The following is a 144,179-nucleotide window of genomic DNA, read 5'->3' as shown; positions in this document are numbered from 1 at the left end:
TCGAATGACTGCCTCTTGGTACAGGCTTCTCATGAGCTGAAGTAAGCATTCGTAATTCTTCACAATGTTATCCATGATTTGTTATGATCCACACAGCTGAATGCATTTGTATAGTCAATAATATCAGGTAATCATCTTTCTAGTATTCTCTGCTTTCAGTCAAAATCCGTCTGATATCAGCAATGATATCCCTTGTTCCACATCCTCTCCTGAATCTCACCTATGCCAAGAAATTCAGAAGACAGCTACTTGGCCAACTGACTGGAAGACATCCATAGTTGTGCCCATTCCAAAGAACGGCGATCCAAGAGAATGCAGGCATTATCAAATAATATCTTTAGTATCATATGCAAGTAAAATTTTCTGAAGATAATTCAAAAAGAGTTACAGCAGTGCCTCAACAGGAAACTGCCAGAAATTCAAGCTGAATTCAGAAGAGGACATGGAACGAAGAAAAATATTCCTATTTTAGTAATTTGAGGAATGCTGAGTAGGGTAAATTGGTAATTGTCATTATGAATACAAAAATGTACCTATATGACAATTGCCTGTCTTTGTTTACCATAGAATGCAACTGATAACAATCCTTTGTAAATTAGTTATTATAGTTGATGTGATTAAAGGATATACGTTGTAAAAATCATATATGAACATACAGTCTAAACTTCAATAGCCTGAACTTTTTGTAAAAAGGTGTCGAGACAACTGTGCAGAAGCAGAGAAAGAGTGATCAAGAAGAGCAACAACAGTTTGATCAAAGAAATATGAAGGTTTGTAAATGGGAAGAAAGCAAAGACTATAAATGCTATGGATACTCTCAAGGATGATGTGGTAGTGTACAAAGTCAAACAGAATTTTGCAAACTGAAAAATGATCAATTTAAGATAAAATGAAAGAGTTCCCCTAGAGATCTTCAAGTAGACTAATTAATTGCCTGTAAAACACCATGAATCAGCTAAGATTAAGATGATATCCAATTTGAAATGAGAAAGGAAAGAAATCCCAATAAGAATAGTGTAAATGATTTGGAGACTGGAGTTATTATGTTGTGTACATTAGCAAGTCAGGCTTCTCTGGTTGACATCGATACTCTTCATAGTCTCTTCACAAGTCTCAGCCACTCAGTCATTGTCAATTTTGTGAGAATATTGAGAGATATCGGAGGGAATCAAATTCTGTCTGCACTACTTTGGAGCCTTAACTTCTGGGTTTATGCACAATACACACACACCAATAAAAAATTCAAACCTTGGGCCCACCATATCCTTCATTAAATAAATCTTGAGGTAAAATTATAAAAGAGAAGTAAATTTTATAAGTTTAAGCAAACATTTTTTGTTTGCTTGTTTCTCTTGATTAACTTCACTTCTTAGTAACACCTTAAGTTAACGCAGAGCTCAAAGGTATTCTCTAATCTCTACTAGTTTTGAAAATATCGAAATATTTTCTTAAATGATCAAGAAATCTCCTTTTTCATATAATTTATTCCATCACTCTATATTCCCCCTCATCGTGTGTCTAGAAACAAACTTAGTTTAGACTGCAGTTTCAAACCTGTTAGTAGGTGGTCAGGGAGCATAAAATTCCCATATAGCCATTTCTATAATCATGGCATTGGCAAATTAGCTTCTAGAAGCCATTAAACTTGTATCATAAATCTGGCCATAGCAAATCTATATGGGAATTAATGGGACACAGAGAATGAATTATGTATCACAGAACTGCTGAATGGCAAAGAAAGAATGCTCACTCAGACTCACATTGTATAGAGGAGAGACACATTTTTTATGGTACATGTTCTCAATATTAAATAACTTATATTGTCACAGAATATGAATAATTATATAGTATTTCACTTTAATCAACTCAACAGAGGCACAAGAATTCATAATTGTAAAAATATCCACATTTTTTTCCTTTGGGCAAAAAGTATAATTTTTGTTGTTGTTCTTGTAGTTAGGTGCCAGCCAGTCAGTTTCAACTCGCAGTGATTCTATACAACAGAATGAAACAGTGCTCAGTCCTGCACCAGCCTCACAATCATTGTTATGTCTGAGCTCATTGTTGCAGCCACTGTGTCAATCCATCTCGTTGAGGGTCTTCCTCTTTTTCTCTGACCTTCTACTCTACCAAGTATGATGCCCTTCTCCAGGGACTAGGTCCTCTTGATAATATGTTTGAAGTATGTAAGGCAAAGTCTCACCATTCTTGCTTCTAAAGAGCATTTTGGCTGTACTTCTTCCAAGGCAGATTTGTTTGTTCTTCTGGCAGTCCATGGAATATTCAATATTCTTCGCCAACACCATAATTCAAATGCACCAATACTTCTTTGGTCTTCCTTATTCATTGTTCAGTTTTCACATGCATATAAGGAAATTGAAAATACCATGGATTGTGTCAGGTTCACCTTAGTCTTCAAAGTAACTTCTTTGCTTTTCACACTTTAAAGAGGTCTTTTGCAGCAGATTTGCCCAATGCAATAAGTCCTCTGATTTCTTGACTGCTGCTTCTAAGGGTGTTGACTGTGGATCCAAGTAGAATGAAATCCTTGACAACTTCAAGTATTTTCTTTATCATGATGTTACCTATTGATCCAGTGTGAGGATTTATAGGGTCGCTATGAGTCGGAAGCAACTCGGCAGCAATTTTTTTTTTTTTTTTTGGTTTATCTGTTAAAGTACAATCCTTACTGAACTCTGTATACATTGATCTTCATCAGTACATGCTTCAAATCCTCTTCACTTTCAGCAAGCAAGGTTCTGGCATCTGCTTATCACAGGTTCTTTCTGAGTCTTCCTCAATTACTGATGCTACATTCTTCTTCATATATTCCAGCTTCTGGGATTTTTTGCTCAGCATATACATTGAATAAGTATGGTAAAAGGATACAAGCTGACACAAACCCTTCCTGATTTCAAACCATGCAGCATGCCCTTGCACTGTTCAAACAACTGCCTATTAGTCTATGTACACAGGACTATATGAGCACAATTAAGTGTTCTGCAATTCCCATTCGTCATGTTGAATTGTGTCCCCGCAAAGTATCTGCCAACTTGGCTATGTCGTGATTCTCTTGTATGATTGCCATTTTACCTTCTGAAGTGATTTTCCTATATGTTGTAAATCCCATCACTATGATGTAATAAGATGGATTAGTGGCAGTTATACTAATGAGGTCTACAAGATTAGAGAGTGTCTTAAGCCAATCTCTTTTGATATATAAAAGAGAAAAGTAAGCAGAGAAACAGGTCAAACTCATACCAGCAAGAAAGCAGCGCTGGGAGCAAAGCATGTCCTTTGGACCTGATATTCATGTGTGGAGATGCTCCAGACCAAGGAAAGACTGATGATAAGGACCTTCCTCCAGAGTTGAAGGAAAGAAAGTTTTTCCCCGGAGTTGGCAACTGAATTTGGACTTCTAGCCTATTGGACTATAAGAGAATAACCTACTCTTTGTTAAAGCAATCCACTTGTGATATTTTTATTATAGCATCACTAGATGACTAAGACACCATTCCTCAAAATGTTATCCATAATTTGTTATGATTCACACAGTAGAATGCCTTTTCAGAGTCAATAAAACACCAGTAAACATCTTCCTGGTATTTTCTGCTTTCAGCCAAGATCCATTTGACATCAGCAAAGATATCCTTGATTTCACGTCTCCTTCTGAATCTTGCTTGAATTTCTGGCAGTTCCCCGTCGATGTACTACTGTAACATTTTTGAATTATCTTTAGCATAATTTTACTTGCATGTGATATTAATGGTATTATCTGATAATTTCTGCATTCTGTTGGATTACCTTTATTTGGAATAGGCACATATATGCATCTTTTTCAGTCAGTTGGCCAGTTAGTTGTCTTCCAAATTTCTTGGCATAGTGAAATGATCGCTTCCAGAACTGCATCCAATTGTTGAAAGAGCTCCATAGGTATGCTGTCAATTCGTGGAGGCTTGGTTTTTGCTAATGCCTTCAGTGCAGCTTGGAGTTCTTCCTTCAGTATCATTGGTTCTTGATCATATGTTTCTTCCTTCTGTTCACTGTAGCTATTCTACATGCAAGAGCAAGTTTCAGAATCTCTTCTGACACCCATTTTGGTCATTTTTCCCTGTCTTTTTATAGGTAAATTTATAGTTAATACATTATTGAAAATACATAAAATATAATGATACTTGCTTTGGAGACAAAGAGATCGTGATAGAAGCATTAGAAGTAAAACTTGGCTTATAACTACGAGCTCATATCAGAAGTCAGTTGGTATGTTCTAGTTAGAATAAAAGACGTATTCAATTGCAGATGCAAACACATACACTTAGATTAATATTCAAATTATTATAGCCTTGTAATACAAATTATGCTAATGATCCATCTCAAAGGTTCAAAAGGTATGTATTTTGGTAGAAACATGTATCTCCTTTTTATAAGAAATATCCTAAATTAAATTACATATTTTGTATGCAATGCTTACATGGAAATAGAAATCCAGATGAAGGAATTAGTGTGGTGAACATGCTCATCACTACTGGAATATCTTGAGACCTGTGAAATTAATCCCACTTATTCAACATATCTTAATTGGGTATCTTTATGAACATGCCAGGGGGTCATTTCGTAAAGCTTCATCCTGACAGATAGGTTTGCCTGCAAGAAATTGTTTGAGCAGCCAGAGTGTCCCAAGTCTTCACAAACAGTAGTATTTTTCTAGTATTAAACTGACATATCCTTAGAATGAGGAAGGGGTAAGTCATTCATTGAGCTTTGCTAGTTGTTTTCAGTAAATTAAGTCATGATCTCAAGGTGCCAGTGGGAAACAGAACACAGTCCTTTGACCATTAAAACCTAAAGAATGAGAAATGTGCTATTTAGCGGACATCCAGATAATATAAAGGAGATGGATTTTACATAGTTAAATTGAGTCAGGTTTTAATACTATGGGGAATAAAGGGGAAAACCAAAAAAAATTCTTATTCTGGAAGCAGAGGTAATTTAGTAAAATAAGTAAAACCAACACTGATAGATACTTAAATGTTAACATCATTAGAGTTACTGCAACACAACATCAATATGTATATATTGACTTTCAAGGTTGGTATGTCTCTGTACATGAGCCCCTGGTGGCACAAATGCTTAGTACTCAAATACTAGCTGAAAGGCTGGCAATTCAAACTCACACAGAAGCACCTCAGAAGATAGGCCTGGCGATCGGCTTCCAAAAATTCACAGCCTTGAAAACCCTATGGAGCAATTCTACTCTACAAATGGGGTTGCCATGAGTCAGAAACAACTCAACAACAACTAACAACATCCCTGTAATACATCTTACTTCATTTAAAGAATCTGTTTTTTTTTTTTTCTTATTTTAATTTTAAAACCACTTTTTAAACTAAGAATTTAAATAAAAAATATACATATAGGTCAATTGCTTTCTCTTTATTTTGCTCTAGAATTTCTTCCTTTCTTGAATTTTGCTTTTCAAAGTCATGTGGAAGTGAATAATAAGAGTGCTTATGTAATTTACTGTCTATAAGATGAGCTTTGGCACATGGAATCTAGGATGTCCCAAGATACTTTCATTTTTAATTTTATCTGGTTGCAGGTGCTTATATGCCATTACTTTATGGAGAGGGAGGTGCCTGTTTATATACATTTTTTCCATTTTACTCTAAATAATGTAAAAAATATAAAACCTGTAGCACAAAAGCAAATGAGAAGTGTCTTTATGGGAAATAAAATTAAAAACCCTGACCTGATGGAAATAAATAAGAATAAAAGGAAAGATGTCTAGATGCAATGCCATTGAGATAGGAGGGAGCTTTCGGTGGCATTTAGGTATCATGTGTACGTAGTGGTCAGAGGACTTAGCATTCAATGTCACTTAAGCACCTTAGCAAGGTCCTTTACCCTTATCTTCAGCCCATGTTTATTCTCCTTAATGTAAATAAACCACTTCCTGAAATACATTGTTCTTAGGAATCTTTTGCAGCTGAATTCCTGTGATGAACTGTGCAGAAATTTCTTAAAAGTAAAACTGACTTAATTGATTCTAGTCTGATTAAATAGCAACTTAATAGCCGTCAGTTAATAACACACAAAGAGTTTATTTATCCCCCAGGACCTGGTCATGGTCATGGAATAGCAGTGGTTAATGTCACCCGCTTGCGTAATTATTTTTAAGAATTCTGGAAATCGTTCTTTTAATTTTGGATTTTAGAGAGGTAGCAATTATTATTTGTTGAAATAATAAAAAGAATCTATGCATTTGAATAGACTGTAGTTATCCAAGAGTTATTACAAGTCAAAATTTAGTTATCAGTTATCATTATAACTTGGTTCTTCTCTGAACTCATAAAAACATAGTTTTATCATGTATCGTGGTAGAGGGCAGAGTCTTGCACTTAGGCTCATGGTTATATTCTTGATGGTTCAAAAATCATTTAAAAACATATATTTTAAATGCTTTATATATATATATACATATATATATGGCAATTGTCATTGAATCAGTTCCAAATCATGACCACCCATAGTGTCAGAGTAGAACTGTGCTCCATAGGGTTTTTCCATGGCTGATTTTTCAGAAGTAGAATGCTAGTCCTTTCTTCCAAAGCACCTCTGGGTGGACTTGAACCTGCAACATTTTGGTTAGCTGCCAAGCATGTTAACCGTTTGTACCACCCAGAACTCTCTCTCTCCCTTTCCTCTTATTCCCCGTCTCTCTCTATATATGTAGACACACATATAAATACTCACACAAATACATGTGTAGAAACACACGTGCACACACATGTAAATATTTGTTTTATTGCATTTATTTTTAACATTTAAGATGAAACATACATTATAATTTTCAACTAAGACATATTTTCAGGCAAACACAGTTTTTTTAATCAGTTCTTTTCAAACTTGGAATCAAGATGTTATATAGAAAAATGAATGATTTCCTTTTAAATGTGGTCTAGAAATTATTCAACATTGTTAAACACTTGGGAAAAACAGAACAAAGTTTGGAAAGAGAAGGGATTTTGGAGACAAAGAAGAGTTAGATTAAAATCATGTTTTTGCCACCTAATATCAGGGCAGGTTAAAGTAATTCACTTAAGCTTTCTGAATCTCAGATTCCTTAACTATCAAGTAGAAAAGGTAGCATATAACAACTTACGTAAGGTAGCTGGTACACTGTTAATTTTTGTTGTTCTTCTTCAACTACCATTCACTTATCATTAGAGAAATGGCTAGATTCATATCAGGAGAAGCTTAGGAATTCTGAGAGGAATCAATATCTCTTCTTACCCTGTTCTAGTTCTGTCTCACGAGCCATCTTTGTCCTCATCTGCTCCTCAGGCTAATTGTATTGTGTTTATGTTTATGGCAGAATGCTCTCTCAGTCTCTCAGTCTGCTATTGCACCGGCTTCACAACCCCCAGAGTCATCCATTTGAGTCCTAATTGCTACGATCAAATACCATACAATGTCTGTTGAATCCTTTCTATTCTGTGCTGTTCCAGTGAAGGAAATTTCTGTGTCTCCGGAAGAGGAAAAAAAAAAAAACGTTCAGTGTAAAACTCTCCCCATCGACCTTCATGTTTTCTTTTTCTGATGGTTTAATATGTCCTTATTAATATTCCATCTTCAAAAGAGTCATCTGCTGGAAGAGATAGAATTCGCCAAATCCTTATTGGGCCACAAAGGTAATGAAAAGCAGTGACTCCAAATTTGCAAATAAATGCAACCTTTTTGTCACTGCAAAGCGATGAGTATACACACACACATATATATGAATATATATATATATATATATATAATTTCTGTAATAAATATGGAAGCCTATCATCAAACTACCCTGTCCTATAGGGTCGCTGAGTCAGAATCAACTCGATGGCACTGGGTTTTCTGGGTATCATCAAGATAGATGGAAACTCAGGTATATGACATGGCTCAAGTATCCTTATTTTACATTTTTATTATAATTATTTGAAAAAAATTCCCCAACAACATTTTGCCAAATGTATATTTAAATGGAGTATGAGTGCATATTTGCTGAAACACTTGTGTTAGTTAATTTTCATAAGCCTCACAAGCGTGAGGGAGACAGGCTGGAAAGCTCTGGCGGCAGGTACTTTGCCACCTGCCTCACTGTAATATAGGGCTGGCAATAAAGCTAACGCTTCCCTCTCTCACTGATCACCTTTCACAGAACAACTGAAATTTTGGATGTGGCACAAAATTTAAGGGATGGCATTTCAGATTCTTGAATGCTTATTCTGAGAATCTAGCAGTTTTGAAACTACCATTTCTCAGTTCTTGTCTTAGAGAGGAGAGACACATTTCTCTATGGGCTATAGCAATCACTTACATAGATTGTGTTAAATAATGTATGATACATGCCTTCCTTCCACACACATACCACACACACTACTATTTGTCAGATGCTATTCTTGGAACTTGTGATACATCAGTGAATAATATAGAAAAGTCACACAACGTGACTTAATTTTTATTTAGAACAGTTGCATCTGTATACTCAATTCCGTAGTCCTCCTTTTATAGTTGAGGACACTGACACATAAGGGGAATAATAAACAGTCTTAGCAGCCAGTTCAGCTGAAGGGAAGAGCAGGGATTCAGGCAGTTCTATTTGACCATATTGTTGTTGTTAGTTCCCATCGAGTTGATTCTGACTTATGATGATGCTCGTGTGCAGAGGAGAATGGCTCCATAAAGTTTTCAAGGCTGTCACCTTTTGGAACCAGAAAGGCCTGTCTTCCATGTTGCTCTGGCTAGTTTTGAGCTGTTAACCTTTGTGCTAGTTGTTGAGTGCTTAACCGTTTGTGCCACTCAGAAACTCCTGTATTTGACTATAGAACCTGACAGTTAACCTCTCTACTCTGTCACAAACTTCAGATTTAGGTGAATCATGGATTCAGTCATCCATAATCTATGGAGAATGCATCTGTACTGCAGAATTGTTTTGAAAATTTGAAATTATACCTACAAATTTCCTGACACGATAGGGTATCCAATGTATTTTAGTTTTTTTTTTTTCTCTTGAATTCTAATCTACCACCAGAGGTGGCAAGTAGATTACATTGTGAGCGCTAACACCTATTACTGGTAGTTGCTGGAATGACCAGTTAAATCTGTACAGGAAAGAGTGTACTGATCAAGTACTGATATTTTCTATGGACAAAGACAAGGGAAGATACTTCCTATGTCAGTGCTAAAATCTACACTGCATGAATAGCAATTAAATTTCCTTTCCCTTCAGGGGCTATAATGGTATCCCATTTCATTTCTGATATCCCATTTCATTTCTGATATTAGAAATTGGTATATTCTCTTGTTTTTTATCAGTCTTGATTGGTATTTGCCAATTTTATTTATCTTTTCCAAGAACCATCTTTTTGTTTCATTGATTTTCTCTATTTTTTTTGTTTTCCATTTCATGGATTCTTGCACTTACATTTATTATTTCCTTCCTTCTGTTTGCTTTTCTTTTCAGTTTCTTGAAGTGGGACCTTATATTATGGATTCATGACTCTTCCTCTTTTCTAATGTAAGCATCTAGTGCTATGCATTCTTTCTCAGCACTGCTTCACCTCGGACCCACTGATTTCAATATATTGTATTTTCATTTTTTATTTAACTCTTTTTTAAAAATTCCTTGAGACTTTCTCTTTCAACTATGGATTATTTGATGTGTGTCATTAATTACCCAATGTTTGGGGATTTTTTTGTTATGTTGCTGTTATTAATTTCCAGTTTGATTTTATTGTAGTCATATTAAAAAAAAAACCCACTATATATGATTTCCATTATTTTAAAAAATTTTTTAGGTATATTTTATTGCCAAGGATAGGGTTTATCATGATATATGATCCATGGTCACTTTAAAACTCTTAACTCTCTACTTGTCTCCTCTGATATCTCACTAGGGAATAATGGGAGGATTTATATCATTCTTGCTGGGAGAAGTGTGCCTCTGTACTGCTTCCATGTGACCTTTACTGTCATAGCAGAGGACCACGATATCCTTACCCGTGAGCAGTGGTGAAAGTCCTGACTCTCCACTAGCCTCCTTAGACACATCTCAGTGAGGAGCTGGAGGGGCACTTTATTATCACTGGTGGAGGTGGGAGTACAGTGTATGCACTTGGTCTGTACTGACACCAAGTGGGTGAAGGACTTTGTTACCACAGCACTGCTGGGGTAAAAAGTCTGACCCAACAGTAGCCTTCTTTGATATCACAGGGTAGCTCAGTACAGTCTGGAAGGGATGGAAGTCTCTGGACTCTCCACACATCCTTCGCTAATGTAGGTGGTGCTGGTTGGGACACAGTTTTGTCTTTGGTATTTGCCAGAATGGAGAGGTTATTGTCTAAAAGTGCTCTGCCTTCTGCCTTGCTAGGCTGACCCTTTCCTTGTTCTTGGATAGGAGAAAGCAGACTTTTTTTGGCACTTTTTTTTTTTTTTTTCTGTGCCTGTTGGCATTTGTAGGTTCCCAGCTTCTCCAGTACCCATTCATTCTGGAATATATGAGGCATAAATAAAATCCAGGGATTTCTGTCTTATTCCTCAAGTCCTGTGTTCCCTGTGTACCTTCTTCTTGCCACCTTTTGTGAATTTTCTTATATTTGTTTAATACATAATGTCCAAGGTTTTTAGCTGTATCTAGTGGGAGGATTATGAGAATCTATATCCATTCCGTTTTTCCAGAAGTAGGAGTCTTCCAAAGCTTTTTAATATAACCAAAAAAGCCAAACCCATTGCTGTCGAGTAGATTCCGACTCATAGCGACCCTGAAGGACAGAGTAGAACTGCCCCCATAGAGTTTCCAAGGAGCACCTGGCAGATTTGAACTGCCAACCCGTTGGTTAGCATACGTAATACTTAACCACTACGCCACCAGGGTTTCCCTTTTTAATATATTATTTATTAATTTTTTACTTAAACAACAAATGCTTACCTATGCAAAATCTTAAAAATCTGACCTTTAGGTCAGGGGAAAGATTTCAGGAATTATATTACTCTCTTAAAAATCTTGAAAAACTATTGTATAAAACATGAACATGTCAGTCTTTTCATTATAACCAAAAAATGTACTTAAATTACGATCACTCATATAAATTTAAGAGATTATTTTCTGTTGTTATTATTTCTTTCATGTCAAAAAAGGCCAATTTAATCCAAAAGGCATTTTCAAGTGAGAAGTAATATTCTGTTCAACATGTGATCTAATTTCACATTAGTTTTTAATCAATAGTGAAGTCTGTCAGCTTAGGTAACTATGCAAATACATGCGAATTTACAGCATTTTTAATTGGCTCTTTCATCACACATTCTAAAAATACAGCCCCAAAATCTATACTTACTTATCATAAACATACAAGCCTTAATCTTCTTGGCATATTGTAGAAGGCAGTCATCTCATGAGACACTGTTGTTTTTTCATCTCAATGTTTTTTCAAGTGATAAAGCAAAACTGTGACTTTTTATCTGGCACTGAACTAGCAGTGTGAGTCACAGGAGAGAAAAACTTTAGGTGGTTATGACAGGAAGAGACATGAAACGAATTTACTGATGGAACTTAATGCTACAAGAAATAATCTTATCACTAATGTTTTTTTTTAATTTATTTTTTGATTTTTTTTTCTGATACATTCTCCCATCTATTGAGGCTCTTACCACAAGCATGCACATGTACCAGTATCAGTATAACTTTCTAATATTAAAAATATGTATTTTCAAGTTAATTGTATCATCAGGTTAAGTAAAATTCTGTTCTCTTAATAAGCAGCTCATGACTGAGATTGTTAAAATTAGGCAGGCAGAGGAGAGAGAGGGAGTAGTTACAGTGAGTTAACAAATTATGAGTTTCCAAAAAACCCATTCCCATTGAGTTGATTCTGATTCATAGCTACTCTACAGGACAGAGTAGAACTGCCCCTTAGGGTTTCCAAGGAGCACCTGGTGGATTCAAACTGCTGACCTTGGTTAACAGCCGTATCTCTTAGCCACTATGCCAGCAGGGTTTCCAAAATTATGAATTTAGGACATAATTTATTTATTAATGATGAGGAAAATATTACACACACATACACACGTATAGAGAGAGAGGGTTTACTCTGTATCTGATAACATTCTCAGAATTTTACAAGTGTTATTAATTTAATTCTCTCAACAATCATATCACAGAGTCTATTAGTTAAGATTTTTACAGATGAAGAAACTGAGACAAAAACAAATCACACAACTCCTTATCTGATCAAGGACGATCAACCTAATAAGAAGTATGGCTGGAAAACAACTGCAGACGGTCTGACTCAAGATCCCAGCCCTTAGCCTATACACTCTAGGGAAAGATATATGGACAGATTTTGATATAACTCTAACCATTATCCTTAAAAAATATCAGAGGGATAAACTTTTACACAATAACCAGCAAGTAGTTGTTATGGAAAAAACCAACTATTTGTTATAGTTCTTCACCTCAGCAAGTGATTACAACAGGAGTTATGGCAATCTGTCCTATAATTATTAAAATTTTCTTCCACCTTGTAGTCCTGGCAGCTTTCTTTGTTTTGAAGTGTTCAGTTTGTAAAGCATAAGAGCTGAAGCAGCTGAAATGATTCAGACCACAGAGAATAATGTTTGTATTTTGGTCTTCGAAAGGTCACTGCAGCCGAACAGCACTAAATTACGTTGCTAAAATCACAGTGTCTGTCAACACAAGGCACTTTCACAGCTGGTTTTCTCAATCCAAGTAAGATTTGCATTTTTGAAATCATATTAGGGTGCCAGTAAGGGGTAAATTGGGCTTCTTATTTTGATTGAAAATTTGGAATGTATTTTGTTTTTTAAGTGTATTTTAAAAATTGTTCTTAAAATTATTATAATCTTCAAAAATATTTACTGATCAGAAACAGCATGGCAATATCAGATTGTAAAATATTTATTATGTATATTTCTTATAAGTTATAGTGAAAAAAGTAGCAAATAGTAGAGTAGTTTAAACTTGAATAACAAGTAAAGCACAAAGAAAATGAAAAGCACTTGGTAGATCCTTATTTGCTCCTCCCTGTTTTTTTTTTTTTTTTCTGTAGGGGGAGAAAATACCCCCTGTGCCACCAACACTTGCTGATTAGCTTCTGCCTAATCCCAGAGAGAGAGAACAGCATCCCCACGGTGATACAAATTGAGGTCAGTCTTTATAATTATACAATGAAGGCTATTGGCTGTTGGGAAACTGATTTCTTGCCAATAGAAGAATGTGATAAGAACTACATGTGCCCGTATTTGAACAGCATATATGCCAGCTTTGTTATTTAAAGTTTGTTGTTGTTGTGTACCTTCAAGTGGATTCTGCCTCATAGTGACTGCATATGACAGAGTAGAACTGCCTCATAGAGCTTTCTAGGTTGTTCTTTGTGGGAACAGACTGCCAGGTCTTTTCTCCTTCTTAGCAGCTGGTGGCTTTGAACCTTTCTGTTAGCAGCCAAGCACTTATCCATTGTTCAACCTTTCAGCCCAATTATTTTTAAATTCTGTCTGATTAGGATTAAATGAGGGTGCCGAAAACTACCAAAACTTGCTTTGAATGTCACCATGCTGCTGTGCTCCAAGTCATAAACAAGATCTACTAAAAACATCTCAGAATTGGGTGACTGCAATTTGAAGACAATAAATGAAATTACTTAAAGTATCAGATACCTAAATATGTTAATCATTGCTTGATCTCAGAACCTGGAATTTCCACCATTAGATTTCCTATTATTTTATTAAAGCATTACCTTAAAAATGTCTGGGGAAAGACAATTATGGAAATGCTAATAATCTTACATAATTGAAGTCATATATTTGGTAGAACATTATACTTATAAAGAGTAGCACAAAGTAGGGAACATAGTTATGAAAGTAAAGGACACAGAACAGGTGCATCTTAATGATATGATGAAAAGAATAATTTAAAGCAATGCTTGAGGACAGACTCAGCTTGAATGGTACAGACCTGGATGACATACAGGAATAACACATTATAGAGTTGAGACTGAATTAGATGAAAGTTCACCTTTTTGCAACTGGCCTGAGACCATCTTAGAGTCTAAAATTTCTTTAGAACTACTGGCTCATTGTTTTGATAGTCATATTGAATCATTATACCTCTCAGAGAGCTAAATATTAGTTTTTGGGGAGAAAGCCATGTGTTGATATGTTCTTTTTGGAAGGTGACCGTTTGACTAGCTAGGCAATTAAGTGTTAGAGAGTGATGCTTTGATTGGGTGACATAATTCAGTTTGGGAAAGGTGAAGTATTAAGCTTCAAAGTTGGTGGTTTTCAAAAGTTCAGCTGCTAACCAAAAGGTCAGCGGTTCTAATCCCCCGCCACTCCTCAGAAACCCTATGGGACAGTTCTACTCTGTCCTATAGGGTCACTATGAGTCGAAATTGACTCAAGGACAATGAGTTTGGTTTGGTATAAACATTTACCTGCCAATTATAGGTACTAGTTTACTTGGGAATAATTTCTTCCCTATTGTTTTAATGATCAGAAAGGAAATCAAATATACAGTGAAACCAACAATTTTAAAATTGTGGACCAAAATTCTTTATTTTTTAGTAAATTTAAGTGACCTCATCACTATTGCATTCTTCTTAAAACTCATCAGTACAGTTGAAAAGTAATGCCACTTGCTAGATATTAATATTTGAAAAGATTAAATGGACCAACTCTTGGTAAGTTTGGCATATAGTAAATAATAAATATCAATTATTATTATTATTAGATTCTTCTACATATAAAGGATTTGAGCTAAATATCACATTTCATGGTTTAAAAGTACAAAGATACAAACGGAACTACATCCAAGAACAAAGCTTAATATTAAGGGTAGGGGAAGCCCTCATAAAGATTATATATTCATTTATGTATTAAATTTATTTATTATTAAATGATATTCTTGGAGAATTTACTTTGTACCAGGAAAAACCAGAAGTGATTTATTCTGGGAGAAATAATAACTTTTTTTTTTTTTAATGAATCAAACATTAAATGGATTTAAACCGTGTGTATACAAGACAAAACTAAATTCCTCGAGCAACAAACCCTAGAGAAAAACAAAGAAGGGAACTCTTCCTCTGAAAATGAAATAAAATGTTGACAATTTAGATTCAAGTAACTTGTAGATTATATATTTCACTAGGAAATAAACATCAAGCAGAGAAAAAAAATCTTAAAAATTATCTCATTTGCAATCCTTGCATTGATATTTAACTAAGACTGTTCAGTAGCCTCTTCACCATCAATGAAAGATAAAAACATACTGTATTCTGTTCATCATATTTAATTTTGTTTCTTTCTCACCCTTAGGAAACATGGGCCATATTAAGCATTTTACTTTTAATCATTATTTGCTAAGGAAATTGCATAGGGAGTGAAAATTGTTAAACAGATCAAGCCTGTCCCTACTTAATATTCTTGACATAAGTATTTTGGCAACGTCTACACAACAGTCTCACATACTTAAACAGGAAACCATTTTACTTGTATCCAGAGAAATAATTTCATTCAAGGATGTTCAACAGTTGAGGCTTATTGGATCTCACTTTGGTGGTATGAATATATTACTAGTTGAGATCTGAAAGTAAGAAAAGTAGAACCATAAACAATAAATGACGTAAAAAATGCAATAACTGAAGATTGTTATGGGAGTCAAGACACAAAATAACACAACTTTTATGCAATAGTAGAGAATACAATAAATAAAGCAGTGGGCTGGATGGTTAAGTAACAAAAAAAGAAAAGAGAGAAATCTACAATAAGGAGATTACAAAAAGCTATACAATTTCTAACTGGGAACACATAGGCTGATTTGATAAGAGAAAAAAAAATGCATTTCTTTTTTCCTACCTTCCCTTACCTATCACCCAAATATTCACTGCTACTTAAAAATTTCTCTACATGTTTGTAGATGCATGCTTGTGTGTCCATGTTGTTCTATTGCCCACACTATGACTCCAGTCTGGGCACAGCCTGTGCCATGCTGAGCTTTTAGACTTAAAGACTAAAAAGACAACTATGTCATTCTTTGAAATGAGCAGTTGTTAGCATTTAGCACATTTTTTTGTAGTACTTTGAGGAAAGAAAGATCATGACTTGTCTTTTTATGTTCAGAGCTGAAAATCTTAAGTGTAAGGAACATCTGACAAAAAAAATACTCCTGAGGCTTTTTTTACATTGTCAAAAATGCATTGATATCTCTGTAGTTATTAGTCAAGGAAAGTAACAGGCATTTCTTTTGCAATATTTGTAGCAAATACCTCAACAGCACTTAAGAAAATGCAACACTCAGCTTACTTAGAAATTTTAATATAATTATAATTATATGGATATTATCATATGGGTAATATCCATAGACCTACAAGAAAGACCAGTTAATACAACTATTATACAAATTTACTCAGTAACCACTAGGCCAAAGATGAAGAAATTGAAGATTTTTACCAACTTCTGCAGTCTGAAATTAATCGAGCATACAATCAGGGTGCACTGATAATTACTGGTGATTGGAATGTGAAAGTTAGAAACAAAGAAGAAGGATCAGTAGTTGGAAAATACAGCCTCAGTGATAGAAATGATGCCAGAGATCACATGATTGAATTTTGCAAGACCAATGACTTCTTCATTGCAAATACCTTTTTTCACCAACATAAATGGCAAATATACATATAGACTTCACCAGATAGCATACACAGGAATCAAACTGACTACACCTGTAGGAAGAGACAATGGAAAAGCTCTGTATCATCAGACAGAACAAGGCCACGGGCTGACTATGAATCAGACCATCAATTACTCATAACGCAAGTTCAAGCTGGAACTGAAGAAAATCAAAACAAGTCATGAGAACCAAAGTATAACCTTGAGTATGTCCCACCTGAATGTAGAGACCATCTCAAGAACAGATTTGATGCGTTGAACATTAGCGACTGAAGACCAGATAAGTTGTGGAATGACATCAAGGATATCATACAAGAAGAAAACAAGAAGTCACTAAAAAGACAGGAGAGAAAGAAAAGATGTCAGAAGAGACTACGAAACTTGCTCTTGAATGTCAAGTAGCTAAAGCAAAAGGAAAAAACAATGAAGTAAAAAAGTTGAACAGAAGATTTCAAAGGGTGACCCAAGAAGACAAAGTAAAGTATTATGATGGCATGTGCAAAGACCTGGAAATAGAAAACTAAAAGGGAAGAATATGCTCAACATTTCTCAAGCTGAAAGAACTGAAGAAAAAATCCAAGCCTCAAGTTGCAATACTGAAGGATTCTACAGGGAAAATATTAAATGACACAGGAAGTATCAAAAGAAGATGGAAGGAATACACAGAGTCACTATACCAAAAAAAAAAAAATCGTCCATGTTCAACCATTTCAGGAGGTAACATATGATCAGGAACCAATGATACTGAAGGAAGAAGCCCAAGCTGTGTTGAAGGCATTTGTGAAAAACAAGGTTCCAGGAATTGAAGGAATATTAATTGAGATGTTTCAACAAGTGGATGCAGTACTGGAAGTGCTCACTCGTCTATGCCAAGAAATTTGGAAGAAAACTACCTGGCCAACTGGCAGGAAGAGATCCATACTTATGCCTATTCCCAAGAAAGGTGATCCAACCAAATGCAGAAATTATGGAATAATATCATTAGTATCACATGAAAGCAAAATTTTGCTGAAGATCATTCAAAAGCAGCTGCAGCAGTATGTCAACAGGGAACTGCTAGAAACTCAAGCTGGATTTAGAAGAGGACGTGGAACCAGGGATATCATTACTAATGTCAGATGGATCCTGGCTGAAAGCAGAGAATATCAGAAAGATGTTTACCTCTGTTTCATTGTCTATGCTAAGGCATTCAGCTGTGTGGATCATAAAAAATTATGGATAACATTGCAAAGAATAGCAATTCCGGAACACTTAATTGTGCTCAGGAGAAATCTGTACATGGATCAAGACACAGTCATTGGAACAAGGGGACACTGCATGGTTTAAAGTCAGGAAAGGTGTGCATGAGGGTTGTATCCTTTTACCACACCTATTCAATCTGCATGCTGTGTAAATAATCCAAGAAGCTGGACTATATAGAGAAGAATGAGGCATGAGGATTGGAGGAAGACTCACTAACAACCTGTGTTATGCATATGACACAACCTTACTTGCTGAAAGTGAAGAGGCCTTGAAGCACTTACTGAAGAAGGTCAAAGACCACAGCCTTCAGTATGGATTACACCTCAATATAAAGAAAACAAAAATCCTCACAAATGGACAAACAAGCAACTTCATAATGAACAGAGAAAAGATTGAAGTTGTCAAGAATTTCATTTTACTTTGATCCACAACCAACACCCATGGAAATAGCAGTAAAGAAATCAAAAGGTTCATCATATTGGGCAAACCTGCTGCAAAAGACCTCTTTAAAGGACAAAGGTGTGCCTGACCCAAGCCGTGGTGTTTTCAATCTCCTCATATGCATGTGAAGCTGGATAATGAGTAAGGAAGGCCAAAGGAGAAGCAATGCCTTTGAATTTTGGTGTTGGTAAAGAATATTGAGTATACCATGGACTGCCAAAATAACAAACAAATCTGTCTTGGAAGAAGTATGGCGAGAATGCTCCTTGGAATTGAGGATGGTGATACTTTGTCTCACATACTTTGGACATGTTATCAGGAGGGACCAGTCGCTGGAGAAAGACATCATACTTGGTAAACTAGAGAGTCAAGGAGAAAAAGGAAGACCCTTACTGACATGGATTGACACAGTGGCTGCAACAATGGGCTCAAGCATAGCAACAATTGTGAGGATGGCACAGGACTGGGCAGTGTTTTGTTCTGTGGTTAGGTTTGCTATGAGTCAGAATCAACTTGACAGTACCTAACAACAACAAGTTATATGAAAATGAATGTTCTTTGGTTTGTTCAGATAAAATTTTAAAAGGAAGTTACTCAGAGATCCCAAGACCACCTCCAAGTTCAGTGATTCACAAGGAGGACTCACAGTTCTCGGCACATAGCCTTACACGAGGCTGTGGTTTTACATTGATGGGATACACAGAAAAATCAACAAAAAGAAAAGACACATGGGGGCAAAATATGGGGGAAGCCAGTCTCAAGCTTCCAAGGGTCCTGTTTCTATGTAGTCACAAAGGATGTGTTCAATTCCTCCAGCATTAAATTGTGACAATATGTATCTACCTAGGAAGGTAATTAGAGACTTAGTGACCAAGGTTTTTATTGAGGCTGGTCATGTTACCACACTGGGCCCTGGCAGATCAGTGGTTAAGTGCTCAGATGCTAAACTGAAAGGTTGGTGGCTCAAGCCCATGGAAGAAAGATGTGGCAATTAGATTCCATGAAGACTACAGCCTTGGAAATTTTGTGGGGTATTTCTACTCTGTTCTTGATATGAGTCAAAATAGACTAGACAGCACACAACAACAACATATTAACATGTGTCAACATTCCAGACTCCTAGACAGAAAGCAGATGTTCGGCACAAACTTGTTGAGGCACAGTGACTATACTTATGAGGGAATGATGGGACACACCTGAAACCCAAGTTCTCAGACACCAACCAAGGACCAACACTGCAAGCAGGCCTTTCTAAAGTTAGCGGTCTCAGGTCTGATACTTTAATTCTTTTCTGCGCAGACATCTTTCAGAGCTTTTTTCTATAATCAGTTCAATTGTTTTTTAAGTGTGTGATATTATTGGTGATAGCAATTTGAGTTTTATTTTATTCAAAGCCTTTTCTGTAAGGTACAAAGCAAATTGTAGGCCATCATTTAGAAAAGCAAAGATGGAAAGAAGATGTTTCTACTGTCTTTAAATAACTGGTTAATGTTGATCGCTTGGTATTTAACCTAAAGTTTAAAGAAAGCAAAGATTTATTTTTCTTTTATGCTTTCTTTTAAATTGCTAAACATGAAAAATCTCCCTGCGGCATGAGCACTGCGTTTCTAATCTTATGTTATAGAAGTCTAGCAGAGCATTCGAAGAATCTTTCATATCTGATGGTGCTCAACAGCGCAGGTGCGCTCTATAGACACTACCTATCTCTTTGTGAAAGCTGCTCTCTCCATTTTCTCATACAATTGGAAATCTCCTTTTCTCCATTCGTGTGCATATCTCTGAAGCAAAGAAGTCATTTCTTCTTTTTTCTGAAGATGAATAAAGCATTACTGCTACATGCGTCACTAATAGTAACTTAACAGTTACAATAATAATTGCATGGAAATCAATACCACTGCTCTTCAGGCTGTGGCTATGCTCCCAACAGATTAGCTAAAAGAAATGCATCTTCAAGAATGATAATGATCAGAAGCATCAATGAAAATGATACTACTACTTCAGTTTGATTGTAGGAGTTGTGACCAGTTTGGTGGTTTTATTATTATTATATTCAGGTTATCCACTTTGACAGGTTATACTGCATAGCAGTCGTGTCTCTGTTAGTGTAAATATTATGCATTGCAATTGAAGTCTTAAATATTTATTGCTTCTTGTGAAGTGCTAATATTAATTGTTCTTTCTTATATGTTCCTTGTATATTTCAATGTGGACATTAAAAATTAAAGAAATAGAATTTATGAGTAATAAATAATTTTCATAACTGTGTGTGTGTGATACTCTAAAACAAGTTACAATCATTTCTCTTCAAAAAAAAAATATTCTAGATGTTCATTTAGTGCCTTGGCTTCTAGCTGGTGAACATATTTTTCTTTTCTTATCAAATCAGAATGTAGTTCATTCAGGTATGATAAATTGTTTAATTCCAGGAAACGCTGATCAAAATAGAATTATGTTGTTTGAAATGATCAAGTTTGTTTTATAGTGTTGTAAAGTCTGACAAAGTTCATGTCAGTGGAAGGCTTTTAGGACGTGGAATAATAAAATGTGAAATCTGCACAGGAATCATGTTTAGAAGAAAAACTAAAATAATGAAATCTACTCTTTGAAAGTGTTATCGTTTGAAAACCATGCATAATAATTCTACAATCTCTTTAATCATACAAGAAACTGGTATATGAATTTGGCTTAAATTTAAGAAAATCTTCCACTTATCAGTCATTCAATCAAGTGCAAATCTACCTCCTGTATAATCAAACACATTTTAAGCTTAATGAGCAAGGAATAAACGTTTACCACATCACAGAAAAATGCTACTCAGGTCATAGGATTATCCTTATTCTGTTCAGTAAGTTAACTACTTCTAAAATCATTTACACTCCAATTTCTTCACTACAAAAAAAAAAAAAAGAGAGAGAGAGAGAAAGAAAAAGATTAAATAGAGTAAAGAAATTGAACTTCATTAAAGCAATTTTATTTTGGCCAATGTAATAACCTCTAACATTTTACTGTCTTTGTAGTTTTCAAGAAGTGTTTTTATGTCCATTCTCTCACTTGATCATCACCACTGTAAGGGAGACCAAGAGGACATAATTATGCATATTTTAGAGAAAAGAAAACTGAAAATTTCATAGACTAGAAATCACATTCGCTGTCACAAGGCAAGTAAGTAGCAGCACCAAGAAAGGAGGCCAGTCTTTTGACTTGTAGATCAGTTATTTTCTTGAAACTTTAGTTTGACTGTATGCGTGTGTGTGTGTGTGTGTGTCTGCATGTAAAGCACAAATCCAACAAACAGAGACCGTGTAGACTACAGGAACTTTCGTGCATTTATTTTTAAAATTCTATTTTGAATCTTTGTGGCTTTAAATTAAAAGTCACTTATGTTTACTGATCTAGCGAGTCACACAATAAAACCTTGCTTCTATTTCACAGAACCTATATGTCATATATATGCCACTGTTTAGCTGGAGGATTTTGGTAACATAATATAATTTCTTCACGTTTAAGATGCCTGATGGAGTCCCTGGGTCATGTAAACTGTTAAGTGCATGACTACTAGGCAAAAGATTTTTAGTTGGAATCCACACAGGGATGCCTCAGAAGACAGGCCTGGCAGTCTACCTTTAAAAGGTCATAGCCTCGAAAACCCTATGAGGCAGTTCTACTCTGCACACACAGAGTCGTCAATTGTCAGAACTGACACGACAGCAACTAACAACAACGGCAAAGGTGCCTTATCTGAAAAATGGTGGTTTTATATCTGGCACTCTTGTTCCTAAAATAAAAGAGATCAAAAATCGGTAATTTTTTCCAGAAAAAATAAATGATTTAAATAAGTAAACTAAGGGTAATAAACTTAGAAGTTAAAAGTTATAAGGATGTATTTTGTGTTTACAAATTTCACTATTTTTGTAAGCTTGCTGATTAATATGAATTTTAAGTCATTGTTTCTCATCTCAATAAATATTAGCTCATATAATTCTATCAACACTGTTGAAAAAAACTAATCTTATAGGTTAACTACAGGTAATTATTTTCAGTGTCCCTTGCCATTGTTCCAAAATTCTTCGAGCATTACCTGAACCTCCCTCCTGTGAGTTGTGCTGACTAACTCATAGTCCTAAAGAGTATACCTACCTGCTTTCTTCACACTTTCATGTCTTCAGCTGAGCACTGCATATGACCATTATCTCAAATTCCAGCAGAATTTGCCCCTGTTGTTTGGTTTTTCTCATATGATAAAAGGTAAAATTAGTCCCTTCGTAAATGTTCTGCATCTCATTGTCTAAACTTCTCAAGAAGATTGCACTGATTTATTCCTCTCTGTTCTATATCTTCAAAATCCAGCACTTGAATTCCCAATTCATATTATCACTGAAACATACTCAATGTCTCCTACATTAAAATCAACAATAACAAAGTAACACCTACCCCTTACAAAACTAAATGATTCCTAAGTATTAACATCCCTATTTTAAACTGAGAAAATTGAGGGTCTAAGCTGCTAGAGCTAGTAACGGAAAGGCTTGTATTCCAGTCAGGCAGGCAGACTTAAGAGCTTCTGCTTTGACCATTATGGCAATATGGTCTCAAGAGCACTGTCACTTTGGTTTCTCAATAACATTGTCGCTGCCATTCTCTTTTTCTAGAACCACTCTTATCTCTTGGTGCCTGACTGACTGTGATTTCTTTCTCTCTAATTGTTGCCCAGTAATTTCTGGGGACCCAAAATAGGGCCCTCACTTAAGCATGCCTTTTGGAGTCTTCCTCTTCCATTGCGATTTCTGGTTATCCAGAGCTATTCCCTGGGATCAGGATTCCTCCCAGCAGTAGGGGGATTTGTTTCATATCAGAAGAAGGTAACCTTCTCTAGGCAGATGCAGCCATCTGTGCAGATTCTAATACACCAGTGTTTAGCCTCCAATGGCCCCTTTGGCTGGTAGTCTTTGTGAGTGCTCATAGACTCTATGTGGGGCTCCATCTCAAAAGTGCTCTTGGTGAAGACATTCCTGTGTTAGTGACTCTCTTGAGAGTGCTAACACCCATGCTGAATTTCTGCTGAATTAATAAAATCTCATAATTGTCAACTTTTGGGTCCCAGAATTCGATGGGGTTTGGTATAGAGAAGGAAAAATGGCTTCTATCCTCCAAGCTTTGTCACATTTTGACAATGGAATTCAAAGGCAGACTATGCCCCAGTCTCAAAATGCCTGTATTAAGCAGTTTCTTCTATTTGGGGACTTTATGTTTCTAATCAAAGGAGCTCACGCCAGACCAGGTGCAAGGTAGGAAGTGAATCCTTCTATAAGCTTCCTTTTTCTCTACTCTTAAATTCAAGCCCTTTACCATCACCCCCAAATCCTCTTTCTTTTCTGTGTAATGTTACCATCAACAACCCTTTGGACTCATTTCAGACAACAACAACAAAAATTCCAGGGTACTCTCTGTTCTTCATTGAATTTTTGAAATATTACTAGCCCTTATTGAGAGACAAATCCAAAAGTGTCCTCAAGTTTCACGTATGATTGTGAGTACAATTCTAGTACTCTGGTAATATCTGCTTACCAGTTCCTCACAAGACACCATTTTAATTCAAAGACCACGAATCATTTTAATTGTGCTTTTATAACTTGAGCATACAAATATTCCGATGAATCAAAATAACGAAGAAAGTTCTGTCAACCCTGGTGAACAAAACAAATCAATTTAAGGGAGATTTTCAGGAGAGAAAGCAGAATTTTTCTTTATTCTCTAACTAATAATATGCTAAGCGCCAATAGCCCTTCAAGCTTTGGAATATGACCATGTGATATTTAGATTCTATTATGAACAAGGCTTTTAAAAATGATCCCAATTCAATGGGTATTTTCTTGTAAGTTATTCAAAAAAGCCTTATCCTGAAGAGTAACTCAAACTCTTAGGTAGAGAAGAAATTCTACATAAAAAAAACACAGAAGAATAGAGATAATTGTTATGCAATGATACTGGTATATAACAAGTCTTTCTAGTAGACAGGTGACTTTTATTTGTCCTCACAGGTTAGGCTGCTAGTTTGAATAATGTACCTCTTCTCATTTTATTTATTCTTTTCATGAACCTATAAGGTAGCCTATTAGTTATTCTGATGAAGTTTTACTTAGATATGATAAAAAATGCAAATATTTGTGATGTTAGTGCTATTGATGATTTTCCTTTAAGTCAAGCATTTCAGAGAATACTGTCTAGCAAGTAAGACAGTTTGCAGATAATTAGATTTTTAAAAATTACCTTAGTGCTAAGGTTTTTGTTTTGTACTGATTTGTTTTGTGCAATGGTGTTTTGACATCTAGCGTAGTGGCTGAGAGCATAGAAATTAAAATCAGACTTGATCTGACCATATATTACACAAGGAAGGAATGTAGAATAGCTTTTGGCACATTACAAATACCGGGTAACAATTTAATTATTAGTAGCATTAGTAGTATTATTCAGAAGAACAACACAGCTTGCAGTTACATGCATATGTATATATGTGTATATATATACACACACACACAAATATGCACACACGCCATGGGATATAAAGGTATTTTAAATAAAGCACTCTGAGTACTTTTTTTAATTTAATATCCAGTTGATTTTATGTAGAGCAACTTATTAGTCTATACATCAGAGAAATGTTTTGTTAACATTATGATTTGTATGTTTGATTAAGAGTAGAAGAGAGTGAAGACATGTGTTTTTTATGTGAGCAAATAGATCACTTTATTACTTCTATAAATTGTCATTTCATCCATTCACATACAACTCAGGTAAAGATAAAATTGAACATTCTCAGCAACATTCCACTATGTAATGGGAATGATGTTTACCAGCTGGGCCTGAGAGATAGGGAAGACACAGTAAATTGCAATAGTTAGTAGCTAAGATTCTCATGGTACCCTTCTCCTACTGCTTTACCACACTATTGTAAACAGTCCCTTTATTGAAATTTCCTCAATTACTCTGTTTGAGTGTTTCATGCATTTCTTCCTTTCATCTCTGATCAAATGGTAGTTTTTTCTAGAAATAGGAATCATACCCTTTATGCTTCTGGGCTTGGGCCACTCACATATTTGAACATTGTAGAAATAGCCTCCTTGTCAGAAAAATGGGACCCATGAAATGTGAGACTTGTGGTAACATCATGATTTCCAAAAACTTCAAGATTGTTTACAATGTAAGGAATGAAGGTAGAGGAAAAGGGGGCAACCAATGATTTTGGCACTTGGTCACTGTGTTAATCATCTAGTACTGCTATAACAGAAATACCACAAGTGTATGGCTTTAACAAAGAGAAGTTTACTTTCTCACAGTAAAGTAGAAGTCCAAATTCAGGGTGTCAGCTCCAGGGGAAGGTTTCTCTCTCTGTCAGCCTTCTCATCAATCTTCCCCTGGTTGAGGAGCTTCTCAGGGGCAGGGACCCCGGGTCTAAAGGACAAGCTATGCTCCTGGTGCTGCTTGCTTGGTGGTATGAGGTCCAATTAAATGCTAATTTCCACCAAGTATCATATGAAGATAAGTACAAGGATTCAAAACGAGTGGACTCTGAGATATAGATTGGAGGCTTTGAGGAAGGCACAGAAAAGACTGAAAAATATGTTGTTGTTGTTGTTGTTAGGTGCCGTCGAGTCAGTTCCGACTCATAGCAATCCTATATACCACAGAATGAAACACTGCCGGTCCTGCACCATGCTCACCATCATTGTTATGCTTAAGCCCATTGTTGCAGTCACTTTGTCAATCCATCTTCTTGAGAGCCTTCCTCTTTTCCCCTGACGCTTTTCTTTACCAAGTATGATGTCCTGAAAAGTATGGACCCTTGTATTCTCTTTAACCTCCCTTGTCAACAGAAATAGCCTCTTCCTCCTGACTAATTTAGATTTTGCTGACCAAAAACAGTTTTAATGACTAAAACAGGAACAGCTGCCTTAAATAAGGATGCTCATTTCCTTCCAACCCTAAAACACGTGAAATTGCCATGAGTCAAAATCGACTCAATGGCAATGGGTTTGGTTTTAACAAGCATTAAATGCTAACATATAAGCCTACATCTGGAAGGAGATAGCCTGTACACAAAAACAGTCATAGAATCTTGCCACATTGTGTCATGTGGAGTATGTACCACGAGAAACATGTATGAACAAGTCCTCTAAGGGTGTTGGATCAAATAAAAAGAAGTAGAAGAATTGACTGTGCCAAATTCAATAACAGCAATCATTTGAGCTATAACATATTGCCTTGAGCATCTAGTATTCTAGATTGGCTACTTGAAGCCTGCACTCAATAGTAGTCTAACATGAATAAGAAATGATATGCTGGAAATTTCTTAACATACTGAAAAGGAAGGAGTCCAAAAATTCTTCAGAAAATATTAAAGCATTCTGTCCAAATTGCTCATCCAATCCTATTCATAAGCAATATGGCCACAGAGGACATTCTATTTATCAGTAAACCAAGATATACATTGGTAAAGTGAGGAAGTCTAGCATCTTTGTAAAGCAACATGGTGGTTTTACTTTATAGGGTAGATGATGATGAAGGTGATACAATGGAAATTTTTTTTTTTTTTTTTTTTGCTTTCAGTAGGAATAATGGGATCTCAGGAAGGTAGAAGACAGATATAATTATAACATGCCAGAAAAACTGAGTAGTAATCAGAGTGCTATGATCAATATTAATGACATAAGATCAAAATCTGCCATCTATGTAGATTTCATGAGGTGGAATCTACATGGATGGCAGATTTTGATCTTATGTCACTAATATTGAAATAATGAAATAAATGAAAAGCCTAGAAATGATGCTTCATACAGGTGGATATTTTCTATCTCTGATGACTGTTGCTGTTGTGTACCATTGAATCAATTCTGATTCCTAGTGACCCTATAGGACAAAGTAACTCTGCCCTATACGGTTTTCTAGGATGTAATCTTTACAGAAGGTGCCCTGATAGTGCAACAGTCAAGTGTTTGCTGCTAACAGAAAGGTTGGCAGTTCTAACCCACCCAGTGTCTCACTGGGAGAAATATCAGGCAATCTATTTTCATAAAGATCATAGCCAAAAAAAAAAAACTCTATGGGGCAGCTCTGCTCTGTCACATGCGCTTTCTACGAGTCAGAACTGACTTGATGGCACCCAACAACAACAATAATCTTTACCAGAGCAGATTGTCTGGCCTTTTCTCCCACGGAGCTACTGGTGTGTTCGAACCACAGACCTTTCAGTTAGCAGCTCAGTGCTTTAACCATTGCTCTACTGGGGCTCATTTTCTGATGATTAGGAATCTAGTTAAGTGGTCATAGAGGAAATTCATAGCCTGTTGCCCATTTCCTAGACCTAAGCTCATTCTCATAGGTTGAAGCCCTGTACTGAGGAGTAAGAACCCTGCACTATGTACTCTCAGTCTTCCTCAAAAGGTGTATTTGGCTATGTATTCAGGAAGCAATTGGTAAAGAACTAGAAATACAAAGAATTTCTGGAGACTATTAGATACTTTGTAAACTTCTACTATTTCTTGCAGAATCAAAACACCACACAGGCATCAAATCAACATTCTCTGAGATTGTGAATAAAAAAATAAAAAACATGGATATGCACAAAAAGGATACAACTCACATGTTGTTATTAGGTGCCCTCAAGTCAGCTCCAACTAATAGCAACCCTATGTACAAAAGAATAAAATAGTACCCGGTCCTGTGCCATCCTCAAAATCATTGCTTTGCTAGAGCAATTGTTGCATTGTGTCAATAAATCTTGTTGAAAGTCTTCCTCGTTTTCACTGACCATCTGCTTTATCAAGCATGGTGTACTTCTCCAGGGACTGATCTCTCCTTATAATATGTCCAAAATATGCGAGACATGGTCTCACCATCCTTGCTTCTAAGGAGCTTTCTGGCTGTACTTCTTCCAAGACAGATCTATTTGTTCTTTTGGCAGTCCATGGTATATTCAATATTCTTCACCAGTACCATAATTCAAAAGCATCAATTCTTCTTTGGTCATCCTTATTCACTGTCCAGCTTTCACATGCATATGAGGCAATTGAAAATATCACGTTTGGGTCAGGTGCACCTTAGTCCTCAAAGTGACATCTGTGGTTTTTAACACTTTAAAGAGGTCTTTTGCAGCAGATTTGCCCAATGCAATGCATCTTTTGATATCGTGACTGCTGCTTCCATGGGTGTTGATTGTGGATCAAAGTAAAATGAAATACTTGACAATTTCAATCTTTTCTCCGTTTATCATGATGTTGCTTACTGGTCTGGTTGTGAGGATTTTTGTTCTTTTGATGTTGAGGTGTAATCCATACTGAAGGCTGTGATCTTTGATCTTCATCAGTAAGTGCTTCAAGTCCTCTTCCCTTTCAGCAAGCAAGGTTATGTCTTCTGCATGACACAGGTTTTTAATGAGCCTTTCTCCAATCCTGATGCCTCATTCTTCTTCATATAGTTCAGCTTCTTGGACTATTTGCTCAGCATACATATTGAATAAGTATGGTGAAAAAATACAACCAACACACATCTTTCCTGACTCTAAATCCACTTGTTTATTGAAACAACTGCCTCTTGATCTAGGTACAGGTTCCCTACGAGCACAATTAAGTGTTCTGGAATTCCCATTCTTCGAAATGTTATTCATAATTTGTTCGGATCCACACAGTCAAATGCCTTTGTCAACAAAACACTTGCAAACATCATTCTGGTGTTCTCTCTTTCTGCCCAGATCTATCTGACATCAGCAATGATTTCTCTCTTTCCATGTCCCCTTCTGAACCTGGCTTGAATTTTTGTGGTTCCCTGTCAATAAACTGCTATAACAGTTTTCACATTATCTTCAGAATAATTTTGCTTACAAGTGATATTAATGATATTGTTTTATAATTTTGTATATCATTGGATCATCTTTTTTCAGAAAGGTCATTAATATGGATCTCTTGCAGTCAGTTGACCATGTAGCTCTCTCCCAAATTCCTTGGCATAGACATGCAAGTACTTCCAGTGTTACATCTGTGTCTTGAAGCATCTCATTTGGTAGTCCGTGAATTCCTGGAGCCTTGTTTTTTTGAATGAAAATGCCATTTCAAACAAATTTATTTCCTTGCTTCATAAGAAAGAGCATTCTAAAAGCAGTGTATCCGGCATACAATCACAATGCTGTAAAACACTGAATAAGCATAAGGTGTTTTTTTTTTTTTTTTTAAATCACAGGGCAGAGAACAGGATAGTTAACTGTTAAACTTAGGAAAGAGTCCAACAAAGTAGGAATCTTGAGTGGTTCCCACAGTGGGGTTACCATTGAGATGGTCCAAACCATAAACTATAACAATGGATTGGAAACATGCTAGTTGACACTGGATATTTTTATGTAATTGTTTTTGGTAAACCCTAACAGGCTTCACAAATCCAATACACCCATAAGTCAACATTAGTGTTTAAATTTTAGATTAATAAGACAAAAAAAAGTTACAGACTGCTTTGAATTGCTACAGAAACAATGGATTATTTTGAAGGAAATTTGTGATTTTGTTGAAAAGTATTTGCAAGGGTATCTTTAGGATTTTAATTCTTTAAGTTTACTATGTCTTAGGTGGTGATTCAAAGAAATACAAAAGCATATAAATTTTGCACGTATTCAATAAGTGTTTGCAGAATGGAAGAATGGATAGATGGACAAAGGGCCTTACAACTTTATCCATTAAATCTGGTGAGGAAATAATTTCTAGTGGGAGCTAATGCCTAAAATCTAAAACATAATACCACAAGGGTTTATTCCTGATAGTCTAATACTAGTAAATACCTCATTGAAGCAGCTGAAGCAATAAACAATCACTTATTTATTTATATGCTTATATGTATAAGAACTGCCAACCCTTTGGTTAGCCGACCCTTTGGTTGGTAGCCAGAATCGACTCGAGGGCACTGGGTTACTGGGTATGTATAAGAAAGCTTAAGCTCACAGAAATATACATATTTTAAAATGGAAATCTAAGGCACACTAAATACTAAAACAAGTCAATGAATTACCCTATTGTACATATTCAAGAAGCAGAAATCTACTTGTACAAGATGATGATGGATCAATTGACATTTCGGTATTTACAGTCTCTTCATATTCCTTTACTTAGGTTAGTCAAAAGCTTGAAATTTATACTTTGCACCATATATTACTTTAATATAAATTATGAGTTTTTTCTTTACAGAGCTTGCTGGAACTGTTTGCTTTTGCACCAAAATTATGAGTATTAGCGGTTGTGGGCTTCCTATGGCATTTTCAAGTAAGAATCACCATTAGGTTTTCCATACTCTCAAGGAATCTGACACTTTTAATGTTATAGCACCTCTGTATTTTAACAGAAACAAGTATTTCATTGAAAGTTCTTGTCCTAAACATTTTACTTCAGCAATCTTTTTTTTTTTTTTTTCTGTAAAATGATCCAATAAAGAATGGGAACAAACAGAAGGAGGACTAAAATAAATGGGATGCCTATTTTCCTGTTACCGAGAACATAGGCAATTATCAGAGAAGGTAAAAACTCATTTTCCCAAAAGCTAAACCACTACGGATTAGTTCTTGATGGACAAAACCGTTCTTATAATACCAATCCTACTGTTTATTTGGGCTGTGGGTAGGGGTGTGATGATGATAAGCAAATTGTCTTCAACAAAAGATTTTGACAGGGAATTTTTTTTCTTATCCTATACCAGATTGACTTTCAGAACAAATAAGGCAATTTGAAGTAGATAGGGCTCAGCTAATTTCTTTTTGTCCTTTATCACCTGGAAACGCCAGAAGCATTTGACTCTTCAGAATCCTATTCTGTCCAATCTCCTTTTGGAAACACCTCTCATGGATTATATTGAGAAAGTCAGGATGAAGGTAAATTGGGGCCACAGTTGCTCACTATATCAGAAGTTATCACTCTTAATTAGTTCCAAAGAAAATGTTAATAAGAGTTGGTAATGTTTTCTATTTTCAATTTAGAGATAATTAACATTTTTTCATTATCTATTTTATATAAGTAGCTAGTATTTGAATGAGAAAGGACATGTAAAAAAGAAAACACAAACCATATACCTGATTAGAATACATACTGCAGTTAACAAGATGGAACTCTACACAGCAAGAATAAATGATTTCTCTTGTATGCAAATATGTACAAACAATAGACAATAGGATTCTTATCCTATATTATTTCAAGTTACTTTTAAAAATAGAAAGTGCTTTTAAAATATGTATTTACAATTTATGAACAGCCTCCAACCATTACTAACAATAATGAATTATTTTATTCAGGAGAAATATTTTAAGAAAAAACATTTCATTGGTTTATTTCAAAGGAATATGCCGATTTTCTAGCAACAATCGGAAGATATTGGAACAATGGCACCATGAAATAATAATTCAGCTTATTTTTAACTGTGTCGATGTGGTTAAGCACCAGGAGCTGTGTAGAGTTAACACTACGTATCCTGATTTTACATCCTAGAACATGAGCCTGTTAAAACCCTCTCAAAATGACTCTTGTTTTGTAGTAAACAGACTTAATTTAAAGAACCAAACTGAGTGATTCTATCAAGGTTAAAACCTAACCAAAACATTTCTTTACGTATTTAAAACTATAAAACTTTTGATTTTTGCTTGAAATGTGCACTTTCTGCCAATTGTCAAAATACAGTCACAGTTAAGAAATCCCTGCCCCATTTTTTTTTTTTTTTTTTACCTCAGCCTTCAAATGGGTGAGATGAAGACATAGTAAACCAAAACATGCCTTTCTTTTTACAGCACCTTGAAAAAATACAGTGCACTAGCAAAGGCATTAAGAAGGGGAGAAAAGCTTTCAGACTCAACGGTTATAGGGCCCTGCAACGTGTGAGAGCATAAGGGGACACGGTGACAACATTGTCAAGGCTTAATGTTAATGCTTTCTGGGAAGGCATTTGGTTCAATTCATTATCTCAGGGGACAGTTCAGGACCTTCATTAGCTGCCTGGTCTTTCTGCTCTGAAGCCTTAGTTTTCTTATTCTTGGCTTCTTTAGCCTCAAATTTAATCTTGTTTAATTCAAAACCGTGTTGGGGCTTATTCAGGTTTTGTGCTGGTAGAAGACGAGGGAGAGGCCTGTAGGATGATTCCAGTTTGGAAGCTCGACAGGAGTCGTCGCATGAAGCTCTCGCCAGGCACACTCAACCAAAACAGACCGTGGGAGGGTGCTATTGGCACCCCACCAATTTTGGCATCCAGGAAGATGTGCTCACTGTCTGACTAGTACTCATCGATGTGGGGCAATTTCTCCTCAGCAGGTGACGGGGGATCATCTGAAAGGGGCTCATCTGCTTGAGAATGCTGCTCATCTTCCTCCGCCACAGAGGGAGCAAGTTCGTGAGGAGAGGTGACGAACAGAGGCTGCTGGTTTGGCTGATTAGCAGTTAGCTGCTCAGTTGCACCAGCGGCAGGCTCAGAATAACCAGGGAATCCGTCATGGCAGCAGACAGGGTAGAAGGGGAGCCTATTCATCAGACCGTGCAATTCCAGGGCTTTCCCCAGCAGCTGCATTAGTACCACTGTGTCTGGCAGAAGGCGCTGTGCAGTGGGGATTGCTACTTCTTTCTGAAAACCTGTAGGAGACTGTTGCGTCATTCTTAAATGGAGCTGTTGTGGCCGAAGTACTCTTAGGGGACCACGAGAAGCGTGGAGGTAAGTTGGTCTCTTTCACTGGGTGAGGAATGGATGGGATCAGTGAGTAGGTTTTACTGTCGTCTGAACCTTCAAAGATAAAAGGTGGTTCAGTTTCACTTTTTACTGCAGGTTGCAAGGTCTCGGTTTTACACCCTAAAAGCGGCAGGGATGAAGTCTTACTGTTGTTTGTCACCGAGTTATTCTTCTGCTTGATTCAAGGAATGAGTTTCTTCTCCACCACCCTTATTTTATGAGCGAGAACCTCTGTCATCATCGCCGCCCTTTTCTTCCCAGAATGAGGAATAGGCAGAGTAAAACGTGTTCTTTTTTTGCGGCGAGGTGTGAGGACCTCGATGGCCCCAGATTTGATCTTGGCTTCCAATCCTTCTCTTAAGCCAAACTCATCTGTGTCTGAAAGTTTATGAAGAGGTAGCACACGGAGCTGCTCACCTTGAGGAATGGCGCCCAATGAGCGGTTATCTTCTCGTGTTAAAGTGCAAACCACAGTGCTTCCAGTATTCATGTTGTGAATGTCCCTGTGGGGACGGGCACAGAAGTCCAGGTAAACAGTGACTCCAGAGAAAGGACGACCGTCCTTGCTGCCAAGCTGACATTCTCGGGCAACGTTGTCATATTCCACGAAAATACTTCGAGGGGGAGGGCGAGGCTGGCACACAAACGTGGAAAGTGTGTAGTTCTTTTCTGTCTTTTCAATGACCTCTTGCTTTCTTCATGTATGATGCCTGGAGTCTTTTTTTCCCAAAGCTTTCCTGGTGGCGTAGTGGTTGAGAGCTATGGCTGCTAACCAAAAGGTCGGCAGCTCAAATCCACCAGGTGCTCCTTGGAAACTCCTTGGGGCAGTTCTACTCTGTTCTACAGGGTCGCTATGAGTAGGAATCGGCTGGATGGCAACAGGTTTTTTTTTGGTCAGTGCAGCTTGGAATTCTTCCTTCAGCACCCTTGGTTCTTGATTATATGCTGTTTTCTGAAATGGTTGAACATCAACCAATTCTTTTTGGTAGGGTGGCTGTATGTATTTCTTCCATCTTGTTTTGATGCTTTCTGTGTCATTCGATTTTTTGCCCATAGAATCCTTCAATATTGCAACTTGAGGCTTGAAATTTTTTAAAGTTGTTTCAGCTTGAGAAGTACTGAGCATGTTCTTCCTTTTTGGAATCAATGTCGGTTTCCTGATTTCAATATTAAACTGTAGCTATATAGATGATGTCACCGTTGAGGCAAGCTGGATGAAGTATTCACCCAACTCTTTTTCACCAGTTTCTGTGAGTCCATAACTACCTCTAAACAAAAACAATAAAGCTATAATAATTAAAAAACACATAAGTAATATACCTGTTGCAAACAGAAAAATGGTCCCTCAAGAATATCCACACCCTAATCACCAGAATCTGTGAACACGTTACCTTAAATGACAAAAAAAAAAAAAAAAAAAGGACTTTCCAGATTTGATTGAGGTTACGGACCTTGTGATGGGGAGATTATCCTGGACTACCTGGAGAAGCCCAGCCCAATCATATGAGCCTTTAAAAGTGAAGAACTTCCCACAGAGAGATGTGAAGACAGAAGAAGGGTCAAAAGATGCAACATTACTGACTTTGAAGGTGGAGGATGGAGACCATGAGCCAAGAAACACTAGTGACAACTAGAAGCTGAAAAGGCAAGGGAACCAATATTTTTTTTTATCCTGAAAATGTTCTGCCCTGTTAGACCTGTGTCAGATTTCTGTCCTGTAGAACTATAAAGTACTAAATTGCGTTGTTTTATTTATTGACCTGATACATTATTCCTCAGAAGCCTGTGGTAATTCTGCCCTTTTGAGGTTGCTATATTATTACATTAGTCTGGTCACTGCTCATGAGAGCTGTGGTAGGCAGTCTCTAAAATGGCTGCCACAAATTCCTATATATGGTATTTATAACCTTGTGTAATCACCTTCTTTTGAGCCTTAGGTAAATTTAATGAACCATTTCTAATAAATAGAATATTGTAAAAGTGATGGAATGTCATGTCCATGATTAAGTTACAAAAAAACTGTGACTTCCATCTTGCTTTCCATGTCTTGTTCTGTGAGAAGCCAGCTGGCATGTTGGTAGTAATTCTATGGAAAGAACCATGTGGCAAGAAGTGAATGTCTCCAGTCAATATCCAGCAAGGTCTTGTGGTTTGTCTATAGCCAAGTAAGACACCTTAGAAGAGGATTCACACCTAGTGAAGCTTTGAGATGACTGCAGCCCCACCTAAAAACTTGATTGCAGCATTCTTAGATACCATGAGCCAAATGACTCCATAAACAATGTTTGGATTCCCAATTCACAGAAACTGTGAGATAATAAATGTTTATTGTTTTAAGTACTAAGTTTCGAGGTAGTTTGTTACACAGTTATAGATACCTATTACAGTGGTATTACAGGCTCTCTAGGTTTTCAGAAGAGTTCTATTATCTTCTTTAATCCTATTTTTCCTTGAGAAATAAGATCAGTTAGCTATAACAGTAACTTATTTTTTGGCCTGTTGCTTATTGGAACAAGGAACTAATGGCCAGAAGGAAGTCATAACTCTGAGTTCAATGGAACAATCTCTGTGTCTCCTGAAGGAAACATTTCCATATTGGATATCAAGAATTAAAACTAAAAATTCTCAAAGCTTTCTTAATTTCTATCTTCTCTTTCTTTTTTCATTTCACTAGCTATTACCTTTTTAAGTGCAATGGGTGTGGATCATACTCCACAAATTCAGGTGTATAATAAATATAATTTTAATTTCTTTTCCTAGGCTTCACTCCAATGGAGTAGTAGAAACTTAACACTGGTTAATTTGGTGCCTCCAATCCTTCCCAGAGCTTATTTATAAATTTAGTGCATTTACTTGGTGTCAAAATATTGGACAGAAGGGGCGTCTCATTCCCTAGGCACCTTTTTGCATAGATATCACTTAAAGTATCCTTGGCCATTTTATCCTTAGATATTGGCTCCTGTAGGATGCTATGATCCTCCTTCTGATTCTCCTGACTGCATGAGATGCTGAGCCTTGCTGCCATGCTATTTTCTTGTGCTGTCAGTACTTATGCATGGTGGTGCAGTGGTTAAGAGCTCAGGCTGCTAACTAGAAGGTCAGCAGTACAAATCCACCAGCAGCTCCTTGGAAACCCTATGGGGCAGTTCTATCTGTCCTGAAGGATTATTATGAGTTGGAACCAACTCTATGACAATGGATTTTTTTGTCAGTCCTTTTATCATGTATTCTGACTCTGGACCCTGATCAGCTAATAAAACTTATGGCCGCATTGCTCTAAGATGTAAGCCCTATTGTCTCTCCTGCACCCATCCAAGATGAAGCAGCAGATTATTCCTTATATGGAGGAAATCTGCCTTTTGTTTCTTAATGTTGTTCCTCAGAGCAATTCTGTAGCTGATGCTGTTAGTCTCAGAAAAATTTAACATAATCTTCAAACACACACACACACACACACACACACACACATAGTTGCCATTCAGTGGATTCCGACTCATAGTGATCCCATGTATTGCAGAGTAGAACTGCTCTCCATAGAGGTTTGAAGGTTTTGACCTTTCAGAAGCAGATCTCTTGGCCTTTGTTCTGAGGCAACATTGGGTGGGTTCAAACCACCAACCTTTCTGATTGTTGTCATGCTAACCATTTGTGCCATGTAGGGACTCCATACTCTTCATTAATACACTTAAACTCCCGGAAACCAAAGTAAAGCATTCTATGTTTTAATGCATAATTCTTTGAAAATAAGTAAAACGTATTATCTTTTTTAGTGATTGTGTGAGTGTGTGTCTGTGTGTGTGTGTGTGAGACAGAGAGTCTATTTCTATGTATGTTAGAGTAGATATAAGGAAGTACGCAAAATGAGAAATACTAACTAGATGTAAAGTCAAAAACAATATCCTACCAAATTATAATTTTTTTTTTGCTCAGATGTTCTTTTATTAAATGTCAAAAGAGAAATTTACTTCTTTTTTTATTATTTGATCTGATATATACTTTTCACCTCTTTTAGAAACTGAGTGTAAAGTAGATGTTAGATAAGTGTTTGCTGCTTTCACTGGAAATGCTCAAGGCTCGGAGTTGTCATGCAGAAATATATCACTGTTTCATAAGCTGCTTTTTATAAATGGCTTCAAGATATAGGTTATGATCCTGGATCTGAGTTATAAATGAATTGTTCAAAAAATTTAGCAAATTGGTATGTTTAAGGTCACACTTTGTACAGGACAATTGTGAACTCAGACCTTTTAGGAATGAAGGTTTGGGTCAACTCACCAAGTAAAGACCTTTAAAAAAACTGAAATTCTGTCTGAAGGACCTTCCTTCTGGTCAGATGAAGAAAGGCCAGTAATATGGTCCTCTTATAAGGGCCTGAGAACAATAACAGAAAATAGGCCTACAGAAATTTTGCATATACTCTCTTTGCTTTTTATGTGTATGTATACATATTTGTGGAGCCCTGGTGGCACAGTGGTTAAGAGCTTGACTGCTAACCAAAAGGTTGGCAGTTTGAATCCACCAGCTACTCCTTGGAAACCCTATGGGGCAGTTCTACTCTGTCCTATAGGGTTGGTATGAGTCAGAATTGACTCAATGGCAACAGATTTTTTTTTTAATCCACATTTATGTATCTGAAATATTTCCTTTTTCTCTCTCTCTCTCCCATCATGATGTTATATTCAAAATGTAGCTTAATTTTATAATTTAGGACTTAGATAACAAAGTATTCAGTGGGATTGTGGGCAGAACTTGAGGAATGACTAATATAGGCACTTATTGATTAAATGACCATACTTATTCAATCTGTATGCTGAGCAAATAATCTGAGAAGCTAAAATATATCAAGAAGAATGTGGCATCAGAAATGGTGGAAGACTCATTAACAACCTGTGATATGCAGATAACATAATGTTGCTGAAAATAAAGAGGACTTGAAGCACTTACTGATGAAGATCAAAGATCACAGCCTTCAGTATGCATTACACCTCAACATAAAGAAAAATAAAAACCCTCACGACTGGACCAATAAGCAACATTATAATACTGGAGAAAAGATTGACATTGTCAAAGATTTCATTTTACTTTGATCCACAATCAACGCCCATGGAAGAAGCAGTCAAGGAATCAAATGATGCATTGCATTGGGCAAATCTGCTGCAAAAGACCTCTTTAAAGTGTTAAAAAGCAAAGATATCACTTAGAGGATCAAGGTGCTCCTGACCCAAGACACGATATTTTCAATTTCCCCATATGTGTGGGAAAGCAGGTCAATGAATAAGAAGCACCAAAGAAGAACTTATGCCTTTGAATTATGGTGTTGTCAAAGAATATCGAATATACCATGGACTGCCAGAAGGACAAACAAGTGTGTCTTGGAAGAAATACAGCCAGAATGCTCCTTGGAAGTGAAGACGGTGAGACTTGGTCTCACATACTATGGACGTGTTATCAGGAGAGACCAGCCTCTGGAGTAAGACATCATGCTTGGTAAAGCAGACAGTGGAAAATTGGAAGACCCTCGATGAGATACATTGACACATTGGCTGTAACAATGGGCTCAAACATAGCAATGATTGTGACTATAGCACAGGAACTGGCGGTGTTTCGTTGTGTTGTACATAGGGTTGCTGTGAGTTGGAACTGACTAGAGGTCATCTAACAACAATAACATTGATTAAATGACTGTTGCAATAGTGTGTCTCCTCATTTTGGAAACATTTTATAATTCTTGCACTTGTACCAAGGATAGCTGCTTTTAGTTAGGTGGAAACAGAGTAGCTGTGTTTTTTCATGGAGGTTATAATGTGTGTAAAAATGCTGCATATGCAAGTTGAGTCACCAAAAAGGTGGACTGGTCTCAGTACTCAATGTATCCTTCTTTGTCCTCTTCTATCACACAGGAGTTACCCACCCATACCCACTGCCATCGAGTCGATTCTGACTCATAGAGACCCTATAGGACAGAGTAGAACTGCCCTGTAGAGTTTCCAAGGAGCGCCTGGCGGATTCAAACTGCCAACCTTTTGGTTAGCAGCCATAGCGCTTAACCACTAGCCACCAGGTTTTCCAATACGGGAGTTGGACTCTGTAAATATTTTTTTTTCTTTGCCACCTGGCTCAGTATTAGGCTTTGTCAATAGAGGGAGCTGAGGACACCAAACCACCAAAGCAGCGTATGATTCTGGTATGCTTTATTTGCTCCCACGCGGCTGCCAGTGAATGCGTGTGTAGAAGGCCCAGTGGTTTTCACTCTCAAGGGAGTCTCCACTGCAGCCTGGCAGTTGCTGTCCGTGGACCAGCACCTACACACTAGCACTTTCAAGTGAACTTTGCTGGTAAGCAGTTTCTTCGGAGTAGCCTGACCCATGTGCAACTTTCTCAACCATACTGTGGCTGCTCCCATAGGTTAGCTCCAGCCTGCATCCTGCGGCAAGTTTCTTTGCAGTCAGTATGCCATCTGTGGTAGCCACACCCCCTCCAAGGAGGTCTGAATCTCAGCTTTGGGGCATCTTGGGCCATCCTAAGCGAATGATTCCTTCTTTTTTCGCTCTCACTCATGCTTAGAAATAGAAATTACTTCTTGTATTTGCTTTTCTGTGTTCCTTAAAAGCCCTCTTCCCCTCTTTAGTAGCTAACCAGTTTTTTGTGTTGTTGTTGTTAGTTAACTGTGCAGTTGGCTTCTATGCATGGCAACCTTATCTATAATAGAGTGAATTGTTGCTTGGTCCTGTGCAAGCAATAATTGCTGCTATGTTTGAGTCCATTGTGGCTATTAACCACCTTTAAAAAAAAAAGAAAAACCAAACCCATTGTCATTGAGTTGATTCTGACTCCTAGCAACCCTACGGTACAGAGTAAAACTGCCCAATAGGGTTTCCAAGGAGCGGCTGTTGAATTCGAACTGCCAACATTTTAGTTAATAATTCTTTGCAAGAAATTTTCCTCTTTGAAAACTGAGAAGGTTTTGCTCTACCGACTAGACACTGACTGACACACCTCCGCTCTATAAAGCCTGCTGAAAACTGTGCACTCACCCTGAATTAGAATGAGCATATTTTAGCACTTCAATAATAATAACATAACAACTAATAAAATCTATAGTACAGACATCAAATATCCTATAGAATCAAATACTGATATTACATTTTATGTATAATTTTTTTAATAAATGTATGTAGCATATAGATGCTGAATTTTATCTGTGATTCTTCTCTTTATCAAAACTGTGGAACTGATTATTATTCAGTAACAAGTCTATGTTTTATAAAACCATTATACATACGAAAGAACATGTTGACCTTTATTTCAGTTCATCTGTTTATGTTTACTTGCATTTTTTTTTTTTTTCCTGTTTCTGGTTAGCGTATGCTAAAGTGATGTGAATGGAGAAATACTCAAAAATTTGACTTAGGATTCATTACATATTTGCTAATATGGGCAAAGGATATATGTCTTCAGGGTCACACAAAAGCAAAATTGTATAATAAAGTTTATGCATTCACCATGCTTTCTAATTAAGATTGAGATTAGAATGGGGAGGTATTCTTTATGTTTTCTGCACAAATACTTCTCTTTTGAGGTTTTGTAGGAATTAGGACCAGTCACTATGAGCTGAAACCAACTCGATGGCAGTGGGGTTGGTTTTCTGGCTTGGCTTTCTCTTGGTGGAGCCGTAGCATTGGATTTTTTATATGGCCGTGAAGCTTCCCGTACTGGCATTACTCTATTGAGTTTTGTATATCAATATTTTTTTCATTGTGATAAGTGATCATGTCACTTCTACCTTATTCATGTACTGCTTTGCAATCAAAATATGTGGCTGGGCCATGGTAGTGACTGACCACCTTGAAATAGATTCTGTTTCAAAAAGCTGTAATATGGGCTGATGGAACAGTTTCACCAAGGTGTTCTGAAAATCGCCTGTGGTTTTAGCTTCGCGTTGTATTGACTTTTGATTTCTACGGCTCCTCTGGATATCTTCGATAAGTAGGTTAATCCTGGAGAATAAAGAAGATTACTGGGAAAACAGCTAGATTCCAGCTTGACTTTTTTCAGTGTCTTCAGTTAAATATACAATGCCATTTCAGAGCCCTTGAGATTCATCTACAGAAACATATCTCACTGGAGAGTGGTACTCTTGTCCTCTCCCCGGGGGCAGAGGGGACATGCTCAAGATGCCAAAGTTCTGCAAAATGCCTTAAATAAACTCTTGGAAACTCAAAACCAATAAACTCACCCGAATCTAGGAATCTGGCAATCTCTGTGATGAAATTAATATAGCATGGAACACTCTAGATAGAAGCCTGTGCAACTTTTAGTAATATGACCTGCCTTATAACAACAGATGTTTAAAACAACCAATATAAATATATTGTGATTTAGTAAAGATGCGAGATGGAAATTCTAGCCATATTCTCTCATCATTATACTGTTATGAGAATTATATTAGTATCTGTATTCCTCTTTTGATAATATAGAACATAGAGTACTGAAATTCTTCCAAATAAAGTATTTGAACAAATGGTTTTAACACTCACATGGGAATGAAATTATTCATTAACATTGTATGTCAAATGTAAGGTGATATTCTAAGTTGAGATTTTTGCACAACCTATACTAACTGTATAATTGTACTATTATTCTTTACCATCATTTTCTCCTTTGTGTTCTAAATTAATTTAAAAATATTTGTCAATTATACAGTCATCATGACAGGAGGGAAAAGAAAACTCTCAAGAGCATTTTTAATGAGAATGATTTGATTAAATAAGAAATACTACAAAGAGGATAATGAATCAAGCCTAAATAGAAAAATGGAGCAACTCTTCTGGGATTCATATATAAGTATTTATAAATATGTTATTGTACATTTTGTAAGATAGAAAAGAAATTAAAATAACACTTCAATAGATTTGTAACAAGAACATGTTGCAATAAAAGTTTGATATTTGTGTGTGCATACTTAATATGGATTCACACTTAACTTTTTCAACCTACTAACGTATTTGGTCAGCAATGCATTTCATTTCCCTATAAAATAACATATCCATTTTTCTTTTAGTGTTTATACTTTCCAGTGTTTATTTAAAACATATATATAACAAGGCTTGACTTTCTAATTATGCATACATTGGTATCTAATTTGTTCTTATCTCAAGTGGAATGGAGTATTCTCAATTCGCTCAATATTCAAAGCAAGCCTAACCCATTAATGTACTAAATAGGATTTCATCTATGTTTAATTTCAGAATAATCAAAGTCTGTTACACATTCTTTCTTGGAAAACTATGTGATAAATGTGTTTTTATCTTGACTGCAAACTAGCACGATCAATTGGAATTGAATAATTTTGTAATAAGAAAAAAACAGGTATTCACCCAAATTTTTGTCCACTAGTTGTTGACTCGGAAACCCTGGTGGTATAGTGGTTAAGTGCTATGGCTGCTAACCAAGAGGTCAGCAGTTCAAATCCTCCAGGTGCTCTTTGGAAACTCTATGGGGCAGTTCTACTCTGTCCTATAGGGTCACTATAGGGCCTCTATGAGTCTGAATTGACATGATGGCAGTGGGTTTGTTTTTTTTTTTTTTGGTTTAGTTGTTGACTCTTCTGCCTAGTCATTGCAACTCAACCTCTTGCCCAATATTCTCCATTGTGATTTCTCATCTGGGTTTGTGTACACCAACTGGAGTGATATATTGCCTTTGATTTCCACCAATCCCAACTAATTTTGTTGGTGGTAACTTAACTAATCTTTTTTTGTATTACAGGTATTCTTACCTTTTTCCAGAGAACAACTCTTTTGAAACATTGTGTATATGGGCAGTTTGGATAGCTAAGGTGAGTGAGATAATTTCACTGAATTTTGAGTAGTATAGAAACCCATGCAAACTTTCAGAATTTTGAATATTTGAATAAATATACATCTAGAAGGATATATGTTTGAAGACATAAATCTACCTTTTAATTACTTTTCAGTATCCTGATAAATATTTAATGCTTTAGGAAAATTAATATTATTTATTATGCTTCTTGCCATAAGAGGTCTTACCTTAAAATGAGTAAAAATCAGCATATCATTTCCTTCTAAATGCTTGGAAAATGTCAGCACCACTGGAAGAACCAAATCAAACAGGCATAACAAAATATTAAATGTTAAAGACAGTTCTACATGATTATTTGAAATGGAAATGACACATTTCAATGCAAATTCTTACATAATTATGGAGGAAGTTGTACTTACTTGCAGCAACTTTAATTATTTTTCTTTAATGAGGAACTGCAATTATAACCCTTGATATACTCACATAAAATAAACTTAGATAACTGACATTCTATCAACACAAAATACCTATTAACAAACTCTGAAATGAATTTTTGGTAAATTATAATTGAGAATCACGATAATGTTGGGAAACAATACAATCTTAAAAATACCTTCTGGTGTATGTAATTTAAACATAATATTTTGATTATACAACTTTAATATTTAATACTACTACCCATGGCTGTCGAGTCTATTTTGGCTCATAGTGACCCTGTAGGACAGAGTTGAACCGCCCCATAGGGTTTCCAAGGTGCACCTGGTAGATTCGTACTGCTGACCTTTTGGTTAGCAGCATTATGGAAACCCTGGTGGCATAGTGGTTAAGTGGTTAAGTGCTACAGCTGCTATCCAAAAGGTCAACAGTGTGAATCCACCAGGTACTCCTTGGAAACTCTGTCATATAAGGTCGCTATGAGTGAGAATTGACTTGACAGCAGTGGGTTTAAGGATATAATATTTTTGCATATTTTTTTAAATGAAACTACCCATCTTGCTTGTATGATTAACCAGAAGGCTTTATATTCTAGCCATGCTAGATAAAATAGAACATTTAATTAATGTTTAATGAAAGTTTTTGTTTGTTTTTAAGTACATGAGAAGAAAAGCAATATATGTGTAATAAAGTTATGGGTAGTATTGAAAGTGGGGGTACAGGGTTTGACATGCTGTTTCCACCTATGTCACTTCCATTCTTGGGATCTTGATCAATGGATGTACCAAAGATAGAAACTAGTTTCCCAGATCCCAGAGCCCAGCACAGATCTCAATACGTAAGAGGGTTAAATTCATAATGTCACCCTTTCGAAAATGAGATATTGCACATAAAAACAAATCCAAGTTTCTAACCTATAAACCATTTCCTGGAATTGAGTAGCAGCTGCCATGATTAGGCCTGCCTTATACTTTTTTGTTCACCATATTCCTTTTCAAACCACTTGGACCTTCCCTCCACAGATCCTACAAAGATTTGAATTTTTGAATCCTAATTTAGCCTCTTCAAATTTTGGGGTTTTCCTTTGAAAAATTAGGATATTGATTTAGAAAAAAAATGATTCAAAGATAAAATAAGGTGAAATTTTTCTTCTGCAAGAAGTGAAAACTCTCAAAACATTTTTTCTAGGCTACCATTAGCTCAAGAGGAAAGGTTGAAGTAGCACACAATGCCACATATACACAAATCATATATATTCATGTATGTGTATTATGTATGTATTGTAGTACTAACATGATTGACATCCTACTAAAAAAAAAATCCCATTTTATAAAATTGGATTCAAAGTTATGTGAAAAATAGATTTGGAACAGCTATCATAACATAACTCACTGGTTTACAAGAGTGCTAAGGTAAACAATAGTTGGTAGCTGAAGAGATAATGTATTAGCCCATCCTGGTAGACAGCTCATAGGGTTTCCAAGGAGCAGCTGGTGGATTTGAAATGCCAACCTTTCGGTTAGCATCTGTAGCTCTTAACCACTGTGCCATCAGGGCTCCTACTGAAATACAGACTCATAAAATTTTGAGCAAAATAAGATAGTTGTTTTAAGCCTTTTAGTTTTGAGATACTTTGAAATGCAGCAACATTAACCAGAACACTCCCTCATGCCTTGCCAACATTCTTGATGTACCAGATGGCTTTCGAAGAAAGGCCTCTGTGTTTAGATCCTGAATTAAAAAATAAATAAAAATTAAGTTTTAAATATTACTATCATAAAATAATACAATTATGTATCTATACTTTAATTGTATGATTAGCCTGAGCATTACTTAGCACCACATTAAACTGGGACTACATTTCTTACACTGACTGACCACTGACTTTGAAGTTTATGACCCTACGTACTTGACCTTCTCAAAGATTAATTTCCTTCATTTATATGTTTGCCTTTTGTAAGGACAACTTATAAATCACCATGAGTCTAAGTACAAGGAATTATTCTAATACTCTGAAAGTAACCATTTACACAATTGTTCAAAAGCTCCTCTTTGCAACAGTAAATATTTGATAAGTTGAATCTGTTCTTGCCAAAAAGTCACAACAAAAGGTGAAATGTTCATGATAAAGCAGTTCATCACTCTAAGTATATATAAGCAAACTGTATTTTGTAAAACTCTTTCTAGAGTGAATTGTAGGTTTATATTTTATTAACTCTGCTTTAGTCTATAATGCCGCTCAAAATTTACTTTTTCAACTAACAGACATGTATTTTGCTAAGTGGTATTCCTGCCAAAAATGTATAAACTGAATTTAATTATGAGGAAACAACAAACAAACCAAAATTGAGAAACATGCTGCAAAATAACTGGCCTATGTACTTTTAAATATCAAGGCCAAGGAAGACTAGAAAGGATGAGGCACTGATCCAGATTAAAAGGAACTAAAGAGACATGACATCCAAATTCGATATATTTCTTGGATTTCAATTTGGCCAGGGGGAAAAATAATTATAAATGGCATAATTAGGTAATTGATTAAGTTTGAATATGAATTATAAGCTACAAAGTATTATTCTATCAATTATAAATTTTCAGATTTTGTTACCTCTAGGTTAAGAGCACGGCTTACATCACAAGTGTTTAAATATAAAGGGACATACAGTCTCAAATTTACTCTAAAAATGTTTTCAAAATATATAGAGAAAAATAAAAACATGCAGCAAAATGTAAGCAATTGTTGAATCTAGATAAAAAGCATATTAGGATATTTTCTACTGTTCTTATAACTATTCTGAAAATATGAAATTGTATCAAAATAATGAAATAAAAACAAATTTTATGACAACATAATAATTTTTCATTGTGTTTTTACACATGTACAGGAAATCTATGTGTAGATATAGAAGTATAAGCTATAAAAGTGTAAAATCAAAAGTATCTAGAATCACATCATGCACCCTTTGATTTATAGTTAAAATGTTTTGAGTTTGGTAGCATACAATAAACTACAGAGATCAGCAGTTTAATTGTGTAGATGACAAAGGGTCCATCTGTCAATTGATCTATCTATCTAGATATAGATATATATTTTTATTGAGACACAGTGTATATAGAGTACATAATCTTTAAGTGTGCATCTTGATGAATTTTTTACATGTATACATCTATGTTCTTAGCAGTCAGATTAAGATACAGAATATTTCCAGTACCACACAAGGTTTTCTTTTTCCTCACGTTAGTCACTTTCACCCTGATGATGGTAGTCTCTATCATCACAGAATAGTATTGCCTCAAAATAAGACTGCATTGTAGATGGTATCACTGAAAGGCAAGAAACTTTTGCTGAAGTGCAGCAAACCTGGGCGGGCAAAAACAGAAACCCTTCACAGACAAGCTAGAAAACTGCCTGCTGGAATACCAGTGAAACTCATTATGGAATATGTATCACTGGATGTCTTCCACATTTCTACACCACTGGTATGGAAGCCACCTGCTGGCAGCATGGCTATAGGAACAAAACCACAACAATAATAACAGCAATGACAAGAGGGAGCACCTGAACCAGGAAGAGCCTCCTTCCTTTCGCAGTGTCCCTCCATCGCACCTCCTGGCAAAGTCTATCATTGTACCAGCTGACAAAGAAGACGTATTCATGGAATCCACCACAGAAATTACAGATCAAGGCAACAAAGAGTGAATTTGAACTTAAAGTCAGTAAGTTGACAACTGGTTCATGTCATGTATAACAAATAGCCAGTGGATTATCTCAAACTTCACCACAGTGGATCCAGGATTGCAGAGAACCAGAAGAGATGGTATGCCACAATTCTCAGGCATTTTCGGAGCCTCTACTTATGTTACATTTGCCATCATCAACTCCTCATACTGGCCAAAGTAATTCACAGGGCCAACCCAGAGTCACTGCTTTTGGGGACCACGTAATGCCATGGATACATCAAAGTGTGAAGTCATTACTGCAGCTATCACGTAATTCTACAGTTGATGAACATTTGAGTTACTTTCAGAATTTTTTTCAGTTGTGAATAAAGTTTTTATGAAAATTCTCATACAAGTTTTTAGTAGGCATAAGTGTTCATTTTAATGGGTAAGTGTTCATTTACATGTACAGTCATCCCTTGGTTCCCACGGGGGGTCAGTTACAGGATCCCTGTGAATACTGAAATCTGAGGATACTCAAGTCACTTATATAAAATGGTGTAGTATTTGCATATAACCTATGCAAATCCTCTTATATACTTTAAATTATCTCTAGATTACTTAAAATATCTAATACAAGGTAAAGTCTATGTAAATAGTTGTTATACTGTATTGTTTAGGGGATAATGACAAGAAAAAAAGTCTGTACATGTTCAGTACAGACATAACCATCCTAGCCCTAACTGCATAGTGTACGTAATCAACAACATTAATATTTTTTGTTCTTTTTTTTAAATACTTCAATCTGCTCTTGTTTGGGTCTGTGGATATGGAACTTGTGGATATGGAGGGCTGACTGTATGCCCAGGAGTGAAATTGCTGAGTCATTGAATATGTAGGCATTTAGCAATAACAGATAATGCTCAAAAGATTTCTAAGTAGTTGTGATCAACTTAGCTTCCCACTGGCAGTAATGAGGTTGCTCCACATTCTAACACTTGTTTTGTCAGGTGTTTTTATTTTAGTCATTCTGGTGTGAGTGTAGCTGTATCATATTATGAGATGGATTTGTATTTCCATGATGACAAGAGATTTTGAGCACCTTTTCATTAGGTCATTTGGGCATACTCTTCCGATAAGTGCTTGCGAAAAGCGGTAGACAAGTCTGTTGGCTATTTTTTATACTGGATTGTCTGCCTTTTTTTGTTTCAGGGAATTCATTATATATTCTGGAAACAAAAACACACACACATATTTTCACTTTTTATATGTATCTTGTGATAAGTAGAAGTTTTTTTTCTTTTTTTTAATTGTACTTTAGATGAAGGTTTACGGAACAAACTAACTTCTCATTCAACATTTTGTACACAAATTGTTTTATGACATTGGTTAACAACCTCACGACTTGTCAACACTCTGCCTTCTCGACCTTGGGCTCCCTATTACCAACTTTCCTGTCGCCTTCTGCTTTCTAGTCCTTGCCCCTGGGCTGGTGTGCCTCTTTAGAAGTTCTTATTTTTAGTGAAGTTCTACATACCACTCTTTTGTTTTATGGCTAGTGCTTTGTGTGTGCTTTTAAAGAAATACTTGTTTATTACCTTTAATTCACAGAGATAACATACAATCTTTTTTTTTTTTTTTTCTTATTGGAGTTTTCTTGCTTTATTTTTAACAGTTATTTCTATGATACATCTTTTTTACATGGTATATGGTGAAAAATTGGGGCAAGATTATTTTTATATGACTATTTAATTAACATAGCATCATGTATTGAAAGAGAATGCTTCATTCTAACATAATTTTACATGACTAGATTTGCCAATCAATTGATCTTGTGAATACTATTCACAGAAAAAACTCTGCTTCTTCCATAATGCTAGTTTATCTCTTAAAAAAAAAAAAAAAAAGACAACGGAGAGATAAATTACCTTCCTTATGGTTAAAGTCTGTGCCGTGCATTTTTATTTCATCCTATGCATCTGCATAGTCAAGGCTTATATTGAATTCCAAATAACTGTTTTAAGGTGACTACTTCAATGGCAATGCTTTGGTTTTTTGGTTACTATAAGCTATGAGAGAAGGAACTTTCAATGTGAACTACCAGAACCATTTTGCCAATGATGCATGAGTCTACAACCAGTATTTGACTTCACAAAATTATGTTACGTCTCCCTCATGCGTGCAGTATGACTAACCCTGAAAATCGTCCACACTGTGATCAATCTCCTTCTTAAGATTCATTAAACTTTTAGTCTAAGTCGAATATTATTTTTGATACTATTGTTTTTAAAAATTACAGACTTTTTCTCTTAGTACTTTTACACTCTAGTTTTGAATAAAATAAAACTGAAGTTTTTTGGAATAATGTAAAATCGGTATTATACAGTGAAAATTCATCTGATGTCTGCTTTAGGACTTCAGGGCTGAAAGATAGCAGGCAGCTGGCAATCACTGGGGCATTTTCAAAAAAAAAAAATCAGTGCTGCACTTATATTTCATTTTTTAAGAGAATTTACATATTAGCCATCTTATCTTGCCATTTTTTAGGTAAAATCTTGATTAGTCACAGTAGAGTTTTCTATAGTGTTGCTATTTGAATCCTTGGGTCCATTGCAAGAACTATGCCTAGGGTCTAACAACACTCAACTGATAATTGAACAATTGTATCTTCTTCCAAACTCACACCAAAAGTGACAACTAAACACAATAAAACACATTTTGGAAATTAGTTAAAGCTTGGTATCTTGGATCCATTTGTAATTACAGTGTAAGTCACATTTTATGGTACAAAGTTCATATGATCCATTAGATACCACAATCCCTCTTAGTCACAATTGAATATAATGGTAAATATTACCATTATGGCACCATACCTGTCTTGTTCTAAAGTTTCCTGCCAAAATTCTGCAAACACACCTGGTACCTTAGTTAATACTTATTGAATGAATGGATGAGATGAATGATTGCCGAAATTATTTTCATTGTTACAGAAGATCACTGAATTTGATCACTGTGATTGACTCTTTTAATTCAAGCTATTTTTAAAAGACAGAACATTACTTTTACTTAAAATCCAGGATGTTTGTTCCACTTGATTAGCAGACAAATTTAAATATTTCTTGCTTAAAATTTTAACTGGAACCTTTAGAACAAGAATGGAGAATAAATAGATATTCGCTATTACTTAACATTTTGGGCTTATAAGGCCAATACTCAGAATTCCATTTATTTTCTCATTTTCTTATATATCCTGTAATTTGGGTAGGATGCCTACAAGTAAGTAACAAATACTTAGTAAAAGTCTCATGGTTTGAATTGCCAGATTCGCCATATGCATGGCTAATTAAACCAAAGAGAAATTTGTAACATTCTATATAGTTTTGTTGTTGTCCTTTATAATATAATGAATTTATTAAATAGTAAAACTAAATGCTGTAAACTAATTACCATCCAAAAATAACAAGATTCTAGACACAACTATGGAAACCCTGGTGGCATAGTGGTTAAGAGCTATGGCTGCTAACCAAAGGGTCAACAGTTCAAATCCAGCAGGCACTCCTTGGAAACTGTATGGGGCAGTTCTAAGATTAAAACATATATGTTTAATGTTTTATCAATAAAACTTTACTCAAATGTTTTGGTATGTTTTCACTTTATAAGAACCAGATGATGTTTCCATGCATCTTTCTAGAGCAATTGTAAAGGCCATCGCTACTATATTGGCCTTTGTTAGTGTCAGTGTCTGATAAGGGCTAACTTTTCTCCATTTTATTGCCAATTTGTGATAACCAAGAACACAAAACAATGCTAACACTAAAAATTGTAACCTAGCATATCCGGAAGAAGGGACTAGATTTTAAATTCACCACTTTTGAAACATTTCTTGTCACTATCATATTTTTCTCCTGGTTTTACTTGGACTTGAGAATAATATTTTTATCTAAGTTATCTGAAATGATTTTAACCTTGTATCTATCTGAAATCAACAAGATAGCCACATGTTTTAGCTAAAATATGAAACAAAACGAGATAAAAATCTGGCAGGGATTTTTTACATTAGTCTGCCCAAATTTGTCTTCTGTGGACATATTGCTTATGTTGTTAGAAAAGGAATAAATTATTTGTGGTTTCTTGACTTTATGAATTTTCATAAAATTCTTGTTTCTTATTGAGTCAACTGGCTTCCTCTCACCTTATATCAAGCAGTAAAACACAAAGAAATAAACACACAATGAATAAAGTTTAAGCATCCCCGGGCCTATTTATGAATGCTTTCTTGCAATAATGATGTAAGCAGCACCTTAGTATTTGGACATCATTTCATGACGGCAATAATAGTGGTCATCGGCATGTTTTAATATTTATAAACTTCACGCAGAAATTGTGCTTTTGCTTCTAAGTGTATGTAATTGGCAAATATTTTAAATAACCCTATATTCAACATTGCTTTCTTTTTCCCTTAGGAAAGCCTGTATTAGATTACCAATTCATATCCAAGTATAATTTTGTATCATTATATGCTTAAATTAAATGTTTGCCATCTATGATTCACAACATTGTTTTAAACAAGTAAATTTTTTTTTTAAATCTAAGTTTTTTAATAGATAATAATGGATTTTCATCCCTGTGCTATCTTCAAATTTTTAGTAAATATAACTGTATACACCCTGCCTTCTCCCTCTTATGGCTTTTTCTCTTTTCCAAAAAAAAGGAAAAAAAAAAATACAGTAGTATCACCAGAATGAACTAAAAGTAAAGATCCTTATTAAGTATGGAATGGAAGAAAATCATGAGATTTTAGATATTGAAGGAAACTTAGAGAACATTTAGTCTCATAATCCTTGATTTTATGTATATACATTTCTTTATGAAGCTAATGAAAGTTACGGGCATTTTATACAGAAATGCACACATGGGCATTATTTCAGCTAGTACTAATTAATTGCCTGCCTATGCCAGGGACTACCCTACCACAAGTGAACAAAAACAAAGACCTGAATTTATAATCTTTTGGGAAAGAGAGATGTTCATCAAATAATCACACAATAACCTTTTACAAACAGATAATTGCTTTCAACCAAAATGTTACAGGACGCTTCAGCATCGGTTCAATCCATGCAGTCCGATATAATTGCAAGCAGTCCTGGTGCTGCTAACTGAAAGATCGGTGGCTTGAACCCACCTGACAGCTATTCAGGAGAAAGAACTGGCAATCTGCTCCCATAAATATTATAGCCTAGAAAACCCTAAGGGCAGGCCTACTTTATCAGATGGGGTCCCTATGAGTCAAAATGGACTTGATGGCACCGAACAACAACAATTAGTAGTTTTAAGAAAATCAAGGCAGAATTGATTAATAAGTTAACTAGAAGAAGGCATGTGAGGAATTCTTTCAGACAAAAAAAATGACAGTTGCAGAGTCACTAATAGGAGGTATGCAACATGGTAGGAAATGAAGGAAGTTCAGAGCTATGGAAACTCTGGCAGCAAAGGGGAAATGGCATGCAGAGAAGCAGAAGAAGATGGTGGGGGTTGTTGTTAAGTTTTTAAGTCTTTAACAACCATCTTAAGGATTTTCAGCTTTATTTTTTTTTTATTCTATTACAATAAATCGAACTCCGTGCCATCCAGTTGATTTTGACTCATAGGGACCCTATAGAACACAGTAGAACTCCCCATAAAGTTTCCAAGGATGGCCTGGTGAATTCAAACTGCCAAACTTTTGGTTAGCAGCTGAACGCTTAACTACAGCACCACCAGGGCTCCTGTATAGGAAGCCATTTAATTTTTTTTTTTTTGAGATAAGAGACAATCACTTATAATGGTAAAATACCACTGTGGCAAGAACAATTTTCAAAGAATAAGAGAAGAAAATCACTCGTGTATATAGACACAAGTTTTCTAATCACCAATCACAAACCCAAAATCTAAAATAAGTCTTTTCTAAAACCCCCAGACTGAGATGCCCAACTTTCCCCATGGTGTGCACTCTCCCTCACTGACCGGTAATGTATCCAACTTCTTCAACTGGCTGAAGGCATGAGCAACACTGTCCCCTCCCCCACCCCCACTACACACACAAGGAAAAAGCAAAAATGCTTTGTTCTGGGGGGGTGGAGGCATGGGAATAAACTGATGACAAAATTTTGGTTACTTCAGTTAAAAAAATTGAAGAGGGACAATTCTGTATCTTTTAAAAATTCTTTATGTAAGCTTTCTTTTGACTTTAGATCTGGGGCTTCAGATATTTACCAAATTCTTAATACTGTAAGGTGTTAAACCATTCTGTATCACTATTAGATGTGTGTTCAGCTCCGTATTCTGTTTCTGAAAATGCGATTACCTGCACTATTAAAATCAGGTTGTCTTTATAAATCATTATAAGAGCTTTCAATTTGCACTCAGTGGCCTAAACACTTTGTAATCAGTGAAATACAAGTAGAAAATCTGATTGGGTTATCTCATCAGATTAAAATAAAATTAGTATCCTCTCTTCTCACTCTAGTTCTTAACATATTCCTCTCTGACCCCCAGTTTCCCTTTCTTTGTAGGCAATTTCCAATATGTGGCAGCCTAACATTTGCATGTGAGAATGATGAGGTTCAGCAGCTCTTGCTCTCTTTCGTGCCTGCTGGTTAGGGAACGTGTTATGTGGATTGATTTGCACTGGTACTTGGCCAATCCCTTGTTTCCCATTTGCTCACTGACAGGTTTTATGAAGGACACTAAGTGCACAGTTGCCACCTCCTTTATGAGTTCATCTGTAACACTGTGCCATGTGCCTTTCCCAGTTTGAGCTTGTTTACTGCCGTTACCCTCTCTGCCAGGAAAGGTGAAGGTTATTTTATGGCTGTGCAGATGATTGCCTCACACTTGGTATCGTCTATAAGGCCCCCTGGTACCTCATATAGCTTCTTGAAATATACTTTCCAGTGGTTTTAGATGTCTTCCTGTGCTGTTAGCACTTTGCCATCTGCTGTCCTGATGCCACTGCAGTTTTTGGGTACAATTCAATGTTTACAAATCCCTTTGTAGTGTTTCTACCTACATCTTGTTTGCAATATTTTTTACAACATTGATTGTTATTATTTTATCTCTTGTAGTTTGGTTTTAATTTTTCCCAAGTATTTTTAGGTCTTCCATAGGAAAAAAAAATCATTAAGTGCATCATGCTAACATAGGTAGTCCACCTCTCTGATGATGTTGAAATGTATTGCAAATATTTATAGAAGTGAAAGCAACAAAAAATTTATATCTACTAGTTTTAAAAGTTCATGTCTCTTAAAATTGTATACAATTCTTTTATAAGTAATCTCTATGCATCTAAGATTGTGTAGTTTAAAATCTATTTTTTTTTCCTATTTAATGCTTTATTTTCCAAATCTTGAATCTCTCCAAGGGCTGTATTTACCATTTTATATGTTTTGTTCTTATTTTTGCCATTGTTGTTTCAATTTAGAATGGATTTCTGGAGGATGCATAATATCAGATTACTCTGTATCTGGTTATGCTTAATAAAAGGAGCATAAACTTCTACAAATTCTTGAAAGCAATTATCACTTTATTTAAAGTTCTTTTTCTCAAAAACCATTGTTACTGACAGCTCCTTGGAATATATTTAGACACCCCTGCCACTTTCATCAATAGAATCTATTGCTTAAAAATTGAAAACAATTTTTTTTTTTTTTTTGCTCCTAACATGATGAATTTAGGTGCTCCCCACATTGAACTTAAACAAAACAAACGTCTTCACAGTTTTTATTGCCACCACCTTTTCAGGTTCTTCTTTCTTCACTAATAGGAACTAGCTGTAATGGGGAAAATTCAAGGTCATAAATAAAAGTGATATGCTGACACATGTTGCCAAGTATTGTAGAAATGCTTCTCAGAACCCAAAGAAAACGTTCTAAAATGCTCTAAAAATTATAAATGATGACAAAACCATCTGGCCTAAAATGAGCATATCTTTGCTATAAGCTAATTTTATTGTTGCTAAATAAAATCACTAACTCATGAGGACCATTCAATTTACTTCATATTTTCCAAAATGAGGATTTCCTTTCATCCTCCTTATAGCATTCTGCCTATAGCAATACTGCAGCCCTGGTTGCACAGTGGTTAAGAACTCAGCTGCTAACCAAAAGGTTTGGGTTTTTGGTTTTATACCAATACTTACTAGACTTTTCTTGATTACACATATGTATAAGAAATGATTCAGAAATGATACATCCAAGATATTTTGAGGTACTATCCTCAACAGGATGGATTGACACAGTGGCTGCAATGATAGGCTCAGGCATAGCAATGACTGTGAGAATGGTGCAGGACTGGGCAGTGCTTCATTCCATTGTACACAGGGTCTCTATGAGTAGGAATAAATTTGATGGCACCTAACAACAACATAATTTAGTATTAGTTGTTATTTCTTTCAAGGAAAAAAAAACTAGGAACTGATCAAAGAGATGACAAATCACTATCTCATTCCTGTATCTCCATACACCTCTAGTCTTTGTTGTGCTTAAATCAAGTTCATGAAATATAGAAATGTTTTTTTTTTCTTATAACTGCCTCTATTAGTATAAAAAAAAAACCAAACAAACGAAGAAAACAAACCCATTGCTGTCAAGTAGTCAATTCCAACTCATAGTGACCCTATAGGACAGAGTAGAACTGCCTCATAGAGTTTCCAAGGATCTTCTGGTGGATTCGAACTGTCATCCTTTTAGTTAGCAGTCAAGCTCTTAACCACTGTGCCACCAGGACTTCTCTATTAGTATAAGCATCATTAAATGAAGGTTAGTGCTAAGTACCATAATTAGAAAGCTTAAAATTTAACAGTATTGGGTCTCTATTGCTGTCCACAACTCTAAGCATTCTGTTACTAAAACAATGTAATAAACTCAGAAATTATATGACCTTTTTTCTGAGACAATTAAGTAAGTTTTCCTAAGCCTTCATTTTTTTATCACTTCAATGTTCTCAACAGTCATATGTTTTTACGAAATCCCTAGGCATTACAGGTATAGAGATAGACGTTTAAGTATAACTAAATAGTTCAAGATAAAGTTATCAGTTTAATATTTGAATAGTTCAGATAATATTGTAATATAGTAAGATGTATGCTTGAAACTTGGGCAGCATAGTGATTTGTGGGTTTTATTCAAAGGACAGAAATAGTAGACGGAAGCTTAAACTTTCAATTTCTACTTCATATGAAATCTTACAACTTAAGTCTAGAGATTTAGCAAAATAAAAATGCAATTTGGTGGTTCTATCTGATAAAGACAATTAAAAAAAATTTTTTTTTTGGGAAATAAAAATACTGGCAAGTAGGAAACACAGTATTGGGTCTTTCTATACACAGTATTCAGTATGGACTGATATTGATCATTTTCAATCACAATCATATGGTACTAAGCCTGGAATGACAAATTGCAGTGGAATGGCTTTGCATTCATCACCAAAAAGGGCATTTCAAAATCTATCCTGAAGTATAATGCTGTCAGTGATACGATAATATCCATACACCTACAGGGAAGACCAGTTAATAAGACTATGATTCATATTTATGCATTGACCAATAAAGCCAAAGATGAGAAAATTGAAGACTTTCCCAACTTTTGCAGTACGAAATTGATCAAACATGCAATTGAGATGCGTCGATAAAATTACTGGTGATTGGAATGTGAAAGCTGGAAACAAAAAAGAAGGATTGGTAGTTGGAAAATATGGCCTTAGTGATAGAAAAGATGCAGGAGATCCCATGATATAATTTTGCAAGGCTGATGATTACATCATTGCAAATACCTTTTTTCAACAACATAAGTGGTGACTATACAAGTGGTCCTCCCCAGATAGAATCCACAGGAATCAGACTAACTACATCTGTGTAATGAGACAATGAAAAACTCAATATCATCAGTCAGAACAAGGCCAGAGGCTGACTGTGAAACAGACCATCAAGTGCTCCTTTGCAAGTTCAAGTTGAAGTTGAAGAAAATTAGAGCAAGCATACGAGAGCCAAAGTGTGACCTTGAGTATATCCCACGTGAATTTAGGGACCATCTCAAGAACAGATTTGACACATTGAACAGTAATGACTGAAGACCAGACAATTTGTGGAATGACATCAAGGACTTCATGCATGAAGAAAGCAAGAGGTCAATGAAAAGAAAGAAAAGGCCAAAATGGATGTCAGAAGAGACTCTGAAACTTGCCCTTAAACATCAAGTAGCTAAAACAAATAGAAGAAATGATGAAGTAAAAGAGATGAACAGAAGATTTCAAAGGGCAGCTGGCGAAGACAAAGCATTATGGTTAAATGTACAAACTCCTAGAGTTGGAAAACTAAAAGGGAAGAACATGCTTGGCATTTTTCAGGCTGAAAGAACTATAGAAAAAATTCAAACCTCCAGTTGCAACATTGAAGAATTCTATGAGGAAAATATTAGATGACACAAGAAACATCTAAAGAAGCTAGAAGGAATACACAGAGTCACTAAACCAAAAAGAATTGATTGATGTTCAACCACTTCAGGAGGTAGCATAAGATCAGGAACCAACGGTACTGAAAGAAGAAGTCAAAGATGCACTGAAGGCATTGGTGAAAAACAAGGCTTCAGGAATTGGTGGAATACCAACGGAGATGTCTTAACAAACGGATGCAGCACTGGAGGTGCTCACTCACCTATGCCAAAAAGTTTGGAAGACAGCTACCTGGCCAACTGACTAGAAGATATCCATATTTGTGCCCAATCTAAAGAAAGTTGATCCAAAATAATATGGAAATCATTGAACAATCTCATTAATTTCACACACAGGTAAAATTTTGCTGAAGATCATTCTAAAGTGGTTGAAGCAGTACATCAACAGGGAACTATAGAAATTCAAGCCAGATTCAGAAAAGGACATGGAACCAGGGATAACATTGCTGATGTCAGATGGATCCTGGCTGAAAGCAGAGAATACCAGAAAGATATTTACCTGTGGTTTTTGATTATACAAAGACATTCGACTGTATCATAACAACTTATGGATAACATTGTGAAGAATGGGAATTCCAGAACACTTAATTGTGCTCCAGAGGAACCTGTATATAGATCAAGAGGCAGTAGTACTAACAGAACAAGAGGATACGTTGTGGTTTAAAGTCAAGAAAGGTGTGCATCAGGGTCTTATCCTTTCACCATACTTAGTCTGTATGCTGAGCAAATAACTTGAGGAACTGGACTATATGCAGAAGAACGGGGCATCAGGATTGGAGGAAGACTCATTAACAAACTGTGTTATGCAGATGACACAACCTTGCTTGCTGAAAGTGAAGAGAGCTTGATGTACATACTGATGAAGATCGAGGACTACAGCCTTCAGTAGGGATTATATCACAATATAAAGAAAACAAAAATCCTCACAACTGAACCAATAAGTAATACCATGATAAATGGAGAAAAGATTGAAGTTGTCAAGGATTTCATTTTATTTGGATCCACAATCAACACCCATGGAAACGGCAGTCAAGAAATTAACATTATGCAAAAGACCTCTTAAAGTGTTAAAAAGCAAAGATGTCACTTTAAGGACCAAGGCTCACCTGACCCAAGACATGGTGTTTTGTATCACCTCATATGCATGTGAAAGGTGGACAATGAATAAGGAAGACAGAAGAATTGATACCTTTGAATTATGGTGTTGGTGGAGAATATTGGATATAGAAGAACGAACAAATCTCTCTTGGAAGAAGGACAGACAGAATGCTCCTTAGAAGTGAGAATAGCAAGACTTCACCTCATGTACTTGGACATGTTAACAGAAGGCACCAGTCCTTGGAGAAGGATATCATTCTTGCTAAAATAGAGTTTCGGGAAAAAAGAGGAATACTCTCAAGGGGATAGATTGACACTGTGGCTGCTGCAAAGGGCTCAAGCATAACAGTGATTTTGAGGATGGTGCGGGATCGCTCAGTGTTTCATTCTGTTGTACATAGGGTTGCTGTGAGTCAGAACTGACTTGAGGACACTTACCAAAACTAATAACCCAATATGGAAACTTGGAACTTATTTGATCTGCTTTTCTCTCCATCACTTCCACAGTTAATCAACAATTTCCTCAATGTATATTCCAACTGTGTAAGAAAGTTAGCTCTTTAATTTCCATAGCTATTATCCCTCTCTTCAAGCCCTAATTCCTTTTTTTTCCTCCTATTTCTTTTGTGATCACATTTCCTCTTGGATTTCTCTAAACTGAAGATTTGGTTATGCCATCCTTACTTTAATATTGCCAGAACTAAAAATAAATAAATAAAAATCTTTGTTATGAGATAACTTACTGTGTAATATTTGTAAAAATCTTTTGCTCCTTCTTCATCCACATTCTCACACCCACCCTGTTATTTTACTATACATTATTATATACCCAGATAACCTTTAGCTTTATTTGAATATTCCCTTAATGCACCTTTAACCTTACTCTTGTCTCTCCTTTTGCTTTGATATTTTTGTTATTTTTTATTCATTTAGATATTCCTAGTGACCTAAAGATTTAATTTTATAGTAAATACCTGAACAACTCAATCTATTCTTGACACTGTTGCTTATTTTTCAACTTTACTAGTTGCACAGTTGGGAATATATCTGTATAAAAATAATAAAGTAAACTTTCTTTCTCTGATGTTTCATCTTCAAGGTAAAATTGCCCTGATGTTGTCATTAAACTCTTCAACTCATGTATAAACATTCAGTTAACTCTCCCCAGCATGCTCAGAGTAGGTTAGTTCATTCCTTGAAATAGTGGCACCTTTTCAGTAATTCTAAGTTCCACGCTGAATTGTTTTAACACACTAAAGCAAATGTTAAGTTGTTTAATCCATTATTGAAATAATTTCATACAGCAACAACATTTTACCGCCCAGCATTGGCAATTCTGAATAGGAAATTAAATATATATTTATGTTAAAATCCATTGAAAAAACTCATTGCCATGGAGTTGATTCTGAGTCCTAGCAACCCTAACCAAAGCAACAAACCCATTGCTGTCGAGTTGATTCTGGCTCATAGGGACCCTATATGACAGAGTAGAATTACCCCATGGGGTTTCCAAGGGGCAGCTGGTGTATTTGAACTGCCAGCCCTTTGGTTAGCAGCCAAGCTCTTAACCACTGCACCACCAAGGCTCCATATAGGACAGAGTAAAACCACCCCATTTGGTTTCCAAGGAGTGGCTGGTGGATTCAAACGGCCAATCTTTTGTTTAACAGCCAAACACTTAACCACTGTGCCACCAGGTTAGGTTATTTTTGTGTTAGATGATACAATCTTGGTATACAGGATATTGTTCTTCAGAGAGAGTAATATGCTTTCAAGCAATTAGTTTAAATGCATCAAAGCAATACAAGATATTGTTAGGCTAATTTTCTATTTTTCTTTTTAGTTGATTGTTTTCACAGAACAATATTTTTTTCCCACAGAATTTCAGTAGAAAATATCTCAGCATCAACTATGAAAAGAATAGATGAATAAGTGAAACAAGTTCCTATCCATTCTAAGATTGCAAGATCTAACCTGCAACCTAACAATGCTGGAGCTACAATAAATAATCAACTAAATGTAGCTACAGCAATAAAATCTTAAGTGGAACCATGCAACCCCAATTTAATTTTGTCTATAATGAATTAAAAGATAAGAAACTGCGTGTGTGCAATTTGTTTAGTGTATGACTCTTCTTTAATATTAAAGTGTTCAAAAGTTAATTTACATTGAAATATATCTATATACACATATAAATAAAAAAAGTGGCATGTATATAAACTAGATAAAGTGTTTATACTTTCTGTAGTTTTTATTCTTAAAATTATGTTGCTTAAAAAAATTTCAAACCTTATTTTTTTATCACATACCAAGTATAAAGATTAATTTGAATGGAAGATTAAGAAATATTTTACTTGTAATTGCATAAAATCATAAAAGGTGTATCTACCCATACTTTTATAACCTAGGTTTATTTTCTGATTGACTATAGAAATTGATCATAAATGCTTTTTTATTTTATTCGTTAGTCAATGTCCTATCTTACACCTATTAGGCACTTCATATGTTGTTACTGAACTGATCTGAATTCTCAGGGAGGCAAGTTTTTGTTCTTGAACTGTGTGGACTAATGGAATGTTTTTCTTTAACTGAATCTCTTGCCTGAGGAAAATAGAATCAAAGGAATGGACATGCTTGTAACACAGTTATAACCTTACCCATATTCTGTTTGCAACAATAGATTCATGGGATAGATTTATAGGTTGGTGTAGAAGAATTTCTTACCATTCTATTTGTGATTATCTAAATTTGACAGGAAAAAATAACCAGTAATAAGTTTGTTTATAAATTAACTACATATGGCGTGTTGAGCACAAAAATAACTATTTTATTCTTGTTATTGTGGTCCTAATTTTTATTTACTAAAATAATAATCATTGTCTTTTTTAGCAAGATCAAGCACTTCAGCCTATAAGACTTACCTCCCACTTTTCATGGACAGTTTCTTATGCTAAATAGACCAAAGAGTATTCTAATGTCAGGAACTGAGGTCATAAAAAGATTGATGCTTAAAACTAGAACTATAAAGTTCTTGAAAGAAAACATAGAAGTGAAGCTAGGGGACCTAGTATTCTTTAATGATAATCTATCAAATAAAATATCAAATGCATGAGTAGCAGAAGACAAAATAGATAATTGGAATCTCATAAAAATTAAATACTTGTGTTAATTGAAAGATTTTATCAAACGAATGAAAAGACAAGCTACAGACTGGGAAAAATAATTTTGGGAACCTTATGTCCCCTAAGAGTCTAACATCAAAAAATATATATAAAACATCTACAACATAACAACAAAAAGACAACCCAATCAAAAAATGAACAAATGACATGAACAGACACTCCTCCAAAGAAGTTATTCAAGTAGCCAACAAGCACATGAAGAGATGGTCAACATCATTAGCTATTACAGAAATGCAAATCAAAACTACATTGAGATACCACATCACCTCTACTAGAATGGCAATGATAATAAAGCTGAAAATAACAAATATTGTAGAGGATGTGAGGATATTGGAACCCTCATCTACTGCCATCTACTGCTGGTGGGAATGTAAAATGGTACAAATACTGTGGAAAATAGAAAGGCGATTCCCCGGGAAAAAAAAGCAATAGTGCCATCATTTGATCCAGCAATCTCATTCCTAAATATATACCCTAGAGATCAAAAAATACGGACATGAACAGACATATGCCAATGTTCATTGCAGCACTATTTACAATAGCAAAAAGATGGAAACAACCCTCTTTCCCCTCAGCAGATGAAAGGATAAACAAAATGTGGTACATACATACTATGGAATATTACTCAGGCTTAAAGAAAAATGATGCATGCTACAACATGGATGAAACTTGATTACATTCTGAGTGAAATAAATCAATCACAAAAGGACAAACATTGTATGGCCTCACTTAACTGAAATGAGAAGTATGGGTAAATATATAAAAACCAATGGTTACTCGTGGTTTCAAGGGTGGTAGTGGGAAGGCAAAGGGGGAATCATTCTTTGTGAATAACTGAATGTTTCTTTATGGTGATGGAAAAATTGGCATCGAGTAGGGGGTAATCTTTATACAGCTGGACTATTTTAACTGATATCACAAAGTTGTACACAGAAAAGACAAACAAGGACAAAATGGCGATTACAATGTTATAATTTTACAACAAAAACAGTAGGGGAAAAAAGCTGCAGCTGTTGAAGCTGTTGTTGTTATTGTTGTTAGGTGCCCTCTAGTCGATTCCAAATCACAGTGACACTATGTAAAACAGAACGAAACCCTGCTCAGTCCTGCCCCATCTTCACAATCTTTGCTGTATTTGAGCCCATTGTTGCAGCCACTATGTCAATCCATCTTTTTGAGGGGTCTTCCTCTTTTTCACTGATCCTCTACTTTACCAATCATGATGTCCTTTTCTAGGGACTATCCATCTTCACAACAAGTTCAAGGAACTTGAGATGAAGTCTCCCATCTGTGCCTTTAAGGAGCATTCTAGCTGTACTTCTTCTGGCAGTCTATGGTATATTGATTATTCTTCACCAAAACCATAATTCAAAGGCATCAATTCTTCTTTGATCTTCCTTATTCATTGTCCAGCTTTCACATGCATATGAGACGATTGAAAACACTGTGGCTTGGGTCAGGCACATCTCAGTCCTTAAAGTGACATCTTTGCTTTTTAATACTTTAAAGAGGTCTTTTGCAGCAGATATCCTAATGCGATACATTATTTGGTTTCTTGACTGCTGATTCCATGGGCGTCAATTATGGATCCAAGTAATATGAAATCGTTGACAATTTCAATCTTTTTCCATTTATCATGATGTGACTTATTGATCCATTTGTGAGAATTTTTGTTTTCTTTATGTTGAAGTATAATCCATATTAAAGGCTGTAGACTTTGATCTTTATCAGTAAGTGTTTCAAGTCCTATTTCACTTTCAGCAAGCAAGGTTGCATCATCTGGATATCACAAGTTGTTAATTAGTACTTCTCCAAACCTGATGATGAGTTCTTCTTCATATAGTCCAGCTTTTCCGGTTATTTGCTCAGCATACAGCCTCAACAAGTCTGATGAAATAATACTACCCTGCCTGACACACACCTTTTCTGATTTGAAACCACGCAGTATCCCCGTGTTCTGTTTGAACCACTGTCTCTTGGTCTATGTACAGATGCCACAAGAGCTCAATTAATTGTTCTGGAATTCCTATTCTTTGCAATTAAAACTCATTGTCATCAAGTTGATTCTGACTCATAGCAACAGAGTAGAACTGCCCCATAGGGTTTCCAAGGAGTGGCTAGTGGATTCGAACTGCCAACCTTTTAGTTAGCAGCCAAGCTCTTAACCACTGTGTTACCAAGGCTCCTTGTTGATTTTTCTTAGGCACAAATAAATACCTAATGGGATTAGTTTCCTTGGTGCAAAGTTTGGGTCATGATTTTTTGGGCCTATCCAGTCGATTGGCCTAATATTGTCTTTGGAATCTCTGTTCTACCTCCTAGTTTAGTGAGTAGTGCCTCTGGTCTTAAAAGCTTGCTAGTGGCTACCCTAGATATTACAATTGGTCTCTATTCACCTGGAGCAACAGAGGAAGAAGGAGGCCCAGGAATAGGAGAAAGAAATGAACTGTAAGTTTTACTGCATCCATGGACTACTGTCCCCTTTGCCACAAGACCAGAAGAAGTGGATGGTGCCTGGTTACCATTACTGAATGTTTTGGTGAGAGACCCAATGGATGGATCTTGATCAAAAGGAAGAAAATTGTGGAATAGAACTTCAGATTCTTATTGGAAACCAGCCTTACTCCTTACATTGAGACTTGAGGAACTCCCAAATCTATTGCCGGGAAACAATTTTTAAGCCTTGAACTAAAACTATCCCATGAAGCCATCTTTAAACTAAACAGGTTAGCTCAATATACAGTGAAACCTGTCAGAGCTGGAACTTGATGGAACTACCTTGTTTTTCTGGTTCTGGCAAGTTTTCTGCCTTTGACAGTGTGCATGCAGTCTTACCATTTCTCTGTCGTTTGTTTTAGTGGAAAATATTTGAGTTTTCCTTCTCTGATAGGTTCCCATCTTACACAGGTTCTGGCTTTCTCAGGATTTACTGTATAAAGACTGTTTGTCTTGAATATTGCAGTCTTTTAAAGAATTATCTATCTGAGATCAAAATGACAACAGTAATTCTAGGGCATTGACAAGAACTTTAAGGGACAGAGAGTCTAAGTTAACAGTGGTGAAATGATATGGGCAGAGATAGCGGAAATGGTAAAACAATGTGAAGTATGTAACCATTATCAAAATATGTAAAAATTATTGAATGGGTTTTGTTGTGTATATTTTCACCAAAAGAAAAGAAAAATTGAAGCCTTATTCCTGTAAGAAACTGCTGTGATGGTGAGTCTTTTAGAGTAGATACGTTAAGATCTCATTTTATTCTTTTGGCTTTCCTTAGAACAAACACTTTGATTATGATCTACAGCTTTACTCTCAAATATGGTAGGACAAGTCATATATGCCTATTTATATTTAAATAAAATTTAAAATTCTGTTTCTAAATCTTGATAGCTACTTGTTTATGTACTTTCTAGAAACATGTGACTAAAACCCGACCCAATGCCATCGAGTACCATATCAGACAGCACAGCTAATAGAATTTTTTTTTATTATAGCAGACAATTTTAGTGGACAGCTTTGCTCTAGAAAATTTATTAACATCTCATCCACTTTGATAGGGCGACTACCTCTGGACTTAAGGTAGAAACAATGATACTTAGGACCCTACAACTACTAGTGCCTGGACCTATGCCTCAAAATTTATTTTATTTTTTATTTTATTTATTTTAAATTGTATTTTTTAAATTTAGTAAATTAAAGTGAGAAACACATACTGTGAAAAGCAAACAAGCAAATTAAAATCAAATAACAAAAAGTAGAAGAAAGTAAAATATAAAAGATTTTTGTCTCCTCTATCTTGTCATCACTCCCTAGTATGAAAGTTTGCTATAAGTTTCCTACTAAATCTTCCTAACCTCCATGTATATAGCTAGCTACTATTTATGCATCTACAAGTCATGAAATGGAAACCCTGGTGGCGTAGTGGTTAAGTACTACAGCGCTAACCAAGAGGTCAGCAGTTTGAAACTGCCAGGCGCTCCTTGGAAACCCTACAGGGCAGTTCTACTTTGTCCTATAGGGTTGCTATTAGTCAGTATCGACTCAATGCCAGTGGGTTTAGTGGTAATTCTTAAATAATTTAAAATTAAATATTTTGTACATTGTCACCTGTGCAGATATATTTGGGAAGTAAAAAAAAAAAAAAGATTTATGGAATTAGAAAAGATGAGTTAGATAAGTTTTAGATTTTATGCTACCATTTTAAAGTAGCTTTATATATGCATTTCAAAGATTTATGGAATTAGAAAAGATGAGTTAGATAAGTTTTAGATTTTATGCTACCATTTTAAAGTAGCTTTATATATGCATTTCAAGTGCCAGTAGCAAAGTACCCTATGATCTGACCACTGCTTTTATCTGAAATGATCCCATAAACCAGTGGCATACTTCTCTCCTCTGTCCAGTATGTGTGAAGGATTGGATCAACTTCTCAGCACATTAACTTAAAGAGTAACAATTAAAACAATCAACCAATTTTCAAGAATACAGGAAAAACTATTTTTCATTATCATATTTATTAGTGAAAAAATGGCTATTACTACCAGATCCTTAAGCTTTAAATAAGGCTGAAGATGGGATTAATAGTTAATTGGTGAAAACATTGAAAGATGACAGCTGTTTTTTTGGGAGTATGACCTCAAGATATATTTACTATTCAATAACTATAGTCTTTGATATTCAATAACTATAGTCTGGAACATTATATAGAAAAGCAGTCAATATTTTTTTGAGGCATAGATAAAATAATCTATTTCAAGTTCAGGGCTCTTATATTCTCCATCACTTTTTAATTTTTTAAATCTCTCATTCATATGCAGATAGGGCCATAAATTCAGAAGAAAGCTGTTCAAATATCTATATATGAGGCTACTCACGTAATAAAGAAATTACATCTTTATATCTCCTTTCGTACACTCTAAAATTCGGTCTCTCAGAAGTATATCCTGAGTCTAATTAAATTGTAAATTTGAAATCCCCAATGAATCAAGAATCTTCCCAACCAAGCTGCAGATTTTATGAGTTTCTAAAATGAACATATTTTCAATTAGAGCGGGTAATATGTGTTATTTTTTTCTGTTGGCAAATAGCCAGAATATATCTATTTCCCATTACACATGCATGACTCATAGAAGAAGAAGCAAATTTAATGGAATTGATGTCTTTTTAATGGCTGTGCAAGTCCCATAAGATTTCCTTTGTTGTGTAAGCAAATGGGTGAGTGAGTGAGTGAGTGGGGGGAATTTTGCGGTCACTGTGCTGCTCCATACAGGGCATTGATGGTGATGATTAATTAAATAGAAAGAAAGAAAAAAAGAGTCCAAATCCAAAAATTAAAAAGGATGATAAAAACCACTATTGATAGGGACATGAGAAAGCCAGCACTGTTATTGATGGGAATTTCAACTTAGTACAGTTTTTCGATCAAAGGTAGAGTAATACAGCAAAATAAATAATAAATGTACTCTTTAATTTAGAAATATCTCTTCCAGTAATATATACTTTTAATTACATGAATGCAAGTGTAAAGAGAAATTATTGTACTAATTTTTGTAAGAGCAAAATACTGGAAACAGCTCAACACCACTGTGCACAGTTGATAGAAAACTGAATTCTAGCTGTATGAATTTCTTATGTTCTAGGGAATTTACATCAGAATTAACCAATGTGAGAACGTTTTAATACATTATATTATATCCTAAATTATGATGCCATATAGATGCTTTAAGTGGGGTCTATGTTATGGTAATTTTACAAGATCATGAACATGTACCACATTATAAAGAAAAAGCAAGACGAAGAATAGTGTTTCCCAGTTGGTTAAATGAAAGGCAGATACATGTTTTGGAATGCTTTACTTTGTTTTTTTCTGTGAATTTACTGTAGAAACTGTTAAGTTCCTAGTTAACTATAGGGGTTGGGAGTATATGTTGGTTGGTACACGAAAGAAGACTTTTACTGTTTTTTTTTTTTTTTTAACCATGTGCATTTATTTTTTTTAATAATAAGGTTATATGTTTTATTATAAAAACAAAATCCCAGGAGCAAGGTTTCTCCAGCAAGTCACTGGGATTTTAATGACTCTTCAGACTACACAAATATGGTATCTCAAAAAGTGTTATGATCCAAGAGTAACTGATAACTCTCTAATCCACCTATCTCAGTTTTCGTACCCAACTGGTCACAATGAGAGAACAACGCTCAGGATGGCCAACATTAGGTGAAAAGAAAAAAAATACGTCATTGTGGGATTGTGAAAAACAGCACTTCCTTGGTATATAAAAGACCTGACACCCAGTTCTCACCTCTCTAATTCTTAGCTGTGTAAATTTGTCCATTGGCCTTTGGGAACTTCAGTTCCTTCATCATGACTTACAGTACAGTTCAAATGTGATAAATATCGTAGGTATACTTTGTGAATTGAAATGTTTTGTGCCATTCAGATGTAAGACATGGTTATCATTATCATTGTGAGATGCTGTACAGTGAAGAATGTTTTCCCAAGGAACCATGAAAGACAAAATCAAAGTCTTGCATATTTGGTCATTTGGAAAACAGAAAGAAGTAAAAGAAATTTAGATGACCGTAAAAATTAAGAACCCTTCCAAATAGTCTGAGTTATTTAAACTCACTCTAAGTTGCAAAAGGCAAGGAGCTGACTTTACGTTGGTATATGAAAATATAAATTGTCATGGCACTGGCTTGCCTTTGTCTGACCATATCTGCTGAGACAAGGAACTTGACAAAACTTTCTTGCAACTTGGTTTTTGTGAGCACCTGTCTGGTGCATGATGATTCATGTATTCTCAGCACAATGACGTTCTCAGCTGAGGATCAGTGTGTGTAATGGTAAGAACGTCAATAAATATCTTCTCTTAAAGGTCACGTTGCTGCTGTTGTTGTTAGGTGCCATCCAATCGGTTCTGACTATAGTGACCCTATATACGACAGAACGAAACACTGCCCGGTCCTGCACCATCCTCACAATCGTTGTTATGCTTGAGCCTATTGTTGCAGCCACTGTGTCAATCCATCTCGTTGAGGGTCTTCCTCTTTATCACTGACCCTCTGCTTTACCAACCATGATGTCCCCACAGTGCGACAAACTGACAGACACGTGGGGGTTACAGGTCATAGATCCTGTAAAATTAACTCCAAATCTATACATCAGTAACTAACCATGGCTTCATATTAGAATCACCTGTTGAACTTGTTAAAGATTAGACAATCCTTGGCTTCATCTCTGAAAACTCTGATTCAGAATGCTTGGGTGAAGCCTAGGTGTCTGTATACTCAAGGCGCATTCCTGACTCTAATATACATTTCCAATCTCTGTAATGGGCAAATTATATATTCTATTGTCTTTGCGTTGTATGTGTAAATATTAACCCTCCGAGATTTCTAAAAATAACAAAAAATGGCCCATGTGCTTTAAAAAAGAATAAATATTATATAAACTATATAATATTATATATCGCATAATATATACATATAATAAATAACATAAATGTATGTATAATATATTGTTGTTTTTGTTAGGTGCTGTCGAGTCTGTTCCAACTCATAGCGACCCTATGCACAACAGAACGAAATACTGCCCGGTCCTGCACCATCCTTACAATCGTTGTTATGCTTGAGCTCATTCTTGCAGCCACTGCGTCAATAAACATCGATGAGTGTCTTCCTCTTTTCCGCTGACCCTGTACTCTGCCAACCATGATGTCCTTCTCCAGGGACTGATCCCTCCTGACAACATGTCCAAAGTATGTACGACGCAGTCTCACCATCCTTGCCTAAGGAGCATTCTGGTCGCACTTCTTCCGAGACAGATTTGTTCTTTCTTTTGGCAGTCCATGGTATAGTCGATATTCTTCGCCAACACCACAATTCAAAAGCGCCAACTCTTCTTTGGTCTCCCTTATTCATTGTCCAGCTTTCACATGCATATGATGTGATTGAAAATACCATGGCTTGGGTCAGGCGCACCTTATTCTTCAGGGTGACATCTTTGCTCTTCAACACTTTGAAGAGGTCCTTTGCAGCAGATTTACCCAATGCAATGGGTCTTTTGATTTCTTGACTGCTGCTTCCATGGGTGTTGATTGTGGATCCAAGTAAAATGAAATCCTTGACAACTTCAATCTTTTCTCCATTTATCATGATGTTGGAAACCCTGGTGGCGTAGTGGTTAAGTGTACAGCTGCTAACCAAAAGGGTTGGCAGTTCAATTCCGCCAGGCACTCCTTGGAAACTCTATGGGGCAGTTCTAATCTGTCCTATAGGGTCGCTATGAGTCGGAATCGACTCGACGGCACTGGGTTTGGTTTTTTGGTTTATCATGACACTGCTCATTGGTCCAGTTGTGAGGATTTTTGTTTTCTTTATTTTGAGGTGCAGTCCATATTGAAGGCTGTGGTCTTTGATCTTCATTAGTAAGTGGTACAGGTCCTCTTCACTTACAGCAAGCAAGGTTGTGTCATCTGCATAACTCAGGTTGTTAATGAGTCTTCCTCCAATCCTGGTGCCCTGTTCTTCATCAGATAGTCCAGCTTCTCATATTATTTGTTCAGCATACAGATTGAATAGGTATGGTGAAAGAATACAACCCTGACACACACCTTTCCTGACTTTAAACCAATCAGTATCCCCTTGATCTGTCTGAACAACTGCTTCTTGATCTATGTAAAGTTTCCTCATGAGCGCAATTAAGTGTTCTGGAATTCCCATTCTTCGCAGTGTTATCCATAGTTTGTTATGATCCACACAGTTGAATGCCTTTGCATAGTCAATAAAACACAGGGAAACATCCTTCTGCTATTCTCTGCTTTCATCCAGGATCCACCTGACATCAGCAATGATATCCCTGGTTCCACATCCTCTTCTGAAACCAGTCTGAATTTCTGGCAGTTCTCTGTTGATACACTGCTGCAGCCGTTTTTGAATGATCTTCAGCAAAATTTTGCTTGCGTGTGATATTAACGATGTTGGTCTATAATTTCCACATTCAGTTGGATCACCTTTCTTGGGAATAGGCATAAATATGGATCTTTTCCAGTCAGTTGGCCAGGAAGCTGTCTTCCATATTTCTTGGCATAGATGAGTGAGCACCTCCAGTGCTGCATCTGTTTGTTGAAACATCTCAATTGATATTCCATCAATTCTTGGAGCCTTGTTTTTCACCAATGCCTTCAGAGCAGCTTGGGCTTCTTCCTTCAGTACCATCGGTTCCTGATCGTATGCCACCTCTTGAAATGGTTGAATACTGACTAATTCTTTTTGGTATAATGACTCTGTGTATTCTCTCCATCTTCTTTTGATGCTTCCTGCCTCGTTTAATATTTTCCCCATGTAATCCTTCACTACTGCAACTCGAGGCTTGAATTTTTTCTTCAGTTCTTTCAGCTTGAGAAACACCAAGTGTGTTCTTCCCTTTTGGTTTTCCATCTCCAGCTCTTTGCACATGTCATTATAATACTTTACTTTGTCTTCTCGAGAGGCCCTTTGAAATCTTCTGTTCAGTTCTTTTACTTCATCAATTCTTCCTTTTGCTTTAGCTGCTCGACGCTCAAGAGCAAGTTTCAGAGTCTCCTCTGACATCCATCTTGGTCATTTCTTTCTTTCCTGTCTTTTCAGTGACCTCTTGCTTTCTTCATGGATGATGTCCTTGATGTCATTCCACAATTCATCTGGTGTCGGTCACTAGTGTTCAATGAGTCAAATCTATTCTTGAGATGGTCTCTAAATTCAGGTGGGATATACTCAAGGTCATGTTTTGGCTCTTGTGGACTTGCTCTGATTATCTTCAGTTTCAGCTTGAACTTGCATATGAGCAATTGATGGTCTGTTCCACAGTTGGCCCCTGGCCTTGTTCTGACAGATGATATTGAGCTTTTCCATGATCTCTTTCCACAGATATAGTCAATTTGATTTCTGTGTGTTCCATCTGGCGAGGTCCATGTGTACAGTAGCCATTTATGTTGGTGAAAGAAGGTATTTGCAATGAAGAAGTCGTTGGTCTTGCAAAATTCTATCATTTGATATCCAGCATTGTTTCTGTCACCAAGGCCATATTTTGCAACTACTGATTCTTCTTTGTTTCCAACTTTCCCATTCCAATCACCAGTAATTATCAATGCATCTTAATTGCATGTTCGATCAATTTCAGACTGCAGCAGCTGATAAAAATCTTCTGTCTCTTCATCTTTGGCCCTAGTGGTTGGTGTGTAAATTTGAATAATAGTCGTATTAACTGGTCTTCCTTGTAGGCTTATGGATATTATCCTATCACTGACAGCGTTGTACTTCAGGATAGATCTTGAAATGTTCTTTTTGACGATGAATGCAACACCATTCCTCTTCGAGTTGTCATTCCCGGCACAGTAGACTATATGATTGTCTGATTCAAAATGGCCAATACCAGTCCATTTCAGTTGACTAATGGCTAGGATATCGATGTTTATGTGTTCCATTTCATTTTTGACAATTTCCAATTTTCTTAGATTCATACTTCATACATTGCAGGTTCTGATTATTAATGGATGTTTGCAGCTGTTTCTTCTCATTTTGAGTCGTGCCACATCAGCAAATGAAGGTCCCGAAAGCTTTACTCCATCCACGTCATTAAGGTTGACTCTACTTTGAGGAGGCAGCTCTTCCCCAGTCATCTTTTGAGTGCCTTCCAACCTGGGGGGCTCATCTTCCAGCACTATATCAGACAATGTTTCACTGCTATTCATAAGGTTTTCACTGGCTAATGCTTTTCAGAAGTAGACTGCCAGGTCCTTCCTCCTAGTCTGTCTTGGTCTAGAAGCTCAGCTGAAACCTGTCCTCCATGGGTAACCCTGCTGGTATCTGAATACCGGTGGCATAGCTTTCAGGATCACAGCAACACACAAGCCCCCACAGTACACACAAGGAAAAATCTATAAGCTTAAATTGATACTGGAGTGGATTAGGGCTTAGGGCGAAGCTTTTGTATTTCTTTCTGTGTGCTACTCTTCTGGTTCTGCTCTGGAGGCCACTCTGTGATATAAAAGGAAAACCCATCTTTTCCTTGTTAGTCAGTCATCCTGGATCACTACCATCTGTAAATAGTACCCTAAATTGCATCAGGATCTCGATTACCAATACTTTTAATATAAAGACAATGAAGGGAAGGAATCATAATTCATTTTTTGCAGTTCTCAAGCTGCATTTCACAAACAGTGCGATGTTTTGACAGTACCATTTAACGTTAGCCAGCACCATAAATGGCATGTGTGTCAGGTGAGATTTGTTTCTGTCTATGATGTGGCCCTATCAGAAGACAAGATGACATAACATTAGAGGGAAGATAGGGTATAAGATGCTGACACATCTCCAGATTGGTTAAGTCACACCACAGACAAGGACAAAGGGCAAAGGCTTTTATGGGTTTATATATGGGCTCTGATTATCAAAGGAATGCTCTTACATGAGTAGCAGATTATCCTCATCATGACTTTTTTGATGGACTTCCTCAATTACATTCTGTTAGGAGCATCTAGATGTGCCAGGATTCAGAGGGTTTTTTCTGCTCAGTGAGAGTGTAGGGGCAACTTTTCAGCATTCGAGCAGGATACGAAAGAATAAAATGTATGTGCAAAGCAAGCAAGTCTGTGAAAGAAGTAAATAGTCACAGAAAGAAAAAATGTTTTATAGGCAGCCTTTTCAGGCTTTACTGAAACTTCTTGGTGCAATGATTGCATTTCAATATGAGATTTCTCCTTCATTGGAATATAACCCTCTAGATGATCCTTAGGTACATTATTTCTTGACAAACAATATACAATAAAATTAATTTTATTACAAGAAACTTTTTCAAAGACATAGGATCTTTAAAAAAACATTTTTTTCTTTATTTAAAAAGTATGGAATAATGATGTATTATATTTGTGTGGCTCTCGATAAGTATATTTTCACATAAATTATTTCATTTAATTCTCAAAAATATCTTATGAACTAAGTATTCTCACTTCCATTTTAAAGATGAGTTGAAGCTCAAGGAATTCAATAGCCTTGCTCAAAGACAGCTAAAAGGTAGCAATTGGCATAAGCATTTTTTTTCCCACCTTTAAGTTCAGTCTTCTTTTGAGCCAGAAAATCTGCCTCCCAATGAATAAGTAGTATTTGATTTTGAGTGATTTTGTGAGTAGTAGGTGATTTTTATTACTTGTCAAAGTTTTCTGGTCTTGCAACCTGTTTCAGTCAAAGTTTAATAATGTGACCTCCTTGAGGTGTGCTATTAGAAAATAAAATTAATTAGTTGAAACCGAGTGGTGCAGATAACATAACTACTGAAACAGCTAGCTCTCCCTTAGAACATGTACCCTACACAGGGATAATTTTGAAGCACAGATTTATTTTTTTCTATTGGGAAATCATTCATATTCTTTTAATAGACAGCTACAAAAGAAATTTATTTTTAAATATGCCCTTTAAAGGTTAAATTGATGTTAAGCTGGTTTTCTAAACTAAGGCACCAGATGAATCTTCAAGACTGAGGACAGCTGTCTGTTCTTTTACATCACACTCCTGACAATGTTATCTGTAAGACATGCTGGCAAGAAACAGGAAATTGGTATCAGCCAAATTCCCACATTTCAGGCTTGTTGATGAGAGTAGGAAAAGACTCTCTTGACAAGAAGGTGTGGGTGGGTGATCAAGTCACATCTATAGAGTACTTCACAAAGTTACACTTCTCTAATTCCAGAGAAGGACAACTTTTATGTGCACTTTTTTTTTTTTAATTGTTGTTTTAGATAAATACCAACCCTTTTAAGACCTACTATGTCTAGAACAGAAACAAGTTTACCAAACAGTGAATTGAAATTTGAAAATTCAGAAATCATATTAAAAATTTTCCTAGGTTTAACTGGTCTTTATAACTACAGACAAAACAATGAGAAACACATGTTTTGCTTTAAGGACTTAAGTATTTAGTACATTTCAACCATATGTTTTAGAGTATTTTGCAAGTCCTAAAATGTCTTAGCTTGATAAATGCTCTAACCATTGATATATAAACAAAAATATTTTCATATTTAAAGTCTTATTTGAAATTCTTCTAAATGCATATAATTTAAATTATGGTGTGTATTATGATTGGTAGATGTACTCTGAAGAAATATTAATTAATCTGTTTCCTAAGATGAAACCTGGATAAATACAATGTTAGCAATGAAGTTGTAAACCCATAAAACATCTTTAGATACCTTTACTTGCTACCCTGTCTTAAATGTTACCTACTACCCCTGCCCCCACATGTCAGTTAGTTTGTCCTACTGTGGGTGCTTACAAGTACATATGCAAGTTCAAGTTGAAGCTGAAGAAAATTAGATAACATTTTGAAGAATGGGAATTCTGGAACACTTAATTGGGCTCATGAGGAATCTGAACATGGATGAAGAGGCAGTAGTTCGAACAGAACAAGGGGATACAGCATGGTTTAAAGTCAGGAAAGGTGTGCGTGAGGGTTGTATCCTTTCACCATACTATTCAATCTGTATGCTGAGCAAATAATCTGAGAAGCTGTTCTTCAAGAAAAAGAACGGGGCATCAGGATTGGAGGAAGACTCATTCACAACCTGTGTTATGCAGATGACACAACCTTGTTTGCTGAATATGAAGAGAGCTTGAAGCACTTACAGATGAAGATCAAAGACCACAGCCTTCAGTATGGATTACACCTCAACATAAAGAAAACAAATCCTCACAATTGGACCAATAAGCAACATCATGATAAATGGAGAAAAGTTTGAGGTTATCAAGGATTTCATTTTACTTGGATTCACAGTTAACACCCATGGAAGCAGCAGTCAAAAAATCAAAAGATGCGTTGCACTGGGCAAATTGGCAGCAAGAGATCTCTTTAAAGTGTTAAAAAGCAAAGATGTCACCTTGAGGTCTAAGCTGTGCCTTACCCAAGCCAGGGTGTTTTCAATTGCCTCATACGCATGTGAAAACTGGACAATGAATAAGGAAGACTGAAGAAGAATTGATGTCTTTGAATTGTGGTTCTGGTAAAGAATATTGAATACCCCATGGACTGTTAAAATAAAGAACAAATCTGTCTTGAAAGAATTACAACCAGAATGCTCCTAAGAAGCAAAGGTGGCAAGACTATATTTTACATACTTTGGACAAGTTATCAGGAGGGATCCATCCCCGGAGAAGGACACGATGCTTGGTAAAGTAGAAGGTCAGCGAAAAAGAGGAAGACCCTCAACAAGGTGGATTGACACAGTGGCTCCAACAATGGGCTCAAGCATAGCTATAATTGTGAGGAAGGCACAGGACTGGGCAATGTTTCCTTCTGTTCATAGGGTCACTATGAGTAGGAACCGACTCTATGGCACCTAATGATAACAAGGAATCCAACTTATTTTTGTATGTTTATCTTGTATCATGCTACTGTGTTGAATATTTCTATTAGTTCCAGTAGTTTTCTTATGGAGTCTTTTGGGTTTTCTATGTATATCATCTGCAAATAGGGACAGTTTTACTTCCTCCATACGAGTTTGGATGCCCTTTATTTCTTTCTCTTGTCTTATTACTATACATAGGACTCCCAGCATGTGATAAATAGGAGTGGTGATAAAGGGCATTCTTGTCTTGTTCCTGTTCTCAGGGGGAATGATTTCAGCCTCTCTCCATTAAGAATGATATTGGTTGTTGGTTTTGTATAGATGCCCTTTATTATATTAAGGAATTTCCCTTCTATATGAGTTTTACTGAAAGTTTTTATCGGGAATGGGTGTTGGACTTTGTTGAATGCCTTTTCTGCATCAATTGAGATGATGATGATTCTTTCCTTTTATTTATGTGGTGGATTATGTTGATTGATTTTCTAATGTTAAACCATCCTTGCATACCTGGTATGAATTTCAGTTGGCTGTGGTCTATTATGTTTTTGATATGATGCTCAATTCTATCGGCTAGAATTTTGTTGAGAATTTTTGCATCTATATTCATGAGAGTTGTTGGTCTGTAATTTTCTTTTTTTTGTTGTGTCTTTGCCTGGTTTTGGTATCAGTGTTATGCTGGCTTCATAGAATGAATTCAGAAGTATCCCTTCCTTTTCTATGTCCTGAAATAGTTTGAGTAGTGCTGGTGTGAGCTCTTCTCTGAATATTTGGTAGAATTCTCCACTGATGATATTTGGGCCAGGGCTTTTTTTGGTGGGGGGAGTTTTTTGTTTGTTTGTTTGTTTGTTTACCTTTTCAATCTCTTCTCTTGTTACGGGCATGTTCAGATTTTCAACTTTAGTTTGCGTTAGTTTGGGTAGGTAGTGCGTATCTAAAATTTGTTCATTTCCTCTAGATTTTCAAATTTGTCAGAGTACAGTTTTCATAATGCTCTGTTATTTATTTCAGTTGGGTCTGTTGTAATTTCCCGTTTCATTATTTATTTGTGTTATTCATGTTCTCTCCTGTTTCTCTTTTGTCAATTTGGCCAATGGTTTGTCGATTTTGTTGATCTTTTCAAAAGAGCCAACTTTTGGTCTTGTTGATTCTTTCTATTGTTTTTCTATTCTCTATTTCGGCTATGATCATTTATTATTTCCTTTCTACTGGTGGCTGTGGTCTTCTTTTGCTGTTCTCTTTCGATTTGTTTGTGTTGTGTAGCTAACGTTTTTAATGATTTTGTTCTTTTCTTCCTTTTTGATGTGTTCATTTAGTGCTATAAATTGAGCTCTGAGCACTGCCTTGGCTGTGTCCCAAAGGTTTTGATATGATATGTTTTCATTCTCATTTGATGCTAGGAATTTTTTGATTCCATCTTTTATTTCTTCTGTTACCCATGGTTTTTAATCAGGGTGTTACTCAGTTTCCATGTATTTGATTTTTTTTTTTTTTTGGCCTTGCCCTTCTTGTTGTTAATTTCTACTTTCATGGCGTTATTATCAGAGAAGGTATTTTGTATTATCTCAATGTTTTGGATTTTGCTGAGGGTTGCTCTGTAGCCTAAGATGTGTTCTACCCTGGAGAATGTTCTATGGGTGTTGGAAAAGGTTGTGTACTTTACTGCTGTTGGGTGGAGTGTTCTGTATATGTCTATGACGTCAAATTGGTTGATTGTGCTCTTCAGCTCTCCTGTATCTTTGTTGAGTTTCTTTCTAGATGTTCTGTCCTTTACCGAGAGTGTTGTGTTCAAGCCTCCTACTATTATTGTGAAACTGTCAATTTCTCTTTTCAGTGCTGTTAGAGTTTGTTTTATGTATTTTGAAGCACTGTCATTGTGTGCATAGATATTTATTATGGTTATGTCTTCATAGTATATTGTCCCTTTTATCATCATATAATGCCTTTCTTTGTCTTTTATGCTGGATTTTATTTTAAAGTCTATTTTACTTGGGATTGTATTGCCGTTCCTGCTCTTTTTTGGTAGCTTTTGCTTGATATAATTTTTTTCCATCCTTTGATGTTTAATAAATTTATGTCTTTGTTTCTAAGGTGTGTCTCTTGTAGACAGCATATTGATGGGTTCTGCTTTTTTCCATTCCGTCACTGTCTCTCTAAGGGTGCATTTAAGCCGTTTACATTCCATGTGATAATTGATAGGTGTGAATTTTTTGCTGTCATTTTATAGTGCTTTTTTTTTTTGTGGTGCTGACATTTTCTTTGTCCTCTTACTCTTCTGTGCTGAATTCCTTTTTTTGTGTGTATTTTTTTTAATTTCTTTCATCTTTGTAGATTTTCTGTTTACTGAGACTTTATATTTTTCTTCTTTATTATGACAAGTAGGTTTCTTAACTTTCTTTGTGGTTACATTGATATTACCCCTGTCTTCCTAATTTTTTTTTTTTTTTTCCTAAATTTTAGCCGGTCTTTTATTACTTGGTAACACTTCGACTTCCTCTCCACTTGAAAGTGCTATACCTACACTGTTTATTCCATCTTTTATTGTTCTGATGTTGTCATTTAGAGATTAACATCTCTGGTTCTCTGTTGTAATTTTTTTGGTTTTGTTTTATCCTTGAGAGTTCATTATCTAGGTTGATATCTGGCTGATGCTGTCTTATGTGCTAGATACAGGTTGCTGTCTGGTGTTGGAATAATGATGTATTATATTTATGTGGCTCTTTCTTTTTGGGTCTATCCTATATGGGGTTCCTTGGCTTCTTGTTTTTCATGATATTAGGAAAGTTGTCTGTTAGCAAATCTTCAATGATCCTCTCTGCGTTTTGCATTTTCTGCCCCTGTTCTGGAACTCCGATCACACACAAATATTTGCTTTTGATTGTATCCCACATTGTTCTAGGGTTTCTCATTTTTCTTCATTCTTTTCTCTGATTTTTCCTCAAAGTAGTATCCAAAAATTTGTCTCCAATTTTGCTGATCCCATCTTCCATTGTTTCAAATTTGCAGCTAAAACTTTCTATTGCACTATCTGTTTCTGAAATCTTGTTTATCTTTTGAATTTCTAATTTTTCTTTCTGTATGATTTCTAGTTGTTTATTTATTTTGACATTTTGTTCCTGTATTATTTTCCTGATTTTATCCATTGTTTTGTCTTTTCCATGATTTTGTCTGTATTTTCCATGATTTTGTCTATGTTTTCCTTATCTTTGTCTGCATTTTCCTTCATCTGTTGGAGAGCACTAAATGTTAAGAGTTCTGAATTCCCTAATCAGGTAGTTCCAGTGCCTTTTCTTCTAGCAGAAGACCATCTGGTGTTTATTTTGGATGCTTTCTGGAGTGATCCTTCCCTGTTTCTTTTTTTTTTTCTTTTTTTCCAAGTTTGATATTGTCTGCTGTCTCTGGGGCATTCAGGAATTATTTTCTTCATTTATTGATTATAGGTTTCACTGTTTCATTTTGCTTTTTTGTTTTATTTTATTATGTCTTGGCAGGCAGGCTTGGTGTGTCTTGCTGCTTGCTTTCCTCTGGTCACTCAGCTATGGTGCAATATGGCAGATTCAGCATGGGTGGGAAGGCAAGGATTGGTAGCTTGTGGTAACAACTGGGGGTAATGGGGAGGGAGATGAGGGCCAGTACAAGGCAGTGTCTGGAGGACCATGCTGATACCACTCAGGGGTGTGGCACTTAGTACAAGATGCAGATAAGCAGGAGGGAAAGGAGAGGCTGTATATGCAAAGCTAATTGTTGGGTGAAAGAAGAGAGAGAAATAAAGGCAAAAAAAGTAATAAATGAAGTAAAACAATAATAAAAAGAAAGTAAATAAAATGGCCCTGCATTAGAATTTGGTGGGTGGGGCAGACCCAGTGAGACCATGTGCCAGCGGCTCTCTAGCCAAACAGTGTTGCTCAGCCTGTCGATAAGCAGTGTGGGTGGCACATGAAGCTATATGGATGGCAGAAAAGAAAGAGGAGAAATAGAAGAAACCAACAATCAAATAAACATGTAAAAAAAAAAAACTGCAAAATATTGTGGTGGGTGCACCAGCTGCTGTGGATGGAGCAGAATTGGGGTGGCAGCCAGCTAATGTCTCTCTAGCTAAATGGCACAGCAGGGCAGGGCCCTTCAGGAAGTAGTGGAGACAGTGAAGGGCCTAGGCAGAAGAGAGAAGGAAAAGGAGAGGGGGGAAGGTAAATAAAAAATATAAAATGTCACGCTGAGGGAGCTGACCTATGGAGTTGGTGCAAACTTTGGGAGGCCATATGCCAGAGCCTCTCCAGCTGAGCAGCACAGCGAAGACTACCAATAGGTTGGGAGTGGCAATTGGGCCTGGGTGAATGGGAGAGAGGAAAGGAAGGAAAGGAAAGAGACAAGAGAAACAATAACGAATCAAAACAAACAGAAAAAATAAGACCAACAAACAAACAAACAATAAATAAAATGACACTGAAGGAGCTGGTTGGTAATAGCCATGCAGACCCACATAGGCTGTGTGCAGCAACTTCCCAAATGAGCTGTACTGCACAGCCCCTCCAGAAGGGGTGAGAGTGGTATATAAGGCTGGGTGGGCAGGAGAAAGGAAACGGAGTAAAGGAGAGAGAGAGAGAAGAAACAAACAAAAAAGAACCAAGGAAACAAACCAAAAACTCACAACCTGTTAAGAATGGGAGGGGACGGTACACAGGGCTAGCTGGGTGGGAGAAATGAAAGCAAGAAAAGAAGAGAAAGAAGCAATACAGAGATGCCCAAGATGGCAAACCTGATCATGTTAGCTGGTATAGAACCTCCACTCCATAGCTCTTCTTGTTCTCTGTTCTCTGTCAGTTTCTTTTTTCATTCAGTGCTTGATCAACTTCTTTATTTCTTTATTTGGTACTTTGGATTCCAGGATTAACACTTGTATCTATTTGACTTAGTTTTTCAGGTCTCTGCTGCAGAGGGACTGCATGGTGCTTCTGTCTATAGCACTGTATTGGCTCTGCCTCCTCTTGGTAGTAGCAACCTAAATCTAGCAACAAAAAGGAAGGAATACACATCATGACTCAGTGGGATTTGTTCCAGGAATGCAAGTTTGAATAAAATTCAAAAGATAATTAATGCAATTCACCATATTAATAGAATAAAGGACAATACCACATAATGATCTGAACATACACAAAAATCATTTGATATAATCTCACATTTTTTCATAACACAAACTCTTAATAAACTAATAATAGAAAGGAATTTCTTTAATCTAATAAAGAGTGTCTATAAAAGCACCCACAGTTAACATCTTATGTAGTGGTGAAAGATTGAAAACTTATCCTCTACTGTCAGAAAACAAGACACCATGCATAAACATTAACACAACAATGATCAGAGACCCAAATGTTACAGATAAAACTATAAAACTCTTAGAAGAAAACATACGAGTAAATCTCTGTGACTTTGGGTTAGGCAATGTGTTATTAGATATGTCACCAAGTACACAAGTGATAAAAGAAAATAATAAATAAACTAGATTTCAGCAAAATTGAAAACATTTTTTATGTAAATGACAATATCAAGAAAAGGAAAACAAAAGCCATCTAGAAAGTGAAAATAAAATTCCAAATGAAGAAAAATATTTGGAAATCAAATATCTCATAAGGTATTTGTACCTAGACTACATAAAGAATACTGACCACACAATTTTTGTTGACAGGTGTCACTGAGTCAGTTCCTACTCATAGTGACCTAAGTACAACAGAACAAAACACTGCTCCATCCTGTACCAGACAATACAATAATATAAACAAAAATAAACTTACTTAAAAAAAGAGACAAAATACCATTAGATACTTTTCCAAAGAAAATATACAAATAGTTAATTAACACATAAAAAAGACACAATATTATTAACTATGAAGGAAAATGCAAATTAAAAGCACAAGGAGTTATCACTTCATACTCACTAGGATGCCTCTAATCAAAATGGCAGATAATATCAAGTGCTGGTGAGTGTGTACAGAAATTGGAAACTTCATACACTGCTGGTAGGAAATATAAAATGGTGCAGTTGCTTTGGCGTACAGTTTGAAAGTTCCCCAAATTTTAAACATATATTTACTATATGTCCCAGAAATTCTGAACATAGGTATATACCCAAGAGAAATGAAAAAATATGACCACACAAAATCTTGTACATGAATATTGATAGCAGCATTACTCAGAATAAGCAAAAGTGGAATCAACCCAACTGATCCCTCAGCTAATACATACATAAATAAAATGTAGTATATCTATACAAAGGAAAATTATATGGCAATAAAAATTAATGATGTAGACATACTACACCCAGAAGAACCTTGAAAACGTTACGCTAATGAAAGAAATCCATCACAAAAGACCAAATATTGTTTAATGCTGTCATAGATAGAATTGTGTCCCTATTCTATCTATGACAGCATTAAACAATATTTGTATCTATTTGGCCGGGCCATGATTCCCAGTATTCTGTGATTGTCCACCATTTTGTCATCTTATGTCATTTTCCTATGTGCTGTAAATCCTATCACTACGATGTTAATGAGATCGATTAGCAGCAGTATTGATGAGATCTACAAGATCTCATCTACAAGATTAGATAGTGCCTTAAGCCAATCTCTTTTGAGATATAAAAAAGAGAAGTGAGCAGAGAGACATGGGGACCTCATACCACCAAGAAAGCAGCACCAGGAGCAGAGGGTTTCCTTTGGACCCCGGGTCCCTACACCTGAGAAGCTCCTTAGCCAGGGGAAGATTGATGACAAAGACTTTTCTCCAGAGATGACAGAAAAAGCCTTCCTCTGGAACTGATGCCCTGAATTTTGACTTATAGCCTCCTAGACTATGAGAAAATAAAGCTGGCTTTGTTAAAACCAACCACTTGTGGTGTTATAGCAGCACTAGATAACTAAGACAAATGCCATACATATGAAAATTCCAGTATAGGCAAATATATACAGAAAGTAGATTAGTGTCTGCCTAGGGCTGTGGGGTTGGTGTGTAAATTTGGAATGACTGCTATGCATCGGAATTAACTCGAGCAAAGTTTTTTTTTTTTTTTCTTTGCTAAAGAGCATAGAGTTTGTTTTAGGGTAAAAATGCTTAAAATTGACTGTTATGATGGTTGCACAAATCAGTGAATATCCTATAAACCACAGAATTGTATACATTAAATGCATGGATTGTATGGTATGTGAATTATATGTAAATAAACCTGTTAAAAAAGTCCATCAAAATGTAAAGGTTGAATAAATAATGTTACCTTAAAAAAAAGTGCAATAAAGATGGACAGGGAAGTACTCAACTCATCTATATTAAGCTAAGAATTCTTAGATATCAAGTTCCTGTTGAATTAGCACCTGAAGGAAATACGTTAGCCATTCAAGACAAGCTGTGGTATGTGTACACAATAGAGCAGTGAGTTCCATATTCAGTTCAGAAAAGACAGGTGTGCCAACACACAGAGGCAGGAGAAGTACATTAGTAAGAAGTACTCTTCTAAGAGTTTCATTAATTGTCAACATCTTAAAAACTCCTCTTTGTTGAGCTTGATTATTAGTTGCCCTTATCCCTCTGTGCTACTTCTCATGGTAATTAGTGTGAGAAACAGATAGCTTTTAGAATTTCCTTTCTTAAATGTCTTTGTGAAAATGTTACCAACTATTGCCAAATGAGAACTTCAATAAAAGTAATGAAAACATAAAGGATAAAAGGATAATTAATGCATTTTAAAATGTTTGAATATTTGTGATTCATGAATCCTTGATATTTAAAACCTCCATTCACCCATTAAGTGACATGTTTCAGGGAGCATCATGGACTTCACACTAATAAAATTAGTTCCTGGCCATCTGTTAATAATAAACAGTGGGTTTTGTAGTGAGTGTATGATTCAGTTTGTAAGTCGCTAAACACAGGTGTACTTAGCTGGTATAATTTGAGCTGTCTTCTTCAGTGGGAAACCCATTCTGTGGGGATTGAGCATTCGAGGCTGTAAAGCTCTTCCAACACTGCTGAAGATCATTCAAATTCAGTTGCAGTAGTACATCCACAGGAAACTGACAGAAATTCAAGCTGGATTCAGAAGTGGATGTGACAGGAGGGGTATCATTGCTGGTGTCACATGGATCCTGGCTGAAAGCAGAGAATATCAGAAAGTTGTTTACCTGTGTTTTATTGACTATGCAAAGGCATTAGACTGTGTGGATCATAACAAGTTATGGATAACATTGGGAAGAATGAGAATTCTGGAGCACTTATTTGTGCTCATGAGGAAACTGTACATAGATAAAGAAGCAGTCATTCAAACAGAACAAGGGAAAACTGTGTGATTTAAAGTCAAGAAAGGTATTTGTCGGGTTTTATCCTTTCACCATACTTACTCAATCTGTATGCTGAGCAAATAACCCAGGGGTCTGGATTATATGAAGAAGAAGGAGGCATCAGGACTAGAGGAAGTCTCATTAACAACCCGCAATATGCAGATGACACAACCTTGCTTTCTGAAAGTGAAGAGTATTTGAAGCATTTACTGATGAAGATCAAAGACCACAGCCTTCAGTATGGATTACACCTCAACAGCAAGAAAACAAAAATCCTGACAACTGAACCAATAAATAACATTATGATAAATGTAGAAAAGATTGAAGTCATCAAGGATTTCGTTTTACTTGGATTCACAATCAATGCTCATGGAAGGAGCAGTCAAGAAATCAAAGGATGTGTTGCACTGGGCAAATTTGCTGCAAAAGACCACTTTATTAAAGTGTTAAAAAGCAAAGATGTCACTTTAAGGAGTAGGGTGTGCCTGATGCAAGCCATGGTATTTTCAATCACTTTATATGCATGTGAAAGCTGGACAATATAAGTAAGAAAGATGGAAGAACTGAGGCCTTTGAATCATGGTGTTGGTAAAGAATAGTGAATATACCATGGATTGCCAGAAGAATGAACAAATCTGTCTTGAAAGAAGTAGAGCCAGAATGCTAATTAAAAACAAGACTTAGTCTGACATACTTTGGACATTGTTATCAGGAGGGACCAATCCCCGGAGAAGGACATCATGCTTGGTAAATTAGAGGGTCAGATAAGACGAAAACCTTCAAGGAGATGGATTGACACAGTGGCTACAACAATAGGCTCAGTTTAACAACTATTGTGAGAATGACGCAGGACGAAGAAGTGTTTCGTTCTGTTCTACTTAGGGTCGATATGAGCTGAAACCGATTTGTTGGCACCTAACTACAACAACAGAGTTACAGAGTAGAAATGAATGAGCTTTTAATACAATACTACATTTTATATTAAAGAAATATGTTGGTAAAGTCCTACTTTTATCAAATAATAAACTAATGTGAAAAATACAATGTAGTGATTGTAGTTATTTAATTTGGTGGTTTTTAGTTTCACAGAAGATTAGATCTTATTTTTTAGGCAAGCTGAAATCCATAACTGAGCTCTGTAAGACTTGGGGAGCCAGTCTAAAAAATACGTTAACCTAGAGTGATTAAAACTCATTCTTGTGTAGAATTTGTCTTACTCAAACCTGTATTGACTCCATATAAGTGGCTTCGCAGCTACCACACACACTGTGCAAAAAAGCATTAACTTGCATTGACATTATCTACATTATGTATGTCTTTGTTCAATTACATCATACCCCAAGCAATTTTTTTTTTTTTTCTGCATTGCATTGATTTGGTTGTTTTTTAACCTTTCCTCATTTCTCCCCTTCAGTCCTATTTAATTCCAGATGGTACATCAAGATGTCTTTACTGGTTGTTTTTATTAAAATCTCCCACACCCAAGGAGAATAGATCTTCAATTTCAGAGGGAAAAAAAAATTTCAGCCGTAAACCAGGGTGCCAGAAGAACAATTCTTTAAATATACCCAGAGCACTAGAGTTGTTGACTTCTTCACAATCTTTACCTTACTCTAAGGTACTTTAATGCAATATCCAGTGAATTACAGGTCATATTTTTAGTTTTGAGAGATAGGGTCGTGGGGTAGAGAGAATAGTTTAGAAATCATCAGACCTTGACTTTGGCATTTTACCAGTAGGTTTTGACAATTTTTGTCGTTTACTTGCTTTTATCATTTTGGTTTTCTCATTTACCAGTTTTGTGATTTTAAAAAGGCTGCTTCACCCTTTTATCCTCAGACTGTGCATCTGTAAAAAAAAGTGGGATATAATTGCAATAACATTATGGAGATTTAAAACTATTGCATATGATAATACCACTGTATTGTTTGGAACTAATATTGAAAAATATACAATCTGCTGATTTAAAGGACTTTCTAAGAAATCAGAATTACGGAGCAATTATTAAATTTTGCTGAAAGTATATGTGTATGTATATATGTGCATATATAGTTTTAGTATTATGACCACATTTTTATAGTCAATTTATATACAATTTTAATGTTTATAATAAAAATAAGTGAGTAATTTATGGTTTATAGGGAAATTCATCTTAGTGAAAGATATGCTCAACTTGAAACAGAGAGGACTTGATGTAATTTGCACAGATTTTTTTAATGTATAATGTATAGAGAGTATAAATAACGTTATCTTCAAAAGTCTTGAGCACAGAGTTACTGTAATTAGGGGGCACCACACAAGGAATTTACTCTGACCTGTCACCCACGTTTGACGAATGCTGATGGTTTGCAGCTAGAATAAGCACAGTTGCTTTATATTTGTCATACAAGAGTTTAATGGTTGGCTTATCCTCCTCCTATTGGAAATCCATTATAATCTATATATAATGGATATAAAGTGTGTTCAGGAAATGTTTTCCGATCATAATCTCTAAGACATTGGACCCTAAGGATTTAAATATATTACAATGCAAAACAAACTGCTGTTTAATCATTCGATGGGATAGGAAGCTTCCAGAAATACTATCTAACAAGACATCAATGCTGAGGTAAGAGAACGGATGCTGTGGTAAATACTAGACTCTCAATATTTGATTCTCAATATGTGTAAAAAAAAGTGATACAGTAGATGTATGTAGAATTCTGTCTTGTCAATTAAGTCATTTTTACCAAGTGAAAATTCTAAATAGAACCGGGTAAGATGTACAAGTACAGTTATTTTGTTGAGGGTGTAAATGTGAAAAAGGCAGCAATGAAATAATACAAAACACCAAGATGTATACAGTGATATTCTTTAAAAAGTTGGGCACTGAGTGGAAAAGATAATAATAATGTCTTTTGTAACTTTAAGCTCTGCAATCACCAGATAGAGTCATAAGCATCTAAGTAGTATTCATAGTTATTATCTTCAAGAAACTATGTTACATTGTAATTAGAAAGTTACGTGTACGTGTAGATTGGACCTTAAAAAGTTCTTATCTAAACATGGTCTCCTTTTTATTTTGCAGACTCAACTGTGGCTTTGTATTTCTTAAGTAATCGGAAAGCTGTAAATTGAGCATGTAGCCTATTACACTATTTCTCATCCGTGTTGTCACCTATTGGCACATTTGAGTGAGAATCTTTGTACTTTAATCAACTGTAGTAAAGTTTGAAGTACAGAAATACACAGGATTGCATCCTTACTACTATTATGGAGAGAGATTTCAAGCAGAAAAATTATCATACAAGCTATTTAAACTTAAATGCAAATATTGATTCTTTTGATGGTTAAAATGAAATGGTTAATTAAAAAAACTATTTTGGGATTAGTAGTCTTTTTGTGACTACACAAATCACAAAATACTGGCAACTATATACTTTTTCTCAAATTCTGGGTTACCTGATAAAAGTGGCATTTTAAGATTCCTAGCTTAAAAAAAATTGAGATGTTTCAAAAAGCAGATGAAACATTGGAAGTGCTCACTCATCTATGCCAAAAAATTTGGAAGACAGCTACCTGGCCAACTGATTGGAAGACATCCATATACGTGCCTATTCCAGAGAAAGGTGATCCAACAGAATGTGGTAATTATTGAACAATATCATTAAAATTGCACACAAGTGAAATTTTGCTGAAGATAATTCAAAAACGATTGTAGCAGTACATTGACAGGGAACTGCCAGAAATTCAGCCCAGATTTTAGAAGAAGGTGTGGAACAAGGGATATCATTACTGATGTCAGATGGATCCTGGCTGAAAGAAGAGAATGCAGAAAGATATTTACTCGTATTTTATTGACTATGCAAAGGCATTCAACTGTGTGCATCATAACAATTATGGATATTGTCATGGATTGAATTGTGTCCCCCCAAAGTAAGTGTCAACTTGGTTAAGCCGTGATTCCCCATATTGTGCGGTTGCCCTCCATTTTGTGATTGTAATTTTATGTTAAAGAGGATTAGGGTAGGATTGTAACACCCTTACTAAGGTCACATCCCGGATCATTTGTTAAAGAAGTTTCCCTGGGTTGTGACCTGTACCACTTTTTATCTTACAAGAGATAAAAGGAAAGGGAGGAGAGCAGAGAGAGGGCGTACCTCATACCACCAAGAAAACGGTGCCAGGAGCACAGTGCATCCTTTGAACCCAGGATTCCTGGGTGGAGAATCTCCTAGTCAGGGGAAGATTGATGACAAGGACCTTCCTCCAGAGCCAACAGAGAAAGCCTTCCCTTAGAGCTGACACTCGGAATTTGGACTTCTAGCCTACTAGACTCTAAGAGAATAAACTGTTTGTTAAAGCCATCCATTTGTGGTATTTCCATTACAGCAGCACTAAATGACTAAGACAGATATCATTGGGAAGAATGGAAATTCCACAACACTTATTTGTGCTCCTAAGGAACCTGTATATAGATCAAGAAGCAGTCATTTGAACAAAACAAGAAGATACTGCATGGTTTAAAATCAGAAAAAAATGTGTGTTGAGAGTATATTCTTTCACCAAACATTCAATTTGTATGCTGAGCAAATAATTCAAGATATTGGTTTGTATGAAGAAGTACAAGGCATCAGACTTGGAGGAAGACTAACAACCTGTGATATGCGGATGACACAAACTTCCTTGCTGAAAGTACAGAGGACTTAAATCACTTGCTGATGAAGATCAGAGAATACAGCCTTCAGTATGGATTACACCTCAACATAAAGAAAACAAATGTCCTCACAACTGGACCAGTAAGCAACATCACGATAAACAGAGAAACTGTTGAAGTTGTCAAGGATTTCATTTTACCTGGATCCACAATCAACACCCATGGAAGCAACAGTCAAGAAATCAAAAGGTGCATTGCATTGAGCAAATCAGCTGCAAAAGACCACTTTATTAAAGTGTTAAAAAGAAAAGATGCCACTTTAAGGACAAAGGTGTGTCTGACTTAAGACATGGTGCTTTCAGTTACCTCATATGCATGTGAAAGCTGGACAATGAATAAAGAAAACCAAAGAAGAATTGATGTCTTCGAATTATGGTGTTGGCAGAAAACATTGAATATACCATGGACTGCCAGAAAAATTAACAAATTTGTCTTGGAAGAAGTACAGCCAGAACACTCCTTAGAAGTGAGGATGACAAGACTTCGTCTCACATACTTTGGATACGTTATCAGGAGAAACCAGTTCTGAAGAAAGACATCAATGCTTGGGTGGGTGAAAAGGAGGAAGACCCTCAATGAGATGGATTGACACAGTGGCTGAAACAATGGGCTCAAACATAGCAACGATTGTGACGATAGCACCTGTGCAGCCTTTCGTTCCGTTCTGTAATCCATACTGAAGGCTGTATTCTTTGATCACTATGAGTTGGAACTGACTTATGGCAACTAACAGCAATAACAACAAATTTGTAAAAAGGTGGCAATGTCATTCAGCTCCTTTCCACCTTAAGGTATCCCTTTGCTACATAATATTCTCTTAAAATTATTTGTGATGGTACATGACCTCTCTACCTTCTGTCTCTCCAGCCTCTCCAATCTCATACATTAGATTAGAATTATAAACCTTTGAGAGTTTCCTGTACACAATCCTGTTTTTTTGGCTTCAAAGCCTTTATTCATTTCCAGTGCTTATTTTTATATTTCTTTATTTTTACTATGTCATGAACACTAAATAAAACAGGACCCAGATACTAACATTTCTACTATGTAGTTCTTTCCTTTGACCTCTCAAATATGGAAGACGTGTTATCTGCATTTGTGCATACCTCTGTTGCTGCTCTTACTTTTTACATTGATACATTCATATCATGCCCTGTTCTCACCACTGAGTTTTAAATTTCTTTGGGCACAGAGTTTGCTTAATGATCTTTGTGTACCTAAATTCTGACATGCTGAAAGTGTTCATTTAACATTTGTTAATTTTTTTAAAGGAATGTATCCTTATTTATATTACTCTACCTTTTTTATTCACTAATGTTTCCTGCTCCTACCAATTTTGTGGTTATATTTAATTTCTTTTTTACTGATCCTACTTACCTTACCATTCGTATTTTTACATAATAGCTTTAGAAAAAAGTTAATCCTAGAGAAAATGAATACCTTAGGGCAATAGTAGTAAAAGTGCAATCATAGCGAAAAGTAATTACTGAAAATTTGAAAGAAGAAATGTTGTCTTTAAAAATTTTTGGTCACATATATGATATTAATACTATGTTATAAAATATATTCTTTGAATATTGGTTTTACCCACAAAATAATATTTATATATATCAGCTTATACACGTGTAATTTTGGTATCTTTCAAAATAGTTTTTTTCCTAAATAAAATGTCTCTCAATGCCAGTGATTTTCAACAATAAAAACATATGTGCATATGTGTAAGTTTCACCTCATTTCTTGCTATAACTTCTCTAAATTACAAATTCATGAATCCAGATTAGTGAAATTTTGCTATTAGGTAGCTATTACCTGTAGATGTCTAGTGGTATATTTTAATGATTAATGTAAATCCAAGAACAAGAAAGTTATAGTAAATCACAGCCTTAGAAAACTAAGAAGGTTGCTTTTGAGAAGGTATCTGTGCCATACACAATGTACAAGTATTGAAGATAGAGTCTCCGAAACTCGGTTGTAAAAGTTGGAGCCTTGAAGAGAATAAATAATAGTAAATTCTGTCTCAAGAATTGGAGCAGATTACAATTAGGCAGAGAAGAAAAATATGCTGCTGGTAAACACTTGAAGGAAACGTAGACTTAGATGCATACGCATCAACTCTGGGAAATGGCAACAGTAGATGTATGGTGCTGTCATATGGTCATCTCAAATGGGATGGTTGCTTTGGAGCCCATTAATCATTCAGCCTGGGAAGTAAAGAAGCTGCTTCTAAAGCTGCAATAGATCATGGACTTGCAGTAGTAGCCATGGTGGCCAAGTACCAATTGTATGTACACACTGGGTGGTAGAGCCCTTGGGTAACGAATCAGTCATATCAGACAAACCCATAAATAGAATAGCAACATTGATAGTCCTTGTCATTGCATCTGGGTACAAAGAATAGTATTACATGAGATATAAAAAGGTAAATCAGTTTTTATACCTACCACACAATTTCACTGAAATTTGCTTTTTCCTGTTTTTATATTTCAAGCATAATTTCTAAGACTTTTATGCATTAGAGGACCAGAATTTATTTTTGGCAGTGTTTGCTAATAAACATCCACAAACTTCAGCTTTATCACAAACCTCTTTTATTCTCAAAGATTTTTGGCTAATTTTTACCCACAAGATGGTGTGTATACATAAAATGACATTGATCTTCTTATATACAAGCTTATCAAGGGAAGAGGGTTTATATTCACAATTCTCTGAACTTCAGTCATCATAATGCTGTAGTCTACAAAAAATATTCTTGTAATCAATTTCAACTATTGAAAGCAATTGTGGATCATTAGTTAATGGGATTTATGAAATAAAAATAGCTGCTTATTTTATATATTTTAATTACTCATATTTAGAACATGGTCACATCATTTGTTTTGAAAAGCTCAGAAAGTACACAACGTGTTTATTAGAAGGTGATTCTTATAGAGTGTCTGTGAAAACAAGGGAAACAATGAGATGGAATGACACAATAGTCACAACAACGGACTTAAATATATCAGTGATCGTGAAGCACAGGAGCAGGCAATATTTCATACTGTTATACAGAGGTGTCCATGAAATGGAGCTGACTCCACACCAAATAACAGCAATAACATCTAGTATTCATACACACCAAATCAGTTGCCCAAGTGTTAGTTGCAACCCATGTGTTGCAGTGTAGAATTGCACTTCATGGGCTTTTCAAGGCTGTGACTTTTTGGAAGCAGATTGCTAGGCCCTTCTTCTGAGGTGCCCCTAAACCAAACCCACTGCCGCCGAGTTGATTCCAACTCATAGCGACCCTATAGAACAGAGCAGAACTGTCCTTTTAGAGTTTCCAAGGAACGCCTGGCGGATTTGAACTGCTGCCCTTTGGTTGGCAGCCGTAGTACTTAACCACTATGCCACCAGGGTTTCTGAGGTGCCTCTAGGTGGGTTCAAACCACCAACCTTTCAATTAGTAGCCAAATGCTTAACTATTTGTGCCACAAGGAGACCCAGTCATCACTTTATAAATATAAATGCATTATTTGTGATCACATTTGTGTGGAATATTTCATAATTAGTATACATACTTGTTCATAGACTATTAATTACTTAACAGGGAGTTTAGAGGAGAAAACTTTACTTGAAATTTTGCCAGTCTTAGTCACTTGAGAAATAAATATAAATGAATCTTCAAATTTGTATCAAACAAGGGACAAAAAGGTATTTTAAACATTTAATAAAAGTATATGTAGCACACATAAATTGTCTGTAAATTACAAGGTATTTCATGACCACAGTAATGAATTTAGACAAAATAAAAAAAAAATTACATAGTTAATACTCTATAGAAGATAGGTGTCTAATAGGATAAGTAAATTTTTTTATCTACAAATTGCCTTAACCTAAAACAAACTAGACTATATTCTATTAGAATACACTAAACAAAGAGCTATGAAATCAAAGTGGAGGAAGAAATTATTCCTTTTGATAGAACTGAAAAAATATGACAAAGAAGGGTATAAAGTTTTAATTGTTAGCATTGGGAAAGTCCATTCCAGGCTTCAAAACAGAATGAGTTCAAGGGGTAGACAGAGTTCTGGAGAACAACCGTTATACAGATATGCTTAAAAATAAGGCCATGAGAAAGGAATTTTTTTGGAAAAATGATGGAAAATTTTAAGCCATGTTTTTGATAATTGGCAATGGGGAGTTTTTTTTTTTTTTTTTTTTTTGTAGTGGAATTTAATATTCAGTTCTGGTTTTGGAACAAATATCTCTGATAACATAATTTTAAGATAAAAAAATCTGGGCACACCAATTTAAATCGTAATTTTATTACAAGTCAGGTGATAAAATAAATAGAAACAGATAGGAATGGACAGGAAGGCTAATCAAATAGCTGAGGAAAAAGTAGTACTTAAGATGATTTGATACTTTACAGTGAATATTTAATGATTTAGGGAGCAGATGAAGAAGACAGAGCTTCGGGGGAATGTAAATACAGATATTTGTCTCTTAAGTGGTTGGAAAAATAAGATCAGGGCTCAGGAAGGATATGGTTTTATAGGGTCACTATGAGTCTGAATCGACTCTACGGCAATGGGTATACAGAAAAAAGAGCCAAGTGAAATCAGAACGGAAGCCTGGGGAGAATCTTATCAGAAATTTTGGTTGTATTAATCAGTATTTTCTACCTAGAAACATTAATTCACACAGTTTATAGGAACACTTTGGAGCCCTGGGAGGCACAAACGGTAAAGCGCTTGACTACTAGCCAATAGGTTGGTAATGTGAACCCATCCGAAAGTGCCCCGAAGACAGGCCTGGCAATCAGCTTCTGAATGGTCACAGCCTTGAAAACCTATGGTGTAGTTTTACTCTGCACATATGCGGTTGCCATGAGCCAGAAATGACTGAGAGTAATTATATCTAATAATCTTTCCTACCTCTCTGGCTGTTCCTTCAAAGCATCCTTTGTTACCTCGTCCTTATAAGAAATTCACCTTGTGCTCTTTACTTGGCCAGTGCATTCGTGACCAGATGCAAACGACTCAAGGGATTCCTTTGACTAACTGGGGGACGCTGCCTTGAAAATGCCTAGAAGACACTTGATCACCACCACCACCCACTCAACACTATCTCTATCCAACCCCACAGAACCTATGAGTTTTTGAAACTGCTTTAAAAATACCTCTGGGAATAGTTTGGCCTCCTCCTTAGCTCTTCACTCCTGCCCCCTCCCTCCATCCCCTGCTTCACCCTCAGCTGCTACTTCATCATACTCCTGGTTCTGGTCCATCACAAATGGCAGGTTCTGAGCTCCTGGCCCAGTGCCCCTTCATTTTTCCCTCCTGTCTTCAGGGTGGTAGTGGCTTCCTAGTGTTGCTGATCTACAGGCTACCCCAAAGACCTCCTTGGCTCTCTTCCCACCTGTATAACCAATTTCTTCTATTTAACGTCTTCTGTTAAAAATAGTCTGAATAGTTTCTGAAATTTTTCCAAAAAGAATAAGAACATCTAATTAAGGGCTATTCCACCTGTAATTAGAAAACATCATAATCCTTACAGAGACTCAACATAAATTTGATCGACCATTTAAAATTGAAAGCATTTTAACACTGGACCATCCAACTGGATTATTTTGCAAGTGATGAGACTGACATTGTAACAGCCTCAAGATTTGCCCATAGGATAGATATTTGCCATCTGTCAGAGAGAAGTTTTTCTCTCAGTTGAAGCATATGATTGATTGAGTAGGAGAATACTATGATTTAGGAAGTCATCCTCAAAAAGAAGATTTATTTCAGGAGCAGGGAGGGGGGAATGATATTGGTAAAGAGCAATAGTACAAAAAGAGTTTCATTTTTGTGTGTACTGGTGTGTCAGAGAAAAGAAATCTCAATTTTAATATTTCCAAAATGTAAAAAGAGATGGTTTATAGAGCCTTGACTATACTGCAAGAATTTATAATTAACGGCAGTACAAAGTTTTAATATCTGGAAACTTCATTGGATCTCATTAGATTTGTGTTATAGAATAACTTGGCTGAAGGTAAAGACCAGCAGGTGCTATTATAGTCATATTTCCCCCACAAAATTACATCCTGTGTATAATGGGCAGTTTATTCAGAGGGAGCGTATTGACACTATAACCAAAAGTTCCATTAGAACCATTATGGGAGGCTGTAATTTTGCATTCAGAGATTCTTTAATACTGATTATTGACCCATAAGAATGTGGTCATTATAAAGTTTCTTTATTATTGTAGTTGCAGTCTTTTTAAAGGAGGAAAATTTCAGAAGACCCAGTACTGATTATAGCTCTAAAAATCATCAGAGATAGCAGTAGGGGCAAAGCATTTAAATTCTCTTATTACCACCATCTCACCTACAAACTGGGGCCAAAGTTAACCCTGCCACCCTCACAGAACTGATAAAAATATAAGCAAAAAATAATTCTATGAGAAAACCATATAATAATGCAAATAGTATTGATAGCACAAAGATTATTAGTAGTATTTTTTTCCTAAGTTTTAATTATAGATTTAATGAATAGGTTTGGTAAAAATAAGATTGAGATAAACACTTAATTTATTTATCAACTACAAATCACTACATTGTACTTCAGAGCGTTGTCCCTACTTTAAAAAAAAAAACATTGTCGTCGAGTCGATTCCGACTCATAGCAACCCTATAGGACAGGGTTGAACTGCCCCATAGAGTTTCCAAGGAACGCCTGGAGGTTTTGAACTGCCGACCTTTAGGTTAGCAGCCATATCACTTAACCACTATGCCACCAGGGTTTTCATTGTCCTTATTGCCCAGTTCCGTGGAGTCGATTCTGACTCATAGCGACCCTATAGGACAGAGTAGAACTGTCCCATAGAGTTTCCAAGGAGTGCCTGGTGGATTTGAACTGCTGACCCTGTGGCTAGCAGCTGTAGCACTTAGCCACTATGCCACCAGGGTTTCCATTTTAGGTGCTGTCAAATCGATCTGACTCAGAGTGACCTTGTGTACAACAGAACGAAACACTGCTGGGTTCCTGAGCAATACCCACAATCCCTGCTATGCCTGAGCCCATCCTTGCAGTCAGCGTATCAATCCATTTTGTAAAGGGTCTTCCTCTTTTTTGTTGACCCTCTACTAAGCATGATGTCCTTCTCCAGGCACTGGTCCCTTGTGATAACGCTTCCAAAGTACATGAGACATTAGAACAGCTAGCTTCTAATGAGCATTCTGGCTGTACTTCTTCCAAGACATACTTGTTCGTTCTTTTGGCAGTCCATGGTATATTCAATATCTTCTTCAGTAACATCATAATTCAAAGACATCAATTCTTCTTCTTCGGCCTTTCTTATTCAGTGGCCAGCTTTTGCCTGCATATGAGGTGATTGAAAATACCATGGCTTGGGTCAGCTGTCTGGTGACACAGTGGTTAAAATGCTGGTCTGCTCACCAAAAGGTCACCAGGTCAAATCCACCAGCCGCTCTGTGGGAGAAAGATGTGACAGTCTGCTCCTATCATGATTTGCAGCCTTGGAAACCCTATGGGGCAGTTCTACTCTTACCTGTATGTTCACTATGAGTTGGAATCAACTGGATAGAAGTGGTTGGGTCAGGTGCACCTTAGTCCTCATCTTTACTTTTTAACATTTTAAAGAGATCTTTTGCAGCAGATTTTTTTTTATATAATTTTTATTGTGCTTTCAATATCTTCTTCAACTTTAAGTGAAAACTTTAAGCGAAAGCTTACAAATCAAGTGTCTCTCACACAAAAACCCATATACACCTTGCTACACACTCCCAATTACTCTCCCTCCAATGAAGCAGCCAGCTCTCTCCCTCCACTCTCTCCTTTTGCATCCATTTCACCAGCTTCTAACCCCCTCCACCCTCTCATTTCCCCTCCAGTAAGGAGATGCCAACGTAGTCGCAAGTGTCCACCTTATCCAAGAAGCTCACTCCTCACCAGCATCCCTCTCCAACCCATTACCCAGTCCAATCCATGTCTGAGGAGTTGGCTTCTGGAATAGTTCCTGTCCTGCCCCAACAGAAGGTCTGGGGACATGACCACCAGAGACTCTCCAGTCTCAGTCAGACCATTAAGTCTGGTCTTATGAGAATTTGGGGTCTGCATCCCACTGCTCTCCTGCTCCCTCAGGGGTTCTCTGTTGTCTTCCATGCCAAGGCAGTCATTGGCTGTAGCTGGGCACCATCTAGTTCTTCTGTTCTCAGGATGTTGTAGTCTCTGGTTCATGTGGCCCTTTCTGTCTCTTGGGCTCGTAATTGCCTTGTGTCCTTGGTGTTCTTCATTCTCCTTTGATGCAGGTGGGTTGAGACCAATTGATGCATCTTAGATGGCTGCTTGCTAGCGTTTAAGACCCCAGACATCACTCTTCAAAGTGGGATGCAGAATGTTTTCTCAATAGATTTTATTATGCCAATTGACTTAGATGTCCCCTGAAACCATGGTCCCCAGACCCCTGCCCCTGCTATGCTGGCCTTCGAAGCATTCAGTTTATTCAAGAAACGTCTTTGCTTTTGGTTTAGTCCAGTTGTGTTGACCTCCTCTGTATTGTGTTTTGCAGCAGATTCGCTAAGTGCAATACGTCATTTGATTTCTTGATGCTGCTTACATGAGTGTTGGTTGTGGATCCAAGGAAAAAGAAATCCTTGACAACTTCAATTATTTCTCCATTTATTGTGATGTTGCTTATTGGTCCAGTTGTGAGGATTTTTTGTGTTCTTTATGTTGAGGTGTAATTCATACTGAAGGCTGTAGTCTCTCATCTTCATTAGTAAGCATTTCAAGTCCTCTTCACTTTCGGCAAGCAAGGTTGTGTCATTTGCATATTGCAGGTTGTTAATAAGTCTTCCTCCAAACCTTCATGTAGTCCAGCTTCTCAGGTTATTTGCTCAGCATATAGTATCATGAAGGTATACAGCCCCGACTCACACTTTTCCTAATTTTAAACCATGCAATATTCCCTTGTTCTGTTTGAACAACTGCCTCTTAGTCTATGTACAGTTTCCTCATGAGCACAATTAAGAGTTCTGGAATTTCCATTCTTCTAAATAAAAAAAATTCTAATGATCCGTGCATCGAATGGCCTTACATAGTCAATAATACACAGGTAAATGTCTTTCTTGTATTCTCTGCTCTCAGCCAAGATCCATCTGACATCAGCAATGATATCCTTCCTTCCATGTCCTCTTCTGAATCAGGCTTGAATTTCTGGCAGTGCCCTGTTGATGTACTGCTGCAACTACTTTTGAATGATCTTCAGCAGAATTTTACTTGCGTGGGATATTAATGATATTATTTGATAATTTCCACATTCTGTTGGATCACCTTTCTTTGGAATGGGCACAAATATGGATCTCTTCTATTTGGTCGGCCAGGTAGCTGTTTTCCAAATTTCTTGGAATAGATGAGTGAGCACCTCCAGTGCTGCATCCATTTGTTGAAAAGTTTCAACTGGTATTTCATTAATTCCTGGAGCCTTGTTTTTTGCCATTGCCTTCAGTGTAGCTTGGATTTCTTCCTTCAGTACCATCCATTCTTGATCATATGTTACCTCTTGAAATGGTTGGACATCAACCAATTCATTTTTTGTAAAGTGACTCTGTGTATTCCTTTTTTTCTTGAGATTACTCCTATGGAAGTATGTGGATGGAGTCATGTTTATGTTTTCATTATTTACATTATTAACATCAATAAATAAAAAGAATTATTAAAAGAAAGGTAATCAAAAATAGATAACTGACTAAATGGGTGAATTATTTGCAAGGTAGTAAATCAGCACCAGATTTATGAGAACATGATAAAGTGTTATGTATCCACTTACTACTGGCTTCATCCAAATCTGTTTTGCAGTGTTGTATGATTTAAGGAGCAACAGCTTGTAGGGGCAGAGAAACTGGTTTTAACCAGTGTTAGAAATGATTTTATATTTAATTGCGTATTCTTTAATGTCATGAGTTTACTTAGATTTTCAAATGATTGTAACTAATTACATTAATTATATTGTCATGGTCATACATTTGAGCGGTATTTTTACTTGCTGGTATTACAAAAGGTATAGTATGGAGGTAAAGAGAGAAATACTGAACTTTGAAAATGACATTTGAAGAATTTTAGGGCATTTAGATATCTGAACCTATTCTTTTGTATGTTTTAAATTGGTTATACCTAAAACCCAGTGCCATCGAGTCGATTCAGACTCATAGTGACCCAATAGGACAGAGTAAACTGCCCCACAGAGCTTCCAAGGAGCACCTGGAGGATTTGAACTGTCAACCTTTTGGTTAGCAACCATAGCACTTAACCACTACGCCACCAGGGTTTAAATTGGTTATACACAGTAATTATTTCCCATTTTATTACAGCTTGCTACCTATACTTCAAATATCTTTTATAATTTTCTCAAATATTTTTTATATTCTCCTAAACCTCATTTACACTTTCCTAATTGATTTAAACATCATAAAAATTAAATAACATTTAATAAAGAATTATGTTACATAAAATCCCTTTTCTTATATAAACTGAAGGTTAGGTTGATATTTCAAGGTAATTTTGAGATGAATGCTTGAGAGAAAATTGTTTCTTCTCCTATACAATGAAACTACAGTGTAAAAATGAAATATATATTCGGTAATTAGATATTCAAATCATTGTATGTTCTGACATTGTATTTCTAACAGTATGGCTTCATTAGAATATAGATTAGGAAGGGGTTCCAAGTTATAATAAATATAGAAGTTGGAAACTAGGGCATCTGCAATTATTTTTGTTGTGGCTTCTTAAATGTGCACACCATGTTTCTTTTTTCCCAAGTTTTCTGCTTGCCAACTTTCTTCTTCAAATGAATAAAGTAACGGTGAAAGGGAAGAAGGAAGGAAGTAGTATAATAAAAGGCAGATCTAATGACAATTTCAGTGATTAGAAGTTATTAACAAATACACCTTTGAAGTTTCTCTTGTAGGCTCTCTTGGCCAAATATAATGTGGGTACATTAGAAGCATGTAAGACAGGTATTTCTTTCTGTCCTATAGGGTCACTATGAGTTGGAATTAACTCGATGGCAATGGGTTTGGTTTGGTTTTATTTCCTAAGAAATCTCCTAAGGAGTTATTATTCTAATGCACACACTACGATCAGGTTGAAATCTTCAGACTTGGAATTGAATCTGGTTGTTAAGGTCACATATATAAAGTTGAAATGCTGGCAATAACAAATACAACATCACAAGCACCACAAAAACCCTACTTGCATGAAGAACATATCTTGTCTTTGTGCGTAGACACGTGTGGAAAGCAGGAGGTGTTTTGTAAACTTGAAATTAGCAAAGATGGATAACTTATATAACTTAACTCTTTAATTCTATCAAGTTTTAGACCTCTATTTCCATAATAGTACTTGTTAAGTTAATGAAACTGTAACACTCATAGTGATGTTGCTTAATTAGAGTCTAAATGCAAACAAAACAACCAATGAATCCGCTTAATTAAAAATATCGTGTTCTTAAACACTATTCCAATGTACTTAAGTGACTAAATTACTTCTCTGTGGAAACTTGATACGAAAATACTAGGATTTTTTAGTAAAATAACAAATTAAAGTAACCAGAGAAAATCGTCATTGGTTTAGCCAGTTAATTGAAACCATACAGAATCCCTGGGCAGCGCAACTAATTAAGTGCTCTACTATTAGCCAAAATGATGAGGGTTTGAAATCAGCCAGAGGCACCTCAAAAGATAGGTCTGATTATCATTTCTGAAAGGCCACAGTCTGGAAAACCTTATGGAACAGTTCTACCCTGCACACAAGTGATCACTATGAGATACAGAAGCCCTTATGAGCAACTAGAAAGTAATTTATATACTAAGCAAGTGACCAACACATGATCCAAAAAATTTTGTATAGAAAATCAAAACAAAGTTTAACATTTTAGGATGTACTTTAAGAAAGAGTCCCAGTGGCACAGTGGTGAAAGCACTTGGCTGCTAAGTAAAAAGTTGGAGGTTCCAACCCACTAGCCACTCTGAAGAAGAAAAATATGGCAGTCTACTTCCTCCATAAAGATTTACAGCCTTGGAAAGTCTATGGGACAGTTCTACTCTGTCCTATAGTGTTGCCATGAGTTATAATCAACTCAGTGGCAATGGGTTTGGTTTGGTTTTTGCTATACTTTGTATATTAATTTTTTGTCAACTTCGAAAGCAGTGTTGAAGTCTGAGTAGACTCAAGTTTTCTTTTCGTAAGTTTGAAATTCTGTTATTAATCATCTATCTTCCAGATCTAAAAAAAATCTGATTTGGTCATTTTGTGTGATAACTATTGAAAAATATCAGTCAGCTTCTGAAGACTTAAGAATTGTATTTCACTTAAAAGTATTCCATTTCTCTGGCATAACTAATAGCTTGAAAACGCAATAGAATAAAGACTCTCTGGTTGTATCTTTAGATTTAATAACAATGAATCTAAAAAATCAGAATATACCCTTTAATTTGCGTTATATTTGAACTCTTATAAATAACAGAAACTGTTTTCAGCAATGTTGGTAATTAAAAAAAAAAGTTAATACTCTAATTCCTGTGATAAATGTATATTACCAAAAAACTCCTGTGAGATATATATTACCAAATAAAGCTTAATAATTTATTGCTTCTTTCTTCATCTATTCATTTAACAAATGGATGATAAATGCTTGAGGTTGTTGTGTATTGTTGAGTCTATTTTGACTCCTAGTGACCCTACAGGACAGAGTAAAACTGCCCCATAGGGTTTCCAAGATTGTAATCTTTATCGATGAAGACTGCCACATCTTTCTCCCTTGGAGCAGCTGGTGGGTTTGAACCATCAACCTTTTGTTTAGCAGCTGAGTGCTTAGCCACTGTCCCCACTAGGGCTACTTATTCAATGCTTACTCAGGTCATACATTGTTCTAGTGTTCTTAGGCATACAATGAATAATGAAAGAGGCAGATGTTCCTCCTCTCGTGAACAGCAAATTTTTTTTTTTATTATTATTGTGGTGAAAATATCCACACCAAAACATGTGCCAATGCAATTTTTACATTTACAGTGCAATTAACAAGTCTCCTTGTCAGAGAGAAGGCAAGACATAGGTGATGACACTCTGAGGAAAAATAAAGTATGGTGGAGGGAAGAGAGCATTGAGAGTGCTACTTTAGAGTGTTTAGATGGTGAGGGTTGAGGAGGGATGAAATGAAGACCTACCTGAATGAAGGATAGAAAGATTCTCATCACCATCACAGTAATCTATACTCAAGACTTGTCTAAATTCCTGAAGGATAAGAATCAGGATCAGCACAAAGCTTGTTCCTATCAGGTGCAGTCAGACATACCTCCACTCTCCAACTTCTTCACCATTTCTGACACCAGCCAATCCCCGCACAGCACTCTCTACTTCTCTGACAGTTTTGATAATTTGTTGTAATGGCTACGCAGAACTCACTGACCATATTCACAAATATTTGGTTTATTAGGGAAGTAACAACCTACAAGTTGGGATTAGGATCAACTTGGAAGTAAAAGGAACAACTCAGGATCAGGATCAGGAATTACATAGGCAAGGTTTGGATGGCTCCCTCTAGGTGGGAGTACATCTTCCCCTTCTTTGGTGCAGGGCAGCTTCTAATCAGGACAGATCTCTCAGACCCTTCTGTCAGCTATGCAAGCAGGCAGGACCTGCTCTCAGCCTTGCAAGCAGACCATTCTCTTGGCCATGCATGCCGCCTCTTGACCATCCATTCCCCTTCTCAGCCGTACAGACCTCTCTGAATTCGACCTCACTAACACCGGCCTTTCTCCAGCTAACTGGCCCGTCTCATAGCCATGGTAGCAGCTTGCTCAGTTTCTCCTTTCCTAGACTCTGCCCAGGTCTGTTGCTGCTGGCTCCACCCCAGGGCCCCTTCTGGGCCTCTAACCACCTTCAGTGTTATATCCCTTGACTTGTATTATGGCTCTTTTAGGAAGTTCCTCACCTCCTTTCTCTGCTTCTTCTCTCTTGTCTGAAAAACCTCTATGGGGCTAGTCACTTATAGGCCTAATCCTCACTTACCAACTGTCTTATAATCCAATATTTTGCATTTATAACATTACAAAATCTACTACCTGATTATTTTGCACATTACCTATGCACATCCAGTAGTCATGAATGTTGAGGTTCAAGGTAAGAGTAACACTGGCTGTGGTGGAGTAGTTGGGGGCCCAGGACCAGCAGTGGGTGGGCAACAGCATAGATGGGCATTCCAGCTTCTTCTTTCACCACCACAACCTGGGGAGTGACAGCCGGGGTTCAGTGTCTGTGTGGTTGGCAGTGGAGTCATCCGGGTTGGGACTGAAGGGGTGTGTAAGGCCTGGGAGCTGCTGGCTTATCTGGCAGCTGACCAAGCTACTGTCTTTCTTTAAGGTGGCAGTAGCAGTGCTGCAGAGGGCTGGGCCCAGGCCAGGGCGGGGCTTCTCTTCCTCCAGCTGCAGGTGCAGCTTCTTCCTCTGTCAGAGAATGTGCGTCAGCTCCTCAACCTGCCTTTTTCTGCAGCATCTGGTCTTTGTTGTGCCCCTCCAGCTTAGCCTGTGCCCCAGGCTCAGATACCAGATGCTGACCTGCAGGTCCGCCTGCTTCATGAGGATCTGCAGCAGCCAGACCTGCAGGCTGAGCTGGGCCAGGGGTGATGTCACCATCTCACCAAAAATGTCCCTGAATGTGAAGTTCTCATCACCATGCTGAGTAGGGAGTGCTCTGAGGGCTAAGAAACTTGGGGGTGGGGAGCGTGGGTGTGTGGCTACCACGTTGCCAAGTTTCATGATTCTGTTGTAACTCACTGTCACCACCACTACCTCAGTAGTTATATGGCAGCTTGCCTTGGTCATGATTCTCAGTGCTTTTATAACCTGATGTCATCACCCTTCATTTTCATGTAACAGTGATTTTCACATAATGACCTGGTCTTTGGAACTTAACCATGTTGATGAGTGAAGAGAGGGTGTATAAGCAAACTTCTTCTCAATATGAAGGCATGGCCTTCCCAGGAGGAGCACAAACTGACCAATCCTATCAGTGGCCCACAAGTCATTCAATCCTATTGGGAGGATTTTCAAGCCACTATTTAATAGTAGGAAACCTGGCGGTGTAGTGGTTAAGTGCTATGACTGCAAACCAAAAGATCGGCAGTTCGAATCCACCAGGTGTTCCTTGGAAACTCTATGGGGCAGTTCTACTCTGTCCTATAGGGTCGCTATGAGTCAGAATCAACTCAACAGCAATTTTTTTTTTTTTTTTAATACTAAATTGGCCAATCCCTGCAAAGTGTGAAAAATAAACCAATCACAGGGCAGGCTACAGCCCAGGGCCAGACAAAAAGAATCAAACCATCAAGCTGTTCACAGCTTATGCAGATGTCAAACAATACAGGAAATCCCCTGTAAGAAACTCTGTGGAGGTAGAGAACAACATGGTTCCTCCTCCCCTCAAGTTGCTCCTCTAACGCACTGGAGTAACTCCCCAGGGCTTAGGGGGAAAAAATCTCCCAGCTGTTTTTCCAAATGTTTTAGTCATCTAGTGCTGCCATGTCAGAAATACCACAAGTGGATGGCTTTTAAGAAAGAAATTTATTTCTTCACAGTAAAGTAGGCTAAAAGTCCAAATTCAGGGCATCAGCTCCAGGGTAAGGTTTTCTCTCTCTGTCGGCCTTCTCATCAGTCTTCCCCCAGACTAGTAACTTCTCTGCGCAGGGACCCTGAGTTCAAAGGATACGCTCTGCTCTTGGCACTTCTTCCTTGATGGTATGAGGTACCCCATCTGTCTGCTTGCTTCTCTTTTTTGTATCTCAAAAGTGATTGCTGCAAAACGGTTCAATCTTGTAGACTGAGTCCTGCTTAAGTAACACAACTGCCACCTACTCTCCTTCATTAATGTCATAAATGCAGAATTTACAACATATAGTAAAGTCACACAATACTGAGAATCAGGGCCCAGTCAAATGATACACATATTTTGGGGGCACATAATTCAATCCATGACACCAAAGAACCAAGAAAAATTCACATAAAGGAATTCATTTCATCACAATCACAAATGGAAGGAACAAACTGATAACTTTGACAGCAGTCATCCAAATCTATATGTGCAGGCTTTGATTAAAGGAACTGATAAGTGATCTCTTTTTAAGCACTCAACTTATCTGTGCATATGGAAGAAGAATGATTACAATCTCAATTTTATAAACTATGAGATTTTATTTGTGATGTCAGAGATTTTTCCTTAATATATTAATTTTGAATTCAACTGCAATTGGCAATAGTAAAAAACAAAATCTTTTCAAAAATAATTTTTCTTATTTATGCTAATAGTTTGTTTAAATAACAAAGTATCATAGCTTCATGGTATTTTAAACAGATCAAAACCATTGATTTTTTTGCATGATAAATTGCAATCGGGAACTGTTGTATCAATTACTCAGTCAAAATGCTGAGGGGCACCCAACTTTCCACAGATAACAATGTATGTGACGGATTTATTTTGTGATCTCCTTCCTAATCTCTAGTTCCCAAATGTACCTCTTCTTTATCCTCTTTGAAAATCTATGGAGATAATGGGTGTAGTGAATGTAGCTATTGGATATAAGGCAATTCATCTGAATGGAAAAAAAAGAATGCATTACTTTTTTAGATACCCAGTTTCTGTATTAAGATAGCTGTCTTTTGGAGGAAAAAACTAATTATTTTGACATAGGAGTTTTTGTTTTTTTTAAATGGGGATTTTGGATCAGATTAAAAAAAAATTATACATGTCTTTATGTGTTAGTTTCCCAGTGCTGCTGTAATACCACAAAGTGAGTGGCTTTAAACAATTTATTATATCATAGTTCTAGAGATTAGTAGCCTAAATTCAGAGTATTGACAGAGCCACGTTGTATCTAAAGACTCTAGCAGAAGATCATTTCCGTGTCTCCCAGCTTCTGGTAGCCCCAGACTTTTCTTGGAATGTAGACGCAGCTTCACAAGGTCCTCTTTCCTGTCTGTCTCTCTGCTCTCTTCTCTTTCATAGAAAATAAATGAGATTTGAATCCACCCTATTCTGGTATGACTTCATATTGTCTTAACTGATAATGTATTGAAAAGCCCTATTTCCATACAAGGTCATTTGCACATTCACAGGTATTAGGATTTAGGACCTCAACATGTATCTTTGGGAGACATGATTCAATCCGTATCACTTTGTGTTTTGAGTTTTTTTGTTTGTTTAATTAAATTGTCTTTCAAGTACTAAAATAAACCCTACTAGAGCTCCTCTTCATGAAATGGTGTAATTGACAAGGACCACAATCACACTTAATCTATCTCTTTGAAGTACTCTCCACCCTCAGCCCAATACCTATAAAAATTGTTAGAAAATGTTATGAGATTTGTCCTGGAAAAATCTATTAACATATGTATGACAATTTCTGATTTAAGGTTCCTTACATAGCATATATGTATTGACTAATATTTCTATAATTGCTATTTCAACAATAAACACAAATATATTTCATATAATATATGTAAATGAATTTGGGATGACTAATTCTTGTCGCTAATCATTAACCAAAAATAAGGAGAGCAGGGTAGGATCACACCTCCTCAGCCTCCAGCCTCTAAGGGCATATTATTCCAAGGAAGCTTTTGAAAAAACACTGCCAACTAAGTGGAGACTTTTTTGACAAAAGAAAATAAGAAAAATGTTGCCTTACTATAGTCATCAGAAATTGGTGGATCCCAATCGTAAAAGAACTGTAAACAAGTTTTTTGTATTGTAGAGGAATTCTAAGAAGCTAAATTATAGAAATCACAATTAGACGCACCTGAAATGGCGTGGGGAAATGTTTCCACCCATAGTCAGACTCAGAGACAAGATTATATCCATATCAACTAATTGGTCAGTTGCGCACAGACTTTGCGATTTCCAAAGCCAGTTGATAAAATTCTTAAGTGCTAAAATTAGGTGGGGGAAAATATGGGAATAGTAAAAGTTGAATGAAAACTCAGAATATTTAAACAAACATTATTTCAACAGTAATTACGTTTTATGGCATACAGGCTTAAAATAACTTCTTTTAGGTAACTTACTGATATGAAATTGGGTTAATAGATATTCATCATAATTTTTTATACTTTCACTTTTTATGCTGTGGAGAAAGTATATGTATCTATATATTTGGACCTGCTAATGAATGTTCATTTTTGTCATTTAAAAAGAGATATTCAACAAAGACAATGTTTAAAAGGTTTACCACTAAATCACCAGGGTTTCCTTTTTTTTTTTTTTTTAACCTTAAGAGGTTTATTTTAAAGAAATTTATTTGATATGGTCAAAAGTTTTATCTGTCTGGCTAAAGTTTAATGGTTTAATTTATGAGATTTTTTCAGAAGGTTTAATGTTAAATAGCATATGAAACAAAGAATTGGGTTTCTCACTGTTAACAAAATTTCCTTTGATTACTGAATTGAAGGGTTAATTTATTCTTCGTACACTTTGCCTTGAAGGCAAGGGTTCAATGTCTCATTAATATGAATTTCTGAATCAAAATCAAACTGCATGGGTTTGAAAAAGGTTAGTTTTTACCTTTACTATCTTCAGTTAAATAATTCAAGTATTGTTTCCTGGTGACCTCTAATAAACCCGTGACAACTTTGAAACTTCATGGAAGTTTTCACAAAAAATTTTTTACATAGGAAAAAAAATGCTAAAAATTTTTATATAATATGTTTTAAATTACATGGAACATGTTGTCAAATTGAAAGAAGTTCCTGATGCTCCTTGTGTTAAAATTTATATGTTAGTGTTTTCTTTTATGTTTTTGCCTATTAGACAGCAAACACATAACATTATGTCATAATATCATTATTTTTTAATTGCTAACTTAGTTGCACTTTACTTCTTTTGAATTTAACATCATCAAGGCAGATGCTTTAACTGGGAAATTTACATCAATTACCCATGGAGTTTTTATTACTGTTTAGGTATTTAGAGTCTTGATAAGCTTGGTATTTTTTTGGTATAACCTGACTATATGTTATTAAGCCTCAAGATTATGTACTACATCTGCAGCTCTTTGAAAATAAGCTTAATCATTATATCTAGAGATAACCCAACCAAAAACCAAACCTAGTGCCATCGAGTTGATTCCAACTCATAGAGATACTTTTGCCTGAAGATTTTTAAACTGACTTTATTTAGCTTTGCATTACCTTTGTAATTAATATCTATCAACTCAATTAACTAACAAATGGGTTTAGATATTGTAACTCTTGAATTAGGAGTTCCTATTGCTAAACTCAACAAAGGCATAAATATCATAACCAGGAAAGGGTCTGAAGTTGGAGTTACGATTTTACAAAAAAAGAATGGCATTAAATTTCCTGTTAGTTTCCCAAGGAACAGTTTGTGCCTTAATATAAATGTTACTGTGTTTATATTAATACACAATCTGAGGTTTTTCAGAATGTAGTTGCTGCTGAGGCACATGAAAAGCAATTACTGATGCTACTTATGTGTAAACAAACAATGTGATTTGTTTCCTTGGTTCAAAGACCTTAGGGTCAGAGTTTCATTGATTATTTCAGACAATTAGCCTAATATTATTGTTAATGTTTCTGTTATACCTCCTAGTCTGCTGTGTCCTGCCTGGGATCTTAAAAACCTGGTGGCGTGTAACAACCATTATTGAACATTTGTGATAAAAAATTCTATAGCAGGATCATGACCAAAAGAGGGAATGATAAAAGAGTTGTAATTCTCCTGGAATCCAGATTTCTGGCTTTCATGGAGATTGGGGTAACCCACACAGGCCATTGCCCTTGGATGTCCTTTTAAACCTTAAACTTTGAGAAAAAAATGGTTCCTGAAGCAACTTTTGAGTCAAACAATGGTCCAGATAAACTAGTAAGACCATTTTTCATTGGACGTTGTGCTTTTTTTAAGTCTGTTTCAGGAAACTGAATTCAAAGATCGGACTGAAAGTTATGTTTAGTTTAAATCAGTAATTATTTAAATTGGTTTTCAAGATAATGTTGTATGAAATGCCTGTCTAATATTTGAAATTAAATTGTCACCCCCTCTTACTATTGAAAAAAAAATTATGTTTCTTGAAGAAAACAAGTTCTCAGAGATCAAACTCATACCTTGAATCAGCCTTTTGGGAGACCAAGTAGTTCCTCAAATGTGGTCTTGCCCTGCACTTACCATAATTTTAAATCACAGAAGCAGAATGCTGACCATAAATTTGCATGAAGATTTATGATCAGAAGAATGGGGTGTGTGAGGGCACTCTAAAACTAAGGCACTTGGCCTAACTAAAATGGCCTAAGCAAGGTCTTGCTTGGACTACATCTTGTCTTTGGCTTCACTTCTGCTTCTGAGAAAGTAACCCATGATTGTTGGTGTGTAAACCAGGGAGGGGCAGCTTGCTCTCAGAAGGAACACTTATTATGTTTTAAATAGATTAACCTAGACCTCCAACAGGAAGGATTCATCCTGTATTATCTTGCTAATCATTTATCTTTTGCAACCCTTAACTGAATGTATTTCTTCTTCTGCTTTTGGTCATGCAGGAGGTTTCATGCCTTAGGCCACCTGGACTTTAGATTGTCTTGCAAAAATGTCACCCAGTAAGTACTGTCAACCCTTAATCCATTTTTCACAGGTAAATAAGGCCTTTGATAAACAGAAACTAGACTATCCAGCCTGTCTGATTTCACCTCAAAAGATTATGTACATTGGAGAAGACATAAATTAAAGGACTCATTAGAACCCTGCTGAAACAGATTGAACCTTGCCCTTGTCACCAACCCATATGCAGCTGAACCGTGGAAGGTGTTAAACCTTAGATATATTTGTCACAACTTATAGGAATGAAAGCATTCATTTTGACTTGCCAATCATCTGGAAACTTAAAATTGAAGTTGCCCTAATGAGCTGAAGCAGATGACTGCAGCTGAAAAAGAGAGCTTTCCCAAGGTCATTGTGATGGTTAAGATTGTGTGACAACTTGGCTGGGCCATGATTCTCAGTGTTTTGGCAGTTATATAATGTTGCGATCACTTCCCTGTTGAAATTTGATATGTGATCACCCCCATGATGGAATCTGCTGACTGGTACTGGCAAAGGCAGGGCCTGTGGTGGCTCACTGCCCACTCAGCCCTCATCTCTCTGCCTTCCATTGCCTACTTCTTTTCTGCTTGCCTTGCAAAGGTTGTTGGCTTGTTCTGGATCCAGCAGCTGTCTCCTGTCTGACCTCTGGTTCTTGGGACTTGAGTTAGCAGCTTACCTGTCCATCTTAGGATTCATCTATCTTCACACCCTATGAGCAAGAGTTCTGCTCCCTGAGCTGCCTATCTTGGGTTCACCAGCTCCTGCAGCTACTTGACTCAGGGGAAAGCTTGCGGTCTTGCCTACCAAGCTGGGAGATTCCTCAACCATCACAGCCTGTGAGCAGGAGCCCTGCTCCCTGACCTGCTCATCTTGAGTTCACCAGCTTCTGCAGCTCTATGACTTGGGAAAGGCCTCTATCCTGATCCAAGGATCTGGGATGTTCCAACGCTACAATCGCATGAGCTGTTTCCTTGATATAAATCTCTCTCTATATATTTATAAGCTTTACTGGTTTTGCTTCTCTAGAGAACCCAGCTTAAGACATTTATGGAAGAAAACCCCTCACCATTCTCTTGAATGCCAGTCCCTGAAGAAGTTGGACTTTGTTTAAATCCTTATTGCTTTTGAGGTTACTTAACATTGGCAACTTGAGTTTATTGACTGGTGAGAATTTTCCACACGCTATCAAAATATTTGCTATCTGTTTTCATATTCAGTGTTGTCAAATGTTATCTGATTACTCAGAACACCAATTTAACACCTTTGAAAAGAATTAGGTACTCATTTCAGATGGACTCGAGCTCACTCCTTAAACTTACCCCTTCAGAGCCAGATTATTCCTTAACTTGGCCCACCCTATATGTCATTGCAAGGTTAACACCATAGAAGTAGAGGCTCAAGCTACTGCATGGTGAAGATTTTAGATGGTATCTGGCTATTTATAAATAGCATCTGGGGTCTTAAAGGCTTCCTATAGCAAGCAGCCATCTATAAGAACCTCTGAAGGATGGTAACTAAATAAAGTTCTCTTTCTTTAAACATATTCTTAAAATGTTATCCTCCTGGAACATATAGATCCAAGTCCATGCAGAAGAAAGCACTCTCCCTAAAGTGGCTGTTGATAATGTGATCAAAGAAACTCTTGATCAAAAGGAGAATGTGTATAAGAGCTTCAGAACAGAGGGCCCTGGTATAGTCAGAGTGGTTGGCCTAGGAGCAGACCGACTCCATTTTGTTACAAGCTGCTGCTTCTGCATTCCTGAGAATATTTACCTTTGACTGCTTCTAATTCATATGCATATGGATATGGGCCTCTGGCTGGGAGGAAGCAACAGACAATGTGGCTCTGCCTAGGCAAGCCAGGGAAACCATGGGCAACCCTTGGAAAATCTGAAAAAGTCAACCAATCAGAATCTTGCTAGGAATCTTCCTGATTCCACCTATATCTATCCTCACAAAACAGTCGTCCCTCGGATTCGTTGATCTTCACTCTGTGTGAGCCAACATCTCCCCATTCACCTGACTGTTATGTTTTTAATAAATTTCTTTGTTTTACTTTAGTAGAGTCTGAGAGTTTCACTCTATAACAATACAAAACTCCCAAATAGAGACAATTAAGCATGGTTTTCCGTTTCCGGTTAAAAAAAAAGGTTTTTATACTTTTAAAATTCTCTCCAGGTTAATATTTTGAGACTATTAATCATTATCAAAATAGCATAACATTTATGTTGATAACACATTTTTAAAGTCTTAGCAGGACTAATAATTTTAATGTCAAATGAATAAAACATAGCAGCTACTAATGAGAAAATGGCCTTAATTGCCATTTGCAATGTGGAAAAAGAATACTTACTAGATATCAACCATTACTGTGATCAAATTATTTTTGATGATGAAACAGATGACTCAATGGACTGTTTACAAAAGTACAATTGCACTGAATATCACATGTTGATCAATTTATGCCTAGGCTATCAGTCTAAAATTAAATAGATAATAACAATTAGAATGCCAATGAAAGTCCTTCTTTTTACTTAGATGATCACACATTTTTAAATTTTAATTTTAGTCCTAAAATTAAGTATACGGAGACTGGAATAATTTTGTTGCCATATTTTATGTTTTACATATGATATTAGTATAAAATCAATTATATATTATTCTACCTCTTAAAGCCAAACATTAGTACCTATGAAACATTATTGAACTTCAGTTTTCATTATTCTTATAAGCATAATAACATTAAATTGAGAATCTGTAATAGTAGTTAATATTTATAACATCATATTTAAGTAAAAAAATAAGTAAAGCATAACAGAAGTCATAACACTTACAAGGTTGCATACACGTGTGCACATGTCCCTTGAACAATAGTGCTGCAGACTCCAGACATCTAAGCCAAAATTTCATTGATCAAATACACATCCCAGAACTACATAATGCTATTCTATGTCTTCTTTTATAAGTCTGATATGCAATCATATTGAATTTCAGTATTTGGTAGTGATGATATATTCCGTTAAACATGTTTGAATAAACTCATTAATTTAAATGTCAGTTTACTTATGCTGATTCTTAGAACATTTATAGTTTACCATCTCTGTTTGTTGATTATAAAGCTTAGAAAAAAGGTGCTCCTTATGTGTCCCTTGCTATTTACAGGGTAATGTGAATTTCTGCAGTAGTTTAGAGCAATAAAAATAGTCACTTTTTATTCTTTGATTTTGAATGTTTTAGGAAGGAGACTACTAAGTGGCCGAAAAGACAGTATCATACAAAAATTTGACAGTATCAAGCATACTTCAGAATATGTGCAAATTTTTTATCTTAGGGAACCTAAACTTTCTCATTCATGCACACAATCTTTTTTTCGTATAGTTTATTAGTCATTTATTCTTTATAACTTAAAAGCTAACACTATTTTAGAACACTAAAGGAGTATAAGAGAAAAACATAAATATGCAAAGGTCTCAGTTTAGTCATTTGTAAATGAACAAATATAATGTGATATAATGTAAATGAACATTACATCAAACCTAAGGCATGACTCGGAGTGACATTACAAAAATATAGACTCTTACATTATTTTACTGAGCTATCACAATTTATTTTGATTGCCTCAAAAATACCATGTACATTCTGCTGTTATAGTTTTGCTCATACTTAAAATACCTTTCTCCCTCATTCACTGTCAATAGCCTATTGCTCTTCTAGACACAGGTCCAATGCTACTTCACCTTTAAGCATTCTCTCCCTTCCCTACACTCTCAAAGTACATTTTAAAAAGTTGCCCAATATCAGTGGAAACTTATCCTAAATAGCTCAAACATGTCAACAACCATAAAGATGGCACAGGACAAAGTAATGCATTGTTCTGTAACACATATGTTCTACATGAGTAGGAGCTGGCTGGATGTCAAGTGACAAGAACAAAGTCCTAAACAAACTCTTACATTTTCTATGCTTTATAAGCCCACCAAATTGCAATTAGTCAAAACAATCCTTTTATTTTCTCCTTGTACGTTCATGTATTATTATCATCTGTAGGTTATCACTTCAGAACCAGGCCTCAGCTTGTGAAGTCAATTTCTTTGTATTGTTTCATTTAGCCGATCATTAGAGAACCCCTTCCACTTAAGAGTTATGGACATGACCCTCTCCCACTCACTAACTTATTTTCACTTGCCATCTCATTTTTTTATCTCAAGGATAAACAAAATCTCTTCCTAGTGAATCAGTTTCTTAACCAACCAGCACAAACATTTCTAACTCAGGATTTTGATCCATCACTGAGGGTCTCTTCAATAATTTAAATCTCTTAACCTCTCCATTTCTGCTTTTGATTTTTTCCTTCATAAGCATAAACCAAACCCATTGCCATTGAGTCAATTCTGACTCATCACAGTTATATACATGGTTATATATTCTCATCTTAAAAAAATTAAAGAAGCAATCAAAGAAAGACACTTGCATTAACCTTTTCTGTGTTGCCGTATCGGAACCATTTTCTTCTCACAGTTATTTTTACTCTCTCCCCATTAATTCTTCAAATCCTCTCAATCAACTCCTTCACTGAAGAAACTTTGAAAAAGACAATGATATTGCCAAATTTAATGAACCATTTTCATTCTTTTTTTCTTAAAACTCAATTCTGAATTTTTATATTAACAAATTTACTGAACACTTATTTGCCAAATTAAACTACTAATTTGAAAATTGAACTTTGTATTTGATTTTGAAGGATTAGTCACTTTCTTCATCTTGACACTTTACTTTCTTGCTTTTAATGTGAGTACCTCACCATACTTTTTCTGCTTCTAACTTCAGCTATTCCTTTTGGCCTCCATTGTTAGTCATTTTTCCTTTTGTAATAGAAGTTGCTTTCGAAGTTTACATTTTGAAGTAAAGTTCTCTTACTCTATTCTTTCTAAACTGCTGTCTTCTGATGATCAGATTAATTTTTCAGTCCTGTCTCCACCCTGAATTTCAAACATAGATATTCAAATGTTTTACATGGTTTAGTACTCTAATCACCTCTTTTTCTAACCATAATCAAGGCCATATAATACATAGCTAAAGCTGATCTCCAGGATCAACTCTGGGAACCTTTCAGGCTATGCCTCAACAACTATATAATGAACCTTCACATTTTGAGCATATATTTCCTTTATCAGTTCCGGTATGTAACTAATTTTCTCAGCCTTCCTTTTTCAGATTGTAGCTTCATTATAAATATACTACCTTTTAATTTTCCATCTCTGTCCCTATTCTTAGTTTCAGATAATTCTTATCTCAATAAGGATCATTCCAGCCCAACCTATCTAAACCCATGAACAGAGTCTGATGACACCAGCATGGCTTTGGTGATCAGCTCCTGTTTTCCTGGAGGTGATATCAGACATCAATTGCCAACTGTATGTTTCACAGGCCCATCTCATTCATTGTGTTTATAACTTAACTCAGCCTTTTTCTCCTGGGTATTTAGAATTTTCTTCTAAATTCCTTTCCTCAGCTAATGTCACCTCCATTCACAATGTCACCCAACCTAGAACCCATAAGGGTCATCTTAGACTTGGTCTTTCTCTTTATCTAATTCATTTAATCAATTATAAAATTACTAGTGATTGTTTCTCCTATATTTGTGTAAAACTCACCCATCTTGTACATGCCTATAACTACTATTCTAGTTTAGATTATCGTTACTACCTTAAACATTTTTGTTTGTTTGTTTTAATCATATTATTAAATTGATCTTTTTTGTCTTTGGTGTACAATTTTATGAATTATAACACATGTATAGATTTATGTAAATAGCCCATAATCAGAATATTTTCATCCCTTTTGTTATCTCTTATAGTCACACCCTTTCCTCCACCCATAAAGCCTGGCAACACTGATCTGTTCATTATCACTATAGTTTGTCTTTTTAAGAATGTAACAATAGAATCACATGGTATTGGAACTCAGGCCTTTGTTACAGAGAAGGCCCTCGCCACTTTTCATATAGTAATGTTTGCTCTTGATTTTCATGATTGTAACCTGGTAGGTTTCCTGGAAGAAAAGCTCATGAAATTTTTGGTTCCCAGGACTTACTCATTCTCATGACAGTTCAAATTCAGTCTCCAGTAGTTTGTCGAAATTATCATACGTCTTTCCACCAGTTTATGGTTCCAGCTCCTGCTAAGCAGATTTCAGCTGTTGTATCTCTCCAGAAAAGCCTGTCTCCACATTCTATGGGGCAGTTTGCTTTCCAATCTCAGTTTTCTGATGGGTCCAAGATGAGTCATTGATTTTCAATTTCATCAGATTTTTCTTGTAAGGACAGGAATGCTAAACTCGAGTGCCTTAAATGTTGGAACTGAAGTTGGAAGTGCCTCCTCTATACATTTTTATATAAATATATTTATTATGTTACAGGGAATTAATATGCTCATGGGTCTGCCTCCCCAGCAAAATTTCAGGCTTCTCAAGGATACATATATTTCTTACTTACCTTTGTATCTTCAAATGCTTAAAATAAAAGCAGACATACCTTGCACTCAGTACATTCTGTTTGAACTAAAAGCTTTAAATATTGACTTCAAATAATATGACATTGGCTTTTACTGAAGGTTTTTGGTAATGAAGTAATCTCAGTGTAAATGGTATTTAACAAAGATTATTCAGGCCATCATATCTACTACAGTTTGAAGAAAAAAAAAGACTGTTTTGATAATCTAGTGGTGATTGGTATCTGTATCAAAATAGACACAAAAGGAATCAAAGAAGAAATTATTCATTTGGGAGTTATACTTAAAAAATTTAATATTAATGTGTTTGTTTAATTAACTTGTATTTATTGCAAAAATTATCAAGGACTGTGTGAATTTCAAAAGACAGACGTGAGAATCTAAGTTGGTTTTCAAGAAACTAGTAAAAGAACCAAAGTTGAGTAGACAGAATTGGAAGGGGCTCAAAAAAAGATTGAGGCGAGAAGATTAAATGAACAGATATGTGCATGTGACAGATGTGTTATTATTTTATATTTTGTATCATTTGCTATAAGGGGAAAATACGTTTTAGGTTGGTAACTATCTAGGCACCAAGACATGTTATTTATTCTCTGTCAATATAGCAAATCTTTTTTTTCCACATTTATTGATCACTTAATATATAGAAGACTGAGCTACTTGAAGGAATTGGAGTAAAAAAAAAGGAGGAGAAAGAGGAGAGGAAAGAAAATGGGAAGGGAAAAAAATGTTCAGTCCCTGTGACCAAAACCTCACATTTCACTCATAAGACAATGGTTTTAAATGGTTATTAAACAGATGAGGTGCTCCTAACTTTATCATGTGTGTCTTGGAGGATGTTTTTGAGGAGTTGATATTTAAGTCAAATCTCAAAGGGTAAGTGGAAAAATCATAGGAGAAACAGATGCTATTTCATGCTAGGTGGGTGGGATGAAAGAGTCTCAAGGCTAGACATACCTTCAAATGGTGAGAAATACACATCATTTGAAGTAGCTGGAGTATAAACTCTCGGATTACCAGTGAAAGAAGCTGATCCTGAAATCCTAGGCCTGAGCTTGGTAATGGAAAGCATGTTGTGTCACAATAAGAAGTCTGGATTTACAACTCCATAAACAAGAAGGAGCAACTGTAGTGTTTTCAAAGGGGAGTAACATGATCAAATTTGAGTTTTAAATGGATCATTTTAGTAATTGTGTGGTGAATACACAGAAGGGAACAAGAGTGAAGGGAGAGAGGTAAAGTACACAGCCATTTTAGTTGTTCGAGTAAGAGGCAATGGGAGCCAGTTTTGTATATTTGCTCCTTGAAAATTTATTTTATTTTATGCTTTCCCTTCATTTTCATCCAATAAGCAACTACTAATAGATTTATCATTAAATAGTTTCATCCCAAGAAATCTGAAACAACTAAGTTAATACTGACTAGTTTTTATTTTCCATGACTTGACATTGCTCCTTCAAAAGATAATCTGTTAAGACATGAAATTAGTTGTTTGCTTTATCTTCCCATGACTTTTGTTTACTGTTTTATTTTATTTATTAAGCATCACAGCATTATAAATTCAATATTTTAAATGATTTTGCATGTTTCTATAAGTATCCCTTGCAATCTAGCACTAGCAGATACTCAAAACCCTTTCACCAAGAGGCATTCTTAAAGATGAAGTGTTATTTTGATATTAAAAGTGTACAGCTAAATTGAGTATTATAATTTAATTTACCAGGGATATCAACATTATCTGCATAAATTAGAATTAATTGCCTTATAAGTTACTGCATAATTTCATTTTTATGTGAAACCTATAAACATTTATGTCTTAAATGGCATTCATCAGTACAACCATAAGTAAGATGTGCTTATGCATTTTCTGAGAGCAGATTATACTGAATAAAAATGATTAATATTTAATTTCAGCTTAATAAGCTTTACTGCACTGTTTTATTTTTGTCTTACAAAAATATTGTGGAGTGGTGAAAATGATAAGACAAGCATATTTCTTTATTTTCTAAAATTGAAAACAAAAGGCAGACACTTCACCAAAGAAGACATTCAGGGGGCTGACGGACATGTGAGGAAATGCTCGAGACCACTAGCCATTAGAGAAATGCAAATCAAAACTACAATGAAATACTATCTCACCCCAGCATTACTGGCACTAACCAAAAAATAATAATAATAATAAAATAATAGCAAAGGCTGGAGAAGCCGTGGGGAGATTAGAACTCTTATAAACTGCAGGTGGGAAAGCAAAATGGCATAACGATTATGGAAAACAATATCGCATTCCTTAAAAAGCTAGAAATAGCAATACCATATGATCTAGCAATACCACTTGTAGGAATATATCCCAGAGAAGTAAGAGATGTCAAACAAACAGACATATGTGCACCCATGTTCATTGCAGCATTATTCACAATAGCAAAAAGATGGAAACAACTTAAGTGCCCATCAACAGATGGATAAACAATCTATAGTACACATACACAATGGAATACTATGCAACATTAAAGAAAAATAATGAATCTGCGAAACATCTCACAACATGAATGAACATGGAGGTCATCATGCTGAGTGAAATAAGCTAATCATGAAAGGACAAATATCGTATGAGACCACTACTATAAAAACTCATTAAGGTTTACACACAAGAAGAAACAATTTTTGATGGTTACGAGAGAGGGGAGAGGTGGGGAAGGAAAAACACTAAATAGACAATAGGTAAGTGATAACTTTTATGAAGGAAAAAACAGTACAGAATACTGGAGAAGTCAGCACAACTTGACCAAAGCAAGGTCATGGAGGCTTCATAGGTCTATCCAGAGCCCTTGAGGGACCGAATTACCGGGGTGAGAGCTGGGGACCATGGTTTTGGGGACATCTAGCTCAAGTGGCATAAAAGTGTAAAAAGAAGATGTTCTATGTCCTACTTTGGTGAGTAACATCTGGGGTCTTGAAAGCATGTGAGTGGCCATTTAAGATACTCCACTGATCCCACTCCATCTAGAACAAGGGAGAATAAAGAAAACCAAAACACAAGGGAAAGATTAGTCCAAAGAACTAATGGACTACAACTACAACCACCTTCATCAGACTGAGTCCAGCACAACTAGATGGTGCCTGGCTAGCCCCACTACTGCTCTGATAGGAATCACAATAAAGGGTCTCAGACAGAGCTGGAGATAAATGTAAAACAAAATTCTAATTCACAAAAAAAGACCAGACTTACTAGTCTGACAGAGACTAGAGAAAACCTGAGAGTATGGCCCCTGAACACCCTTTTAGCTCATTAATGAGGTCATTCCTGGGGTTCACCCTTCAGTCAAAGATTAGTTAGGCCATAAAACAAAATGAGACTAAATGGGCACACCAGCCCAGGGGTAAGGATGAGAAGGTAGGAAGGGAGGGGAAAGCTGGTAATAGGGAACCAGAGGAGAAAAGGGGAGAGTATTGACATGTCATGGGGTTGGCAATCAATGTCACAAAACAATATATGTATTAATTTTTCAATGAGAAACTAATTTTGTTCTGTAAACCTTCATCTAAAGCACAATAAAACTAAAAAAAAAAAAAGAATGTAGATAAGATACTTGTTTCCACTCTCATTCTCTATATGAGTCAGAATTGACTCGATGGCAACAGGTTTGGGTTTTTTTTTTTTTTTTTTGTATATACGGATATGTATAAATTTGTATGTTTTAATCTGTATGACCACTTTTTGAGAATGATATTATCTTTCATACAATTAACTACTCTTCTGAAATTTGGCTTTTCTTGGTTTATTTTATTGTATTACATTTGCTTTTTTGAAGGAAAAATTATATTCATGAATCACAGTTAAATCTCTGAATACCCATCGTCAAAGAGTTCAAAAGCAGTTAGTGCGAAGAGGCTTTATTATGCTTCCTTTTTGATCTCTAAATCCTTCACAGACTTATATAAACTTTTCTTTCCTTTTCTATTCCACATTAAGTAATATATTTCATTATTCAACAATAAGTCTTTCCAATGCCACTGTAAATCAGATACACAATCTTATGATAGTGCCATCACTGATAGGGATATTACTCATTGACATCTATGAACTTGAATTTATACAGTGTACCAGAATATCATTACACCAGCCATGCAAATCATTTATGTACTCAAGGCCTGAGGGAAATAAATCTGAGTCTTAAGAAAATTAGTTAGCAATTTGAAGTCCTTCAATGGTTACAGTCAGCATTCATAATAACCCTCCAACTCTTTACAGAAGGCCCTTTTGATTTAAAGTCTATCTGTCCAGAAGTCCCTCTGACACTCATGGGGTCATCATCAATTTGACTTGAGGGCAATTGGTAAGTGGTGGTCCAGGTTCATCTTTTTTACTTTCTTTTGGTTTTGTCCAGTCTTAAATCATATTTTCTAATACTCTTAGCAATCTGTGTGTCTGTGCCCTTACTGAGCCCTTACCTCTGACTAGAATAATCCTCCCAAATATTCTACTTGGCTAGATACTGCTAGTCCTTCAGGAATCCACACAGAGGTTCCCAGTAAAAAAAATAAATAAATAATGTTCCAATTAAATTGCTTGCGGCCCATAGTGACCCTATAAAACAGATTAGAACTGCCCCATAGAGTTTTCAAGGAGCAGCTGGTGAATTTGAACTGCCAACCTTTTGTTTAGCAGCTTGAATGCTTAACCACTGTGCCACTAGGACTCCACAGAGAGGTTAATGCACTGCAAATATAACAATAAAATAACAATAGTTTGTATGAATTATTGTGCAGAACTAAGGATATGTCAGTGAGTAAGAATGATTTCTGTCCTCAAGTGGTTATCCACTGATAAATAATTTTGACCCTTCAATCTGTGACAGAAATCCCTTTGTGTCTTCAGAATAACTTTTGCATATTTCTATGGCAGTACCTAATTTCCTAAACTGTAATATTCATCTACTTATAAACATTCTCAACCAAACTCTGAACTGTGTTAGAGTAGATAGAGTGTCTTTCACCTTCATGTTCTGGAATCTAGCACAGATCCTGGCAAACAGTAGGCTAACTAAAAATATTTCTTGAAACCCTTAATATATAAATCGAATGATTAAAATGTCATGTGAGTTATCCTTCTCTTCACCTAAGATAATTCTTGTCTACTCTCTAGTTAGTGGACTAAGCCAAAAACTAAAATCCAACACACTTTGAGGGACAGAGTAGCTAGGGCTGGGCTCTGGGGACCATGGTTTCCGGAGACATCTGGTCAATTGGTATAACAAAGTTTATTAAGAAAATGTTCTGCATCCCACTTTGGTGAGTGGTGTGTGATATTAAAAGCTTGGGAGCGGCTATCTAAGATGCACCAATTTATCCCAACCCACTTGGAGCAAAGGAGAATGAAGAACACCAAAGACACAAGGAAAATATTAGCCCAAGAGAAAAATCTGGAGCAGAACTCAAATTCATGTAAAAAGACCAGGCTTGATGGTCTGATTAAGACTGGTGGAACCCTCGAAGTCATGGCCTTCAGATCCTTTGTGAACCCAGAACTAAAATCATTCCCGAAGCCCACTCTTCAGACAAAATTAGACTGGACTGTGGAACATAAAATAATACTTGTGAAGATTATACTTCTTATTTCAAGCAGATGCATGAGACCAAAAGGGCAGCTCCTTTCCAGAGGCAGGATGAGAAGGCAGGAGGGGACAGGAGCTGGTTGGATGGACATAGGAAACCTGGGGTGAAAGGTGGAGTGGGTGTCATATTATAGCGATTGCAACTAGTGTCAAATTACAATATGTGTATAAATTTTTGTATGAGAAATTAACTTGAGCTGTAAATTTCACTTAAATCACAGACAAAAAAGTCATGTGAATTACCCAGCATTAAAAGAGAAGGCTATACATAAGTGAACTTTTATTAAAAAATAGTAACAATAATAAACTTATCTGATTTACATGTAACCATTTTAGGTATAAATCTTTATAATTTCCCAACAATATAAATATAGGGTTTTCACTGTAATCATATTTTGATGACTTTGGTTATCATTAGTAATGATTATTTGTATATTTTGAACTCAAACAGTGAAGTCTTTGAGGGCATGGAGGTCAGAAGGTTACAGGCAACCCCCGAGTTATGAATGTTCAACTTATGTACAACACACACTTATAAACCAACACCCTTAAAGTCTATGATATTAAAAATTTGAGGTGCATACAATGGTTCATAATAACACACAGGCACTAGTTTGCGGAGTGCATCAAAACTTTATTATTACTATATTAGGTCAAAGATATTTTTAGTGTATCTGGAAGTGTTTATTTTTTTTTTTATGTGTAGGAAGGTACAGTGTATACTAAGATAAACACTTGACTAATTGATATTAGATATGAACCTTACCTAGCTATTCTGACTTATATACAAATTTGACTTAAAGACATAGGAACAGAACATAGGAACAGGACTCATTTGTAATATAGGGACTGCCTTATGTATCCTTACAATTAAAATTTCAGACTGATTTTACTTCTTTTGAGACTTAGATTTATTATTTTTAAAATGTTTTTATTATTCCCACAATTACAGTCTGAATGTGGCACTTGCTTATCAACCCAAAGAGAACCCAGAAATCTCCATAAACTCAGATACCTATTTTCAAAGTTGAATTTGCTGTGAATGAGAAAGACTAAAGGAGAGCACTCAACGAAGTCTTAAGAGGAACTCCCATTAACACGTTGGAAAGGTCTAGTGGCTGGAAAAGCTTTTTGCTTTTCTTTTGTTTGTTTAATTCTCCTACGCTATCTGACATGTTAGAATTACACATTTTAATATGAGAGCTACTAGTCACATGTGGCAAATTAAATTTAAATTAATTAAAAGTAGATAAAATTTAAAATCTAGCTCTCCATTTGTATTAACCATATTTTAAGTACTCAATAGCCACTTTTGGGTAGAACTTACTGTATTAGATGGTGTAGAAATACATTTCCATCATCACATTAGATATTTCTGTTGTATTAGACATTTCCATCCTATTCAAAGTAGAAGTTATTAGATAAGTGAAATACAAATAAATAAGATGCTAGAGCCATGAGCTACAGCTATACTCTTGTATTTTTATAATAATCTATAGGAGAAAATGGATTGCATCTTTTATATTATGTACCCATTCCCATTATATGGTTTAAAATTTTGTTTGAAAACTTCCATTCAACAAATCATCCCTTAACACACAATGCATAATAAGTGTATGAACCACTAGGAAAGAAGTATCAACAAATTTGAATTGCTCAAGGCAAGTGCGATCAGAGTCAATAAAAAATTTCGAGTAGATAAAAATATTGCCACTTAACAAAATTAAGTCATGTTTCAATTAAATTTTTCTACATAGTGGACTATTTATTTTATCTTTTGAAAACTTAGATTGTGCATATTTTACACGATATCTAAAAATGTTGCCATATTTGTTCAGTTTTCAGGTTTGATTTTCTAAATGTATGCTACTTTTTAGTATTTAATATAAACTTGAGAATTCAGCCTTATTAAAGGCAAATTTACTATTATTTCAATAATATTAGATATATCAAATTAACTGAGGTATTTTATTAGTCAAGTTTCCTACAACTATGGCGGCTATGTAGTAAAGGCAAAGATCAACCCGGTTTTCAAGGATATTAATATATTTGAGAAGCCAGTTAGTACCATATAATTTATTTATTCATTTAAAATATACTGACCGTCTACTGTCTGGCAGAATTTTTTCGGGGTGGGGGGTGGATATTCAGTAGTAAACAAGATCAACTTTCTCTCCTTGCAAGATTTCAATCTTTTCTGAGACATAATCATGTTTTCTTGCTCCTAAAAAAAAAGAAGAAAAAAAAAGGAAGTAAAAACATGTTCAACAATATACATCTTATGACAATGGAGAAATTTTATTAGATGATACTGGAGAAATCATTTATCATGGCTGCTTTCTGTTCCCCTAATTAGGGTCTTCAAATAGGGAATCCCTGGGTGGTGCAAACAGTTAAGTGCTTGACTACTAGCTGAAAGGCAGGGTATTCAAACCTGCCCAGAGGTGCCTCAGAAGACAGACCTGGCAACCTGCTTCCAAAAAGGTCACAGTCTTGAAAACCCTATGGGGCACAGTTCTACTCTGTGTATCTACTCTGATATACATGGAGTCATAATGAGTCAGAATTGAGTCTAAGGCAACTAGGTTTTTTTTTTCCTTCAAAAGTCTCAGCATTGCATGGTGTCATTCAAAATCCATAAGCAACAAACAATTCCAGATGGAGCAAAAACCTCATTTTCTTCTGGCCTTCTTTGTTTCTGATGAGAACTCTGTTATTATCCAAATTTTTATTCCTCTATATATAACTTATCCCCTGGGTAATTACTCTTTATCTTTGATTTTAACCTACTTCACTATGAGGTTCTGCCATAGTTTCCTAGGGCTACAATACCAAAATACCACAAAGTGGGTAGCTTTAAAGAAAAAAATATATATGTATATATTTTCTCACAGTTCTGGAGTTTACAAATCCAAACCAGGGTATAGGTCATGTTGATTCCTTCTGAGGACTTTGAGAGAGGATCTGTTCCATGCCTCTATTTAGTTTTTAGTGGCTACCTGCGTCCTTGGTGTTTCTTTCTGCTTACAGATGCATCTGTATCCATTATCACAGGGTGATTGCCTTACCCCCATGTGTGACTGACTCTGTGTCTGTTCTCCCGTTTTATAAAACACCACTCAGAAGGAATTAGCACTGGGACCCACCCTGTTCCAGTATGCCCCAACTGAGAAATTCTTCAAAGAAAGACCTTATTTCTCAAACAAGTTCACATTCACAGGTACAAAGACTAGAAATTCAACATATCTTTTACAGAACACAATTCAATCCATAATATGTGCCTATGGTAATTTTCTTTAAACTTATTAAACTTTGGGTTTATCTCTAAGTTGGTGTTTTTCACCAAATTTGGGGAATTTTCAGCCATTAAATATTTTTTTCCCACATTCTTGTACTCCTCCTCTGACACTGTATTATGCTATATACTAGACTAATCAATATGATGCACAATTTACTAAGTCAGTTTCTCTCTCTCTTGTTTCTATTCCCTCCTTTTTTCTCTCCATTCTTCAGGTTGTATTATTTCTATCTATTTTTTCATGTTCACTGAGCCTTCTTCTGCTTTCTCCAATACACTGTTACACTCTTCCAGTGAATTGTTTATTTCAGAGAATTCAATTTTCTCTTGTAGAATTTCAATGTAGAAACTTAAAAATTTATATTTTCTTTATGGTCAATCATCATAGTCAAAAGATAGAAAGTTATATTGTATCTATATATTCTTGAACAAATTTAAAATAGCTGTTTAAAGTCTTTGTCTGGTAATTCCAACACCTGGATCTACTTCTATTGACTATATTTTCTCCCAGGTTTGAGTTACATTTTTCTAATTCTTCATACCAAAACCAAGCCAAACCCATTGCCCTTGAGCCAATTCTGACTCATACCGACCCTAAGGGACAGAGTAGGACTCCCCCATATGGTATCCAGGGAACGCTTGGTGGATTCGAACTGCTGACCTTTTGATTAGCAGTTGAACTCTTAACCACTATGCCACCAGTGTTAGGATAGTAAATTTTTTTAATTGTACCCAGAGTGTTGTGGATAAAACAGATGTTTTATTCCACTTTTTTTTTCTTCTGAGGCGAGTTTATTTTTGTTCTATTTAAGCAGTTTATTTACTTAGCCAGTCATCTTGAACTTGTCATGGCTTGCTTTTCCTTTTATTTTATTTTTTTGGGGATAATCCTGTTTTGGTTTTGCCTTTTGTCTGAGACCAAGTCTATGAGTCCTGAGAACTTGTTTCTTCTTAAGGGATTGCCTGTCTGAGGCTAAAATGGACAGACTGAGGTGTTTACCAAGCTTTTGCATCCTGCGAGAAAAAACCTCAAACTCTGTCATCCCTATGTTGTGAAAACTTGGAAAACTCTACCTTTTTTTTTTTTTTACCCTTCCAGTTTTTGCTTTCTTTTTGGTCTTTAGAGTAGCCCCTATACCTGTGCATTTCAGGGGTCAGTCAAGAACTTGAATGGAAATTATATGCAAATGTTGGCTCTTCCCCTCTTTGGTTGTCCTGTTTTTGGTATTTCCTCCTTTAATTTTAAGCCACTCTAACAGCCACAGACCCCTCAATCCATTAGTAAATGCAATTTTGTCCTTGAGTTCAAGCCAGGAACAAAGGAAAATCATATAAATATGGATTGCACCCATAAAACTTTCTTTTTTCAAAGGCTGAATCCTTTCAAGTTTCTTTCTACTGTTGGCCACAATCTAGAGATTTTAGATCGTTGTTCTAGTTATTATTATTCTATTATTATCATTTTAAAAAATGTTTTGGAATTGTTAAATCTGGGAAGATTTGCCAATTAAAAGTTGTTCTGCCATTATCGAAACAAGAACTTTATCATAATTACTTTAATAATGAATCTTAAACCATAATATAAAATTGATATTTGAACTTTATTTAAATCTTAATTAAATTCTGAAATACAAGAATTTATTATTTTCCTTAAGTTCATATGTGGGAATTTCCAATTTAAAAGGGAAATCCCATCTTAGAGTGCCAGTTTATTAGTGGTACAAAACACCTACACTTCAACAACCAACTCTAGTGTCATCTTTAAGTAGTTCATGTGATGTCAAATTCCAGTTTTTCTACCTTTTGTCTAATACAAATTTCTTTCGTTCATCTGAATGTCTTCCAAACTACTTTTCTTCTCCCTCTTGGGTAACATGAATATTTTGGTCTCTTTATACATTTATACCTCACAGCTGTGATGATTTTACATGTTCATTATCATTTGAACTATGCCACTCACTGGGAACAATTGTTCATTCTTGCTTTTCACAAAGTTTATCACACCACCACATAGTGCATCACACACACACACACACACATGCACACACACCCCAATTCAGGGTCTTTAATCTCAGAAGGAGTTAAAGCTGATTTTCAATACATCAGTACTTTGTCATCCTCATAATTATTGTATGATTTTCACCTTCCTTAAGACCTCTTTCCCATCCTCTACTAATTAATTCTCAGCCTATGATCTTGCCTCATTCCACATAATTGTTTAAACATTTAAATGTAACCTTAAATCACTCTGGCCAAATAGTGACACTAAAAAAATGAAATCACATTTCAATATCATGCCTCCATAAAGTCCAATCCTCATTGGTCTAATATATGTATACTAGTTTCTTTGTTTAAATGTCTGACAACTACTGACTGGAATGCCCCAGATCATCTTGCAGCTATGATCAGAAGCAAAATTCTTTTTTTTTTAATTTTCTGCTCATTCCACAAGATTTTTATCTCCATGCTTTATTAACCTCTTAAAATGGCCATTTCCGTGATCTAATCCATGTCACTGATCACTATTATACCACAATGTACTATGTGAGAAGCCTTTCCTAAAATTCACAAGAAGAAAGTATACTAATAACAGATGATTAATTTGTAATAATTCTTTAGAGAAATGTTTGGGAAATAGTCTTTTCTAATTTAAGTATCTCTCTTGAGCTTGAGGGCTTGACTGCTAAAGGTCAGCAATTCAAATCCACCAGCTGTTCCTTTGAAACTCTATGGGCACCTATCAACAATGACAACAGCTTGAGCTCCACAGGTTATATATTTAGAGCTTTTTTCCTAGACAGTTCCTTTCCTCCAGGTAGCAAAAATTAACATACTCCTCCAGTGGACATAGTCTCAAAATATATTTTTGAATCATCCAAAAAGAATTCTGAAAAGCTTAAGTCATTTTGGGAAGTCATGTATTTTAGAATCTCTTGCTCATTCCAGGTGGTGTAATGGTTAAGAGCTACAGCTGCTAACCAAAAGGCAGTAGTTTGAATCAACCAGGCACTCCTTGGAAGCCCTGTGGGGCAGTTCTACTCTGCCCTTTAGGGTCACTATGAGTTGGAACCAATTCGATGGCAATGGGTTTGGTTTTGGGTTTTTTTTTTTTTTGCTCATCTCAAACTGTAGGTGAACCTACCCACCTATTGCTATACAGTATTAGATCTTTCTGACATACACTGACAACATTAATTGTTCAACTGTAATCACTAAAATATTTCCTAGAATTCCCAAAGTTGACACTGATATCAGTAGAGAAAATAATGGCTCAACAGGCATTTAAATCAGTAGGCTATATCAAGTGTCCGCTCTTACAAATTTTGATACACTCACGAGGATAGAGAATATTAACTTATCAATTCAGAGTTTAAAAATAGTAAAGGCCCACAAATCTTTAACTTTCATATCTGGCTCTGATCCCTTTTAAGATATTTAATACTTTCAATATGATTAGTAGTACAGGGCTTAGTAAGCAGTTGTTATTATGTGGTTGTTAGGTGCCATCTAATCAGTTCCGACTCATAGCGAGCCTATGTACAACAGAACAAAACACTGCCCGGTCCTGTGCTATCCTTACAATGATTGTTGCGTTTGAGCCCATTGTTGCAGCCACTGGATTGACAAGGACTCAATCCAGCTCCTTGAGGGTCTTCCTCTTTTTTGCTGATCTTCTACTTTAATAAGCATGATTTCCTTCTCCAGAAACTGATCCTTCCTGATAACATGGCCAAAATATGTTAGACATTGTCTCGCTATCCTTGCTTCTAAGGAGCATTCTGGCTGTATTTCTTCCAAGACAGATTTGTTCATTCTTCTGGCAGTCCATGGTATATTCAATATTCTTCACCAATACCATAATTCAAAGGCATCATTTTTTCTTCAGTCTTCCTTATTCTTTGTCCAGCATTCACATGCACATGAAGCAATTGAAAACACCATGGCTTGGGTCAGGCACACGTTAATCTTCAAGGGGACATCTTTGTTTTTAACACTTTAAAGAGGTCTTCTGCAACTGGTTTGCCCAATGCAGTACGTCATTTGATTTCTTGACTGCTGCTTCCATGGGTGTTGATTGTAGATCCAAGTTAAATGAAATCCTTGAAAACTTCCATCTTTTCTCCATTTATCATGATGTTGCTTATTGGTCCAGTTGTGAGGATTTTTGTTTTCTTGATGTTGAGGTGTAATTTATACTGTAGTCTTTGATCTTTATCGGTAAGCACTTCAAGTCCTCTTCACTTTCAGGAAGTAAGATTGTGTCATCTGCGTAATGCAGGATGTTAATGAGCCTTCCTCCAATCCTGATGCTCCGTTCTTCTTCATACAGTCCAGCTTCTTGGATTATTTACTCAGCACACAGATTGAATAGGTATGGTGAAGGGATACAGCCTTGAAGCACACCTTTCCTGACTTTAAACCATTCAGAATCCCCTTGTTCTGTTTGAATGACTGCCTCTTGATCTATGTACAGGTTCCTCATGAGCACAATTAAGTGTTCTGGAATTCCCATTCTTCCCAATTATCCATAATTTGTTATGATCCCCATAGTCAAGTGCCTTTGCATAGTCAATAAATCACAGGTAAACATCTTTCTGGTAGTCTCTGCTTTTAGGCAGGATCCATTTCACATCAGCAATGATATCCCTAGTTCCATGTCCTCCTCTGAATATGGTTTGAATTTCTGGCAGTTCCCGGCTGATGTATTGCTGCAGCTGCTTTTCAGTGATCTTCAGCAATATTTTACTTGCATGTGATATTAATGATATTGTTTGATATTTTCCACATTCATTTGAATTACTTTCTTTGGAATAGACACAAAGATGGATCTCTTCCAGTCAGTTGGCCAGATAGCTGTCTTCCAAATTTCTTGGCATTGGCGAGTAAGCACTTACAGTGCTACATCTGTTTGTTGAAACAGTGGCAAATGTGTTAGGCAAATGTGACTATCATTATATAGTTTTGAGGGGAACATTATTTTTGGGCTTATTAATTTTTATATAAGATGGGGTGGTGCACAGAAAGCCTCTCCTTAAAAATATATATATATATATTTCTTTTAATGAGTTGTAGCTGTTACTACACAATTAATACAGACATTCTTCTAATAGAAGGTACCACCCATTAGCTAAAATGCAGGAAATAAGCATCTCTGAATGAATGGACAATTACCTCTAAATTTTAGTTAGGCCAAATTCATAAGAGTTCGTCCTGCTTCTCTGTCTTCTCCATACATCTTATATTAATTTCTTTTAGTTCATATGCCTTGAATATTTATAAAACCATTTACTCTATAACACAAAAATGAAGCAACAACATATGATCCCTAACTGAACGAACCCAACTAACCCATTTAAGGATGATTAAAACAGAGTTAGCGGCAATGTTCTGCATTGTTATACTCGTACAAGCAATTTCATCTGGTTTGTATTGCCCAATTAGTTTCAAATATGTATTAATGAAACTTTGTAAACATTATAGCATGCTGGTTTAAGCAGAGCAATAAATATGCATCAACTTACTTAAATCACCAAGCTATTATTTTTGTTGTTGTTGTTTCTATATGGTTCTTTCAGTAGCAACGTCAGTTAAAGGTCAAAATTAAAGACAATATAATTTATAGGTGGAAAAAAAACTGGATCTTGGTTTACGAATCTAATTATCCTAGTTCACTAAATGCTAAACCTGTAAGATAAAAATCTACTTTGGAGAAGTTTATTTTGTATCTGAAAGCCAGGGATTTGCAAATTAAGGCAAAATCTATTTTCTAAAGGCTGTTTTCTCTTTGTAATTATAATTTATGCTTTATTTTCCTTTTTAGCAAATGAATCCCTTTTCCTACCATTTCAGAAGCCAACCTTTCAAGGAACTACTTAAAGATTGCCCACATGTGTCAGCCCACCAGCTTCACTATCATTAACCCTGTCTGATTTTATGCCAATCGACCACTTTCCTTCAGCTTGAAAAAGAGCAGTTTGAACCAGTGACATCGGTTTTCTCACTGAAAGTACGTGCGTTGCAAGTAGGAGGGTCCAACCTTTCATGTTCTGTCAAATGGTTTAAGTGCACATTTAGGAGGTGACCTGTGAGAGTTTATTCATAATCACCAGTAAAATGATTCAAATTCAGATGATGGAAACTGATTACTCTCAAGGAACTCTTTCTTCTTCTTTCCCCTTTCCCTCCTTTCTTCCCTCCATACTTTTCTCTCTCTTTCTCTTTCCTACCTCCCCTATTTCTTTCTTTCTTTTCTTCCTTCTGTCTCTCTCTCAGTCTCTTACTTTCTCTCTTCTACCTGCCTCTTCTCCAACCATAAAGGAATTCTGTAACAGACTATATAAGGGAGAATATGTCATGATAAAATATTCACATTATTATATTTATTGTGTGAGAGTGAAGTTTTTACCTGCCAAATATGAAAAGTGTGAGAAGTTGTTATTAGTTTCATTTTATTTCTAAAATCGTACCTTAATTTGAGCAAACTTAAGTTCTTAAAGAGCTGCTGAAAACAATCCTTAGAATAGGAACTAGGTGATTATTTTTTTTTCCGAACTTTCATTTAAGCATCTTTTTCATGAAGAAAAAGAAGAGGAAGAGAAATGTGAGAAGGGGCTCATGATGCCTGTATGATGATGTCATCATTAGAAAAGTCTTAATGACCTGTGTGTTGCTGTATTTTTCTACCTTCATAGTATATAGCCAAAGAACTCAAGTTAAGTCTAGGTCGACAGTTCAAATCCATCAGCCACTCCTTGGAACATTATGGGGCAGTTCTGTTCTGTCCTATAGGGTTGCTATGAGTCAGAATCAACTCGACGGCACACAACAACAACATACAGTATATGTACATATACTGTATATGTAAACATATTCTATATTTATACATATGTACACTACGGCATTGGGTTTTTTTTACAGGGCATGTATCTGTATATATGTAAATATATTCTATATATACAGTGTACATATATACACATGGGATATATATATTTTAAGTGTATATATATAGACTGTATATTCTATATTACCAGAATTCCATATTAAGTAAAAATATCCCAAAACTTGAAAGCTGGAATTGTCACAAGCAGTACAGTTCTGTGTATGATGGTAGCTCCTAAATTACATCATTCTAATTGATTAGACTTTAGTGGATCAAGAAATTTAAGTTAAATTTTTCCTTTTATCTACTTTGTACAGACTGTATATCATGAACAATGTTCAGTCTCCATAATTAACTGGCTCTACTACTATCCATATGGACAAGAAATTCCAAAGCAGCCTCTGATTAATTAAAGAAAATGTTGGGAATACTAAGAAAATGATGCTGATTTACCACTATTTGTTCCAAATTATGGATCATCTCCCCATTCATGTTCCTTTCATGGTAGAGCATGGATTTCATTAATATTGAATTTTAAGCAAAGTAAAAATGTGTGCATTTTTCCATCATTTTTAGTTGGTAAAACTTTATTGACTTATCTATTCTCTCTCCTCTCTCTTTCTCTCATCAATGCAAATGAAAAGAGGATTTTTCTTACAGCCATTACCTTTTTTGTGCCTTTTATTTTATTTGCCAATGAAATTTCTGCAGTTTTAAAAGGTAGAATTTTCCTACTCAAGGTTTAATTGAGCATAACTTTCATTACTGTCATTATCAGCACATATATTTTCATTTTTGTGTTTGGTAGTCAGCTTCCAAGGAGGACTATATCTTCTCAAGTGTGACTTTGTCAGCTCAGATTTCTAGGTGGTAATCCCAGCAGTCAAACAGATTTTCCCATTTGTCATTTTATTTTTTGTTCTAATTCCTCTGCTTTCTGTTTCAAATTCCTGTTTTATCAGTCATTAAAGATATGCTAGTAATATGAGGTACTGAATGGGAAAGGAGAGGAAAGAGAATTTGTGTTCGTCTTTTACTTTCTGCCAACAACTGACATATTACATGGAGGAAATGCTTATGGTTTTATCTTATTCTGAATTTGTTGTGACACTATGTTCTGCTGTGAATATATTCAACATAATAACACATGCTTCCTCCATCTAAAAGCACAATCTGAGATGTAATGGTTATAAAGATTGTGTTATATTTAAAATCCATTTTAATCTATTCAGCATTTATTTTGTTAGATCAAATAATACATATGTCATATGCCTATGGAACTCTTGATAAACAAGTCTACTGAAGGTTGATTCTCTTTATTTTGAGAGATAACTTTGTAGTTTTAAGCTATATTTTAGCAATCAAATGAGCTCCTACTATGTCTCAGTAAAGCAAACAAAAATCCTTAACCTCATAGAAATTACACTAGTAAAGAAACAGTTGTCATGAAGTTGATTCCAACTCATGGTGGCTCCATGTGTGTCAGAGTGGAACTGTGTTCCATTGAGTTTTCAAGGCTGTGACTCTTTGGAAGCAGAACACCAGGCCTGTCTTCCTAGGTATGCCTGGGTGGATTTGAACCTTTCAGCTACTAGTTGAGCACTTAACTGTTTGCGCCACCCAGGGATTCCAAACGATTTATTGTTGTTTCATTTGCCACATTTCGACTCATGATGATAGTTTAAATTTTGAAAGTTATTCAAATTTGTTCTCTTCTAGACCCAGTGAAAAAAATACATATTATTTCTAGTTCAGTGATGTTAATAGCAAACTTATTTCTTGTGCTTTGAAACTTCTCTTGAGATTTTTGTTTGCAAAGAATATTTGAATCCTTTACACCTCATGGAATTAACAATAAATGTAGGTAAATTAATAATGATTGTTAAATTAAAAAATAGTTGTTTGAATACTGTTCAATTCATTTAAAGTAAAATAAGATGAATATTGCATTTTGTGATTTTGACTACATCACTGCTGACTGTTAGTTCACTTTGGAAATGTTTATCCAAGAACCATATTAGGCTCTGATGTGATAATTATTGAAGCTGTAGGAAAAATAAAAAATATTCATTCCTCTTTTGGTACTCTACTTCTCCATCTGTCATTTTTCCCCCATGAAAACTTACTAAACTTGTTCCATACAGCCTAACTCTGCAAGACATCAAACACCAAACTTCTACATGAATTCATGATGATATATTAATGAAATAAGTCTAGAGATCTGCTTTTCAGTCTGCATTTGATTATGCATTTTAAAATACCATATTTTCCTTATTATGAGAGTGATGCATGTTCATTATAAAATATTTAGAAAACAAGGAAAAGCTAAAAGAAAATAGAAACGATTCATAATTCAACTAGTTACAATAACTTCAACTGGAATTAATAATTGAATCATTTTATAAGCTTAGATTATACATTTATTTTTTCTAGAATAGCTTCATAGTACTGTATATACTGTATACACTCACATATAGCATTTTTGTGTTGATAGGCTTCTATTTAATATTTTTAAATCATAATATGATTTTTAGTAGTTGCATGATATTAAACTATATGGCTATAAATATCTTTATATAACTGGCAACATTAGATTGTTTCCAACTCTTATGTGCCTAAAAAGCATTTTATAAAACCAATAAAACCTGCCTGTCTGTCTATTTATCTATCATCTCTCTGTTATCTAGATAGCTATCTTGAAAGGTAGCATTTGGAAAACATGACCAATGATTAGTTAAAGCCATATAAAGTTGGAAGACAGAAAGCTCTTTAACGATTTACAACTATAGTTTTAATTATTCACTATCCTGCCCAGAACTATAATAAAATATTGTTTTTGTTAATCGCCATTGAGTCAAGTCCAAAATGAAAATGGAGAAGTACAGTTAGAAATAAGTCACTCGTAATTTAACTGTTTGTTTCAATGAAGTGAGGGTCAGTTATCAGGAAAAAAAAAAAAAGATTCCTATGGGGTATTTCATTGCTTATTTACCTTAACTGGAATTTTCAATGTTTAAAGAACTAAATAAAAGTTTTTCTTTTCTCTCATTTCTGAAGAATATGAAATAAAATCCTACCAAGGAAAACATGGGCTTGAAAAAATATTTTTAATGTTTTTTTCTTCTCCAAAAATAATAGTGATTTCCATCTTTTCTGCTACATTTGTGTAAACCAAATGTTTCTATTTATTTTTGGCTTCCTTGTAACATCATTGGGTAAAACAGAAAAATGTATAAAAGATTAATTAAATTCATTGATCAATTAACATAATTGCATACAATCTTTAAATTTGGAAAAATATTTGTGGAAAACTTTTTTAAATTTTATTTTAGTCTTTTCAAAATGTATATAATTTATTATATATCTTCTTTATTCAATAATCATATGGCTACAATACTTATTTACTGGGGAAATTATTAGGGGCATATTTACTCCCAGATTTTTTTTTTTTTTTTTAACATTCATAACATTTTTGAGCAACAAACACCATCAGCTTGTCTGTCATCACATTTCAAATTTTCAAACGGTGGCTCAGGCAACATCTAAAATCTATGAGTTTGCTTTTTTTTTTGATAGCTTGAAAATAAAACCTTATTAAACCTATAACTAAAATTCTCAGTTGACAGAAGATGTTTCAAGTCAGATTTAAACCAATGAGCTTCAAACTAACTTAAATCATGCTGATGTAAAAGTTTATCGCAGAGCCTTTACATCAGTACTTATGACAGTGTGTGTCTAGCTCTTTGTGTGTGTGTGTGTGTGTGTATGTGCATGCTTTTTATCTAATGATTTCTCCTCTGAAGTGACTCTGCCCCGGGAAATGAAGAAGTGATGAATATTAAATGGTACTATAAAAAGACAATTGGACAAAATTGAGCACATCCAGGCGAAGACAACTATATTGTTTTGAGTTGATTTGTTTCTTTTACTTTGTTTTGAATAGATAAGGGGAAGAAATTGAGCATTATAGATTAGATAACTAGGAGGTTACTCTGATATCCCTCTTCCTTCATATAATTTTGCTATTATCATCAGTCATTTGGGGGAAATACACCCTCAGTCAGAGGAAGTTAAGGCTCACTTAGCCTTAATGGAAATGATATTCCCTTTAGGGAAAGGAGTTGAGAGGAGTAGGAGGAAGTGGGATGGGTCTGGGCAAAGAAAGGTTTCTTTTATGCTGTTAGATTAATGAATATCACCTGCAGGTCTCAGCTTTGGAATCAAATGCTAATGGAATAAAAGTGGGAGTAATTGGTTCAAATGTTAATGAACCTAGAAGATTGTCAGGCATATTCAAGGGCATATTGGCTTTTTAAATCATTAAAAATAACTGTTAGTTTATGAAAAATGTGCTATTTATACACCTTTAACAAGTTTACTATTGTTCAATATCCCATCAACATTTCTAATAGTGATAAGAGTTTTTGTTTTTTTCTCATAAGATATATTTCAGTGATATTCGCACTGATTTAATCACCACGCTTCCTATTTCAGATGCTTCTAATAGGGTGTTAGTCCACAGTGCACAAACTGTATTCATTCGAGCACTGTACATGGTGAAGTAATTGGTGCAGTTTTTAATTTTCATTGAAAAGGAAACATTCAAATGTGTATCAGAGTAGACATGTGCACCGTAGGGTCTTCAATGGTTGGTTTTTCTAAAGTAGATCACCACGCCTTTCTTCAGAGGCTCCTCTGGATGGACTCAAACCTCCAACCTTTTGATTAGCAGCTGAACACCTGCTTGCACCACTCAGGGACTCCTTTAATTTCAGTAATAGTGCAGAATTTTCATTTTACCTCATTTCCCTTTCAATTTTCTGTTCTCTTTTATTGTTGCCAATTCTATGATGTTCTCTAAGTTTCTCTTTATCTCTATTTTGATTTTTTTAACATATTTATCATCGTTGTTGAAAAGTTCTGCACTCTCCAAAAAAAAAAACATGTGGTTCTTTTTCTATTAACATTCTCTGCATGTAAATATTTGTAACAACAAGATGGCTCAGTGCCTAATGATAGAGCATGTCCTAGTTCTTCCTATATCAACAGTAATTTTCACACTTCGCCAATGTTACAGTAGTCTCTCCTAGAAAAACTTAAAATTATTCACAATTCACCATGTTTTTCTATAGATTTCACTTGCATGTGTTGACATGATTGCATACATTGCCTGAGATACATATACACACCCACAAATAAGTGGAATGACTGCCTTAATATAAACCAGTTTCTCTCTCACCTCACCCTCATCAGCACGCTGTTGTTTACATAAGTTAAATGCTGATATGAGGTGTAACTCCACTGTGCATTATATATTCTTTTTTTTTTTTAAATAATTTAATCTCCAAAATGATTGAAACTGATTCTCCCCCCTTGCTATTAAAGTACCTCTGAGGAGAGTGAACATAGTTCTTTAATGTATTTAGTTTGTTCGTTTCCCTGATACAGAATATGGCCATTGTGTCAGGAAAGGTTTGCGCTAGGTACTGGTTGGATCGCTTTGAGGGTCTGTGATAGCAATATTATGGATTTCTTTCTTTTTTTTTACTCTGTGGCTTAGTTCGAAAAGGCTCTGCCACTTACTAACTAGCTCCCTACCTTTAAATAATTATGAGATCATAAAAACTCTGTTTTCTCATCTACCTGGTTATTGTTAGTATTTAATTAGATATGCCATATAACGTCCTTAGTGTACTGCTTGCTACTCAGTCAATAATCCATTTATTAATAGTATTGGTAATGGGTTGAACTGTACCTCCAAAAGATATGTCTACCTGAGCATATCTTAGAATGTAGCATTATTTCAAATAAGGGTTTTGTAAACACAATTAAGGTAAGGATCTCAAAATGAGATCACCCTGCGTTCTGGTGGGACCTAAGTCCACTGATGAGTACCATCAGAGACAGAGAAGGAGAGGACACAATAGAGACACAGAAGGGAGAAGGCCATGTGAAGATGGATGCAGAGATGGAAACTATGTAGCTGTAACTCAAGGAACACCAAAGACTGCTGACAGTCATTGGAAGCTAAGAGAGAGACGTGGGACAGATTCTCTTTCAGAGCCTCCAGAAGGAAGCAACCCTTGATTTCAGACTTTTGTCCTCCAGTATTGTGAGAGAATAATTCTATTGTTTTAAGCCATCAAATTTATGGTGAGTTGTTACAGAAGCCCTAAGAAACTATATCCATTGCTAATAGCAGGCAATTTTTAGAAGCATTTTAATAGCATACCTTAAAAAAATTAAACATGACATTTTTATGTAGGATTGATCTGCCCATTTTACCAACTTAAAATAAGGGCTACCACGTATTTCTTAGATCTAAAATTAGTCCTGGGATTACTCCAAAATAATTAGGTGTCTGAGAACGTCAGGGGTTTTAATATCATAACTTGTACTTCGTATTAATGTATCTAAAAGGTGACATAATATGTAAATCATTTATTATTTTATGCTTTTTCTTTTCTTTCTTTTTCATACCATGCCACATTGAATAAGCTGTTTCTGTCTAATTGACAAATGCAACAATTTATTGGGCTAAGTGCTTAGAGGATTGCAATGAAAGTGGTTTTTAAATTCAATGTCAAGATCCTGTTACTGCTGCAGGCTATTCACCTCTTTTAAATAGCAAGGTCACCAACAGACTCACCTGCCTTCTTAGATGTGCAAACTTCTTGGCACAAAAGGGGTTTGTAAATCTCACAGCTGGTCAAGAGGGACAGAGTGTTTCAGTATGTTGTAAGAATCAAAAAAAAAAAAAAAAATTATTTTTCTTACCTAGTTGACTAGCTGCTGACTTACTTCTTCGTTTTAGCTGATCTTCTTACATTTGGTTCTGCCAAAATTTGCTTCTTGGCTGATTGGTACAGCAGGCCCGTGTCTTCAGGCACATACGTAATGTGATTTAAGCAATGCATTTGAACAAAATTTGCAGAATGATCATTGTATTTATAGTGGCTTACAAGATTTTCTTGTTTTTACTCATCTACATATTTCTTTTTTTTACATATATGTTTTAGTTATTTAACTTTGTGTCTCCCGATTCTTTTATTACCAAATGGATGTGTAATCAGCCTTCAAAATCTGTCTCCTTACTTAATAAATTATTACCCTCTTGCCTATTATATATTCGCCTTTTTTAAATAGCAAGGTCACTGGAGCCTTGGTGGCACAGTGGTTAAGAGCTTGGCTAATAATCAAAAAGTCAGCAGTTCGAATCTACCAGCTGCTCCCTGGAAACAATATGGGGTAGTTCTACTCTGTCCTGTAGGGTCACTATGAGTCAGAATCGACTTGATGGCAGTGTTGTTTTTTTTTTTTTTTCTATTACATATGTTGTGAAAATTTTCCACTTGTAGTTTTCATTTTTATTTTTGATTGTTTTAAAGCTAATTTTACTATTATTAATCAACAATAAGCAACTATTAAATACACTAAACTAGGCAACCTAGAGAATCAAAAAAAGTATATTTTTTTTTGCTGATACCTTAAAAAAAATCAAAACAAATCCATTGCCATGAAGTTGATTCTGACTCATAGGGGCCTTATAGGACAGAGTCACGTATTTTACATAGGGAGAAACTGGTGCCGTTTGTCTTCAGGCTTCATCAATTGTCTGGCTTACAACCTCAACTCAAGTAGGTACAGAGTTAAATCACAGCTTCAGCCGCTTACAAAACTAGGGAAGCTCCGTTTTATGAAGACTGGAATACATTTTGTTGACTTGATGGTAGCTAACAATAACATTTTGTAGGTCAAGTTTAAACCATATGCAGATCCTCAGCTTCTGAATTCCAGTATTCTTCCTGCTTATCCCTTTTACCTCATTTTGTTGTGTTTTGCAGATAGTGTATTTTTTAATAAATCAAAGGTTTGTGGCAACCCTGTGTCAAGCAAGTCTGTCTGTGCCATTTTTTCCAACACCATGTGCTCACTTTCTATCTCTTGTCACATTTTGGTAATATTCGCAATATTTCCAACTTTTTCTCTATTATTAATCTGCTGCAGTGATCTGTGATCAGTGATCTTTGATGTTACTATTGTAAATGGTTTTTGGGCACCACGAACTGAGCACGTATAAGATAGTGAACTTAATCGATAAATGTTGCATGTTTTCTGACTGCTTCACTGACGAGCCATTCCTCACTCTCCCTCTTCTCAGGCCTCCCTATTCTCTGAGACATGACAATATTAAAATTAGGCCAATTAATAATTCTACAATGGCCTCGAAGTGTTCCAAGTCAAAGGAAGAGTTACATATCTCTCACATTAAACCGAAAGCTAGAAATGATTAAGCTTAGTGAGGAAGGCACGTCAAAAGTCAAGACAGATCAAAAGCTAGGCCTTTTATGCCAAACAGTTAGCAAAGTTGTGAATGCAAAGAAACAGTTCTTGAAGGAAATTAAAAGCGCTACTCCAGTGAACACATGAATGATAGGAAAACGAAATAGTGCTCTGGGTAAAAGATCAAACCAGCCCCAACATCCCTTAAACCAAAGCCTAATCCAGAGCGAGGCCCTAATTCTCTTCGATTCTACAATGCTAAGAGAGGTGAGGAAGCTGCAGGAAAAAAAAAGTTTGAGTTAGCAGAGTTTTGTTCATGAGGCTTAGGAAAGAAGCCATTTCCATGACAAAAAATTGCAAGGTGAGCAGCAAATGCTGATGTAGAAGCTGCAGCAAGTTATCCAAAAGATCTAACTAAGATAACTGATGAAGATGGCGACACCAAACAACAGATTTTCAGTGTAGACAAAACAGCCTTATATTGGAAAAAGATGCCATCTAGGGCTTTTATAGCTAGAGAGGGGAAGTCAACTCTTAGCTTCAAAGGACAGGTTGACTCTCTTGTTACAGGTTAACGCAGCAAATGATTTTAAGTTGAAGCCAGTGCTCAATTACCATTTTGAAAATCCTGGAACCCTTAAGAATGATGCTAAATCTACTCTGCCTGTGCTCTATAAAAGGAACAACAAAGCCTGGATGACAGCACATCTGTTTACAACATGGTTTACTGAATGTTTTAAGCCCACTGTTAAGACATACTGCTCAGAAAAAAGATTTCATTCAAAATATTACTGTTCATTGACAATGAGCCTGGTCACCCAAAAGTTCTGATGGAGATGTATAAGAGGATTAATGTTGTTTTCATGCCTGCTAGTACTGCGTCCATTCTGCAGCCCATGAACTAAGGAGTAATTTCAACTTTCAAGAAATACATTTTTTTAAGAAATACATTTCATAAGGCAATAGATGCCATAACACTATTGCACCCTTAATAGGTGACGGTGTGGTGTAAACGTATTTTTTGCATGCACTGGGAAACCTAAAAGTTCATGTGACTTGCTTTATTGTGAATTTGCTTGATTATCATGGTCTGGACCCAAATCCACAATATCTCCGAGGTGTGCTTGTACTATGTGGAAATAGATTAGTTATCAACTTATATCTCTGCCTCATATTTTTGTTCCTTAGCATAATTCTTCTCTAACACTATAATTTTCCCATCAAGCTCAGTACTAGAGAAAAGAAAAATAAAATATGTTTTACTCTATAACATGCATCAGTCTAGGATTGTCTGTACTCAAGAGTGGCTTTAGTTTCCTGGGAGGAGCTTCCTTAAGTTGTGGGGAAAAGCGAGTTTAGGGTATAGTCTCAGGATATGACATGAGAGGAGAGTGGAGATAAGGACTTTAAGCTCAAAAGTATTTCAAGAAATCCAAAACATGGGAACATTCATACTGGTGGGAAAAAAGAGAACAGTTTGGGTATAATGGAAATGGTAACGGAGAATTCGCACACTAGCTGCATTCTCACTAAATTCAAGGTGTCCAGAGCTTTCCATGTGTGGCCTTTTTCACTCACCATTACAATTAAAAAAAAAAAATACCACCGAGTCTATTTGACTATAGCAACTCTATAGGACAGTGTAGAATAGCTCTACAGGGTTTCTAAGGAGCAGCTGGTGGATTCAACCTGTCAATATTTTGGCTAGCAGTCAAGTCCCTAATCACTGTGCACCAGGGCTACAACAATTGCAGTAGGTGTTATTATTATTCCCATCATGTGGGTGAGAAACGAAGTCACAGAAGGGATAAGTAATTTAAGTTCACGCAGCAGATGTAACAAATGGTGAAGTCAGAATTTGAATGTTAGCAGTCTGGCTGTCCTAGAGAATATACATTAAATCATTTTGTTACACCCTGTCATTATATTGTCACAAGTGGCAAAAATAAGAAGTGATAAAAAAAAAACTGAGTAGAAAAGGGGTACTTCTTTGTGGTGTAGGTTGATCAGAATGAAAAATTGTTTAGATAGTTAAGACACAGTGGACTGGATCACAAATCTATGAATAACTATTGTGACAATGTGATTTATCATCCAAACCTGAGCACTTTTCAGGACGAGAAGGGAGCAATTGATAATTAAGCTGAGATAACAGGCTTAATTCAGGACTATTTCATGAATTTGTACATGTGATCACTCAATGTATAAATGCCTTCCCCATTATTTCAAGTATAGAAAATAAGGTCAACATAGAAGATTGCTATGTTGATGTAGCCAGTGAGAGTAAGCCAGAAAAAAATTATTTTGTATCAATTCTTATGTAAACATTTTGTGCCATAGGCAGGTTACCCACTATATCTATTATAGGTTTTCAGACAATAATATTATCCTTGAAGAATATTCTTTGCAGAATTTTATTTTAATGCTGCTACTTTGGTTTCTGTTTTGGTATATGAAGAGAAATAACCATATGAAATTTGTTACAGCACTGTTTCAAGAGAGGTCTATAACAAATGTATATTTTATCATTCAGTATCTTTGCAAAAATATCACATTAAATATTTCAATTAGAAGTAAATATAAGAAAAAAGTTTTCTCTGAAGAATGTTGTTGTTGTTGTCAGGTGCCGTCGAGTTAGTTCCTACTCATAGCGACCCTATGCACAACAGAACGAAACACTGCCCAGTCCTGAGCCATCCTTAAATCGTTGTTATGCTTGAGCTCATTGTTGCAGCCACTGTGTGAATCCACCTCACTGAAAGTCTTCCTCTTTTCTGCTGACCCTGTACTCTGCCAAGCATGATGTCCTTCTCCAGGGACTGATCCTTCCTGACAACATGTCCAAAGTATCTCGTCATCCTTGCTTCTAAGGAGCATTCTGGTTGTACTTCTTCTAAGACAGATTTGTTCATTCTTTTGGCTGTCCATGGTATATTCAACATTTTCAGCAATAACACAATTCAAAAGCGTCAATTCTTCTTTGGTCTTCCTTACTCATTGTCCAGCTTTCACATGCATATGATGTGATTGAAAATACCATGGCTTGGGTCAGGCTCACCTTAGTCTTCAAGGTGACATCTTTGTTCTTCAACACTTTAAAGAGATCCTTTGCAGCAGATTTACCCAATGCAATGCGTCTCTTGATTTCTTGACTGCTGCTTCCATGGCTGTTGATTGTGTATCCAAGTAAAATGAAATCCTTGACAACTTCAATTTTTTTCTGTGTTTATCATGATGTTGCTCATTGGTCCAGTTGTGAGGATTTTTGTTTTCTTTATGATGAGGTGTAATCCATACTGAAGGCTGTGGTCTTTGATCTTCATTAGTAAGTGCTTCAAGTCCTTTTCATTTTCAGCAAGCAAGGTTGTGTTATCTGCATAAAGCAGGCTGTTAATGAGTCTTCCTCCAATCCTGATGCCCTGTTCTTCTTCATATAGCCCAGCTTCTTGGATTATTTGCTCAGCATACAGATTGAATAGGTATGGTGAAAGAATACAACCCTGACGCATACCTTTCCTAGCTTTAAAGCAATCAGTACCCTCTTGTTCTGTCCGAACAACTGCCTCTTGATCTATGTAAAGGTTCCTCATGAGCACAATTAAGTGTTCTGGAATTCCCATTCTTCGCAATGTTATCCATAATTTATGATCCACGCAGTCGAATGCCTTTGCATAGTCAATAAACACAGGTAAACATCCTTCTGGTATTCTCTGCTTTTAGTCAGGATCCATCTGACATCAGTAATGATATCCCTGG

The 144,179-nt window shown here is 35.9% G+C and overlaps 1 pseudogene; it reads right to left on the bottom strand.

Moving 5' to 3' along the window:
• Positions 1–32,264: 32,264 nt before the first annotated feature.
• LOC104845492 (methylcytosine dioxygenase TET1-like) lies at positions 32,265–104,083 on the bottom strand (annotated as a pseudogene).
• Positions 104,084–144,179: the final 40,096 nt, after the last annotated feature.

The sequence above is a fragment of the Loxodonta africana genome, chromosome 6 (genome assembly GCF_030014295.1).
Source record: "Loxodonta africana isolate mLoxAfr1 chromosome 6, mLoxAfr1.hap2, whole genome shotgun sequence".
NCBI classification, from domain to species: domain Eukaryota; kingdom Metazoa; phylum Chordata; class Mammalia; order Proboscidea; family Elephantidae; genus Loxodonta; species Loxodonta africana.
Note: the sequence above shows the minus strand (reverse complement) of the source record. Positions and strands in the feature narration are given on the sequence as shown.